Source organism: Aristolochia californica, unplaced genomic scaffold, assembly GCF_029961685.1.
Source record: "Aristolochia californica isolate CCGP_79_NKW_82.1479 unplaced genomic scaffold, dmAriCali1.0.hap1 SCAF_1, whole genome shotgun sequence".
NCBI lineage: Eukaryota > Viridiplantae > Streptophyta > Magnoliopsida > Piperales > Aristolochiaceae > Aristolochia > Aristolochia californica.
This window is the reverse complement of record NW_027181770.1, coordinates 46,936,862-47,081,040: the sequence shown is the minus strand read 5'-3', so window position 1 is coordinate 47,081,040 and position 144,179 is coordinate 46,936,862. Positions and strand designations below refer to the sequence as shown.

General features: G+C 41.2%; 2 protein-coding genes and 1 pseudogene across 4 annotated transcripts; 1 reads left to right on the top strand and 2 right to left on the bottom strand.

The window, feature by feature from the left end:
- Positions 1 to 52,245: 52,245 nt before the first annotated feature.
- LOC137959377 (rho GDP-dissociation inhibitor 1-like) lies at positions 52,246 to 56,940 on the top strand (annotated as a pseudogene).
- LOC137959384 (large ribosomal subunit protein bL28c) lies at positions 56,813 to 58,066 on the bottom strand. The gene is made up of 2 exons (XM_068806782.1): positions 57,732 to 58,066; positions 56,813 to 57,279 (listed from the first exon to the last, which is right to left on the bottom strand). Exons 1-2 carry the CDS (start codon positions 57,964 to 57,966, stop codon positions 57,047 to 57,049), a joined length of 468 nt encoding a protein of 155 aa, XP_068662883.1. The 5' UTR covers positions 57,967 to 58,066; the 3' UTR covers positions 56,813 to 57,046.
- A 15,597-nt stretch (positions 58,067 to 73,663) lies between these two features.
- On the bottom strand, positions 73,664 to 129,860 carry LOC137959364 (phospholipid--sterol O-acyltransferase). Of its 3 annotated transcripts, XR_011114066.1 has the most exons (17): positions 129,299 to 129,860; positions 128,604 to 128,739; positions 128,053 to 128,197; positions 127,177 to 127,346; positions 127,008 to 127,084; positions 126,485 to 126,698; positions 126,224 to 126,371; positions 102,160 to 102,259; positions 76,277 to 76,371; positions 75,652 to 75,703; positions 75,493 to 75,564; positions 75,033 to 75,201; positions 74,744 to 74,848; positions 74,589 to 74,673; positions 74,435 to 74,519; positions 74,287 to 74,349; positions 73,664 to 74,166 (listed from the first exon to the last, which is right to left on the bottom strand). XR_011114066.1 is itself a non-coding variant. In XM_068806764.1 (16 exons), the coding sequence occupies exons 1-15, from the start codon at positions 129,551 to 129,553 to the stop codon at positions 74,438 to 74,440; spliced, it is 1,905 nt and encodes a 634-aa protein (XP_068662865.1). In that variant the 5' UTR covers positions 129,554 to 129,860; the 3' UTR covers positions 73,664 to 74,349; positions 74,435 to 74,437. The 3 variants fall into 3 exon arrangements, 2 of the variants coding, with proteins under 2 accessions (XP_068662865.1, XP_068662871.1); XM_068806764.1 differs by having other exon boundaries at positions 73,664 to 74,349; XM_068806770.1 differs by having other exon boundaries at positions 73,664 to 74,349; positions 126,224 to 126,368.
- Positions 129,861 to 144,179: the final 14,319 nt, after the last annotated feature.

Genomic DNA, 144,179 nt, shown 5'->3' with positions numbered 1-144,179 from the left:
AACACTTCAACTGCGACGCCTTTAGATGACTTGTTCGGCTATCGAGTCTATAACATCACTCCCCCCTTTGAAAGAGAGCTTTTCCCCAAGCTCAAATGAAGGGTTCACGTGCTTAAACACCTGTAAGTCTTCCCACGTGGCCTCGGTGGGATCAGTATGTGACCATTGAACCAAAATCTGGGTGTTGTCCTGGAGCAGCCTAGACTGCAGAATTTTGACCGGAGTGAGAGAGACCATACCGTCTTCAACCTGTGGCAGAACAGGGATGGACTAAGCTGCTGGTCCCTTGAGAGGCTTGAGCAGTGAAACATGGAAAACATCATGGATTTGAGACTCCGGTGGTAGTTGGAGCTGATATGCAACTTGTCCCACTCGCCGCAGAATTTTGTATGGCCCAAAGTACTTGGGGGATAGCTTGTGGCATGTCCCGGCAATGGAGTGCTGGTGATATGGCTTGAGGCAGAGCCACACAAAATCGTCGGGTTGATACTGCACATCCCGGTGGTGCTGATCATACTAAATTTTCATACGGGCTTGAGCTTGCCGGAGCTAGGCGAGGGCATTTGTAGCATGATCAACTACGTCCACACGAGTGGACCCTGTGGTGTTGGAGAGTAGACGGGGTGGGTTCTGGCCATAGAGAATTTTGAAGGGGGTCTCCTGTAAGGCTGTGTGGTATGAGGTGTTGTAGCAGTACTCGACCCAGCTAATGTAGTGAACCCATTTCTTGGGGTTGTCCCCCACAAGGCACCTTAAGTATATCTTGATGGTGCGGTTCATGACTTCGGTCTAACCATCTGTTTGCGGGTTGTATGCCGAGGAATATTTGAGTTTCGTGCCGCAGAGCCTGAAGACTTCTTTCCAGAAGTCGCTGGTGAAGATCACATCCCGATCACTCACTATTGACTCGGGAATGACATGCAAACGGACAATATTGTCAATAAAAATTTGGGTAACTATGGCTGCTGTATACGGATGGGCCATGGGCATGAAATGGGGATATTTGGATAGTCGATCAACCAACACTAAAAGGAAGGATTTACCGGCTATTCTCGATAATCCTTCAATAAAATCCATGGAGAGATCGGACCATACCTGAGTTGGAAGGTCGAGGGGCTGGAGCACCACAGTTGGAGACAAATGGTCAGCCTTGTTGTGCTGGCAGATTAGGTAGGCAGCAACATATTCAGCAACATGAGATCTCAACCCAGCCCAATAGAAATCGCCGCGTATCCGCTGTCCCATTTTCTGGAGCCCTTCATGTGCGCTGTCATGGTAGGCTGATAAAATTTGCAGCACCAATGGAGATGAAGGCAGGAGGTAAATACGGCACTTGTACAGGATGATGTGGTCCAGGAAAGACCAGTGCGGTGTCATCTGACCTGCTGTAATGCAACTGTGGACTGGTGTTCTTGACGTATGGCCTCTAGCAGCAGTGGTGTGGGGTGACTGATGGCTGCAAGTTGCACAGCGGCATCTGACCGACGGGAGAGAGCATCCACTGCTCGATTCAAGGGCCCTGGTTTGTGTTCCACTACAAAATCGAAGCCCATGAGCTTGTTGATCCAGTGCTGTTTAGGTGGCGTGGAGATGCGTTGGTCCAGCAAGAACTTGAGGCTGGAGTGATCAGTGCGGATGCGAAAGAAACGGCCCACAAATAAGGCCCCCAGTGTTGCACGACCTTTACTAACCCGATTAATTCTTGCTCGTAGGCTGGCAATTGATGATGGTGGAGGGCGAGCTGCCTGCTGAAATATCCAATGGGGTGTTGGGATTGATGAGAGACTGCCCCAATTCCACTGCCAAAGGCATCACATTCCAGCACAAAGTCGTCTTCAAAATTTGGTAGCTGCAGCACCGGTGCTGAAGCGAGAGCTTGTTTGAGGACGTTGAAGGAGTTCTCTGTGGCCTCCGTCCACTAGAAGGCATTGCGCCGGAGCAGGTTGGACAATGGCGCTGCAAGGTGGGCGTAATTCTAGATGAACTTTTTGTAATACCCCACTAAGCCTAGAAAACCTCGTAAGGCAGCAACATTGAGGGGTAGTGGCCACTGCATGATCGCCTCAATTTTGGTGGAATCCATAGTGACGCCGGAGGCTGTAATCACATGCCCCAAATAGGCCACCTGTGGCTGACCAAAAGAGCACTTGGAGCACTTCAAGTATAAGTGGTGAGTCCGGAGAAGGCTGAAGACCCTACTCAGGTCTTGGAGGTGTTGCACCCAACTCTTGCTGAAAATCAAGATATCGTCAAAGAAAACAAGGAAAGATTTTTTGAGAAAGGGGCAAAATACCTCGTTCATCAATGCCTGGAAGGTGGATGGCACATTGGAGAGGCCGCAAGGCATGACAATGAACTCAAAATGGCCATGGTAAATGCCGAAGGCTGTTTTCTCGATGTCCGGAGGATGCATGTGGACCTGATGATAGCCGGACAGCAAGTCGAGCTTTGTGAAAAATTTTGCCCCGTGGAGTTCATCCACCACCGACATGGGAAACTTGTTCTTAATGGTCTTGGCATTTAATTCCCGGTAATCAACACAATACTGCCACGTGTGGTCCTTTTTCTTCATCAACAAGACAGGGGACGAGAAAGGAGAGGGGCTCGGCCTTATGAGGTGCTGGTCAAGCATGACAGCACATCGCCTTTCAATCTCATCTTTTTGGAGGTGGGGGTATCGATAGGGCCGCACCACCACAACTTTGGAGCCAGCCTTCAAATGGATTTTGTGATCACAGTGGCACAAGGGAGGTAGGTTGCTAGGTGGGAGGAATAATCAGCAAATGCTTCCAGCAGTGAGTCCAACGTGTGGACAGTGGGCTGCTGCTGCTGGATGGTATGCAGCTGTACTGCACCTTCAGTAGGAGGGCCTTGTAGTGTGACTCTGAGGTGCAGCCATTCAAAGCTCATGTTAAAGGCAGCGAAGTCCCATAAAATTGGCCCTAATGTCTGGAGCCACCTCACGCTGAGCACGAGATCAAAACCAGTGAGTGGTATGATGTAAAAATCTTCTGAAAAGAGATGTCCAACAATGGCGAACCAGACAGACTTGCTGACCCCATAGCTTGGTACCTTGTCCCCACTGGCAACGGACACTGAAGCTGATGGCTGGGATTGCACCGGAAGTTGCAAATACTTAGCAGCGGTAAGGCTGATGAAATTGTGGGTGCTGCCGGAGTCCACTAGAGCCACCAATGGCTGGGTGTCAAACAGTACACAAAGCTGCATTGTGGTGGTGGTCTGAAGGCCGGTAATGGCATGGAAGGAGACCTCTGGTTCGTCAGTAGCAACCTCTTCCACTGGCGGTGCTTCCTCTTCCTCTTCTTCTTCTTCTTCTTCCAGTTCCACCCAAACACGTTTCTTGCAGCGGAGGCCGCGGGTATAGTGTTCCTCACAATTGAAGCATAAACCTTGATCTTTCCGGGCTTCAATTTCTGGTCCGGTGAGTTTTTTGATTGCTGGTTGCTGGGCTTGAGGGGTTTTTGGGTGGGAGGGAGGACTGCTGAGCCAATGAGAGGGATTGGATGACCCTCCCGAGGTGGTTTTCCCCGCTGGCCAAATGGGCTTCCTGCTTTTAAATTTTTTTTTGGCCTCCAAGTGCAAGCGAAATTCATAGCTCGGGCCAAATCGGGGGGGGGGGGGGGGGGGGGGGGGGGGGTCATGTATTCTACTCCAGCCCGCAAGGCCTCACTTAATCCCGCTATGAAGAAGCTAACTTGCTGATCTACTTGGACCACATGGCTAGCTTGGGATAACTGCTCCTGAAAACATTTCTGGTACTCAGCAACATTGCCGGTCTGTTTTAAGAGGATGAGATCACTCAATGGGTTGGCATGGGTGGAAGGCCCAACCAGATAGTGCATTGTTCTGTAAATTCTTGCCAACCGATGCCCGAATGCTCTCTTTCCAGTTGGTGGCCCCACAGCTGCGCTTCGTCGAGCATGTGGAAGGCAGCCAACCCCACTTTGTCCACTGCAGCAATACGTTGATGGAGAAAAAATTTCTCGCATCAGTAGATCCAAATTAAAGGGTCCTCTGACCCGCTAAAGACTGGAAATTCCATTTTGGTGTACCTTGGAATGGTGGTAGACTCTGGACGTCCTCCATTGGGGCAGAAATTTTTTGTGTGTCCCTCATTTGGGGTGGGTGTCCTTTGAATCAATGTTGAGAGTTCTTCGAACTGCTAAGACAGTTGCTAATTTGCCAAAGCCACTGAACGAGATACTGTGTTGTCCAGCATGCTTGCCAGTCGACCCTCTGTCTCATGTAGTTCTTCTCTAACTTCTTCTCTAAACCTTTCGAACCTCTTCCTGGCTTGACGTCTCTCCCATCGTTCCCCGCTCTGATACCAACATGTTATGGTCTCGGACCATGGACCTTGTAATCCGACGGGAAGGAGATTCTGCGTCCAACATAGGTTCAGCACCAGTGTGCTGTACTCGTCCAGGTCTGCCTATGATGGCGAATTCTGGGTGAAATGTGTGACGGAAAGGAGAAGAGGGAAGAGCTTGGAAGTGATGGACGGAAGGAAGGGTGACCCGGCTCTAAGGGAGACCATAACCTACTGCTCGTGAAGGGAGACATCAACCTGGTTCATCAAGAGGGGAACCTCCCTGTTCGTGTTCTGTTTCTGGGTTCAAATGTTTGATAGGCTTCATTTCCACTTGCCCCTTCTTAAGCTGTTCGAAGAGGAGCCAAAATAATTACATACATTGCCATTATATGGCTTACATGTCTAAATCTGAAACATACAAATTGAGCTAAGTTGCTGCATCAATCAAAATTACAAAAATAGCCATCTTGGCTTACACACTCAGCATGCTGAATCTGCTGAGCTGCTGAAATAGTTGCTAAGAATGTTGAATTAATTCCAATACAAAACACTTCCATAAACACTTCAATTGTGACGCCTTTGGATGACTCGTTCGGCTATCGAGTCTATAACAAAAACCATAGTCAATTCAACATCGAAGGATTCTCAGATGCAGACTGGGCCGGATCCCTGGATGACAGAAAATCTACTTTGGGATTTTGTACGATGGTTGGAGGGAATTTGGTTACATGGAAAAGCAAAAAGAAAAATGTAGTAGCACGGTTGAGTATAGAAGCAGAATACAGAGCCATGGCACACACTGTTAGTGAACTCATATGGATGAAATCTCTTCTCACTGAATTGGGATTCTATAAAGAAGCACTAATAGATCTATACTGTGACAATCAAGCAGCAATACACATTACATTGAATCCAGTCTTCCATGAAAGGACAAAACATATTGAAGTGGATTGCCATTTTATAGGAGAAAAGTTCCAAGCTGGTTTCTTATCTCTGAAGCATATATCATCACAAAATCAAGTTGCAGACATTCTCACCAAGCCAATCACCCACAACATTATGTCTACCATATGCAACAAGCTAGGCATTTATGATGTCTTCTCACCCCCAGCTTGAGGGGGAGTGTTACAATGTGGGACCAACCATGGTGCTCGAACTGATGGGACCCACCATGAGGATGTGGGACACCAAGAAGAGTCCTCACCCAAGCAAGCACAAGTCAAGGAATTAAGAAGCACAACCTGAATTGAGTTAGAAGACTTGAAGATCAAGTGGGACCCACAAATATCTCACGAGTTGTCAACCTTATCAAGATGAGCTGCAAGATCATGAGGGACCCACAAGGATAAGGCTATGAGTTGGCCTTCTCCCTTATATTCATGTGAATGAAGCAAGAGTCCTAGTTCAACTCATATTAGGCTTCAAGTAGATTGGTTTGAATAGACTTATCTTAGAGAGTTAGAGTTGGAATGTAATTAGGATTGAAAGGCTAATTGTATAAGGACTTTACCTCCTCTACTATAAATAGAGGTGTTGTAATTCGAAATAAAGCAAGTTACACATCTTATTCTCGAGTTACTCTCTCTCTCTCTTTCTCTCTCTTTGCTCTTTTAGTTTTTCTTATCTCTACCCGAGAGCTCTTCTTCCTTTTTATCTTTTTTCTTCTTCTTTCTCTTGCTCAGAATTATGGAAAAGGGATCCTAAATTCAAAAACATTGCTTTTAATTTCGTTTTTAGATTAATTTTTTAAGTCGGAATGTTGCAAGGGCAGAAGTGTAATTTTTAAACCCTAAACTATATTTGCATCAACCCTACTTAGAGGGAAAGAGGAATGAAGAAAGACAAGTCTGATTTTAGGTTAAACAGCGTAAAGAGTTCTCCTTGACGAGCTCTAGGGTTTGGAGTTCTCCTTGACGAGCTCTAGGTCCAAGTTCCCTCTTGAATCTGATTTTCTCTCTTACCCTTTTTTATTTCTCTTGTTCCATAAACCCTTACCAAGAACAAAGAGGTCTCTAAACTTCTTTTCCATGAAAAGCTAGGGGTTTCTCAATCTCCCTTCTCATGAGCAGCAAGAGGTCTCTCAATCTCTTTTCTGAGTTCAACAAGAGGTACCTATACCTCTTAACCGAGAGCAATAGGACCTTCCAGTGCTGAATTCGTCCTTCAAATTCTGGATTCACAAATCCCACGCCGAGTTAGTAGATCCATGGCAAGGGACCATAACATCCAGCATCAATTCAGCCCAACCCGGACTGGACCACGTTAACCCAGCGAACCTGCCAACCCAAGCTTTGCTTCTATTCTACTGAGTTAACCCGGGCCAACATAGACTGAGTCAACCCAGTCCAAATGAACTAGGTCATGTCAATCCGTTTCTGTCAACTTATTTTTTTTCCTCAATTATGTCTGGGTCCCAATTTATGTACCTATTTCTTTGGTGACTCGGCTATATTGTTCTGATATCTGACTCGGCTCGACTTGGTTCCTTTTTCTCTAGCTAGATTATTATCGTGGATTATTACTCGATTCTAGCATATTATTTGGTGCAACTTCCTTATTTAGTGATGTACTATCCGAGGATTATTTTATGGATCCGTTTTTAAGATTTTCATTATTTGGTATGTTTTATTGGGCCCAAACCCATTTCTACTGTTGTTATTATGTCTCTCTGATTGAGACACTATTATTGAAGGACTTCTCAGTTGTTGATTGTTGTCAACATTGGTTATTCTGATGAAGAAGAAAGCACATGGTCACCTCAAAATATTATCTTCTGGGTGATTACCCGTTACCCCTCTTAATTGGCATTTATTACGCCTACCATTTGAGAGTCGGTGTCTTGTGGAGGTACACGGTGATCGAGGAGTTTTATTAAACTTCTGGGCAATGCCTATAACCCACTACCTATAGAAGATAGTAGTGTGCCCAACATCCAACAAGAGTTATTTGACTGGAGTGTGGAGCGATGTCTTAGGGCTAGGAATGATTTTACTCTCACTGACATTATGCCAGCTAGGCCTCTTGGAAGAGACCACCAGCTTGAGGGGGAGGGTTGGAAGATGGACCCAAGCCCACACAACAAAGGAAGGCCCACACATTCAAGTGTGTTAGATGATGGGTCAATCTCATAATACCAAGGATGGTCCACACATCCAAGAGATGTGGAAGATAGGCTCAAGGCCCACAGATAAAGGAGAAGAAGGCCCACAAGCCTCATATAGTTATGGCAAGATGGTAAAGAAAGAGTCATCTCATAGATATGGCATTGATATAATTAGTTTAAATTTTAGGGGTATTGTTGTATTATTGTAGTTTTATCAATCTATAAATTGAGCTTTAGGGGTAGGGTTAGAACACAAGTCCATAACCTCTTCTTGCTCTTGTTTTCTCCCAATGGGTGTCTCTCTCTTTTTCTCCATGAGCTAAATCCATGGAATCCTGAAAATTAACACTTTTAAAGCATGGGAATCTTTTTCTCTAAGTGATCTAGCATGTTTTAAATGATGTTTATGTTTATTCTAAACATCTCTAAGTGAAAATTATAACTTAATTCTCCGATTTCACATACATACTTATGGAAAGGGAGTTTAGAATGTTCTCATACAAAAGTAATTGAGTTTAGATATTTGTCTATTACACTTGAACTCCAGTCTTTTCATTGTTTTCTTCCTTGAGGGTGCTTCTTCAAGAGACGTTCTTCAATTTGCATTTGAGATCTTGAGTTTGGTTTGAAACTTTAGACCTTAAGATGCATTTACTCTTGAAGGTGAAGTATTTGAAATACTAGATTTTCAAGTTGTTAGATCAATTAAGTTCTATTAACATCAAAAGCAATATGGGAGTCAACCTATGGTCAACAATCTCCCCTTTTTTATGATGACAAAATCTAATTAGGAAAAGATAAAAATTACATGTGTCTAAGGGTTGGTGTTATGTAAATGATGCAATTTTAACTTAGGCTCCCCCTTAATCTTTGCATAGAGTTTTTTAGTCCTTTTAAGTGTAAGATTTGTAATTAGTTAGATTTAGGATCCCATGATAAGGTACTCAACCAAGAGGGTGAGTGAGGAGAGAAAGAAGAAGAGAAGAACAAAAAGAAGAGGAAAAAGGAGGAGAGGAGAAAGGTGAGAGAGGGACGGCTAAAGAGATGGAGAGAGAGAGAGAGAGAGAGTTTGAGAGAAAAGAGTAAGGACAAATTTGAGAGAGAAGAGGGGAGACTTAATGACCAACCCCTTGCCTTGAGTCTCTATTTATAATTGATGAAGGAAGTTTATAATGACTACATTGCCCTTAGGGCTACAAGCTCTCAAAAGAAAAAGACATAAGTTGACATACATCTTCTCTAATTGCAACCTTGTGCCATCCTTATGAGAAGAACACTAATTTACACACTTTTTCCTTCTCTTTGACGTAGGGAAGGTATTTACCTTAATGGCCCTTCGAGAACCCCCCCCTCAAGTTGGAGGAGAGAAAACTTCGTATATTCCTAGTGTTAAGCTCCCTTGCCATGGATCGATGCACCCAACAATCACCTCTAGGTTCCAGATCGAAATACGTCATTGAGAAGGGTTTGGAATTCTTGGAACGCCCTATATCTGACAGACACTAAGATTTCGAAGGAAGCTTACAGCTTGGACCTTATCAGAGAGAGAATCCAACCTCTTGGCTAAACTATTGATCAATTGCTTAATTCCATTCAAGCTTCCGTCCCCCTTATAAGAGAGGACTAGGGTTTGAGTACAAAGCAAAGGCCAATAACAAGGCCCGTGAAAAGAAGGAAAATTACAACTAAACCATCAAAGTGCTTAAACCAAAAAATTACATGATTTACCCACAGCGTCTACTAATCACTCGACTTCCTATGGAGTCCATAACATCACCCCCCCCCCCCCCCCCCCCCCCCCCCCCCCCCCCCCCCCCCCTGCGCCCTCCTAGAGAAAGAGCTTGTCCTCAAGCTCAAAAGTAGGGTCTGTATGTCAACGTCTCCACCTGTTCCCAAGTAGCCTCCTCGGTAGCTATGTCTGCCGTTTGGACGTCCAAAACTGGTGCATTCCCTCTAGTAACCAATTTTTTTTCAAATGGAGTGATGCGTGCCAAAAGTCGCTACATCCCCCCAAGCAGCATATCTGCTTTCCCTCAATAATGGACAGGTGTGAACAACTCCTCACGGTGGTCCACCCCTCCCCAATTGGCAAGGTTGCAATGCCTACACTCTGCCAGCATGGCAGTAACAACATCACCACTAGCCCCCAGGGATTGAGAAGACTCAGCAGCACCAACCCCCTCCATTTGCTGCACTTTGAAACACTCAGGACCCCCGTAGAACTATCCAGGTTACATGTGTCCTGTAATTCAGATGAGCAGTCAGGTAACAGAACAACACTAGGAAGCCCATTGCATGCTTGTTCCTCCTCACCATCCTCAGTAGAGAACCCAGCTTTCCATGAATCCAACCAGTTGTTCGTTGTCAAAATTCCAGACAGCACAAGTTGCTGCTCACTAGCCTAGAGTATAGGAAACACCTCTCCATATGTACATTTCATGTTATTGGCAAGCTCTACCACTACTGTTTGAATCCATGTCGGATGAAATTCCAATTGCAGAGGGAAGGGATGAAAGGATACCACTATGCTGACTGCAATAGGAACTATGAGTACTGCTTTCAACAGTGCCACTGTTGGCAGCATTGTTTTCTGCCGTGCCAAAATAGCGTCGTACAAACCAGCTATGCATTGGATGGAGCTGGAACAAAACATAGAACTTCCATTCTTCCAATAAACACTACTATGCTGCTGGCCTAAAGATGGACCTATCAGTTTTCTGTTGGCCAACTTGTTTGCACAAATCTGAATAACATGTCCTTGATTCGCATGAGCTATAGATGCAACCTATGATACATTTTCATGTCCTACATATGCTAAGTACAGATCCTCATCATCACTTCGAACCAGTTTTATTTTGTTCTCTGGAGTCCATTGATACATTGCCACCACCATAGCAATTTGAAAAATGGAAAGTGGTCTGCCTGCCCACCCCAAGAATGCGACAACAGCAGAAATTTGAAAGTGTTGAACCGATTGCTGTATTGTCACAGCAGCAACAACTAAAATCCAAACTGATAAGCCGACCAAGCTATCTACTTGAGCCCATGCTGTCTGCCCTTTCTCTCTTAACCTCTGAATGACACATTGAGCATCTTTTTATCTCTTTTCAACCAACCCAATAAAAGTAGCAACAATTGGTGAATGCCCAGCCTCCAACATCATAATGCAAAACCCAATCCCATCTTCTAGCTGCTTCCCTTGACACAATTCATGAACAAAAAAAATATAGCTGAAAGCATTGGAAGAGATACCAGTTGTCTGCATTTTCCTTAAAACCCCTTGTCCATCTGCAAATTGTAGTGCCTTGCAGCAGCCGTCCACCACAGCCATATAGATTACAATTTCAGGGATTGTACCCTTTTGGCGCATGAACCCAAATACCTTCATAGAGCCTTGAATCAAGTTGGTCGTGCATAGAACATCTAGCACTGCAACAGCATTGGGGATGAGCCCCATTGCTTTCATTGTCCTGAAATGCATATCAGCATCTTGAGGTGATGGATTTAGTGAAGCAGCTACCTGTAGTCAGAATCTTTGGTGGAATTTGCTTGGAGGGAAATTTCTATCGTCTGGTACAGTGTTTGTCATGACCAAATTCAAGTAAATTCGCCTCAGAATCTATATAAGCAACATCCATATCATCCAAAAATATTAACACAACTTTTTGAAATGGACTGTTACTATTGGCAAAATGACCCGAAATAGCCACCCTGTTGCTGTCTTCATGCACCACAATAGAACATGTCCCCTACCCCTGTGCAAAAAAATTGTTGACGGGCGAAATGGGCAAGGCCCTCTGCTGCTTGAATTGTAAGATGGCCATGATTCCAGAAAGATTAATTAATCGTGCTGGCATTGCCGACCAGTTAATAACATCACGTTGTGTCTTTAATTCGAACAGCTCCCCAGCATTAGGAGCCCCATTGGAGCATGGAGAAATAGGTTCATAGATAGAGAGGGTTGCACGGTCCACTGTAAGAAAGTGTGGAACGGCAATTGCATACCTAATTTTGTGCCTAGCAACCACGAATGGAAGTCCGTTTACAACACCACTATCAGGGGCCTCATCTTGTGGAATCCGTTTCAATTAGAAATCCTCTGGGCGAGACCTCTCTTATTCCTCCAGAACCACAATTTCTACTTTGAAATCGAAATCTCTGGGCTTTTGTGCTTGTCGGTTCGTATAAGTCGTAAATGGTGCTTGTCTGGATTCTTCATGCCCCTTGCCAACTTCGAGCCTGTCGAGCCTGACTTGTTGTCGATGGTGAACAGCACGAAGGAGTGGCTGAAATTTAGAACCTTTTTTTCTTAATGATGAACAGGTGTTTTGGTTCTGCTACAGCAGAGTAGGTCTTCGGATTTGAGGTCGCCCCACCATCTGATTTCGGAAGTTTGGGGAGCTTTTTCGAGACAGCAAGCTCTCGGATTTCATGCGTCTTCTGTTCGGGAAGTCGTATGGCGTCCAATGAGAAAGGGTTTGATGGCAAATCCCCTTCCATTTTTTGCCGACGAAGGTTGCGGTGAATACCCTTCCGATTTCAGACAGTTGTCGCCACCGCTGGAGAGACAGAGGACTCTCTGATTTCTCTGATTTGATTTATGCGACGGCATGGAGGGGCCACTCTCCAAACAACTCTCCAATTCGAAGATTGAGTTGAAGAATAGACTCCTTGATTTCTAGCACTTCATTTTGGAGTGCGTCTGTCCGATTTTGGCCTTCAATTCGAACTTCTTCAATGAGATTACGCAAGTCATTGGGAGAAGAGGAATGACCGATAGTGTTCCTGTCTGATAGCACGTTGTTAAGCTCCCTTGTCATGGATCGAGTCACCCGACGATCACCTCTAGGTTCCAGATTGGAATGCGTCGTTGAGAAGGGTTTCGAAGGAAGCTTACACCTTGGACCTCGTCAAAGAGAGAATCTGACCTCTTGGCTAAACTATTGATCAATTGCTTAATTCTATTCAAGCCTTCGTCCCCCTTATAAGAGAGAACTAGGATTCGAGTACAAAGCAAAGGCCAATAACAAGGCCCATGAAAAGAAGGAAAATTACATCTAAACCATCAAAGTGCTTAAACCAAAAAATTACATGATTTACCCACGACTTCTACTAATCACTCGACCTGCTATGGAGTCCATAACACCTAGCTAGTTGCATATAGTGCTCTATATCTTAGATGTGACCTACTTTGTGAGTATAAATGTTGTTCATCCTTGAGATGAAACATGTTTGAGAGATATAATGCTAGCTTGAAATTTTTATCATATGAAATAACAATCTACCCCAATATGTTTTGTTCTATCATGGAAGAATGGATTTGAAATAATGTGGATGACTGCCTGTTTGTCCCAAAGAGTTTCATAGGAGTCTTTTTGTGGAACCCTAATTTAGTGAGGAGAGATTTGATCCATAGAAGTTCACTTACTTATGGCCTGTATTTTGCATCAGCACTGGATCTAGCGACCAGATTCTGCTTTTTACTCCTCCATGTAACCAAGTTCTTTCAAACAAAGGCGCAACACCCAGAAGTGGACTTCTTGTCACCAAGTGTTCAAACCCAATCTGCGTCCACAAATCCTTCAATGTTGAAGTGACCATGACATTTATTTAGTAGTCCCTTACCGGGAGCTCTTTTTAAATATCGGAGGATTCTCTCTAGAGCTTGCTAGTGAATAACTTGTGGTTTATGTATGTACTGACTACCTACATTTACATCGTATGCTAAATCTAGTCTTGTTACTGTAAGATAAATGAGTATATGGGAAGATCATATACACCATTTGCAGCAAGCTGGGTGTTCATGATGTTCTCTCACCCCCAGCTTGAAGGGGAGTGTTGGAAGATGGGCCTAAACTCACATGACCAAGGAAGCCCCACACATCCAGGAGAATGCCCATAGTCCCATACAGTGATGGCAAGATGGTAAATAAAGAATCATCTCATAGAAATGACACTAATATAATTAGTTTAAGTTCTAAGGGCATAAATATAATATTTTAGTTTTAACAATCTATCTTTTGAGCTTCAAGGGAACGGTTAGGACACCAGTCCATAACCCTTTTTCTTCCTCTTGTTTTCTCACAATGGGTTTCTTTTTCACCATGAGCTAAATCCATGGAGTCTTGAAAATCAACATGGAATCAGAACATTGATTTTCAAGACTCGTTGCAATGGTTTTTTAGTGAATTCTAATTTTTTTTTCTTTCGTTTCTTTTATCTCTCTGTCCCATGCATTGTTTTTTTTTCTTTTTTCTTTTTAGGGAGAGTTGTTGCAATGCTCCGTAAAGAAAAAAAGAAAAAGAAAAAAGAGATAGCATAGGATTCCAGTTTTTATACTCGGTTGATCAAATCCATTAATGGTATGGTATACATTTAACTTGGTCATCCATCTATTGACTTGATTGAATCTGCTCTTGGTCCTTTGCTGCTGCTAAATTATGATTTCTAGTTCAAGTTATCTCTTTGTTACGCCTACTCTGTAAGATTCACTAAGTCTATTACACTCTATTAATACTCCTTCAATCCTGATGGTAAGAGGTGTTTGAAACGATTGTCATCGTGCTACTACCCTCTCTTGATCGTAAGAGGCAGAGAGGCAGAGGTGTCGATTGTCGATGCTGGTTTACATGAGAAGCTACAGCACACTGCTACTATTCTGGAATGATGATTATTTAGGATCATTACTGTTTTCTTCTAAGTTGATGTTTGGACATTTTTTCTTATCAGCAAGTTTCCATATTAAAGATCATGCAGGCTATAGCAAGATAGTTGTTTATATTTAGCAGGACACGTTGCTGCAATATTAAGATGTCTTCCGATTGATTTATAGAACTTATTCACCCGATCTCTTCTCTGTTTTGAGACTTCGATAAGTAGCAAATTTTTGGGGTTTTTTTCCTTCTATATCTCGTTTTCTGTTTGAATGTCTCCATAGCTGAATTAATTCCTGTTATTCAGGCTTCAGCACGTGCTACTACTGCTTCATATCTATGCTTGCCGATTAACCTTCAGCTGATTTATCATTGACGTGACTCCCTACGTTGCTGCTTGCTGCTCTACTTGCCAATTACAAAGAAGATGTTGCATAATATTACCGTTGCTCTACTGCAGATGTTTGATGATTGGCTGAGGCTCTAATCAGTAAGGATTTGCAGTAGTCGATTAACAGCAGCAACAAGAGGAAGAAGACGAGTCTATTTGAACCTTGCAGCAGCAACGTGGTTTTATCTCCTGCAACAATCTCCTCCAGCACGTTGATGATTATTCAGCCAAGCTTCAACACGTTGATTATTCAGCAACGTCTTTTATCTCCATCTTTTTAGTCATGGTTATCAACAGTTTGCTGGAAATCTTCTAACACTTGGTTCTTTCATTTGTGACTGGGGCTTTCATTGAGATGTACACTTGGTGCTGAGATTCTTCGTCACGTTGCAGTTGTTTGCTTTTATCTAGCTGGTGTATACATTGGTTTTAATTTAGACGGAAGAAGAGACAATGATACAAGAATCTGGTTCACGGTTGTATAATACAATGATTGCAGGTCTCTATCAGGTGGGGAGATTTCATGATGTTGTCAAGTTTTTAAAGGAGATGAGGCAAAATGGATTAATGCCAAGTCTGTGGAGCTATGAGGAACTCGTTAAAGTGTTATGTGCATTCTAAGTATATGATATGAGCCTCCACGATCCAGGGACAGGCTTGGCCCCACCATTTTTGGAATTTGTTGAAGAAAAGATAGAATCAGATTTGAAAATAAAAGAGAAGATCTAGAATCAGATTTGAAAATAAAAGAGAAGATTTTTAGATAAGGAGATAGAATTAGATATGTAATTTGAATGGGATAGAATCCCTTATAAATATGTAAACTATTTTTGTATCAAATAATCAATGACTAAGATTTTTATCATGGTATCAGAGCATACCTACCGATCCTGAAGAATTTATCATCGCTTCCAGCTCCGGTGACGACACCATTGAGGTTCAAAACCTCTCGATAAATAGACGTCTCCTCTCTCTATAAGGTTGATTAAATTTGTCGCCATGGCAAGCTCCATCGTCGCTTACGAATTCACAAGGCACCTCTTTCTCTGGCAACGATTCCGTTGAGGTCTAAAACCTCTCGGGATTCTTTTTTTTCTCCTGGACTTGGCATTCAAACGCCACTCAGTGTCGTTCAACGATCCCTGGTGAACACACGACCACCACAGCTACCGCAGACGACAACGACGATGATGCCCTACCGGCCTCCTGGCCTTCTCCCACGCGCACATTCATCTGAAGAGGAAATCCCTCTTATAGAAATCTGGCGTACATGCATCCGAAGAGGAAATCCCACTTCTTCAAATCGGAACCGGTGCGCATACCCCAAGGCATGCACACCCTGAGGCACACATCCTGAGGCAAGCACATCGAAGTTGTATTACATTTGGCTCGCCCGTCGATGCCTTCTTCTACAAAAATGTGTAGCCTTTTATTTGCTCACAAGTTGAGAAAGTTCACGTAGCCCAAGAAATTAAACTTTTGTGCCAATGCGGGATACTAGCAATACCTTTCAACAAGGATATTGCAAGAATGACATTTAACCTTGCTAATCCCAATCACCCGTTGTATCTTCACCATTCTGATCAGCCTAGGTCGGTTCTCATACCACAACTCCTCACTAAGGAGAATTAAAGCACATGGAGCCATTCCATGACTATGGCTTTAACCATAAAAAACAAATATGGTTTCGTTGATGGCACACTAAAACAACTAGATGCAGACAATGAATTGCTACAGTGGATTCGTTGTGACAACTACGTCAAATCCTGATTATTGAGTTCAATTTCCAAGGATATTGTGACAAGTGTGTTCTATTGAGATGGAGCACAAACAGTTTGGAATGAACTATACGAACGCTTTTCTCAGGTAAACAACATTCAATTATTTCATACTGAGAATGAAATCCATGATTGTGTACAACATAATATGTCTATTAGTTCTTATTTCACCAAACTCAAATGATTATGGGAAGAGAGAGATGTTATTTGTCCTATCTCACACTGTACTTGTGGAACTATGAAAGAGGAACTATCCTATTGAGAAACACAAAAATTCTCTTGGGATTTTGTTAAGGAATAGTCCTACATGGATTAGTGACTACAAATATCTTGAGTTTATTAGTTGGGAAAGAGGCTTCCTAGTGGGCTAGTCATTTTGGGATAGCCCCTGGACCCAATTGTAGATGGTATCAGAGCAGGTACTCATATGTGAGCTTCCACCCAAATTATCCACATGTAGAGCCACAAAAAAAGAGGGCCTACACGTGAGGGGGAGTGTTAAGGAATAGTCCTCCATGGATTAGTGAGTATAAAGATCTTGAGTTTATTAGTTGGAAAAGAGACTTCATAGTAGGCTAGTCATTTTGGGATAGGCCTTCCAATTTCACAGGATGAACCGAATCCTTTACTATAGTACGTGGACAAATATTGACCATGGACCCTTTGCTTAAGATTGGCAAGGTTTATTACTTCGTGTTCATGCAATAACAATAGAAAGATGTATCTAATAAAAGAAGCATAGTTCAACCTGAGGCAGCAACCTTTGCAGTCAGGAATTCCAACAAGAAAACTGTTTGTACAAAATGTAACAAAGATGGTCACAACACTACAAATTGTTGGCCACATTTGAAGTGCACTTATTGCGGATGGAAGGGTCACACAGTTCGTTTTTGTCGAATCAACAAAGCATACAGAGAAGAAGAACATCTCCAACTCCTTCCCTTTTATTTAGGAGCAATGCCAACAAATTATGTACATTCTCAGCAATAATAAGTCCTCTATGGTAAATCATGTGGGTAACTCCTCAACCGATGATGAACTTTCAGAGCCCTCTACTTCTCCTCTCAAACCAAGCAAGCCACATGGATCCTCGATAGTGGAGCCACTGATCATATTGTCTATTGTTCTGAATTGCTTATATCTTGGAAAGTTGTTACAAACAAAACCATGAAATATCTAGATGGTTCTCATGCCAATGTTACCCATATTGGTCAAGTGGCTTTCTCTTCTAGTTTGATTCTTCATAAAGTTCTATGTGTCCCAATTTTCCAATTAAACCTCATTTCCATCAACAAACTTATTTCTCATTCTCTTTGCATCACCATATTCCTTACCCATTTTTGTGCCATACAAGACCTATGCTCATGGAAGAAGATTGGGATGGGAACTGAACTGAAGAGTCTCTACTATCTTGATCACCCACAACAATCATCTTTTTATTCACTCTATTCTCCATCTAGTATTTGGCATCAACGTCTCGGACATCCTTCAAATAAAGTATCTATTTCATTTCCTTTTTTAAAAACCTTTTGTAGTTCAAATAATTATATGGTTTACCCATTAGCTAAACAGACTAGATTGCCAATTTTCTTTGAGCACAATATGTAGCAAATCACCTCTTGAAATATTCCATGTTGATATATGGGGTTGTTACCAAATTGCATCTATTTCTGGATCTCAGTATTTCTTCGCCATAGTTGATGATTTATTATTAGATGAACATGGATTTATTTGATGCGCCACAAATTTGAAACTCAGACTCACCTGACAAATTTCATTAGTATGGTAGAAACCCAATTTTCTTCCAAGGTGAACATTGTGCATAGTGATAATGGCTCTAAATTTACTCTTTAGACCAACTACAGGTCCAAAGGCATTGTCCACCAAACAAGTTGTGTTCACACCCCTAAAAAAAATGGGGTAGCGGAATGCAAACATCAACACCTACTAAACATGGCCTGACCCTGGCTTTTTTAAGCCCATCTTCCTAAAATATTTTGGGGGGATGACATTTTAACTGCTGCTTATCTCAAACACCTTATGAACATTTGTTTAATATTGTACCCACTTACTCACATTTATGAGTATTTGGATGTTTTTGTTGTGCCTCCACTCATGCCCACAAGCCATCCAAATTTGATGCATATGCAATCCATTGCATTTTTCTTGGCTATCCTTATGGACAAAAAGAATATAAAGTATATGATCTTGAACTACATAAAGTGTTTGTCTCCCGAGATATTACTTTCTTTGAACAAAAATTTCCTTTTAAACACATTTTTGTTGCCAATAAGAGTCCCATGTTGCCTCCTCCCATAACATTTGTCTATTATGACCCTATACTAGACACACCTACTCAATAAAAAATTCATGAAATTACAAATGTTGATAATGCTTCTTCACCCCACTTACCTTCTCCCACTCCCATGCCACCCCTTGTTTGTCGCCTCTACCATACCAATTAAGCGACCAAACTTCCTTCACAACTTTCATGTGGAAGAGACCCTACCATCACGACATGAACAATCATCTGCCTCCAATGTGATCACCACATCAAATACACCTTATTTGATCTCTCAAGTTCTTTCTATGCCCGATTATCCACCACTCAAAAAACTTTTGCTAATTTGTTAACCATTACCAAAAAACCTAGTTTTTTATATTCCACAAAGGATCCTAAATGGTGTCAAGCCATGCATGATGAAATTCAAGAACTACAGGCTAATCACACATGGACACTCATCTCTCTTCCACCTGGCAAGAAACCCATTCGATGTAAATGGGTATACAAAGTAAAACTCAAATTTGGCACCGTTGAGCATTACAAAGATCACTTAGTAGCCAAAGGATATAACCAGGTTAAGGGACTCAATTATCAAGAGACATTTGCCCTAGTTTTCAAGTTGGTTATTGTACATGTTCTATTGAGTGTTTTCGCTATTCAAGGATGGCATCTTCACGAACTCGGTGTCAACAATGCATTCTTATATGGTGATCATGATGAAGATGTCTACATGTGGTTACCTCTGGGTTTTGGATAAAAGTGGGAGACTCGAGTGTGCAAACTCAACCAGTCCCTATAAAGCTTTAAATAAGCTTCTAGACAGTGGTTTTTGAAGTTTTACACAGGCCTCAAGACTACTAGGTATCATCAATCAAAGGCAGATTATTCTTTATCCATACAATCCCACAAGAGCAGTTTATAGCAATACTTGTGTATGTTGATGACATGGTTTTGGTAGGCAATAATCTGCAACAAATTGAAGATGTGAAACAGTTATTATTCAAGTAGTTCAAACTTAAGGATCTCGGTTAGCTCAAATACTTCTTGGACATAGAAATATCAATGTCTTGAAAGGGGATTTCCCTCTCTCAAAGGAAATATACCTTGGAGATATTAGAAGATGTTGTATTTCTAGGAAAGAAACCTACAAGGTTCCAAATGGAGCAAAACTTGGCTCTTACAGAATATGTTGGCGAACTCCTACATAACCCTTCATCATACAGGCATCTTGTGGGAAGATTGATCTATTTGACTATGACTAGACCAGATTTGGTCTACGCCGTCAATGTTTTAAGCCAATTTATTGAAAAACCGCGTACACCACACCTTGAGGAAGCTCATAGAGTCCTTTGATACCTTAAACAAACTCCAGGATAGGGTATTCTATTATCCCCCACAAGTACACTCCAATTAAATGTATTATGTGATGCAGATTGGGCCCACTGCAGGGACACAAGAAGGTCAGTAGCAGGGTATTCAATATTTCTTGGACAATCACCTATTTCCTAAAAAACAAAGAAGCAAACAACAATGGCTTGATCAACTACCGAGGCAGAGTATCGCTCTATAGCTACTACACATTGTGAAATTACCTAGTTGAAGAATGTTTTGTAGGACATGGAAATCATATATACTCAGCCAATCATGTTGTATTGTGACAACCAAGCTGCTCTACACATTGCCTCAAATCCGGTCTTTTATAAGCGAACCAAACACATCGAAATTGATTGCCACTTAGTTTATGAAAAGATTCAAGCAGGGATGATTAAGATAGCCCATATATGAACCAACAACCAAATTATAGACTTATTCACTACGGGGTTGAGTTCATCCCAATTTGAGGCATTACTTGACAAGTTTGGTATCATTAACATACAGTCCAACTTGAGGAGTGTTGAAGATAAGAAAGAATCAGATTTGAAGATAAAAGAGAAGACCTATAGATAAGGAGATAGAATTAGATCTCTAATTTGAATGGGATAAAATCCTTTATAAATATGTAAGTTGTTTCTATATCAAATCATTACTGAATAAGATTTCTATCAAAATCAACCAGATTGAAGCTTCAACTGCTGGTTTGTGTATTTTCAGGCAAGATTACATTAAGAAACCTGGAATATTTGGATCAATTTGTACAAGAACTATGTCCAGGTGACCTTTTCACATATAAAATATTGTTGAAAGAACAGAACACAGCAGGAAGAGAAGAAGATAATCATGGCATCTTTCTTCATTGCTGCCTGTCGTTAATTAATGCTTGCTCTTGGATCTCGAAGCTTCATATCCCATCAATAACAGCATCCTTGTCGTCTATTATCATGCATCCTTGATAGATTGTGGGCATCTTCGTAACTATTCGATTACTGATATATATCAACTTATTGATATCTGATATAATGAATCTTGGTATTCCAAGTTGGTGGCTCATCTTGTTAATCTACTGGGATTATTACTGCTGCTATTATTTGGGCCCAAACCCATTTCAGCTACTGCAATTGTGTCTCTTTGGCTGAGACATTGTTATGGAAGGACTTCTTAGTTTCTTATTGTTATCAACATTGGTTATTCTGATGATGAAGAAAGCGCATGGTGGCCCTAGAATATTATTTTCTAGGTGATTACCCGTTACCCCACCCCCTTAATTGGCAACTTACTCTTACCATTTGAGAGTCGATGCCCTATGGAGGGACACTGTGATTGTGATGGAGAAACTTATTATTGCACTTTTGAGCAATGCCTAAAACCCACTACCTATAAAGGATAGGAGTGTGCCCAACATCCAGTATGTGTCAAGTCTATTATTCACCCAAGCAATGTTTTTATGAGCTACCCTGAGAAAGTGGGTAGACTCTGTGCCCCGCATTAGGGCTACCTTTCCAACTATGAAATTGAGTAGAAAATATTTTTTGTTAGGAATTAGATACCCTAATTCAAAAATAACGAGATCAATAATAATAATTGAAGAAGAAAGGAGAAGCAAGCCCGGAAAAACAACAAGATTTATATAGGTTCGCCTCAAAGTGACATTACGTCCTATCTTCCTCCGCTACAGTAATCCACTATGGAGATGAAATAGTTTACAAGATCAATCACACACACTTACAGGTGTTTTCTCTAACCTCTCTCTGGTTGCTACTCAAGAGGCTCCTCGGATTATTGGTGAAACTCTACTAGCACCTCCCCCCCCCCCCCCCCAAATTACAAAGAGAAAATTAAGGCAACATATTAGTCGGATTCTGACTTCCTCGAATCTACACATGTGCTAAAACTCCTTCCTCCGAAGTTGATTGATGAAGTGATAATGCTCCTATATGTCCTTTATTCTATCATGATAAACAGGATTCTTTGTTAAATGAATAACACTCTGACTGTCATAATACAACACATTCTTACCATGCTTGAGACCTAATTCTTCCTAGAAATACTGCAGTCAAACCATCTATTAGTTGGCTTCGGTCATGGCGACATATTCTGCCTCAATAGTGTAAAGAGCAACTAACTTCTGCAACTTAGAGTCCGAACCAACTGTTTTACCACCCAATGTGTATACATCTCCAGTGGTACTCTTCTTGCCATCATTGTCTCCAACCATATTAGCATCTACATAACCCTATAGTCCCAAGTTTGACTTTCTAAAACATAAGGCTGAGTCTGTAGTGCCTCTCAAATACCTGAGAATCCATTTCACTACTTCCCGATCTTGTTTACCAGGATTACTCATATATTTGCTCACAACTCCCACTGCATGAGCTATGTCTGGTCTAGTGCACACCATGGCATACATGAAACTGCCAATAGCAGAAGCATAAGGCTCATTGTGTTAGGTTCCTCACGAGCCATGGATCTTGTCACCCTCCTCTCTTCTCTTCCTTCCATTGCCTTGCTTGACATTGAGATAGAATGATGGAATGATGAAGACTAAATTTTGGAAAAGGGGATTTCGGAAAGGAATTGGGGAAAATGGGAGAGAGCATGAAGGAGCTCTCGACCTGTTTATCTAATTTACTCTAGGCTAAAGTAGACTTAATTGCTACTTTTTCATCACCCTAGCCGTCCCCTTAAATAGGGTTGAGGAAATCCAAAACACTTTAGACCCCTTGGGTCAATGACTCAAACCAATTAATGCTAAACCAACCCAAACCAAAGACAATTACATGGAAATTGAAAATCTGTTATGGACTCCATAGCATCAAGAGTGGCTAACCGGAGAAGAGAAGAGATGGAATAACTTGTATTTCAGTACCTTAGGGGTTTAATTATAATTTGAAGTTCCATAAGGGTCTAATTGTAATTATAGAACCTTTGATGTTTTCCTTGACCTATTTAGGGCGTCAAGTGATGGAATGAAAACAAGCATTGATCATTAGTCTAAATGAGATCAGGTTCTCTCTCTAAAGAGGCCTAAGGTTGGAGCTCCTTCAAAGGCTCACGTCCCTTCATCATTGGGCGTTCCAAGAACCCCAAATCCTTCCCTTCTTCGTCATTCAATCTGGAAGCTAGAGGAGATCGCCGGGTGACTCGATCCATGGCTAGAGAGCCTAACATCGTGGTATCAGACAGGACCACCCTTGGTGATTCCTCTTCCCCTGCAGAAATTCAAAATTTTGTGGAAGAGAACCATGCTGATCTACAATCTCAAATCAATGGCCTGGAGAGAAAATTCCAGATGTTGCTATCACGCATGGAGGAAGGCTTTACCCAGCTTTCAGTCCAAATGGCATCCTCCTCACGCCCAGCTGACCATCTCAACCCTCATCCAACGCCTCCACCTCCTTCCCTGCGCCAAACACCTCCACCTCGTGGGGGCCTCAATCCAGCACCCCCTACCGTGCCAAGGTACACAAAGCTTGATTTTCCAACGTACGATGGGTCCTCCGACCCTTTAATGTGGTTGCACAGGTGTGATCATTTCTTTTCCAATCAAGGAACTCTGCCCGAAGGCAAGGTTCAATTAGCCGCCTTCCACATGCTCGATGAAGCGCTTATGTGGTTTCATCAATTCAAAAACGAGTTTGTGGTCTATGATTGGGAATTTTTCAAAGAAAATTGTATGCTACTGTTTGGTCCGCCGCTTCGCAGCAACCCAGTTGGGGATTTGGTCAATCTAAACAGTTTGGCACTATAGAACAATATCAGAAATTGTTCCAAGAAAAACTTGCTTGTGCAAGTCATTTGGTCCGACCTGAACTTTATGTCAATTTGTTCACGGCTGGCCTGGTAGAACCCCTTTGCCTAGAAGTGGAATTGGAAGCCCCCACCTCCCTAGCCCACACCATGAATTTGGCAAGAGCATTGGACACCAAACAGCACCTCTTCCGTGAGTCTTTAAACAAACGTCCCCCTTGGCCACCTCGCCCACAGCCCCATGGTCCTTATTCCACTCACCCCAGGCCTCCTCCCAACCACCCCTCACCACCACCACCACCAACCTTTACACCCCCACCGGGATTTACCAAACGTCAAACAAAAGTAGAAATTGTTCAGAGAAGGGCTCAGGGCCTATGTTTCAATTGTGATGAAAAATTTGTCAAGGGCCATCAATGCAAACAACTATTTTGGGTAGAAATAGAAGACCCCTCAGAGGATGACTTTCAGGAGGATATGGACCAAACCGAGGAGGAAACACCAGAAATCTCCCTTCATGCCATGACAGGCCTGCTGAGCACCAATACCATGCAGGTCCATGCCACCATGAACCATCATCTCCTGTTCGCACTCGTGGACTCAGGCAACACACATAATTTTATAAGCAGCCAGGCGGCATAACAGTTGAGGTTATCACTACAGCAGAAATCAGGAATATCAGTCTCAGTGGCTAATGATGACAAGGTCACCACTGTGGTTTTCGGTTCAGCAGTGCCCTTTACTATTGAAGGTCACTCCTTTGTAGCAGATTTTTTGGTCATACCGCTGGCTGGGTTTGACCTCATATTGGGCATTAAATGGCTACAGCGATTGGGTCCGATCTTATGGGATTTCCAATCCCTTACCATGAGTTTTAAACAGGACAACCATCCGATCACCCTCCAGGGCAATAGCGCCCAACGGCCATGCAGCCTCCAAACACTTTTGTTGGATCCTTCAAAAGGGGATAACTTAGCTTCATTGTTGGCAGAATATGCTGATTTATTTCAGGACCCTGCCGACCTTCCTCCTATACGAGAGTGTGATCACAGAATTCGTTTGAAAATGGGCACCGAACCAATGGTAGTGCGTCCCTACCGCTATCCCCATGTGCAAAAAGATGAGATAGAAAGACAATGTCAACAAATGCTCCAACAAGGTATTATTCAGCCTAGTCATTCTCCTTTTTCTTCCCCGGTATTGCTGGTAAAGAAATTAGATAAATCTTGGTGCTTTCAATGCTCGCACCATCAAAGATAAATTTCCAATTCCAGTGGTCGATGAATTATTGGATGAGCTACACGGCTCTCAATTATTTACAAAGTTGGACTTGAAATCTGGCTACCATCAGATTTGGGTTTATTTGGAGGATATCGAAAAAACTGCCTTCCGCACCCACCATGGTCACTACGAGTTCTTGGTGATGCCATTTGGGCTATCCAATGCCCCGTCCAACTTTCAAGCGCTTATGAACCAGGTATTTCGCCCTTTCTTACGGAAGCATGTCTTAGTTTTTTTTTACGATATACTGGTCTATAGCAAAACTTGGGAAGCACATTTGCACCAATTGAGACAGGTTTTCACAATTCTCCGAGCACACCATTTATTTCTCAATCGTGCCAAATGTGACTTTGCCACATCCGAAGTAGCTTATTTGGGGCATGTGATCTCGGCATCTGGGGTGAAACCAGATTTCAGCAAGATACAATCGGTTATGGATTGGCCCACACCTCACTCCGTACAGCTTTGAAAGGGTTCCTTGGTCTCGCAGGGTATTATAGAAAATTTATCAAAGAATATGGTCACCTGGCAGCGCCATTGCACAATTTACTGAAGAAGCATGCCTTTCAGTGGTCTCAGTTGGCAGACTCCTCATTTAACAACTTAAAACAGGCATTAGCGTCAGCACCAGTTCTCCAATTGCCCAACTTTGCCAAAAATTTCATCATCGAATGCGATGCATCCGGGGGACGGATAGGTGCCGTCTTGCAGCAATAGGGTCACCCCATTGCCTATTTTAGCCGCCATCTCGCTCCTCACCATCACAAGTTAGCCACTTATGAACGGGAACTCATCGGTTTGGCCAAAGCCGTGCAGCATTGGCGGCCGTATTTGTGGGGCAGACCTTTTGTGATCCGGACAGACCACTATAGCCTCAAATACTTATTGGAGCAGCGCCTTACTACATCCCCACAACAACATTGGCTCAGCAAATTAATTGGATTCGATTTTTAGGAGGAATACAAACCGGGTTATCTCAACGGGCAGCAGACTCCTTGTCCCGCAGAGAACTAGGGGATTCACACTTGCACGCACTGAGCCACCCCAAGTCCCCTTTGCTGGACACAATCCGTCAGGATACTAGCCATCATCCAGATCTCCTTGAATTACAAGCTCAAATCGAAAACCATTCCAAGGACAAGAACTGGACACTACAGGACGGTCTCATTCTATATAAAGGACGCATGTATCTTCATCCTTCGTCGGTACTCCTGCCTGCCATTATTGCCTCCTTTCATGATAGTACACATGAGGGCCAGCAGAAGACATACTTCTGCCTCAGTCGGGAGTTTTATTGGAGAGGTATGAAGCGGATCATTGCTGAATATGTTGCATCGTGCCAGGTCTGTCAGAGGAATAAGTCTGAATCCTTACAACCCGCCGGCTTGCTACAGCCACTTCAACTTCCTTCACAGGTATGGGCAGATCTCTCAATGGATTTTATCGATGGTCTTCCTCCTTCTGCAGGGAAATCTGTTATTCTTGTTGTGGTAAACCGGTTCTCGAAATATGCCCACTTTATGGCCCTCAGCCATCCGTATACAGCAACACAAGTCACTCAACTCTTCATGGATAATATTGTCCGTCTCCATGGCCTTCCAGAGACCATCACCAGCGACCGTGATGCTATCTTCACCAGTAAATTCTGGGGGAAACTATTTAAGCTCCATGGCTCTAAGTTAGCTTTTTCTTCAGCATACCACCCTCAAACAGACGGCTAGACAGAGGTGGTTAACCGCACATTGGCGATGTATTTGCGGTGCTTTGTGGGGGACACACCCCGACAGTGGGTTCATTGGTTAGCATGGGCGGAGTATTGTTATAATACCTCATACCACACCGCACTGGGTACTACCCCTTTTCGAGTTGTTTATGGACGCGAACCTCCGCGCCTACTTTCTTATGAACCGGGGTCTTCCGAGTAGCGGCATTGGATCAAGCATTAGCCAACAGAGATGCAATGCTTGCACAAGTCCGCCTTCAGTTACAACTTTCACAAGCAACTATGAAGCATACTTATGACAAAGGACATCGTCCCTTTTCCTTTGCACCTGGAGAATTTGTTTGGCTCAAACTTCAACCATACCGCCAACTATCTCTTGCCGCCATCAAACGCCATAAGCTTTCTCCAAAATTTTATGGGCCATTCCAGGTCATGCAACGTATTGGCACTATGGCGTATCGTTTGAAACTACCACCAGACGCCAAGCTCCATGATGTCTTCCACGTCTCCCTTCTCAAGTCGTTCAAGGGAGACTCACCACTACTGTATACCCCTCTACCTCCTCTCAAAGATGGCAGGTCCATGCCCACTCCCGCTCAGATCCTTCAAGCCAGGTGAGTGAACAACGATTGGGAAGTGCTGGTTCGGTGGACTGACAAGGAATTGATAGAAGCCTCTTGGGAGACACTCGAGTCCTTCCAGACTCTATTCCCCACTTTCGAGCTTGAGGACAAGCTCTTTCTTCAGGAGGGGGGTGATGTTATGGACTCTATAGCATCAAGAGTGGCTAATCGGAGAATAGAAGAGATGGAATAACTTGTATTTCAGTACCTTAGGGGTTTAATTGTAATCTGAAGTTCCATAAGGGTCTAATTTTAATTATAGAACCTTTGATGTTTTCCTTGACCTATTTAGGCGGTCAAGTGATGGAATGAAAACAAGCATTGATCATTAGTCTAAATGAGATTAGGTTCTCTCTCTAAAGAGGCCTAAGGTTGGAGCTCCTTCAAAGGCTCACGTCCCTTCATCATTGGGCGTTCCAAGAACCCCAAATCCTTCCCTTCTTCATCATTCAATCTGGAAGCTAGAGGAGATTACCGGGTGACTCAATCCATGGCTAGAGAGCCTAACAAAATCACATTAATTAATTCCTACGCATGTTGGTAACTCGTGATGCTATGGAGTCCATAACATCACCCCCCCTCCTGGAAAAAGAGCTTGTCCTCAAGCTCGAAGGAAGGATAAAGGAGTAGAAATATTGATAACGGCTCCCATGTGGTGTCACTGGGGTCGGCATATGCCCACTGGACTAGAATTTCTCAATCACCTTGAATGTGGCATGCTTTTAACACTTGAACTGGAGTACAAAGGACTCTGCCCTCATGTAGTGGCGGTAGTGGAGTGTACAGTAGGGGAGAGTCACCCTCAAATGGCTTCAATTGGGAGATGTGAAATACATTATGGATCTTTGCTTCCGTTGGTAGCTGCAAGCGGTATGCCACGGGCCCAATTTTGTCCAACACCTGAAATGGACCATAATATTTTGGAGATAGCTTATGGCGCTTGGATGCAGTCAGGGACAGTTGGCGGTAGTGTAGAAGTTTTAACCACACATAGTCTCCGGGGAAATAAGATACCTCCCGGTGCTTCTTATCATAATAGAGTTTCATAGAGTGTTGGGCCTCCTGGATATGAGTACGTACCTCAGTGAGCATAGCGTCTCTTTCAGCTAACGCTTGGTCCAAAGTGATGACTTTGGATGCCCCAAGTTCATATGGTAACAGACGAGGTGGATCTCTACCATAAACTACCCTAAAAGGAGTAGTTCCCAGTGTTGTGTGGTAAGATGTGTTATAGCAAAATTCTACCCATGAAAGCCATTTCACCCACCATCTAGGTGCGTCCCCCACAAAACAACGAAGATACAATTCAATTGTACGATTGACGATCTTTGTTTGTCCATCTGTTTGTGGATGATATGCAGACGAAAATGCCTATTGGGTGCCCTGTAATTTGAATAATTCCTTCCAAAAGATACTGGTAAAAATGGCATCCCTGTCACTAATAATGGATGTGGGAATTCCGTGTAATCGGACAATGTTGTCCATAAATAATTGAGCGACCTGAGCAGCAGTATATGGATGCGCCAAAGCAATGAAGTGACCATATTTTGAAAACCGATCAACGACGACGAATATCACTGATTTACCTGATGAAATGGGAAGGTCAGCAATGAAGTCCATTAAAATGTCGGACCAGATTTGAGACGGTAGTTGCAAAGGTTGCAGTAGGCCGGCAGGACTTAAAGATTTGGCCTTGTTTCTTTGACAAATCTGACAAGCAGCTACATAATTACCAATTGTGCTCTCCATGCCCTTCCAGTAAAAGTCCCGACTGATTCAGAAATATGTTTTCTGTCAACCCTCATGTGTGCTATCATGGATAGAAGACAGGATGGTGTGAAGAAGTGGGCACGTATGATGCATAAAAATCCTATTTTTGTAGAGTATAAGACAATCCTGAATCACCCAATGAGGAGCTGTTGTCCCCTGTTGAATATCCTGATATAAAGACATGAGTTCCGGATATTGATGTACTTCCTCATGAATAGAATCTAGCACAAGAGAACATGGGTTACTGATAGCATAAACTTGTGTTGCTGAAATATCCCGACGTGACAAAGCATCAGCCCCCAAATTTGAACTACCTGGCTTATAGTGAACCGTAAAATCGAAGCCCATGAGTTTAGTTAACCAATGCTGTTGTGGGGATGTGGTGAGGCGTTGTTCAAGAAGATACTTGAGGCTGCAATGATCTATACGAATGAGAAATGGTCGTCCCCATAGATAAGGTCGCCAATGTTGGACAGCCTTGGCTACCCCAATCAATTCCCTCTCATATGCAGCTAACTTATGGTGGTGTTGTCCCAACTGACGGCTGAAATAAGCAATAGGGTGTCCCAATTGTTGTAACATTGCCCCTATACCCCCCCCCCCCCCCCCCCTCCGGATGCATCACATTCCACCACAAAGTCTCCCTCAAAATCTGGTAATTGTAGTACTGGCGCTGAGGCTAAGGCCTCCTGTAACAACTGAAAGGCCTGATCCGCTAAAGAAGACCAGTGAAGGGCATGTTTTTTGAGAAGGTTGTTGAGTGGTGCTGCTATCTGACCATAAGATTGGATAAATTTTCTGTAATATCCCGCTAGGCCCAAAAATCCCCTTAATGCTGTGAAGGAGGTGGGAATCGGCCAATCTGTTACTGCTTGTATCTTGCTCTGGTCAACTTTCACGCCCACAACTGATATGACGTGGCCCAAATATGCCACCTCAGATGTACCCATAGAACATTTGGATTTATTCAAAACCAAATGATGAGAGTGTAGAATGGTAAATACTTGATGGAGGTGTTGGAGATGTTCTACCCAATTTTTGCTATAGACCAGAATGTCATAAAAAAATACTAACACATAGTTGCGCAGAAGCGATGAAAATACCTCATTCATGAGAGCTTGAAAGGTGGAGGGTGCATTGGAGAGACCGAAGGGCATGACGAGAAACTCGAAATGACCATGATGTGTGCGGAACGCAGTCTTCTCCACATCTGCTGGGTGAACTCTTATTTGATGATCGCCCAATTTCAAATCTAACTTGGTAAAAATTTTAGCACCATGTAACTCATCCAGCAACCCGTCCACTACTGGAATGGGGAACTTGTCTTTAATTGTCTGTAAGTTGAGTTGCCTATTGTCGACACAAAACCTCCATGATTTATCTTTTTTGCATACTAATAACACTGGTGAGGAGAAAGGAGATCGACTGGGCTGGATCACTCCCTGAGCGAGCATATTCATGAACTGTCGTTCTATTTCATCTTTCTATATATGTGGGTAACGATAAGGCCACACCACTACTGGATCAGTTCCCAACTTTAAAGGAATGTGGTAATCACAGTGACGCACTGGTGGTAGACCCGTAGGGTCATTAAATAAATCCGAAAATGTTGTAAGTAAACGAGCTAACTGACCATCACCATTGTTTTGAAGTTGTAAAGTGTGAAGTGCGTTAGGGACCTGTGCCACAATACCTTGTAATGTAATCTGGCCCTGTGGTGCTGTAAATGTCATAGTCCGAGCCTAAAATTCCCATAATATAGGGCCTAATAACTGAAGTCATTTGACCCCGAACCACCAAATCAAATCCAGCCAAGGGAATGACCAGTAAGTCCGCCTAAAATGAATGTCCCTCAATGGTGAAAGGGGTGTTTGCACATAACCCCACACTTGCAATTTTAGCCCCATTAGCCACTGAAACTGAGAGATTCCTTTGTTGTTGAATTTCCAATCCCAATTGTTGCGCTGCTGGTTCACCGATAAAATTATGTGTGCTGCCCGAATCAACTAAAGCAAGTAGCATGAGGTGGTGTAACTTGGCCTTTACTTGCATGGTATTAGAACTACGCAGGCCATGCATGGCATGGAGGGAGAGCTCTGGTTCTTGTTGTACCTCTTCAACAAATTCATTTTCAGGAAGCTCTTATGAATCTTCTTCCAACAGTTCAATACTGAATAAATGTTTATAGGTATGTCCTGGAAGGAATTGTTCGTCACAATTAAAACATAGGCCCTTGGTCTTTCTAGCCTCCATTTCCTGTTTAGTCAAAATTTTACATGGAAGAGTGTGGGGAGGCACACTGGTAGACTGATCTGCTCGGTTAGGGGCAGAGGACCCAAAACGTTGACCAGATGCAGTACCCTGTATTTTGTTGTTCCAAAATGGTTTTCAGGGTAAAGATTCTTTGAGAACTCTTTGCTTGTGTTCCAAAGCTCTGGAATAATTCATTGTTGAGTCCAAATCTATCACACCAAGTAATTCCACTTCCAATCTAACCGCCTCTGTCAATCCAGCATTAAAAATCTGAACATGTAGGTGAGGAGGAACAAATTCACTAGCTTGGGCCAACCTTTCTTGGAACCTTTTTTTGTATACTTCTAAGGTGCCTGTCTGTTTCAAGTTAATCAATTCCCCCACTGGGTTGCTGCTAGCTGGAGGTCCAAACCTTAACTGGAAAGCATGTTTAAAGTGTAGCCAATCTTGAGTGGAATGGACATTTCGATAGTGATGGAACCACATGAGTGCTTCATCGAGCAGGTGGTAGGCGGCCAATGTAACCTTGTCCATTTCCACTGTTTGTTGGTGATAGAAAAATTATTCACATTTCATGAACCAAAGTAAAGGATCTTTAGAGCCATCATATGTAGGAAAGTTAAGTTTAAAGTACCTTGGAACCGTGGTTGGTCCTTGTGCGTGAGTAGCCATGGGAATAGGTTGTTGGCGCAGTGGTGGGTTTGGTGGTGGCGTGAATTGTGGATGATGTACTGGTTGTGGTTGAAAGTTGGTGGTTGGTGGTGGCGTTGGTGATTGACTTGCAGCAAGTTGTCGTATGACTGTTTGGAGAGATGATTCCAGCGTATGTAATGTATTATGGATGTGAGAAATTTCGGTACCTTGAAGAGTGGATTGTTGTTGAAGTTCTGAAAGTACTTGACGTATGTTCTCTGGAGAAGAAGACTCACCAAGGGTGGACTTGTCTGATACCACGTTGTTAGGTTCCTCACGAGCCATGGATCTTGTCACCCTCCTCTCTTCTCTTCCTTCCATTGCCTTGCTTGACGTTGAGATAGAATGATGGAATGATGAAGACTGAATTTCAGAAAAGGGGATTTCGGAAAGGAATTGGGGAAAATGGGAGAGAGCTTGAAGGAGCTCTCGACCTGTTTATCTAATTTACTCTAGGCGAAAGTGGACTTAATTGCTCTTTTTCATTACCCTAGTCGTCCCCTTAAATAGGGTTGAGGACGTCCAAAACACTTTAGACCCCTTGGGTCAATGGTTCAAACCAATTAATGCTAAACCAACTCAAACCAAAGACAATTACATGGAAATTGAAAATCACATTAATTAATTCCTACGCCTGTTGGTAACTCGTGATGCTATGAAGTCCATAACACATTGGTCGTGTTTACTCGCTCCTGCTCTGTAGAAGGTAATTGCTCCTTATATAGCCTAAAGTGACTAGCCATAGGAGTACTCACTGGTTATACATCATTCATGTTGAAAATGATCAGCATCTTCTTCACATATTCTTCTTGTGACAGTTTCAAAACATTAGTATCCCTAGTAATCCTCATCCCAAGGATTTGTTTTGCATCACCCAAATCCTTCATTGAAAACTTCTTAGACAACTCCCTTTTCAACTTATCTATTTCCTGTTTGCAAGAACATGTCATCAACATATAATAGTAGAATGATGGAGTCATCAAGCTTATTCACATAACAACAACGATCTGCCTGGCACCTCAATAAACCATTACTACTCATAAAGGTGTCAAACTTCTTATACCATTATCTTGGAGCCTGTTTAAGACCATACAAACTCTTTTTAAGTTTGCATACCATTTTCTCCTTTCCATGTGCTTTTAAACCCTGTGGCTGCATCATGTAAATTTCTTCCTTCAAATCACCATGAAGAAAGGTTGTCTACACATCCAACTTCTCTAAGTTCAAGTCTCCATTTGCCACTAGTCCAAACATTGTTCTATTAGTAGTCAATTTCACTATTGGAGAGAAAATCTCAGTATAGTCAATATCTTCTTTTTGTTGAAAACCTTTTACCACCAATCTTGCCTTGTACCGTCTGCTGCCATCATGTTCGTCTTTTATTCACTACACCCATTTCATATGCAAGGCCTTCTTCCCTTTTGGAAATTCGGTCAACTTCCATGTCTGATTGGATAACAGTGAATCCATCTCATCCCGCATGGCCAACTCCCACTTGGTTGATTCATCAACTTGCACAACTTCGTCATAACTCTCTGGTTCACCTTTATCAGTCAAAAAAATATAAATCAATGTAGGGGAGTACCTCTGTGGTGGTCTGCTAGTTCTGGCAGATCTCCTGAGTTCAGTCACAGGAATGTTCTGATTTACTTCTGGGGATATGTTTTCTTGGTCTTCCTAAGTAATATTCTCCATCTCAATAACTGAAAGATCTCTCAATTGATCACTTCAAACTTCTTGGTTTCATTACTTGTGCTCTCAGACTCTGTTCTCAACCTGTCTTTATACAAGGCACCTTCATTGAAGATCATGTCCTTGCTCCTAATAACATTACGACTTTGGTCAACCTAGAAGTGATAACCAAACTCGGTACTACCATAGCCAATAAAGAAATATATCTTAGATTTAGAATCAATTTTATTTCTAACTGCTGAATCAATGTGTATATGAGAAACACAACCAAAATATTTCAAGAAAGAAAGGTTTACCCCTTTGTCACTCCAGACTTCTTCTGGTATCTTGCAATCCAATGGTGTTGAAGGACCTCTATTGATCAAATAGGCAGTGGTGCTAATAGCCTTAGACCAGAAGATCTTTGGAAATCCCACATGTAATCTCATGCTCCTAGCACGCTCGTTCGAGGTCCTATTCATCCTCTCAGCTACATCATTCTGTTGAGGTTTTCCAGGAATGGCCTTCTTCATCTTGATTCCATTATCAGCTCAGTACCGCATGAAATCAACATCTATGTATTCTCCCCCATAATCTGACTGCAAACACTTAACCTTCAAATCTATCTCATTCTCAGCCATTCCTCTCCATCTCTTGAATCTATCAAAAACATCAGATTTCTTTATGAGGAAATAATTTCATACCTTTATGCTTGTATCATCAATAAATGTCACATAGTAGTTTGAATAAATTTTGGACTCAATAGCTAATCGAGTCATCCAAAGGAGGCACCACTAAGTCACTGAGTTAATTGCTTTTAATTTCATATTCTTTTAATTTATTTTTTGATTAATTGTTTAAGTCAGAATGATGTAGGGACAGAAGTGTAATTTTTAAACCCTAAACTTTGTTTGTGTCAACCCTACTTAGAGGGGAAAGAGAATGAGAAAAAAGACAAGTCTGATTTTAGGTTAAATAGGGTTGAGAGTTCTCCTTGACGAGCTCTAGGTCCAGGTTCCCTCTTGAATCTGATTTTCTCCCTTCCCCCTTTTCTATTTCTCTTTTCCTATTTTCCTTACCAAGAGCAAAGAGGTTTCTATTCCTCTTTTCCAAGAATAGCAGCACCCTTATAGTTCTGAACTCACCCCTCTAATTCTGGATTATTCAATCCCACGCCGAGTTACTCGATTCATGGAAAGGGACCATAACAATCTGGTATCAAAGCAGGGTAACACGGGGGATTCCAGCAATGGCGAGTTAAGAGAGTTGGTGGTTAGAGTGCAGAATGCAAAGGAAGAGGCATAGGCAAAAAACGAGAGAAGGTTTCCTCAAATCATCCAGCAGTTGGAACAAATCCCAAGCCTGACTCTCCAGATCGACAGATTCTCAGGTATGCTAGCGAATCTTCTCGTTGGAAGAAACTCAACCCCAGAAAAAAGAGGAGAGGACAACTTGCACAACAGAGGGGGGAACCAGTTCACAGGGCGCACTGGTTTCCCTGCATACACTGGAAATTTCAACCAGGGAGGAGGCACCGTACCCAAGTATACAAAATTGGATTTTCCTACTTTTACTGGGTTAGACGTCCCCCGGATTTGGTTACATAGGTGCAAAAAAAAATTTCTCCATCAAAGAACAACAAAAATTAATAAGGTGGGACTGGCCACCTTCCACATGCTTGATGAAGTGCAACTTTGGTTTCATCAAGTCGAGCTGGACAAACTAGTACTAGATTGGGAGGACATCAAAGAATTGTGCACTATACAGTTCGGTCCTCCAGCACACAGCAACCCTTTGGTGGAGTTGGTGTTATTATGATAGACTGGCTCAGTCGAAGTATATCAAAAACAATTACAAGAAAAATTAGACCGAGCCAGTCGGATGGTTCGCGTAGACTAGCAGGTCAATTTATTTACAGTTGGCCTTAATGAGTCCTTAAGGTTAGAGGTGGAGCTCCACGTACATGCTGATTTCGATCAAACAATGAATTTAGCTCGAGCACTAGAAACAAGACAAATTTTTCAAAATTGGAGGACAGTTTGGCAAGGAGAACGGAACAATTCCAGTGGTTGCCAAGGGAGGTGAAACACTTCACCTCAAATGACCATTCCAGCAGTGAAACCACCCAAAATTAATCCAATTACTACTTTGGCAGCAGATACAAGCCCTAGAAACTCACTAGCCCAGTATATCCGAAAATTAACAAGTTTGGAGATGGCTGACGTAGGGCAAAGAACCTGTATTACAACTATGATGAACCGTATAGGGCAAGCCATCAGTGTAAACAATTGTTTTGGCTAGAAGTAGATGAAGAAGTAGAACCAGAAATGAGTGATGGTCCTACAGAGGAGGATGCACCAGAAATCTCTCTGAATGCCATTACAGGGCAGAAATCTGCCAAAACTATGCAAGTCAGTGCACGAGTGCTAGACTAGGAACTTGTGGGACTCGTGGTTATAGGAAGTACACACAATTTTGTCTGCTTAACTGCTGCTCAACACCTTCAACTGTATTCCTTCCCCGCCCAACAACCACGGTTTCGGTTGCCAATGGAGAGAAAGTCTATGGGTCGTTGGAAGCACCATTGACCAGCCTCGTCAAGAAAAATTCCTTTATTTGGAATGAATATGCCACAGTCTTTCAAAGATCTTAAACTAGATCTAGCCTCTACACCAGTTCTGCTAACTCCCAAATTTTGAGGAATTATTTGTGGTCAAGTGTGACGCGTTCGGAGGGGGCATTGGGGCTGTCCTACAGCAGCACTCCCACCCCATTGCATATTTCAGCAGGCAATTGGCAGCAAGGCATCACAAATTTGCAACATATGAACGGGAATTAATAGGATTGGCCAAGGTTGTCCAACACTGACACCTTACTTTTGGGGTCGTGCATTTCTCATCCGCATTGAATTTACAATCTTAAATTTTTTCTTGAGAAGCGCCTCACTACTTCTCCTCAACAACACTGAATCAATAAATTGATGGGGTTTGACTTTTCAGTGGAGTACTGCCTTGGGTGGTTAAATAAGGTTGCAGATGCCTTTTCACGATGTTTGGAGAATCACCAGCTCGTCTATGCCATCAGCTAGCCTCATTTTCTCCTCTTAGACTTGGTTGAGGAAAATACCAATAATCCGGTCCTACAAGAGCTGCACAAAAAAGTTACAGAGGGGGCAATGGACTCTTAAGTGGTCACTCCAGGATATTCTTATTTGCTACAACAAGCTCATTTATATACCACACACTTCCAATTTGGTTGCAGCAATACTCTTTGCCTACCATGATAGCACACATGAAGGCATCTAGAAAACCTTGCATCACGTGTGGGCAAATTTCCATCAGCAGGCCATGAAGCCCACCATTGCAACATATCTCACAGCATGCCAATTCTATCAAACCAACAAGGCCAACCACTTAAGTCCAGCGGGCCTTCTCCAGCCTCTCACGCTCCCTACACAAGTTTGGGCTGATATCTTTATGGATTTCATATATGGTCTTCCCCAAACATCAAGAAAATTTGTATTATTTGTGGTGGTGGATAGGTTCTCCAAGTATGCTCGTTTTATTACAATGGCACACCCATATATAGCATCCAGAGTAGCACAAACCTTCTTCGAGCATATTGTCCCCTTGCATGGCATTCCGGAATCGATTGTCAGTGATCGTGATGCGATCTTTACAAGCACTTTCTAGCCCGAACTTTTTCATCTATGCGACACCAAGCTGAAATTCTTAGCATCCTGTCATCCTCAAATTGACGACCAAACAGAGGTGGTTAACCGCACCGTGGAGATGAATCTAAGGTGCCTTGTGGGCGATCATCCTAAAAACTTGGGTTCAATGGCTACCGTGGGCTGAGTATTGTTACAACACTTCCTTCCACACAACCTTGCAGTCTACTCCATTCCTAGTTCTCTATGGCAGAGATCCTCCTCGGCTTCTATTTTATACTTTGGGTTCCACCCAAGTGGAAGTGATTGATCAGGCACTCATTGACTGAGACCAGTTGCTACAGAATATTACAGATCGCCTCTAGAGGGCTCAAGTTCATATGAAAGACTTCTATGACAAAGGGCACAAGGACGTCTCATACAAGGAAGGGGACTACAGTTGGCAATGCCTACAACCTCACAGACAAGACTCAATTGTTGGGCCACAGCGCCATAAACTCTCCCCAAAGTACTTTGGGCCTTTCTCATTTATTCTGGGAGTGGGGCAAGTGGCCTATCAACTGAAACTTCCACCTACGGCCAAGCTTAACGATGTGTTTCATGTCTCTCTACTGAACCCCTTTAAGGGCCCAGCCCCTCCTATCACTCTGTTTCTTCCTCCGATGAACAACAGACGAGTTATTCTAACTCCAGCCACGGAGTTACGTGCCCGACTTATTAATGACCAGTGGGAGATTCTTGTCCAGTGGACGGCCACTGAACCAGCAACAGCTACGTGGGAAGAGTTGGACAACTTCAAGTAGGTTTACCCAGCTTACGAGCTTGAGGACAAGCTCTTTCTCCAAGCGGGGGAGGGGGGTGCAATTGTTGGGGACTCAATAGCTAACCGAGTCATCCAAAGGAAGCGCCACTGAGTCACTGTTAATTGATTTTATTTTCATATTACTTTTAATTTATTTTTTGATTAATTGTTTAAGTCAGAATGCTGCATGGGTAGAAGTGTAATTTTTTAAACCTTAAACTCTGTTTACATCAACCCTACTTAGAGGGGAAAGAGAATGAGAAAAAGACAAGTCTAATTTTAGGTTAAATAGGTTAAGAGTTCTCCTTCATGAGCTCTAGTGTTTGGAGTTCTCCTTGATGCAGTCCAGGTCCAGGTTCCCTCTTGAATCTGATTTTCTCTCTTCCCCCTTTTCTATTTATCTTTCCCTATTTTCCTTACCAAGAGCAAAGAGGTTTATATTTCTCTTTTCCGCGGATAGCAGTATCTTTACAATGCTGAACTTGCCCCTCTAATTCTGGATTATTCAATCCCATGCCGAGTTACTCGATCCATGGCAAGGGACCACAACAGAATCACCAAAGGAGGTAACAGTTGAAGGCCCCCACACATCTGTGTGAATAACTCCAACTTTGTTGTCTTTTGGTCCTTTCTAGCCTTAGAAAAGCTAACCATTTTCTGGTTGGCAAAAATACAGCCTTCACACAAACTTTTGTTTACATTTTTTAACCCTGGTAGCTTCCCTTTGGACTGAAGCATTTTCATTCCCTTCTCACTCGTATGATTAAACCTATAACACCACAAGTCAGAATTAGTAACAACATCAACAACGGCCACCATGTTTAGGTAACTGGAAGTGATGTAAAGCGTTCCAGTTTTAACTCCTCGTGCAACAACCATGGCTCCCTTAGTGACTTTCCAGGCAACACCATTAAAAGTCATATTATGACCTTCAACATCAAGTTGTCCTATCGAGATAAGATTACGCATGGTACATGTCTCACCTTGTGAATTTTCCACACTAACCAGTTTGACATCCTCAAACTAACATTACCAATATCGACAATATCCAAAGGTTTTCCAACAGCATGATACACCTTTCCGTGATCTCTTGCCCCTAGTATTGACATTTAGGGCAGAATTAGATGTCGACGATTATCTAAAGTCCTTTATACGAACTTCTTTTGAGAGAATGGTATCCCAAACATCATTAAAGATCAACTTCATTGTAGAAGTTAGGACCTCATGAGAATGAATCTAGATTAACGTGGAAGAAGAAGGAGAGAAGAGAGAGAAAAGGGAGAAAGGAGAAGGACGTTAGAGAGGAGAGTTTGGATTAAGGGAATGAGAGAATGCTTCAAGGGAGAAGAGAGGGTGGCTGAACGTTTTCTCAAAGAGAGGAGAAGGCTTGAATGCCTTACCTCTTAGCCAATGCTCTTATTTATAGTGTTACAAAGCCCTTAGGGTTACAACTCAATAGATTAAAAGATATACTAAGACAATGTATTTACATCTTCATGTCATCCTTATGGAACATACCATAACTAACCACTTTGCCACTCCTTTGATGTGTGGGCATCTAGCCTTGAGCTTGTGGACTTGAGCCCATCTTCCATCACTCCCCTCAAGTTAGAGGAAAAAATACATCATAAATACCCAGCTTGCCACCTATATAAGATATAATTTTGGATGTAACAGGTTTAGTGAGGATATCAGCTAATTGCTCATGAGATGAAACATACTTAAGATAAATTATTCCTGCTTGAAACTTTTCCCTTATAAAATGACAAACCACTTCAATATATTTAGTTCTTTCAAGGAAGACTGGATTTGACGTAATGTGAATAGTTGCTTGATTATCACAATGTAGGCCCATAGAGCCTCCTTTATAAAATCCCAATTCGGTAAGAAGAGTCTTTATCCATAAAAGTTCACTTACAGTATGGGCCATAGCTCAGTATTCTGCTTCAACACTAGGTAATGCAACCATGTTTTACTTTTTGTTTTTCCATGTGACCAAGTTCCCCCAACAAGGGTACAATACCCAGACGTAGATTTTTTATCATCGGGTGATCCAACCCAATCTACATCTGAGAAGCCTTCTATAGTGTGGATATGCCATGGATTTTAAAACATTGATCTATATTGTGGCCATATTTCCCACAATGGTGCATTCCCTGCCGTTTGTTTTGACAAAACCATTTCTTTCACCTCTTCCTCATCCTCCTCTATAATTTCTTCTACGACCCCGGTCACGATCGATTGATGTTCCCCTATGCATGGAGTACATAGCGGATGACACTTCAATAGGAGAAGAAGAAGAAGAGTCCAGAATGCATATTAATGTGGCACATACATCATCAAAGGTGGGAATAGTAAAGGCACTAAGGAGTTGACTTTTAGCAACTTCAAGATATGGCTTAATGTTTGCTAGGCAAATGGTTGTGGCTAAGGCTTCCTTCTGCTTGTCTTGGACAGAGACATCGGTGGAGGTAGGCTGAGCTAGCTTCCATTCTTGAAGAAGCCTCTAAAACAAACCAAATATTCATGGATATTTTCTCCTTGTTTAGTGTTGAGCATTCTTTGGAGAATATCATATGGCTTGTGTAAGTTGTCAGAGCTAGAGTACAACTTAGCACATGTCTCCCAAATTTGTTTGGCGATGTTGAGATGAATAACATTGTTGGAGATGGGTTCTTCCACATTGTTGATGAGCCAACTAATTACCGAAGTGCATTTTTTAACCACTTAGCATAAGCAACATCTTCTTCATCTATGGATGACCCGAGTTTGGTGAGGTGACCAAGTAGGTCCCTTGTAATAAGGAATTGTCGAACCGATGTGGACCAGCTCAAGAAATTTTATATCCCTCGCAAGGGTATGGTAGTAATCTTGAGAATATCATTCTTGTTACCCATGTATTCTTTACCTATAAGAGGCAATTCAAGGGTAATAATGCACTCAAATTTGAAGTAGCCTAAGTAAGCGGCTTGGAGATTCAAGTGTGGCCAAGGCTAGCTAGGGTAGATGGGAGTAAAACACAAGCTTATGAAGTCTTTAGGCAAGGAGAGAACCCTCTTAGGTCAGTCAACTTTCTAGTCAAAAATTTCTATAATTAATTCTCTAGTCTTCCTTGTAGAGAATAGCAGAAATCAATCAATATACATGAGATCAAGTAAGGTAAGGTAGCAATTCCAAATTAGATCTTTCCAAGATCATTCCAAAAATATATTCAACTCCGGCTTGGGATAAACCATTCTAGATTCAGTTCCTCATGAATTAGGCAAGATATGACTGATCGAAAATCAAACAAAATCATGCCTAATCAAGAAGATATTGTGAGACCTTCAAAAATAGCAATCTTTCTTCAAATGGATTGGCGTCAACTAGACTTTCAAAGGACCACTTCCTTTCTTATTTTTTGTTTGATTAATTTTATGTAAAACACAATATTCTATTTTTTATTTTCCAAGAACAATCAACCAACTCATGGCTCTCAAAAAATTCTCCAAAAAATATCACAAAATCGAGTAGAGTTCTTCAAACAATTGGGTTAAGGGATAAGCTTAGCATATAAGCTAAGTAATTAGATTTCTAAAATCCAATGGATAAAAAACCACTCATAATAGGATCAAGAACATTTTTTTCATCAGGAAAATGTTGTTCCCACAAAATTATAACTTTTTATGCAGAAAATCTCAACATAAACCGATTTTTCAGCCAAGAACTTGAAAACCAACAAAACTGCCTTGCCAAACTTCTTCTAATTCGATATGCATAAATCTCAATAATTTCATTAGATGAAGACAGAAATATGATCATCTTCTAAAGATCTGAAAACCAAGAGCATGAAGTAATAATAACAAGAATGAAAAACTTATCTCACAAACTTCAATCATGCTTCAAAAAGAGTTATGAGTAGCTTTGATCATAACTTCTTAAAGCACTCTTTTGACGTGGGGATCCTAAATTTGATGTTCTGATACCATGTTGAATTTAGGACCCATTATTGAAACCTTGAGCAAGATGAGAGAGTGAGAAGAAAAAAGCAAAGAGAGAGAGAGAGTTTGGGTAGAGAGGAGAGAAGAGAAAAGACAGAAAAAGACTTTAGGTTAAAGAGAGATTCTTCCACGAGTTGAGAAGTGGAGAACTTCATTGAACCCTTCAACCAAGACCCCTATTTATACTATTTCCTTTACATATTTAATAAAACTTCAGAGATAAGTTAGGATCCCTAATATCCCTAATCACATCAATCATGATTATCCAAATTTATATAAATCAAGGGAAGATAAATCAATTACATTAATCAAGGAAGATTGCCAAATCTTCCAACTCATGTGATAAGGGTTCCAACTTGTGTGATGACTCATCATGCCACCCTACATGGTGACTCATCATGCCAGCTCGTGTGGTCATGGTGGGTCCCACCTTGTAACAACTTTGAAGATGAAATAATTTACAAGAGAAATCACACACACTTATATGGGTTTTCTCTAATCTCTCTCAGATTGCAACTCAAGATCCTCCTCAGATGATTGATCAAACCCTAATAGCAGTACCCCCCCAATTATAAAGAGAAAATTAGGGTAACAAATTTACAAGAGTGAAATTTCCAAACTACCCTTAATGAAACAGTAGTCAATATATCGTGGATCTGGCGGGGGCTTCTCGCCCCCTTCCAACCCACATGAAGACCTCACCGCGAAAGTTGATCCGCGTACCGACTCAGTGTAGGGCGTTGATTAGGCTCCACAACTTAACATTTTTTACTATGACCATTTTACTAGAGTGTGGAGTGATGTCTTACGACTAGGAACGATTTTACTCTCACTTATATTATACCAACTAGGTCTCTTGGAAGAGACCACCAACTTGAGGGGGAGTGTTGGAAGATATGATGGACTGCCATTATTATATGGGAAGATCCTATATACTTGATATAGACTCGATAGCCGAACGAGTCATCCAAAGGCGTCGCAGTTGAAGTGCTTATGGAAGTGTTTTGTATTGGAATTAATTCAGCATTCCTAGCAACTATTTCAGTAGCTCAGCAGATTTAGCATGTTGAGCGTGTAAGTCATGATGGCTATTTTATAATTCTGATTGATGCAGCAACTTAGTTCAATTTGTATTTTCAGCTTTAGACATGTAAGCCATATAACGGCTATGTATGTAATTTTTGGGCTCCTCTTCGAACAACTTAAGAAGGAGCAAATGGAAATGAAAGCTATCAAAACATTTTAACCCAGAAATAGAACAAGAACAGGGAGGTTTCCCTCTTGACGAACCAGGCTGTTGTCTCTCTTCACGAGCAATAGGTTTCGGTCTCCCTCAGAGCCGGGTTACCTTCCTTCCTTCCATCGCTTCCAAGCGCTTCCCCTTTCTCCTTTCCGTCACCCATTTCACCCAGATTTTGCCATCATAGGCAGACCTGGATGATTACAGCACACTGGTGCTGAACCTGTGCTGGATGTAGAGTCTCCTTTCCATCGGATTACAAGGTCCATAGTCCGAGACCATAACACATTGGTATCAGAGCAGGGAACGATGGGAGAGACGTCAAGCCAGGAAGAGAGGTTTGAAAGGTTTAGAGAAGAAGTTAGAGAAGAACTACATGAGACAGAGGGTTGACTGGCAAGCATGCTGGATAGCACAGTATCTCATTCAGTGGCTCAGGCGAATCAGCAACTGTCTCGGCAAGTTGAAGAACTCTCAACACTGATTCGAAGGACACCCACCCCAAATGGGGGACGCACAGAAAATTTCAGCCCCAATGGAGGACGTCCAAAGCCTACCACCATTCCAAGGTATACCAAAATAGAATATCCAATCTTTAGTGGGTCAGAGGACCCTTTAATTTGGATCTACCAATGAGAGAATTTTTTTCTCCATCAACGTATTGCTGCAGTGGACAAAGTGGGGTTGGTCGCCTTCCACATGCTTGATGAAGCGCAGCTATGGGGCCACCAACTAGAAAGAGAGCACCCGGGCATCGGTTGGCCAGAATTTACAGAACAATGCACTATCCGATTTGGGCTTTCCTCCAACGCTAACCCATTGAGTGATCTCATCCTCTTAAAATAGACCGGCAATGTTGCTGAGTACCAGAAAATTTTTCAGGAGAAGTTATCCTGAGCTAGCCATGTGGTCCAAGTAGATCAGCAAGCACAGCGGGATTAAATGAGGCCTTGCGGTTGGAAGTAGAACTCATGAGCACCCCCCCCCCCCCCCCCCCCCCGGATTTGGCCCGAGCTATGAATTTCGCTCGTATTTTGGAGGCCAAACACAAATTTCAAAACAGGAAGCCAATCTGGCCAGCGGGGAAAACCACCTTGGGAGGGTCAACCAACCCCTCTCATTGGCACAGCAGCCCTCCCTCCCACCCAAAACCCCCTCAAGCATAGCAACCAGCAATCAAAAACTCACCAGACCAGAAATGGAAGCCCGGAAAGAACAAGGTTTATGCTTCATGCTTCAATTGTGAGGAACACTATACTCGCGGACACCACTGTAAGAAACCTTTTTGGGTGGAACTGGAAGAAGAAGAGGAGGAGGAAGCACCGCCGGTGGAAGAGGTTGCTACTGACGAACCAGAGGTCTCCATCCATGCCATTACCGGCCTTCAGACCACCACCACAATGCAGCTCTGTGTACTAGTTGATGCCCAGCCACTGGTGGCTCTAGTGGCTCCAGTTGCACCCACAATTTCATCAGCCTTACAGCCACCAAGTATTTGCAACTTCTGGTGCAATCCCAACCAACCACTTCAGTGTCCGTTGCCAATGGGGATAAGGTACCAAGCTATGGGGTCAGCAAGTCTGTAGGATTTGCCATTGCGGGACATCGCTTTTTAGCAGATTTTTATATCATACCACTTGTTGGTTTTGATCTCGTGCTCGGTGTGAGGTAGCTCCAGACATTGGGGGCAATTTTATGGGACTTCGCTGCCCTTACCATGAGCTTTGAATGGCAACACTTCAGAGTCACACTACAAGGCTCTCCTACCGAAGGTGCAGCACAACTGCATACCATACAGCAGCAGCAACCCACTGTCCACACATTGGACTCACTGTTGGAAGCATTTGTTGATCTATTCCTCCCACCCAGCAGCCTACCTCCCTTGCGCCACTGTGATCACATAATCCGTTTGAAGGCTGGCTCCGAAGTTGTGGTGGTGCGGCCCTATCGATACTCCCACCTCCAAAAAGATGAGATTGAAAGGCAATGTGTTGTCATGCTTGACTAGGGCCTCATAAGGCCGAGCAACTCTCCATTCTCGTCTCATGTCTTACTAGTGAAGAAAAAGGACCACACATGGTGGTTTTGTGTTGATTACAGGGAATTAAATGCCAAGACCGCTAAGGACAAGTTTTTCATTCCGGTGGTGGATGAACTCCTAGATGAACTCCACGGGGTAAAAAATTTCACCAAGCTCGACTTGCTGTCCGGCTATCATCAAGTTCGCATGCATCCTCTGGACATCGAGAAAACAACCTTCCGCACTCACCATGGCCATTTCGAGTTCATTGTCATGCCTTTCGGCCTCTCCAACGCGCCATCCACCTTCCAAGCATGATGAATGAAGTATTTCGCCCCTTTCTCAGAAAATTTGTCCTTGTTTTCTTTGACGATATCTTGATTTTCAGCAAGAGTTGGGTGCAACACCTCCAAGACTTGAGTAGGGTCTTCAGCTTTCTCCGGACTCACCACTAATACTTGAAGCGCTCCAAGTGCTCTTTTGGTCAGCCACGGGTGGCCTATTTGGGGCATGTGCATCACTATGGATCCCACCAAAATTGAGGCGATCATACAGTGGCCACTACCCCACAATGTTGTTGCCTTACGAGGTTTTCTGGGCTTAGCGGAGTATTACAGAAAGTTCATCCAGAATTACACCCACATCGCAACGCCATTGTCCAACCTGCTGCGCCGCAAATCATTCCAGTGGAGGGAGGCCACAGAGAACTCCTTCAACGTCCTCAAACAGGCTCTCGCTTCAGCACCGGTGCTGCAGCTAGCAAATTTTGAAGACGACTTTGTGCTGGAATGTGATGCCTCTGGCAGTGGAATTGGGGCAGTCTTTCATCAATCCCAGCACCCCATTGCGTATTTCAGCAGGCAATTCACCCTCCGCCATCATCAATTTCCAGCCTACGAGCGAGAATTAATCGGGTTAGCAAAGGCCGTGCAACACTGGAGGCCTTATTTGTGGGGTCATTTCTTTCGCATCCGCACTGATCACTCCAGCCTCAAGTTCTTGCTGGACCAACGCATCTCCATGCCACCTCAACAACACTGGATCAACAAGCTCATGGGCTTCGATTTTGCAGTGGAATACAAACCAGGGCCCTTGAACCGAGATGCGGATGCTCTCTCCCATCGCTCAGACACCGCACTGCAACTCGCAGCCATCAGTCACCCCACACCACTGCTACTAGAGGTCATCCATCAGGAGCACTTGTCCACAGTTGCATTACAACAATTGTCCCAAAAAATTACAGCAGGACACATGACACCACACTGGTCTATCCTAGACCACATCATCCTGTACAAGTGACGCATTTACCTCATGCCTTCCTCTCCATTGATGGTGCAAATTTTATCAGCCTACCATGACAACGCACATGAAGGGCTCCAGAAAACGGGACAATAGATACGCAACGATTTCTATTGGGCTGGGTTGAGGTCTCATGTTGCTCAATATGTTGCTGCCTGCCTGATCTACCAATGCAACAAGGCTGACCATTTGTCTCCGGCTGGGGTGCTCCAGCCCCTCGACCTCCCTACTCAGGTATGGTCCCACCTCTCCATGGATTTTATTGAAGGATTACAGAGAGCAGCGGGTAAATCCATCCTTTTAGTTGTGGTTGATCGGCTGTCCAAATATGCCCATTTCCTGCCCATGGCCCATCTGTATACAGTAGCCACAGTTGCCCAAATTTTTGTTGACAACATTGTCCGTTTGCATGGCATTCCCGAGTCAATAGTGAGTGATCGGGATGTGATCTTCACCAGTGACTTCTGAAAAGAACTCTTCAGGCTCTGCGGCACGAAATTAAATATTCGTCGGCAGACCACCCGCAAATAGATGGTCAGACCGAAGTCGTGAACTGCACCATCGAGATGTACTTAAGGTGCCTTGTGGGGGACAGCCCCAAGAAATTGGCTCATTACATTAGTTGAGCTGAGTATTGCTACAACACTTCATATCACACAGCCTTATAGGAGACCCCCTTCAAAATTCTCTATGGTCGGGACCCACCCCGTCTCCTCTCCTACACCACAAGGTCCACTCGTGTGGACGCAGTTGATCAAGCTTGGTACAACAGAGATCAGTTGCTAGCAAATGGCCTCGCCCGACTCTGGCAAGCTCAAGCCCGTATGAAGCTTCAGTATGATCAGCACCACCGGGATGTGCAGTATCACCCTGATGAATTTGTGTGGCTCCGCCTCAAGCCATATCGCCAACAGTCCATTGCCGGGACACGCCACAAGCTCTCCCCCAAGTACTTTGCGCCATAAAAAATTCTACGGCGAGTGGGACAAGTTGCATATCAGCTCCAACTACCACCGGAGTCTCAAATCCATGATGTTTTTTGTGTTTCACTGCTCAAGTCTCTCGAGGGACCAACACCTCAGTCTATCCCTGCTTGGCCACCAATTGAAGAAGGTAAGGTCTCTCTCACTCCAGTCAAAATTCTGCAGTCTAGGCAGGTCCAGGACAACACCCAGATTTTTGTTTAATGGTCACATATTGATCCCACTGAGGCCACGTGGGAAGACTTACAGGTGTTTCAACACATGTACCCTTCATTTGAGCTTGGGGACAAGCTCTCTTTCAAAGGGGAGAGTGATGTTATAGACTCGATAGCCGAACGAGTCATCCAAAGGCGCCACAGTTGAAGTGCTTATGGAAGTGCTTTGTATTGGAATTAATTCAGCATTCCCAGCAACTATTTCAGCAGCTCAACAAATTCAGCATGTTGAGCGTGTAAGCCATGATGGCTATTTTTTAATTCTGATTGATGTAGCAACTTATTTCAATTTGTATTTTCAGCTTTAGGCATGTAAGCCATATAATGGCAATGTATGTAATTTTTGGGCTCCTCTTCGAACAGCTTAAGAAGGGGCAAATGGAAATGAAAGCTATCAAACATTTTAACCCAGAAACAGAACACAAACAGGGTGGTTCCCCTTTTGACCAACCAGGTTGTTGTCTCCCTTCACGAGCAGTAGGTTACGGTCTCCCTCAGAGCCTGATTATCCTTCCTTCCTTCCATCGCTTCCAAGCTCTTCCCTTTTCTCCTTTTCATCACCCATTACACCCAGATTTCACCATCATAGGCAGACTTGGACTATTACAGCACACTGGTGCTGAACCTGTGTTGGACGCAGAGTCTCCTTTCCGTCGGATTACAAGGTCCATGGTCCGAGACCATAACAATACTATTTGTAGCAAGCTAGGTGTTCATGATGTTCACTCACCCCCAACTTGAGGGGGGGTATTAGAAGATTGGCCCAAGCCACAAGACTAAGGAAATCCCACACGTCGAAGTGTGTGAAAGATGGACCCAAGCCCACAAGACCAAGAAGGCCCACACATCAAAGAGGTGGAAGATGGGTCCAAGCCCGCAGACCAAGGACAAGGCCCACAAACCCATAGAGTGATGGCAGGATGGTAAATAAAGAGTCATCTCATAGAGATGGCAGTGATGTAATTAGTTTAAGTTCCAGGAGCATAAATATAATATTATAGTTTTAACAATCTATAAATTGAGCTTCAGGGAGAGGGTTAGGATAGAAGTCCATAACCTTTTTTCCTCCTCCTGTTTTCTCCTAATGGGTGTCTCTCTCTTTTTCACCTTGAGCTAAATCCATGAAGTCCTAAAATTCAACACCCAACAAGCCTCTGTTATTTTTCCACATCGACATCTTCACTAGAGCTTGCACACAACTTGGTATTAGCATCCATAGGAATATCTAGGAATCGAGATCTCATCATCCATGTCTTCTAACAAATCAAGAACATATATCCTCTGAGATAAGACATTCCCATGTTTTTACTTGAAGACCTTAATACCCAAAAAATATTTCAAAAGTCCAAGGACTTTTGTTTTGAATTCATTGCATTTATTCACTTTGACTTCTTGTACTCCTTTCGCATCGCTGCCAGTTAAGACAATATCATCTACATAAACTATCGGTAATACACTTCCCTTCAAGAAGTTCTTGACAAATACAGAATGATCAATGGAGCATCTATGGAACAGAAACCACAACATTGTTTAGCTAAATGTGTCGAACCAAACTCAAGGAGACCATTTTAAGACATATAATGATTTTTTTAATCTACATACCAAGTCCCCTTTAACCACAAAACTAGATGGTTAATGCATATAGATCTCCTCCTTAATACCTCTATTTAAAAAGACATTTTTTTGCATCGAGTTGATATACCGGCCAAGAAGAATTTGCAACAAGTGATAATAAAATTTGTACCAAATTTAACTTGGCCATCGGGGAGAACGTTTCCTCATAATCCGGTCCATAGCACTAAGTGTAGCATTTGGCGACGAGATAGACTTTAAGATGAACCACGGAACCATTGGGATTGTGCTTAATGGTAAAAACCCATTTACAACCCACGGGTTTCTTCTCGAAAGGAAGCAGAACAAAGGTCCATGTCTGACTCTCATATAAAACATTCATTTTTTCTTCCATTGTTACCTTCGATCCTGGATGTCTCAGAGCCTTCTGTGATTGTGAGATAGATACAGAGGAGATGGATGTCAAAAATTGACAACAAGAAGAAGACAACCAATGATGAGAAACAAAATTTGATATAGGATAAGAAATAGAGGGCATAGTGCAAGTTCTAGGGTCCTTTCATAAAGTTATAGGCCTAGTATCAAATTTTGGACCAAATATGATAGGTGAAGATGAACTTACCTCAAAGGGATCTGTAAATTCGTGGTATCGACCGTTGCTTTAGAGGGTTAAAGGAGATCTACATCAAGTGACACAATAGGTCTTAGAGTTGCTTGGATCGATGAAAGACCTGAAGAAACATTTTAGAAGAACAAAAAGATGTGTCCTAAAAAAAAGTAATATCCCTAAAACAACGTAACATCCATAAAATGAACTGCAAAAATTAGAATCAAAAGCATAATTTTATACTCCCAGTCGATACTTAGGAAGTTGACCGTGATGAAAAAGCAGCCTACCAAATTGGAGCAAGATACGAATTAATGGTGAACAATGACATAACAGAAAATTGAATATGCAAACGAAAAAATGGTCAACAAACTCTTTGAGCTTATCCCAACATCTAATATAAAAACACAAGTAACAGAACTCGAAAACTTGATGAGGCAGGAATTCTCGCCTATGTGGGTCATCGGTCTGGCTCAATGAACGAGGTGGGTCGTCAAACTGGTTTTTCTATGCGTGAGTTTCAGATTCAGCGTAAGCAGATTTGGACTGGCTTATCTTCTTGACTAGTTTCTTTAGATTCCTTTGGGGCAGATGGAGATTCAGATGAACGGGAGGAAGGAGGTAGCACAGACGAACCAGAGGAATGACAGCGATGAACGGGGGATTGGTGAACAACGAGGAAGCGCTAAGCGGTAGAGAGGAATGGCTCGGCGAAGGGGAGGAAGGCCGCGTGCGAAGGAGGAAGACCGGCAGGGGGTTTTGTTTGAAAGAAAACCCAACCGTTGATCAAGCATAAGTGTTGATCGAACGGTCGAGGTTTCATTTTTTCAACTTTTGCACTAAACTTTTGATCAAGCCCGTCTCTCTCTCTCCAAAGTTAGCAGAAATCCTTGGAGATCAAAACCGACCATCTACCTATTTGATGGTCGTTTCAATTTTAATTTTAAACTACAGATTTTCAACCCAATGGGTGAACTCAAGAATCCATTGGGTTAACCCAAAATTGAATAGGCCTGAGTTGAATTAGGGATAGCACTTGTTGCTTCCATTTTTTGCAAGTTTTCTTTAACCTGACCTGGTCCAGTTCGGGGTTGAACCAACCCCATTCAAATTTTAAAAAGGGTCATTTATCAAAATACCAAATTTAAAAAAATTATTTACCCAAATAATGAAGTTTTAAACTTACTTTCCAAAATATTAAATTTCAACTTTAGGCATTCAAACTGGAGTGATCAAGGCTTTGACCATTCCACTATGGCGCCCAATGTTGAAATCTGGTACTTTAGAAAATATATTTTAGAGTTCATTATTTAGATAAATAATTTTTTATTAAAAAACCTTGTTTCTAATCATTTTTAATAATTAAACAAATGGGAAGAAAAGGACAGAACGCCTCCCTAGACGGAAAGACCCTGCCCGTTTCAATTCTCTCCCCTAAATCTATGCCGACGTGACTATTGTCCCTCTCCCAAGCAGTACACTCTGCAGACCCTGCTACTTAGATGCAAATTGATTATGAGTAAACCATGGACAGCCTCCAGTTCCGCAATAAAAGCACAAATCCAACACTGTATCTGCCGTATATCCACGGTGAAGATTCAGCTTGATTAGATGAAAAAATTCTTCCTCAAATGGGCTCAGAAGGGATAAGTGGGATGTTGGCCTCTAAAGGATGAGAAGAAAGAATGAACGAAGTCTCTCGCGCTCAATTTCTCCGCTGATTTTCTTCTTTTCTGTTTCCGTTTTTAATTCCTGCGTGCTCAATTTCTCCGCTGATTTTCTTCTTTTCTGTTTCCTTTTTAATTCCTGCGTGAATTATAAAATCATTAAATAAAAATGACAAAAGTAAAAAAACACAAGTTTTGTGGTTCTCGTGAAAATGAGAAAATTGTTTAAAACTACCCTGGCCCTCTGGGACAGTGGAGTGACGGCGACAGAAGTTGCTCAACAAAAATCAAGAGACTGTAGTGTACAATACTGCGTAGAGAGAGGAAAATGGGTTTGTCTTTAAACCCTGTAGCTGAATTTGTGAGGGCTTTTGGGTCGGGAAGAGATGGACGGTGACAGTGGATGCGGGAACTTCCGCTTGTTCTGGGATTTGCAGAGACCCTATTCCTGCTGATGACAAGGTGGAAGCAGCCGGCAAGGATGGAGCAGTTGAAGTGGACGACGAGGATGAAGACGACGAGCATGTCGTTTCTGTTGCTGGTTCTTTGATACCGCTCAAAGAGCAAATTGAGAAAGACAAGGTTTCCATTTCCTTTCGTTTCTCTTTATTTTAGTGTATGGTTTCTGCTTGGTGTTAACTCATTTCTTCATTTTCCTAGGAAAAGATGAAGAAATGAAAGAAGGCGGATATCTCATTTTTGAAAGATGTGTTGTGCAGGATGATGAGAGTTTGGTGAGATGGAAAGAGAAGCTTCTGGGCTGTCTGAGGACAATTTGATAAATGATCGGGTTGCCAAGTTTCTGTTTTGGAATACGTTCATTTCCTTCTCTACTTATTGATATCTAGGGCCAAGACATAAACACAAGAGATAAAAGGAAATGAGAGAAGAGAGAAATTCTAGCTCTTTGGAGAAAAGAAAAGGAAGAGGAAAAGAGATAGAAGTGTATGGATGAATCTGAACCAAGAGGAAGAGGTTTGAATGCTCTAACCGTTGTATTTATAGTTGTATAAAGATGTTTTTAATGATTATAATGCCATTAGAGTTATATGCTTCAAAAGGAAAAAGATATATAAGATAACATACACTAGTTTGCATAATTATAATTCTATGTTATTTTTATGAAAGTTCTCTTTATTTACTAGTCATGCTACTCTTACATATGTAGGTGTCTTTTAATATCTCCCTCAAGGTGGTGTTTGTAATTTCATTTTGCCAATAATTTTGGTCAAGAAACTTGTGTGCTTGAAAAAGAAATTTTGATTTTGTATTACTTGAAAAAGAAAATTTGATTACCTTGCTTTGATTCATCTTCTTTTTGTTCACACCTTGGCTGTAGTTTTCATCTTGTCTCCTCCTTAGTTGGATATTCTAGTCACATAAAACTGGATTACCAAAACACGTGGGATTCTTCATTGTTGGTTACTTTTGTCTTGTACTTTTTCTTTTATTTCTCCCCCTCAAACTGGAAATCTCTTTGTTCTTTACCCAAAGACCCAACTTGCACAATATAATGGTGAGAGAAGAAAAATTACTCCTAGCCAAACGACAAAGCTCCATACACAGTCAAAATAGTCATAGTATGAAACATACTCCGCTCAATTTCAGTGGCAGAAAAAACAACCCAACCTTAAGAAACAATAAAGAGACTACTCACTTTTTAAGGGTCGCTCAAACACAAATCACCTATTGGGTGAATAATAAAAGACTTGACTTAAGTTGGATGTTGGGCACACTCATATATTTTTAGGGAGTGGGTCTATAGGCATTGATCTGAAGTGATTTTATTAAACACAAATTGAAAAAAAAATACTTTTGATGAGTAAGGTGCAAATAAAAATATATTAGCTTTCATACTTCAAATGGAATAAGGCACATAATGCAACTCTTCATACTTCCAATTTAGGAGGCGTTTTTAGACTAATAGATGGATAAAAAGTGCCCAAGTTCAAATCAAGAGGGAGATAAAAATATAATTCCTCTATTAACATGATGATCAACAAAACTTTTAAAAAAACTAATAAGGAAGTTTTGAGATGAAATGTAATTATGGAAACTTTCTAAAAATAGACTTCTCAAATAAGGCAATTACTTTTTAACACAGCTTGACCAATTTATAAAGAAAATATTCAAGAGATAATTCTAGAATAGGGAAGATTTAGGACACTTATTTGAAATTTAGAATTAGGAAACAAAACTTTCTAGATAAAAAATTTTTGACTTTGTCAAAAAAAAAAAAAAACTAAACTCATAATGGGAAAAACTTCTCTTAAGAAAACTAATGTAATGTGAAATCGAACAAAATAAACTTTTAAGAAAAGAAAAGTACTCAAGTTGGTAACTCGAACGAAATTAGTAATTCAAAAAGTGAAGCAAAAAATTCGGCTTAAATTTGGATCTTCACATGCAACAGGATAGCAGCATAACCTTTGATTCTTCTAATGTGGATATCTCTCTCTAGAAATATCGGATTGAGAAACGGTATATTGGGATAGAAAGTAGACTCACATAGCTCCTCTGTAATGTTGGTACAAACCGTTTAGGAAGTTGAGGTTTTCTGCTGCTACACGAAACTTTTCTATTGTTTGACCTTTGCTATTCAAATATTGATTTATCTTTCTAGAAAAAAATCTGATTTTAACGATTTTTTTTAGTTGGAAACTAGACTCAAAGATTTTTCCAACGGTATATAATTTGTTATAGGAAACATATGGTAAGAGAGTAAAAATCTAATGAAAAATAGGAATTGGGAAAAAAAGATTTAAGGAAAAACAAGAAACTCTTTTTTTTTCTTCTTTTCCTCCCTTTTTCCTCCATCTTTTTCTCCTTTTCCATCTTAGATCTTTGCCCGCTCTAATATCATGTTGATTTCTAGGGCCAAGACAAACACGAGATCTCAAGAAAAGGAAATAAGAGAAAAATTTTACCTCTTGGGAGAGAGGAGAGAAGAAACCAAGAGAGAGAAGGAAAGGGAAAAGAGAGAGAGGTGTATGGACGAATTTGAGCCAAGAGGAAGAAGATTGAGTGATCTACCACATGCCTTGAGATTATATTTATAGTTGTGTGAAGGTGTTTACAATGATTATAATGTCCTTAGGGCGACATGTTTCAAAAACCAAAAGACATAAGAGGACATACACCAGCTTGCATAATTACAAATTTATGCCATCTTTATGAAAATTCTCCTTATTTTCTAGCAATGTAACCCCTACACACGTGGTTGTTTTTTGACATTACTCTTTTATCTTTCTCCCAATTTTTGTCCCATTTTGTTTCATTACAGATTTTGTAGACAAAATGGAGCCCGAAGTTATGATCCAGTCCATAGGAAACGTGATTGAAGATTCAGTGGAGATAAATACTCAGCTACCTGTTGAAGACAACCAGAGCCCTCTTCTTTTTATTCTCAAGGAAGGGTCACATTATTATCTCTAGTTGACATTCACCATGATGCATAACATTGTCTCGTCTGAGGTACAGCAACCCTGTCTGGAAAGGTGGTCTTCAAGGTACAATTTAAAAGTTCAAAACTTTGGGTTTGCTTTGAAAGATGTTTACTGCAATAGGATCGATTGTTGTGTAAATATTTCTTTTTTGTTTCTGAGCTGTCTGCAATATTCTTATGTGGGACTTCTGATAATCAACTACAGTTAAGTCATGATAGACTGATAATCTATTGTAGATCTCAGACCTCTGGGTGGTAGTGGTCTTTCTTTTAGTCGATGCCATCTACAATCAATATCTCCATCCTGGAGCTATGACTGGTTTATTGTCAGCACACACAAATAAGAGCGAATTGCCTTGTATTTAAATTCAAGATGCTATTATATTTTCGATTATGTGGAATGTAGAAAGATGTTGATTTCAAATGGATGGTCCTATTTTATGGCTGAGGGAAGCCAAGTTCCTACTGATACCTCTTTCAGACCATTCAAAAAATCAATGCACCTGTAAAAATTGTACTCTGAAAGTTAAACGTGATTTAGTGATCTCTTTTGCTGATCAGAGAGTGGTCTCCACATACTAATTATCACAGACATATGTTGCATTCAAGGATAAAGCTGAATGGGTATATTTACTTATGCATAGAGTTTCTTGAGGTATTGCTTTTGTGGTTCTGATGGAGTTCTTGTGAGCAGGTAAGCAACCTGCTGAGGCTAGAAGGCTATGCCAGAAGATGTTGAAGCAAGATACAGGTGATATGAAGAAATTTTTATACTTGTATAGTCCGTCAAAGCAAAGAAAAGGGTGAGACACTGGTGTAATATGAAGTTTTTGCTGCTCTTCCTTGTGCATGGTAGCAGTCTTAATTTGCAATTAGTGTCTTTAGTTACATACTGATCCATATTAAAGTTGGTGGCTGGTCTTTTTGTTCTGCTAACCTAGTTGCATACCCTGCTGCCCAAATATGATCAGAAACATTATCCCTTGATTTTGGATTATGGTCTTTCATTGCCTTCAACTGGGGGTCTAATCTAGCAGTGGCTTTTGTGAAAGTAATTTTATGATCTCAATTATTATGATTCATTTTTTAAATCTTTTTGGACCCCAGTTGATCAAAGCAGAGGGATGTTGGATACATTTGCCTCCCAGAGAGACCCATGTCCATTTCATGGATGAGGAGACAAGTCCCGTTTGGTGTGTTTGCGAAGGAATTTACTTGGCAAAGCTTAAGGTAGATGCTGCCTGTATATACTGTTAGGTTCTTTCCATGGTTCTGCCTGTCAGTTCATTTTGGTGTGGACCTGATGCTTATTCTTAACACATACTATACTTTATGTATGGTGTATTTCGAGCAAGTGATGTAATTATTTTCCCAAACAATGAGCTTAACTTTATTACTGTTTACTGCAGTTTGAAGGTGATGATAGAAGATGCCATCTGGAGCTTGACTACTCCTTTAAGATCAAGAATTTGACGCACAGAGAAGACCTGCTTGCTCGAAAGGTTTATACCGCCAACAGTGAATTCATGATTTATACTGAAATTTTGTATAGATTGTAGTACAATGTGCTTAAACTTTACAATTGCTTTTTTTAAAGTCCTACAGCTTGTGTCCAGGCCATCGGCTGCTAAATTTTTGTTTAATTATTCAGATATTTATGAAGTGCCTCAATGAATTTGCAGTATCCTGCGGCTTTCAATGAAAAGGAAATTTCATTTACACCTGGGCTACTTCCATGATCTTTACTCTTTCTAAGGACGAAGCAAAATGGGCACATGACCATAGCAAACAGCAAAAATCCAATTACATGAGCAAGATAAGGATCTTGGACGCAAAAACAAACATAAGAGCATGTTACAGCCAACATCATTCTTTCCGGAGATCAATTCCGGCCTTCTTTGCAACTGCATCCAATCCATTTTTTTCAATGGTCTTCAAAGCTTTGGTGGACAAGCGCAGCTTAAGAAACCGCTTCCCAGCCTCCCACCAGATTTTCTTGTACTGCAAGTTCACAAACTGCAGCTTCTTTGTTTTGTGATTGGAATGCGAAACCTTGTTTGCCCTGTTTGATTTCTTTCCGGTGAATGGGCATACTCGACCTGACCAGGTGCCACACAGTTTGTAAGTTCGCAGAAAATAATCAACATCTGAAGGAGAGATCAGAGGCATAACTTCCCATTTTTTCCCCAACGGAAAAGACACAAGACTGCCCTTGTGGTTTAACCAGGACTAATTGGTTAATCCTACCTCTGATATTAACCAAAGATAATGAGGAAGCAGTCGCTTCAAATGAATAGAAACGATTTTTCTGTTCTTGCCAGAACAGAAACGAAAGCGCAATCAATGAACTAAATCAAAATGCACTTAGGAAAACAAAAATAATGCTCAACAATCAACAATAACTATCATTCCGATGTCCACGCAAAAGCATTCCGGAGCACCCAATAAAATTTTCGCGGCATGCTCTAAAGGAGAGCAGAAATCCTTGGAGAGCAAAGCGACAAAAACCAAATTCACAAATCACAAAAGTAATGAGAAAGTGAGATATTACGTGCAAGTGGCTGAACGACAGTCGGCCTAGACGGGAGGGTCTTCGGAAGACGACTGAAGCCGAAATCGTGAGAAATCTTCAGGCCTCCTAGTTGGGACGTTACAAAGCTGAGGTCGGAAACCTTGGCCGTGAGAGAGGCAGAGTTGTGAGAAACCCTGGAGGAGCCCAGAGATCTGCGACTAGCTTCTGCTCTACGGAAGGAGAGGACCAAGTTGCCCAGTACAGATGCTGCCATTGCAGTGTTTCCGTTTTTCACTGGGAAAAATTATGGAGAAGATAAGATCGAGGAGCCTTTGAACGAAATGAACAACGGTCGATGGAGGAGAAAACAACCCTGCAATGATTTCTGAAACCTAACAATCAGAAGCTTGTGAGAGGCCCTTATTATGAATTATATTTTTTAATAAAAAATTCAGATTATAGATCGCAAAAGAGAAAAACTGAGGACGAAAATATTTTTAATAAGATTTTGTTTTCCTATGAGGCTCTTATATTTTCGCATATTATGGAGAAGACAAGGGCAATGAGCCTTCAAACAAAAATAAACTAGCTTTTGTGGAAAATAAAATAATTACGAAATTTTTATTTTTATTACTTTTTCATTAAAAAATTTCTTATTGAAAAAATTATCTTTGACTAGTCTTGTGTTTTTAATGATCACAGGAAACAACAAAAAAAATTATTTATAGTATTTATGTTTATACTAAAAATAACATAAAATAAAAAAACACGATCAAGAACCATTTTAGTATTGTTGGTTTATCTTTGTAGTTTCAAGTTGGAGTAATAGAAAAAAAAATATTGTTAGTGTAAAAAGTGTGAATAATGTAGACAAAGCGAAAAGGGGAATAGAGAGAAAAAGAGGAAGAAGAAAAAAAGGAGGCAAAACTTTGAATGAGTTGTGATGGGTGTTGTTGTGCATGAGCCCAATGTTATTTATTAGCTTTTAAGTCATAAATTATAGAAATAAAAAATATTCTTCTTACATAGAAAACATTTATTTTCTTATAACTCTTATTCTACTTTGCTTTTGAATATAAAAATTTGTATGTAGACTAAATCAAACATGTTGAACAAGATAGTGTCATAATATAAATTATCCGGTCTTGTAAAATAACCAAAAATACCCCTAAGCTGATTTTCTCACTCTCTCCCTCAAGTTGAAGCATATATATCCATGAGGCCCAACATGTCATAGAAGTTCACGAATTCACATTTCCCTAATGCCGTGGTGAAAACATTTCTAAGTTGATCTGCCAACCAAACATAGGGAGTGATCACATCTTTCTTCATCACAATATCTCTGACAAAATGGCTATCCACCTCTATGTGTTTTGTTCTCTCATAAAAATTGGATTGCTAACAATAAATATAGCAGCTTAGTTATCACAAAACATAGTCGTGACTTCATTCTGATGGAAGCATAACTCCTTATAAATCGATATCACCCACATGAGCTCTCAAATAGTATATGTTATAACTCTGTATTCCGCTTCTGTACTAGATTTAGTTATCACATTCTGTTTCTCACTCTTCCAGATGATTAAGTTCCACCCAGAAAGACATAGTAGCCAATAGTTGATTTTCTATCTACCTTCGACCTAGTATAGTCTACATCAAAGAAAGCCTCAATTTTCAAGTAACCATTATTTTTAAAGAACAGACATTTCCCTAGTGGTCCCTTGAAATATCTCAAGATCCTTTGAGCTGCATAGAGATGAATCTTCCATGAGCTATTCCATAATTGGCTTACTATACTCGCTGCAAAAAATATATTCAAGCGCGCAACTGTGGCATATATAAGCTTCCCAACCAATCTCTTGTACAATGTTTTATCATTCAATTCTACACTTTGGTCATCGTGTAGATTGAGTCCAACGTCCATCAGAGTATCTACCAGTTTAGCTCCCAATAATCCACACTCATGTAGCATATCAGTATACTTTCTTTGAGATAACACTAGTCCTTTGCTTCTTGCAACTTCGACACCCAAAAAATATTTTAATGCCCACTAGTCAATGGTTTGGAAGTGAGTAGCAAATAGTCTTTTAACTTCTTTAATTCCAAAGGTATCACTACTAGATAATATAATACCATCCACAAATAGAAGTTAAACTATGATCTTCAAAGGCCTTTTCATGACAAACAATGAATGATCGTAGTGGCTCCTAGAGAAGCTCATAGCCATCACTACTAGGCTAAAAATTTCAAATCAAACATGAGGGTTTTGTTTTAGGCCATAGATTGTTTTGTTGAGTCTACATAACTTGTGCACCTCTCCCTAAGCAACATACCTCGGAAGTTGCTCCATATAAACTTCTTCTTCAAGAACACCATACAGAAAGGCATTCTTTATGTCTAACTATCATAAAGGCCAACCCTAAGTAACAACAATAGATACCAGAATACATACTAAAGACAGTTGAGCAACTATAGAGAAAGTTTCAAGTACATCTACACCATAAGTTTGTGTGTATCTTTTGGCTACCAGACGAGCTTTATACCTCTCAACCGAGCCATCAACTTTGTATTTGACTGACAACGGCTAGACAATACACCCAACAGACCGATCTGTTAGGTGTAAAAAGCTACCGCCTACTAAAGTGGACTGAAGCACTATGATACCCACCCGCCCATTCTTGACCGCCTCTCATGGGATTCGAACGCGGGACGTGGCGTGTCCAGCTCTGATACCATGACAGCGGCTAGCCAATACAACCCAACAGACCGATCTGTTAGGTGCGGAAAGCTACAACCTACAAGAGTGGACAAAACCACTCTAACACCCACCCCGCCCATTCTTGACCTCCTCTCACGGGATTCGAACGCGGGACGTGGCGTGCCCAACTCTGATACTATGACAATGGCTAGCCAATACACCCCAAAGACCGATCTGTTAGGTGCGGAAAGCTACCGCCTACAAGAGTGGACAGAACCACTCTGACACCCACCCCGCCCATTCTTGACCGCCTCTCACGGGATTCGAACGCATGACGTGGTGTGCCCAGCTCTAATACCATGACAACGGCTAGCAAATACAACCCAACAGACCGATCTGTTAGGTGTGGAAAGCTACCGCCTACAAGAGTGGACGGAACCACTCTAACATTGACTGTATACACCCACCTATAGCCAACCATTATAGCACCTGAAGCTAACTCACATAACAGCCTGGTTCCTCGATCTAACAAAGCAGTCATCTCAACATCTATGGCTTGTTCCCATTGTGCATCCTGCACTGAAGAAGGAATAGTGCAAGCAGAAATAGATGATGCAAAATTTCTTTAGTTGTCAAACAAATGATCATATGATACAAAATGAGACAACAAATGATGACTACCTTCCCGAATAACTTTCCTTAAAGCAATGGGTAAGTGTAGATTACTTACCTTAGGATCCTGATGTTAGGAATTAGATGCCCTAATTCAAAACTAACGAGAGCAATAATAATCGCAGAAGAAGAAAAAAAACACAAAAAAATAAAAGATTTATACAGGTTTGCCTCAAGGTGAGACTACGTCCCGTCTTTCTGTACTGCAATAATTTACAAGAGAAATCACACACACTCAAGTGTCTTTCTCTAACCTCTCTCAGCCGCAACTGATGATCCTTCTCGATGATGATAACCCTAACAACATCGCCCCCAAATATAAAGAGAAAATTAGGGCAACTGTAATACAAGTGTGAAATCCTCAAACTACCCTTAATGAAATAGCAGTCGATATATCATGGACCTGGTGGGGGTTCCACCCTTAAACCCTAGGGGAGGGGGGCTCCTTGCCCCTATCCCCCCCCCCCCTCCCCCCCCCCCCTGGCAAGCTTATCACGATGGTCAATCCACGTACCGACTCAGTGTAAGGCGTTAATTAGGCTCGACAACTTAACACCTAAGACGGAGATAAGTTATGGCCCTATATGAAAGAGGAAGTCATGGGTTGAGAGGGATGCACCTGTTGATCTTGATATACCTAGAAAGGTTTATCAACAATGGGATCTTGCGTAGGTCCAAGACAATCATCAATGGCAAGGGATTAACTGACTCGGAAACTAGGGAAGAAGATGGTAAATCAATGGAGCTAGCAGACTAAAAGATGGAGTATCTTCTAAGAATGTGACATAAGCGGATACAAATATATTTCTAGTAGATGGGCAAAAACACTTGTATACCTTTTGTGTACGAGAGTACCCAAGAAAGACACACTTAATTGCAAGAGGAGATAACTTCTCTTTGGATGATCCCAAAACATGAGTAAAACAAACACATCCAAAGACACGAGGAGATAACTGTTATCTTTGGATGATCCCAAAACACGAGTAAAATAAACACATCCAAAGACATGAGGACAAATTGAAAACAATGGAATTGAAGGCAACAAAACCTGAACGAGAATTTTACCTTCAAGGATAGATGAAGGCATCATATTGATCAAGTAGCAAGTAGTAAGTACTGCATCGCCCCTATAGTGCTTAGGAACCTCATATGCAACATCATAGTATGAGCTACTTCTAGTAGATGATAATTTTTACGCTCCATGACTCCATTTTTGTGTGGAGTAAATACACATGAGGTTTGATGAATGATTCCTTGATTTTGACAAAAAAAAATCAAACTTGTGATTCATAAAATCAAGACCATTGTCAGTGGTGAGAGCAAGAGTTGAAGAGAGAAATTTTAGGGATTAAGAGAGAGCACAAGTTTAGCTCCTCCCCCTCTCTTTCTTATTTATATAGGTGGGATGGATGCCCTAATACATAAGATTAAAAAATACTTAAACTAACCACTAATTACAGCTTGAACCCCTCACTCTCATAATTACATAGAATAGCACTCAAACTACTTCAACACCCCCCCTCAAGCTAGAGGAGAAAACATCAAATATTCCCAACTTGGAGCTGGTATCTGTGAGTGACTTTGAAACAATAGCTTTTGTGAAGATGTCTGCCATTGATTCCTTGAAGGGATACATTGAATAGATATTATTTTAGCTTGAAGTTTTTCTCGTATGAAATGATAGTCTATCTCAATATGATTGGTTCTCTCGTAAAAGGCTGGATTGGTTGCAATATAGATGCCCACCTGATTGTCATAGTGAAATTGTATAGGCTTGGCTATCTGGAACCTAAGCTCAGTCATGAATGATTTTAACCATAATAATTCACTTACTACAAGTGTTTTAGCTTGATATTCCACTTCTACACTCGATCTAGCCACTACATTTCGTTTTTTGCTTCTCTAGGTGACTAGATTGCCCCCAATAGTTGTGCAATAACCAGAGGTGGATTTTCTATCATTAGGGGACCTAGCCCAATCAGCATCAGCAAAATCTTTAATTTTTGTATGACCATGACATTTATATAGAAGCCCTTGACCTGGACTTTTCTTGAGATACCAGAGGATTCTTTCCAATGCTTTCTAATAACACTAACCGAGTAGGAAATATTAGGTCTTGTGATTGTGAGATAGATTAGCTTCCCAACGAACCATTGAAACTTACTAACATCAACATCATTACCAGTTTCTACACAACTTAACATTAGGTTCCATTGGTGTGTCCGCAAGCTTGCATCCAAGCAACCTGATGATTCCTTCAACAAATCAAGTATATTTTTCCTTTGTGGTAAGACTATACCATGTTTGAATTGAAGAACTTCAATCCCAAGAAAGTACTTGAGAAGCCCGAGGTCCTTCATTTGAAACTCCGTATTAAGGTCCTACTTTACGTGTTGAATGCCACAAAGGTCATTGCCAGTATACCATATCATCCACATATACCGCCATAAGAATGTTGCCTTCAATGAAATTTCTGGTAAACACTGAGAGATTATTAGGAATTAAACGCCCTAATTCCAAATTAACGAGAAAATAATAATAATCACAGAAAAAACAACAAGATTTATACAGGTTCGCCTCAAGGTGAGATTACATCCTATCTTAAGCCGCTGTAGTAATCCACTATGAGAATAAAATAGTTTACAAGAGAAATCGCACACTTACATGTATTTCTCTCTAACCTCTCAGGCTACAACTCGAGATGTTCCTCGGATTAAGATCATTAAACCCTAATAGCAGCGCCCCTCAATTATAAATAGAAAATTAGGGCAACCGTGATCCGCAACCAACTCTGTGTAGGGCATTAATTAGGCTCAACAACTTAATAGTGATCACTTTCACACCTCTTGATTTGTAATCACAGTGGTAAATTTATCAAACAAAGCCCGTAGAGACTGTTTCAACCCATATATTATTTTATTCAGCCGATACACTTTCTCCCCCTCAACCACATAACCAGATGATTGGCACATGTAGACTTCCTCAGAGAGTATACCAATAAAGAAAGCTTTCTTAACATCTAACTGATGTAATTCCCATTTAAAATTGGTTGCTAGAAAAATAATAACTTTGACCGAGTTCATCTTGGCAACAGGAGAAAATATTTCATCATAATCAATATTGTAAGACTGGGTATAACCTTTAGCAACCAATCGAGTCTTGTATCTAGCAACAGGGCCATCTTGATTATACTTTAGGAAGAAGAACCATTTTCACCCAACTGGCTATCTTCCTAGCAGAAGAGTGGCCAAGTGCCAAGTGGAATTGTGGTACATAGTTTGAATCCATGGCAGATTTCCACCTCAGACTAGTGAAAACCTCCTTATAGTAGGTAGGAATGGTGGAAGAAGTCACTATGAAAAAAAGACAACTCGGAGACAAACGGTGAGTGAAAACATAATGAAGATTGGGTATGAAGTGGATAGATGTCTAACAGCAGTAGAATGAGGCTCTTTACGAAGTGCAATAGGCCTAGTATCAATAGGTGGTCTATATACTACTAGAGATGAAGGAGGAGAACATACCTTAGGATCATTTGAAGACTCCACAGGTGACTGATTAGCAGGTGTAGAGAGAAGGTCTTCAGAAGGTTGGTCAATAGTTTGAAAATCATAATCCATCGAAATAAGTGGCTTTGGCATCCTTGTACATGATGAGAAAATAGGAGTGCTAGAAGAAAAATAGGGCTGATGCTAAAAAAATGAAACATTGGCTGAGATAAACATTTTCTTCAAGGACGAAGATTAACACACATAGCCTTTTTGATATTTGGAATACCCCAAGAAGATTCACTTAACTACCAGGGGAAGGAATGTTCCCTGGGGACGCTCTAAGTGATGAACAAAAGATGTCCATCCAAATACCTTATGTACAAATGAGAAGGCAACTGAATCAGGAAAGACTTTGGAGAAAGGGGAGGGGGGAAGCAGTGAGTACAACATAAGGCCAATAAAATAACATTCATAGACAACATAATAGTACGGACAACTTCTACAAGATGGCAATGTTTTCCTATTGAGGTATATAAACACATGATGATTGATGAATGATCCCATTTTCCTTGAAATTTTTTTGAAAGGGAGAGTAAAAATATGCTTTCACGTTATCTGATCGGAAGATTTTGACCTTGGTTTTAAATTGATTTTCCACCATAGCACAAAGGGAGGTGAAAATAGGGAATACCTCAGTCGTGTCCTTCGTCAAATATAATCATGCAACTCTCGAGTAATCATCCATAAATATAAAAGAATACTTAGATTGAGATATAATTGGGACATTAACATGTCCCCACACATCCAAATGAATTAAAGTAAAATGACCAGAAGCAATATTGTTTTGCCTGGGTTGAAAAACCAATCTATGGTGTTTCCCAAACTCACAAAATTCATTTGACAATTGTGAAACTGAATGAAGGGAAACTTTTTAATTTTTCTAATGAGGGATCGTCAACCTTTTATGCCATTTAGAAGTCTATTATGTTGTCATTGCTACTACTATTGTCAGTGTGGTAGGGTTCATATAGTAAAGGTCCCTTCTCTCATGGCCTCCACTAATCACTTCTTTCATCTTGATGTCTTGAAACACACAATGAAATAGACAAAAATTAACAAAAAATTTAGTCTTTTGGTCAATTGACTCACTGATATAAGACTCAACAAAAATAGAGGGACAATAAAGACATTAGAAAGTGAAAATGATGGTGAAATGTTGGATGTACCGGTACCTTGAATCCTAGTTTTATGATCCATCTGCAATGGAGAGAAAGCAATCTAAAGTGCATGGTGTCGCAGAGGTCAAATATTCAATTTTACCTATGAGGTGCTCAGAGACTCTGGAATCAATGATCTAAGGTGAATTGCTAGAGCATGAGAGAAATGAACATATACCTGTAGTAGCAATTGTGGTGGTGGTGTTGCTTTGGGAGGAAGCCATCATACTTTTAAACTTCTGAAAGAATTCATGATCCTCTTCTAATAGAGTCAATCTTCCTCTAGAGGACTCTAAGGTTGCTTCACTGTTGGTAGATGTAGTAGAGGTTGGTGCTTGATTAACCTTAAAATAAGGTTGTTTGCCATGTAGGTTCCAACAATTTTTAACTAGATGGTTGTTGAGCCCACAAAAGATACATGGCAGTTGTCTTTCCACCTCTTCCTTTACCTCTACCGGAATCATTGTTCCCTCTACCTTGGGAGAACTGATTTTTTGACTTGTTCTGGTTGATTGTTGGACTCCTTAACCAGAATCCGTAGCATGGTTGCACATACATTATTAAAAGAAGGTTTTGCAGCATAGCTAAGTACATATGACTTGGCAACATACAAGTATGGTGGTAGATTAGCAAGTCATATAGCTCAGACTAGATCTTCTCTTTTCTTTTCATGTGTGACAACATCAAGAGCATATGGTTGTGTAACCTTCCACTCTTGAGGTAGCCCTCTGAATTTGGTAAAGTACTCATGAAGATTGTCTTTATGCGTTATGTTGCACATCTCTTGAAAAAATGTTACAAATCTTTTGTAGACTGTCATGGGTAGAATATAATTCAATACATGTGTCTTATATTGTTTTGGCTGCCTCAAGGTCTACCTCATTGTTTGCCACATGTTCCTCCATACTATTAATCAACCAATTAATAACTAGTGTGTCTTTGGTAAGAGGGTTGATCCACATGCAAAAGTGGCTGAGTTATATGCTCAACAAGGTCTCTAGTAACTAGAATATGTTTCACACATTGGGACCAAGACAAGTAATTACTCAGGCCTTTAAGTAGAATTGTAGTAATCCTCAAGGGATCACCTTTGGTAAAAACAACATATGTAGAGGAAGATCAATTATTTGACAATTCAGACATTATGACTTATAAATGTTTTTTTTTAGAAAAACTAGCACCTTTAGGTTAACTTAGAGGAAAGAAAACACAAATTTATCAAAACTAACAAATATTTGAAGCTATGGAATGCAAAACTATGTAATGTAAAGTGATCAAATTCAACAAGTAGCAAGCAAGGAAACCAGCTAATAGATCACACAAGCATGATAGCATTTTTATTATCTTTTTTTTATTCTAAACCAAAATTCTCATCACTTAACAACCAATGGTGATTAAAAGGGGGAAAATGAACTAGGTACAGGAATGAAAACCAAAAAAAAAAAAAAAAGTAGAATTAGTGATTATTTTCCAAAACTATTCTTCAAACCATAACTTAGGGTTTTAAAAACTTATTGAGCAACCACTCCTTCAAAAAATCAGAACTTAAGGAGAACTTCAAGTGGACTTTTACCATTCCTAAGGAGGAATTTTTTAGCATAAAAATTAGATAAAACAAACAAGGAATGAAGGAAATTCATGCACACAACAAAAAAGGTGATTTCAGCCATTCAATATGAAAAAATCGAATTTTGAGGGGATAATTACGATCGAGTAAAAACAACATTGTGACTATAAAAAAATTGAATTGAATCCCTCTGTTGGAAGATGGGCCCAAGCCCACATGACCAAGGAAGGCCCACACATCCAAGTGTGTTAGAAGATGGGCTCAAACCCATAAGACCAAGGAATGCCTACAAATCCAAGATATGTGGAAGATGGGCTCAAGGCCCATATACCAAGGAAAATACCTATAGGCCTGCACAGTGATGGTAGAATGATAAATAAAAAGTCATCTCATAGAGGTGGCGTTGATGTAATTAGTTTAAGTTTCAAGGGTATTATTACAATATAATAGTTTTATTAATATATAAATTGAACTGAGGGGGAGGGTTAGGACATTAGTCCATAACCTCCTTTTTCTTTCCTATTTCTTCCTATGGGTGTCTCTCTCTTTTTCTCCATGAGCTAAATCCATGGAGTCTTGAAAATCAACATGGTATCAGAGCATTGATTTTTAGGATTCGTAGTATAGTTTTTAGGATTCTAGAAACCCATTATTTTTATTTTCTCATATTAATGCTTTTTAAATAGTTTCTGGAATTCATTTTTTTATTTTGTTGATTGTTTTCTGGAATTCATTTTTTTATTTTGTTGATCATTTTCTCCCATTGACCGATATTACACTATTGTTTTTTCTTCTTCCCGTATCCGAGTTGAGTAGAGTTGATTCGACAAAACAGCATCATACTAGCCAAATGCCAATCACAAGAAAGAGTGCATATGGGGCCATGTGAGAGACTGGCCTCCGTCCAAAAAATATGATTGTGCTTGTCATGTACTGAGATTCATCCCCCACCAAGTAGTGAACAATTGACTAAAGATACTTTCTCCACATCAAGCCATATCTGCAATGGCATCACCTCATCCCGATCGACACCGGCGATGGATCCACCCACGATTAGGTGGTGGGCAATCGCTTCTCTTCTACTAGTTCTTCCATCGACTTTCACTATTTACCGCAATGATGAAGGTTGTTATGACCTCCATGGGGTTTCTCAGGATGCCAATACTTTAGAGATTAAGAAAGGTTACTATAAGCTATCTTTGAAATATCATCCAAATAAGAATTCTGATCTGGAGTCAAAGAAATTCTTCGTTAAAATAGAGATGAAGCTACAAGAGAGCACAATATAATTATGCAATTGCACATCCAGAAGAGGTATTTTACAACATGGCTCGCTACTATCATGCATATTATGGGCGCAAAACCGATGCTCGGGGAGCATTGGTGGGTCTCCTTTTGGTTATTTCAGCATTTCAGTATTTGAATATGCAGACAAGATATAAGCAGGTTGTGCATATGGTAAAGAAGACACCAGCATATAAGAATAGGTTGCGAACTTGAACACACCAGAGGAGAAAGCTGCCATCTATCTTTCGAATTTTATTTTCGTTGTTGTCTGATTACTGTCAAAAGTTGTTGTTCTCTGCTGGCAAGTCGACACTTCCTCAGCCAGACTGTTGGCTTGCCTGGTTCTATGGTTGCACTAACATTGCGAGGGAGACAAAGATGCAAGCCTGGAAATCCACTAGATTATTTTGTGCCGGTGATTGAGTAGAAGCTCGTCTTTGCTCGGATTAAGCCACTATATATCCTTGGTACACTCTCGAAAGGTTAGGTGTTGCTATTAATCTGAAAACATTATCGTTGTGCTTCACCGACCTTCTTCTCTATTTGTTGTGTTTTCTTCCGAGCGCTAGCTGGGTTGCAGCTTTGGGAGGATGAAGATGCCAATGATTTTTCTGTTTTTGTTTCTCGTAATTGATTGTTGTTGCACTATCTCTTCCATCCCGAGCTTGCTATGTTGTTGTCTGGAAAGTTGTCGTTCGAAGATGATCTCCCTGGTTCTCTGGTTTTTATCTCTGTTCGAAAGCTGGGAAGAAGATCACTTGCTGAATTATTTTTTCCTAAGTTGGGAAGCGGTGGATTAAATCCTGGTCACGCCTATTCTGCCCAACCCAGACCAGGCTGAGTTAACCAAGCAAACTTGCGGACCCGAGTGTTGCTTCTGTTATGCCAAGTTAATTGGGACAACTCGGACCAAGTCAACCTGATCGAGTCAAATTGGTCCGATCAACTCGACTCAATCCACTTGTTTTTTTCCTCGATTATACTTGTCTAGGTCATGAGTTCTATACCTATTTCTTCTCTGAGTGGGATATATTGGTATGATATCTGACTTGGGTCGACTCAGTCCCTTTTTCTCTGATTGGATTATTATTCGGTTCCAACATATTATTTGGTGACACTTCATTATTTAGTGATGGACAATTTGAGGATTATTTTATGGTTTCCCCAGAATATTATCTTCCGAGTAATTACTCGTTACCCCCTCCCCCCTCCTTAATTTCTATCTTTACTCCTACCATTTGAGAGTCGGAGCCCTGTGGAGGGACACTGTGATAGAGGAGTTTTTTTACCTACAGAGGATAGGAGTGTGCCCAACATCCAACATGAGTCATTTGACTGGAGTATGAAGCGATGTCTTACGGCTCGGAGTGATTTTACTCTTACTTATATTATACCAGTTGGGCCTCTTGGAAGAGACCACCAGCTACAGGGGGAGTGTTGGAAGATATGGTGGACCGTCATTTTATACAGGAAGATCCTATACACCATTTGCAACAAACTGGGCATTTATAATGTTTTCTCACCCCCAGCTTGATGGGGAGTGTTGGAAGATGGGCTCAACCCACAAGACCTTGGAAGGCCCCACACATCCAAGTGTGTTAGAAGATGGGCTCAAGCCCATAAGACCAAGGAAGGCCCACACATCCAAGAGATGTGGAAGATGGGCTCAAGGCCCATAAACCAAAGAGAAGTCCCATAGACCCATATAGTTGACATAATGATAAATAAAGAGTCATCTCATAGATATGTCATTGATGTAATTAGTTTAAGTTACAGGGTATTATTATAATATTATAGTTTTATCAATCTATAAATTGAGCTTAGGGGAGGGTTTGGACATAAGTCCATAACCTGTTTTTCTCTCCTGTTTTCTCTCAATGGGTGCCTCTCTCTTTTTCTCAATCCATGGAGTCCTGAAAATCAACACCCTCATAATGTGAAAAATAATGTGAAACTTATTTGATTAAGGAGAGAACTCGCTGAATTGACTTCAGCCTTTTGCTCTTCTTCAAGACTAGCCAAACCCTTTGTTGCTTGAAGGCGGAATTGAGTTTCCTTTCCACTAAACTTTAGTAACTTGATAAAGTTTACTTTAAACCCTAGAATTCCAGCTCTGATACCATGTTGAATTCTAGGGTTTAAGCCATGGATGACTTTTTTTGAGAAGAGCTTCAGACTTCTCTCGAAGGAGGTAGATCCATGTACACTTGCTGAAATCATCAATAAACAAAATATTGTATCTAAAACCACGAAGTAGTTATAGGACATGACCCCAAACATCTAAATGAATAACCTCAAATAGTTGACTTATCTTATGAACTGAGGTTAAAAAAGAGCTCCGGTGATGCTTGCCCAGCTTACATGATTCGCATTGAAAAGTTAGATGAGGAAAATTTTGGAAAGACTTTAATCAATTTTGGCAGTGAAGGATGACCTAATTGCATATGCCATTGAATGAGGTAGCAAACGTATAAAGTGCATGTAATGGTTCTCCAAATAATAAAAATAATAAAAATCATTTCTCTCAGAGGCAAAACCAATCTTCCTTTTCATCACGACGTACTCAAATAGATAATGAGTAGGAAAAAACTTCAAAGGAAAATTCATTGACTTATTTAATTGGTAGGTGGCTCTCCAAATAATACAAACCGTTTCTCTCACGTGCAGAACCAATCGTCCTCTTCATCACAAGGTCCTCAAATAGACAATGGGTAGGAAACAGAAGTTAAAGAACAATTCATAGACTTACCTAACATACTTGGCTCACTAACAACAAATTTAAGAGAAATTTTAGGAACTAGTAAAGCATACTGAAGAGACAAGAAGGATGCAGGGATAACAGTACCAACACCTTGAATTGAGGAAACAAACCCATCAACTAAGTTTACTTGTTTTATATGTGATGACTCTTTTATGTTAAAAAATAAGATGACATACCTGACATGTGATCAGTAGCTCTAGAATCGATAACCTAGGTAGGAGAAGAGGACACATAAAAAGCAGACATACCTGAAGTAGTCAGAGTAACATTAGGAATACTGAAGATGAACCAACTGATATCTAAGCTAGGTGTTGCATAATCTGTTGTTGTATCTCATCGGCTCCCCCTGAAGAGATAGGAGCAGCAACCGCTGATATTGTTCTACTGGTCTCATGATTGGTAGAGTTTGTCAAGGCAAGTTTTCTAAACTTTACCAACACCTATCAGAGTAATAGTTATTTCGTCCACTATGGACACATTAGCTCTTGGGCTTACCATCACCTCTACCTCAACATCTGCCTCAACTATCTCTACCTCTACCTCTACCTCTCCTAGAACCTGTTTGGCTATGAGATGAGTCTACTAGGCTAGGACTAGGGCTCAAAGTATTAAGTGCAGTATCATTTGTTACCTTATTCCCTTTTACTTCCTCGGATACTTAAAATTTTATTGAAAGCAGTGGGTAACTAAGCTACTTCTTCTCAAGCTAGGATATGTGCCTTAATCTTGTCAAACTCACCACCTAGACTATCTAGGAACTTCACCACCAATAGTTGGTTTTGTATTTTCGTTAGTTCCTGCTCATCTGTAGTGAATGGATGATACACATTAATTTTCTCCTAGAGTCCCACAAATGCACTGTAATATTGTGTAACTATCTTGTTATGCCTTTTAAGACCAAAGAAATTGGTGAACAATTTATTCACTCTAGATAAGTTGCTCTCTTGAGCATATAAGTACTCCAAAGAAACCCACATTGCCTTTTTAGTTTCACAATGCATTACTTGATTCCTCAATGTTGAATCAATATTATTGATAATCCAAATCATAACTTGGTTGTCTTTAACTTCTCAATCATGAGTTGTTGGGATTGGAGGGCCGTCTTGAATGTACGTTGTCCTCCCTTCAAGAACATTCTCACTAATCTAGCCTAATTGAGATAATTTGGTCATGTCAACTTCTCAGATGTCATAAACACAATATCTTTAACATCTCCACCCATATCTCTGGATGGTACATAAACTTCACCCAAATTAGCCATAGAATAGGTATAGAATCACCAAAATATTCAATCAATATCCAAACACTTTTGTAAATTTCCTAGATGTGTGCCCCACTTCGTAAAAATTAAGGTTAGGAAAGGAAGAGATGTGAGCAAGTAGTATGTGCTCAAATCAACACCATACATTAATTAGATTAAAAAAACATTCAAGAATAGACCACAATTAGGGTTGACATTAGCATAAAGGAGGATGATGCAGGCATTGGTCTAGGGATAGTTGACACATATCCCAAGATCACTAAAAACACTATTTAGGGCAATCGAACAAGCAACCCTAGGGTTATGGCAAAAAACAATGATTTTTTTACTAACCAATCACAAAGGAGATTTAAAAAATCCTATTTTTGTTAAATCATCCAAATAAAAAGAGAAGCTTTTTGGCTAAGATACTCCCAACAACGATTACTACTTTGATATCATGTAAAAAGTGAAAAAAATCCTAGAGAGAGAGGAGGAAGAGAGAGAAAGAGGAAGAAGAGAAAAAATAGGCAAAACTCTGAATGAGATGTGTTGAGGGTTGTGCATAACCCCAAATGCTATTTATTAGGTTTCAAGTAATAAATTACAGAAATAACAAAAATACCCCTCTTACATAAAAAAAACATTTATTTCCTTATAACACCCATTCTACTTTGCCTGTGAATATAAAAAAATTGTATATAGACTAAATCAATCATATTGAAGAAGATAATGTCATAATATAAATTATCTAATCATATAAAATGACCAAAAGTGCCCCCGAAACTGATTTTCTCACAGTTAGCATTTTAATAGTGTAGTTTCCAACATGTTTGTTTATTTTCTGGTTTCAAGAGGAACCAAAATCACACAAGCAAACAATTTTCTGGTCCTCAAAAATTATTCAAAAAACAAAAGATTTTAATCAATGGAAAAAAAAGTATCATACATTATTTTTCATAACATTCCCTTCTCCCTTACATGTGATGAAGTAGATAAAAGAGGACAGAATAGAAAGGGCTCATGAGCCCTCCCCTCCCTTGCACGATTAAGTTTTCCTGTTATGTAAACAAGAGGGGGCAACAACCACACCACTAATCAAAGGGAAAAATCGAGAAGGCTCTCTTCCTCCCTTCCTCTTCTTGTAATTTTATATAATGCTCCAATTAGTGGATTCTATTTTGCCGTACTTACAATATTTAATTGCATTAAAAAATATGAAATCCAACAGACAGCTTCCAAAAATACGATGTCTAACAAAGTCATTCAAAAATTACTAAAGAGAAAATAAGACTTGAGTAGGTTCGTCCCTAATCATTCGACTCAAGGGCAAATGGAAGCATTTTCAAGTAAATGTAGCCCACCGTATCAAAGCTTTGATCAACGGCAGAGTAGGTATAGTAGTGTTTTCTCGTGCAGATGAAGGTCACATATGATTTTTGATGTTTACATCTCAAATGCCATATGATTTACAATATACAATATGAAGTCTCTCATGGCGATGGGCATGTGGAAACCAATTCAGAATAGTTTAACATCCCCTGAAAAAACAGCAGATGAATTAATGCAGGTGATTCCCCAAATTTAAGGCTTATCAAAATCTTGGTGGCACGAAGTTTTGTACGGCCAGGTCTGATAAGTGTAGTGCCTCAGGCAGAAACCTGTTAACAACTTCATTTTGTCAACCCAGTAGAAGATTTTTCCATCGTCTATGGAGAAGATTCCTGCAGTTTGCCAAAAATGGGGAATCGGGTATTATATGAGAGAGAGAAAGAGAGAGAGAAAGGAGAGAGGAGAGAGAGAGATTACAAGCTAAAGATATCGCTGAAGAAGATCTGTAGAAGAATTCTTCAACCGGCAGCTCTGACCTAGGTGCACATCCCCGAAGACATACCTGAATAACAACAAATGAGTTTCGCTCCAGCAATAGATGGGTAAGAAAGATCTGAAGAAGACAAGTAACCTATATTCACAATGTTCAGGCCATGCACAACGAGCTTTTCCATAATCCCAGTAACAGTCTTCATTCCTCAATGGTCCACGGCTAGCTGTTCTTGGAAGATTTTATTAGATTTATTACAGGGAAAAAGAAAAAAAAAACAATGTATAATATTTCACCTTTCGATACAAATTTTGATCTTGCATCAGGTTGAATGTCATGCCACATCTGAAGCCACAGCTCTCGCATCAATACTGGCAACCGCACTATGTTTCTGTGGTTGGCTGCAAAAGACATCGATACAGTTGAACAAATTCCATCAACATGCTAAAAAGGAAGAGTAAAAGATAACTGAATGGAGGAGAGAGGCAATTTGACACTCTCATACATTGTCAACCTTGTTGATCATTTCAAGTGTTAGATGGATCTCAGAGTACCCAATCAAATTAAAAGGATAAACAAGCACACCTTTGTCAAGCTCCCACACAGCTGTCCTCTTCCCTGGAATGCTTTCAGAATCTTCATAGTAGGTTATATACTTAACACGGGCACTTCTTGTCATGTTTGGAACTATGTCTAAGTCACTATGATGTTCTACATTCAGTTGCACTTGGACATCAGTTCCATCATGCTCAGACTGTATTTTTAGCAAAGAAAGGAGCAATTTTACTCTCAAAATAATTGGATGTAATCAGATGAACTAAAATCATATGCCAATTAACAGTTGCTGAATGTCCCTGTGGACTTCCAGAGTGTTTGAAATTAGATGTCAAAAAGCTCAAATATCTGCCAGTTTCAAGTACATCACCGAATCAACTTTGAACATTCTATGATTCGTCAGGTGAGCTATCCACATTCTAAAGGATAGATCCATACTAGATACATAAACCCCTTCACAGCATCGACTAATTTGGTTTAATAAATGTACCTGCGGGGCTCTTGTGATGTTCACTTTGGACCCAAGCCAAGTTTTGCACCAGGATAAGGAATTATAAGGTACCTGCCAAATCTTGTTTGAGAAACCTAATATGATTAAAGAATACGAAATATTCAAATAAAAAATGCATGGGCTACTTCTGGAGCATACCGTCTCATCCCCACTCGAAGCTCCAGGGTTGCCACTTACTGAAATCCCTGACCTGATAAAAATTCACATATCTCACTTTAAAAGATCTGAAGCCTCTAGCTACAATTAAACTATTTGAACTGTAAATCTTTTAAGAGTACTCATGAACATGCATGCTATCTGAAACATTTCTTTGGTGGAACAGTAGATATCTATGCAGCTCTTTGGTCTATTTTTACAATTATATTGGCAGCCTATAAACGAGTATGTAAGAAAAAGAAAATTCAGGATTAGTTTTCACGATGACCAAGTGTCTTTCACCGGGTCTATAATACATCTGTATTACCCTAACCGCATTGAGAGCTCGCGACTTTTTGTACAACATTCTTTGCAACTTACCACTGTAATAAATATTTAGAAGCACATATCAGCATTCCTTTAATGCAATTTATAGAGTACCTTAACAGGAAACTAGTTTATCAATAAAAAATAAAAAAATCCCCACTCGTTGGACGTGTATGAAAATATTTTTTTTTTTGGAAAATGGTGTATGAAGATGATAAGCATTAAAATAACTTATCCATTGCTCTATAGTGCCCACCAAAAAGTTATCAGGATAATACAAGAAGCTAATAAGCTCACTTGCCTTGAGAGGAGAGTTCCTTCCAACTCATAAACGATATCAGTTATGATCCAGTTATCAGGATATGGCTTGCCACTTGGTGCAAAATAATATCCAATCTGTTACACAATGAATCCCATGATACCAATTATAAAAAACTAACAAAAAATTATACCGTTAGCTTCTCTTTTTGTGTGAAATAAGTTGATAAATAAAACTCTTGCATCACATCATCACATCATCATATATTCACTCATCATATTTTCTCTCATCATAGTGCTTGTCAATGTCTTCAAAACATATACTTGGTAATATTCTGATTCTGCTATCTCATGGATGTGATGCTATTGTTAAAGATCCTAGGAAAAGCAGTGCTCATTAAGGAAAACCAGTGATTGAGAAAGTAATGATTGTTAATTGAAAAGGCAGTGGTTTAGAAGAGACAAAAATGTAATTGTCAGGTCGATATACAGATTGTTGTACAAGCATAAGTGATGAGGGGTATATTTGTCTTTTGCAATGTGGTCGGGGTCGATCTTTTTCCCCTAACAAAGCTTCTGCATATCGCACCTTTTTTCTCTCTTGTCGTATCTTCTCTTTTCATCTTTCCTGTCTTTCTTCTCTCTTCTATTAAATTTACATGGTATTAGAGCAACACAATCCATAGGAGAGGAGTTTCAACTGTCGTTTACTCTCCTTGAGGCCTGCAATCTACCTCCAGGGTTCATCTCAAAACTTCTCTGCTAAGTGACCTTAAAGGTTAGTACTTCTTATTGTGTGTGTGCCATAACCTGAGGGTTAATGGCTGTCTGCTACATAAAGCAGTTATGTTAATGTGCTGCCCTTTTCAAGGGTTCATTATTGCCTTCTGGAAGGTCTGAGGGTCTGTGCATGGTTCAAGATTGCTCATTTTGTGTTTGGTGACTTAGCGTGGATTAGATGTTGCAAAAGTGTGTATTAACCAGTTAGTGATCGTATGCTGTTTGTTGATATTCCAGCACACATTAGTTTTTAAAAGGATTTGTGTCAGGCCTGTATTGTGACTAAAGCCAAATATTGCAGTCTAGTACTGTTTTTCTGTGAGAATTTGATCTATGGCAGATTAAAGAGAAGTTGTTGCACCTGCTAAGACATTAGAAATTGCATACCCAAGGATTACACTCAGATCACATTTATCAAGCTAAATGGATCAAGTTACTTGAATTAGTCTAGGGCTGCCAAGAAGTCTTTGAGTGCCGAAAGAAAGGTGAAATATATTCATGATACTCCTCTTGATCCTGAGGATTGAGAGGCAGAAAATCATCAGGTTCAGACTTGGATGCTGAATTATATGCAGCCATAATTCAGCCCCATGTAAGTGACCAGGTTATGAATTATGATATGGCCAAAGATATGTGGAAGACTCTGGAGTCGATCTTTGCCCAAGATAGAAGGGAAAAGACAGTTACAGAATATTTTACAGAGATGTGTGGTGCTACAAGAAATTGTAGTGTTCCATCCTGTCACCAGTGCAAGAAAACTTAGGGAAAAAGAAGGCAGGTTCAAGTTGCCAGGTTCTTGGATGGTCTGGAGCCTGATTATGATCCTTTTTGTGTACCTATGTTGGCAAATAATGATGTTTCTACAGTTGAGAAAACCTATAATAGAGTTAAAAGAGCTTGAAATGCAGTTATGTCTAAGGGTACTGGAGAAAATAAAAGTTCAAATGCTGCTGCCCTTAATTTGCCTTCCTACTCAATCCAAGACGTAGTCTTGATAGTGGTTGTTGTGGCTGTGGCTGTGGAGACAAGAAGTTAGCAAGCCAATGTGAGTTAACGCAAGTATTCCTGAAAGTGTTGATGTGTCTGGAGGAGAGCAAGGGTCCACCCACTAGCAACTCACATGATGAAATTAAGAAGTTGCTCCAACATCTAGGACAACTTACAACTACGATATCTACTCCTGTGGCCAGCACATCTCCTCTACCAACACCACCTTGGCTACATTAGTATATCTACACTTCATGTGTCATCTGCATCTGCATGTGTTATTGATTTTGGGGCATCAGCCCACATGCCTCTGCATTTTCTCATTTATCCTCTTCTTCCTCTTGTAAGTCTATTAAGTTAGCAGATAGCTCATCTTCATCTATCATAGGTGAAGGTGTAGTTCATCCTACTCATCAGCTTCCTTTGTCCTCTTTTTTGTATGTTCCAAAGTTTTTAGTTAACTTATTGTCAGCTAGTTAACTCTCAAAGTCCTTAAATTGTTCTGTTACATTTTTTCCTTCTCGTTGTCTTTCAGGATTTATAGACAAGGAGGATGATTGGTTTCAGGTATGAACTTGAGGACTTTATTACCTGGATGTAGCTCCTTCTCATCAATCTACTGTACTTAAGGCTGTCGAGACTCATTTCTTGTGACACTTACAATTGGGATATCCATCTCCTTTGAAGTTTCGCGGTTTCTTCCATCTCTACCTTCAGACTTATCTTTTAAATGTCGGTTATGTCAGCTTGGGAAGCACCACAAAAGCTCATTTCCTTCAAGTAGTAGTCAGATTCCAAGTTTGTTTGGACTAAGTTCATTATGGTGAGTGGGGCCCATGTTGGGTTTCCAATTTGTTTGGTTTTCAATATTTTTTAAGGTCAATAGATGAGTACACTTGAGTGGCCTGGGTGTACCCTCTTCTGGAGAAGTCTTATGGTTTTTTATGCATTTGTCAAAATTTTCAATGAAATAAAAAATCAATTTGGTGCTTCAATTCACATTTGCATTCCAATAGTGGCCTTGAGTTCATGGACTGTCAATTTTCTTCTTTTTGTATCAATCATGGAATTATTCATCAATCTTTATGTGGTTACACCGCCCAACAAAATGGGGTGGCTAAAAGGAAAAATAGGCATCTCTTAGAGGTCGCACATACTTTTTTATACCAAATGAATATCCCAAATCATTTTGTGGTGATGCTACTTGACATCTTGCTACTTGATAACTGCATGCCTTCTTCAATTTTGGAGGGCAGAGTGCCAATGCAAGTTCTTCGGCCTACGTGTCCATTATTTGAAGTAACGAGTGTTTTTGGTTCACTAAGTTTTGTTTATTTTGTAAACTCTATTGCTAAGAAATTATCTCCACCTACTACTCCATGTGTATTCTTGAGTTATCTATGCACTAAAAAATGGTATATATTTTTATGATCCCAAGCGCAAGACTTATATTTTAGTAAATGTGACATTCTTTGAAGGTACACCTTATTTTTTTGAGTCCTCCAAGTCTACATTCCAAATGTCTCTGTTGAGTCTCCTTTACTCTCTTCCTATGATAGATACTCCCATTGTATCTCTCACTCCAACTCCGACAAAGCCATTGCAAGTTTCTTAGCATCGAAAAGTGACTACAACAAAGACGAGCAGCATACCCTCACTATTGATTTGCCCATGTTGTTGTCTTCTGAATCTACTATTCCTATGTTTGACGATCTATATCTTCCAATTGCCATAAGGTACACGACATCCGTTGTCTAAGTATGTTTAATTTCGTGGGTTGTCACCAACTTTATTGCTGCTTCCCCGTCCAAAATTCCTATTCTTAATAAAGTGCAAGATGCCTTGTGCTCGCTTGAGTGGAAGAAGGATGAATGATGAAACAGATGCTCTACTTTTTTTATTTTTAATGTTGATAATTTTATTTCAAAGAAAGAGAAGATATATCAAGATAGACCGTCACCAACTTTTAAGTCCTTTACTGCTTCCCTGTCCAAAATGCCTATTCTTAATAAAGTGCAAGATGCCTTGTGCTCGCTTGAGTGGAAGAAGGATGAATGATGAAACAGATGCTCTACTTTTTTATTTTTAATGTTGATAATTTTATTTCAAAGAAAGAGAAGATATATCAAGGGAGACCTCCCCTAACAACCAGAAATTGAAAGGGGGGGGGGGGGGGGGGGCGGGGAGGAGGAGCCTAATTTTGCCCACAAATCAGCAGCCGAATTGGCTGATCTAAGTACATGAGACCAAGTACAAGAAATGGTGGATACAATGTCCAAAATATCAAGAAAAATCTGCAATGATGCCATGGGGGGAAGGATGAGGTGGAGCACTTGGACTTTAGTTGATCCTCTGGCAGATGCGGCTGTTGTGAGATGTTGTAGGGTGTACACAGTTAAATATAATGTTGAACTCACTTGGTTGCTAAAAGTTACATCCAAGCATATGCAACTGATGTTTTTGATATTTTTTTGCTATTGGCTAGAATGAGTATTGTTTTCTTTTTAATTTTCATTGCAATTAACAAGAGGTGGCGACTGTACCAATTGGATATTAAAAATATATTTTTATATACTGATTTGCAAGAGGAGGTTTATATGGAGCAACCTCCTAGGTATATTGCTCAAGAGGAGATTGGCAAGGTATGTAAATCGCATAAATCCATCTTTGGTTTGAGCAAAGGCCAAGGGCATGGTTTGACAATCTTAGTAGAGTTCTGACGTCTTTTGGCTTTACAAGGAGTCATTGTGATCACTCAATGTTTTTTTTATGTCAATCTTCTAGATTTGTGGTACTCGTGATACATGTGGATGACATCGTGTTATTTGGAAGTGATAATAAGGGAATTGGAGAAGTAGAGTGTCTCAAAGCACATTTTTAGACTAAGTACATTGGAGCATTGAAATGTTTTCTAAGAGTTGAGGTTGCCAAGAGCAAGGAACGTATGGTGTGGTCTCAATGAAAATACACTACTAACATGTTGCATGAGTATGGGTTGCTAGGAGCTAAATCATCAAAGACACCTACGGAAGTTCGTCATCTTTTTTATAAAGAAAGTCCCTTATTTTTTTGAAAAAGAAAGTCCCTTATTAAGAGACAAGACAATGTCTAGGAGCCAAGTTGGTCAGTTGATTTATGAGATTGTGACCGAGTTAGATATTTCATTTTCAATCAATGGAGTGAGTCTATTCATGCAGAATCCTCACAAGATTCATCTTGAAGCAGCTCAGAGAATTCTGCGCTATTTAAAAAGATCTCCTAGTAAAGAGTTGTGCTAAAAACCCTCTTGAATGTTGAGGGGTATTTAGATACAGATTATGCAAGTTCCAAGATGGATAAAAAATTTACTACAAGTTTTTGTGTATTCATTAGAAGTTATTTCACAAGTTGGAAGAGAAAAAAGCAAAATACTGTAGCTCATTCAAGTGCAGAGGCTGAGTACCATTCTATAGTCACATGGTGAATGAACTTATGCAAGCAAAGTCACTTTTAGAAGAGTTCAAATTTGCCTCTAACTGTTTAATAGTATTAAAGTGTGATAACCGAACAGTAATCTTTATTGCTAGCAGCCTGGTTTTCCACAAGAAGACTAAGCTATATAGAAACTTTTTTTTTTTTTTTTTTTAAATGATGCTGAATTTTATTAAGACAAAAGTTCAAGAGAGCAATTTAAAAAGGGGGGAAGCCTTCCCAAACAATGAGAAATTGCTGGGAAGTTCCAAATTTAGCCAATTTATCAGCCAAAGAGTTGGCCAATCTAGGAATGAGATGCCAATTGCAATGAATAGAAGACACAATATCAGCAATACAATCGGTGATAGGCCAGTGACGCCAAAGGGGGGAGTTATCTTTTGAACACCAACAAAAAACAATCTTTGAGTCTCTTTCAATAATTAGTTTGCCATGGAGACGTTTCTTGAAGATTCGGAGGCCGAATAGAAGAACACTTTTTTTTTTATATGAAATGTGAATTTATTAAGAGAACAAAAGGAGCTAAACTCCTGACAACAAGAGATTGCAAGGAGGCTCCTTGCTTGGCTAGAGCATCAGCCACAAAATTTGATGCTCTTGGAATGAGAGACCAAAAACAATCAAAGAGATTAACAATATTCAAAATTTCAAAAAAGGCATCCCAATGGCGCCACGGAGGTGTAGAGGCATTCTTGCACCAACCGATCACCACCTTAGAGTCTCCCTCGATCAGGACAGGGCCGGAGCAATAATCGCGAAAAACACGAAGCCCATTAAGAAGGCTTTGAAGCTCCGCCATCGTGGAGTTTGCAATACCAAGCAGCCCAGAGAAAGAGACGATCTGGTTCCCAAGAGAATCACATATCACACCACCAAAACCAGCTAAGCCAGGGTTACCAAGAGAAGAGTGGTCAAAATTCAGCTTAAGGACTCCAGCAGGAGGCGGGGTCCATTCGCAGAAGACAGGAGGCTTCGAGGAGATGTGGAGCTGGGCTAGGCTTCTCCAATTATTTCTGATGGATTATCCTGAGAAAGGGGAGAAGGCCTTTCAAGAGTAAAGCCAAGTAGCAATATTGCCTGAGATGGTTTCAATGACTCTATCTTGAGTGCTGAATTTGGCATTGAATCTTCTTTGATTTCGCTCCAGCCAAATACCCCAAGGGATGAACGCGGATAAAGCGGAGATCATCAATTTCCCAAGACTAGGGATAGGAGTCCTCAGGGAAGCAAAGTTGGAGCCCAATTTTGCTAAGAATCGACGTCCAAATCCCCCAAGAGAAAGGGCACAAAAGAAGCAGATTGCTAACAATTTCTTCCTTTGCATGGCAGAAAGAGCATATGGGATCAACTCCGAGTTGGCCACGAATTCTGAGGTTGTCAGCAGAGAGAATCTTATTACGGCAAACACTCCACATGAAGAATTTTATTTTTTGGGGGGCACTAAGATGCCATGTGAATTCTACTGCATGCTTGGGACCCAGAGTGATCTCTCCTTGAATAGCAAGATAAGCGGAGGAGACAGAGAAAGAGCCACTTTTATCTGGCCACCAGATTAATTTGTCTGATTTGTTAGCTTGGATTCTGGTTGGCTGCAGAGCGTCCAACAGTCAACTGGCTTCAAGACCTTCTAACTCAGATAAGCCACGGCGAGCTGAATGTTTCATCCCCCATTATCAGCGACTTCAGCAATGGTACTATTCCTCAATATTGAAATTCTAAAGAGGCTAGGAAAGGTGTTATGAAGAGGCATATCACCCAACCACCAATCTTCCCAGAATCTGATATGATGGCTACCTCCCGCATAGAATCGGACAACCGTGGAGAAAGTAGGAGTTAAGAGATAGAGCGACCTCCATATAGGAGATAGATTCCTTCTGTTTCCCCCATCTGTCCACCACTTTGAGGAAATGCCGAGCTTTGAAAGCACCATATTTTTCCAGAGGTTTGGATCAGATGAATTGAGTCTCCAAATCCATTTAAGAAGCAAGGCTTGATTCATGTCTTTGGAGAGCCAGATTCTGAGACCTCCAAAATTCTTCGGTAGGCAAACTTCCTCCCAGTTGACTAAATGGTACTTGACGTCAGGGCTGTTTCCTCTCCCAAGAAGGGGCTTCTTCATTTTATCAAGCTGCTGACAAACAGAAGTTGGGCAAGGCATGAAGGATAGATAATGGTTTGGAATGCCAACGATACATGATTTCAAAAGAGTCAACCTTCCTGCCTTGCTAAGCAAACGACCCTTCCATGATGCAAGTCGTAACTCCATCTTCTTTATGACTGAAGTCCAAAGATCTTTGAAAATACGACCAGTGAATAGAGGAAGGCCAAGGTAAGTGCAAGGGGTGGATGAGATTACGCAACCAAGCACCTCCGCCATTTCTGAGAGAGGGTTTGGGTTGATATTGAACCCAATCAAAGAAGTTTTCCCCCAATTGACTTTCTGACCTAAGCAGATTTCAAAGAGCCCCAAAACTGCCTTTACTTTTTTTTATGTTGTCCAACATTCCTGCTCCAAAAATCAAAGTGTCATCCGCATATTGAAGCACCGGAATGTTGAAAGCCGAGGAACTATTGGTTGGATGCAGCCATCCACATTCTTTGGCCGAAACTAGCATAGCAGAAAGGAATTCCTCCACAATGTTGAAGAGAAGAGGGGAAAGAGGATCGCCCTGTCTTAAATCCTCTAGATCCATTGAAGCAACCACAAACAGTTCCATTTAAAACAAGAGAGTACGAGGCGGAGGAAAGGTAGCTCCTAATCCAATATCTCCAACGATCTCCGAAACCCATCCTACTCATGATGTCATCCAAGAGACTCCAATTTACCCGATCGAAAGCCTTTTCTAAATCCAACTTAAGAAAAAAGATTGGATCCTTTGAGCGAGAAAATTTATCGAACAACTCGTGCGCCGCCATAGCCGAGTCCAAGATGTTTTTGCCCTTCAAGAAAGCACCCTAGCCATGGTTGATGACAAGTGGGAGAACTGTTTTGAGCTTGTTTGCAAGGAGTCTAGCAATAATCTTGTATGAACTTGAAATCAGGCTGATAGGGCAAAAATACCAGGGGTCTCAACGTTGCTCTTCTTGGGGATTAGTGAGATAAAGGAAACTCCCATGCTGAGGAAGGAGATCCTAGTCATGAAAAAACCTTCAATCATCTTATAAATATCTCCCTTGATAATTGGTCAAGCACGATGGTAGAATTCACTGTTAAATCCATCAGGTCCCGGGGCCCAATCACAAGGCATGCCCAAGACTACCTTCTCAATTTCTTTTTGAGAGAAAGGAGCTTCGAGGATAGATGAGGCAGAGATGGGAAGCTACCCAATATGAAGCTGCTGGACTTTGGGCCGGTTAATAAAATCATCAGTGTATAAATCTGTGAAAAAACTAAGCAACTCATTAGTAATTTGGATCCTATCCGACATTACCTCATTATTGATGCATAAGGAGGTAATTCGGTTGGATCTCTTCCTCATCGATGCGAGGGAGTGGAAAATTTTGTATTGGCATCTCCTTCAGTTAGCCATTTAAAACGGGCTCTTTGCTTCCAACTAATTCTTTCCTGAACTAGGAGAACTTGCAACTCCCATTGAAGATAAAGGTGAGAGGAAAATTCAGATGGAGATAGGTACCTTTGTTCTTCCGAAGAGTCCAGCTCAGTGATGCGGGAGAGAGGATTTCTTTTCTTTGGTAGATTTGCGATGTTGGAAGACCAATCCTTAAGATTCTTTTTGAGGAGTTTGAGCTTTTTCGGAAGAGACCACTCTAGTCGACCCCAACCTAGAAAATTGGACCACCAGTTTTTCAAGAGCACATCGAAATCAGGATCTGAGAGCCAAGTGTTTTCAAATCTGAAAGGGGGAGGGGGTGGGGTGGGGGGCTTCGTTCACTAAAGGTGGATAAGAGGATGTGCCAGTGGTCGAATCCAACCCGATTGAGGACTTTTCCAGAAATATCTTCATAAAGATGGAGCCAATTTGACTCTGCCAGGAAACGATCTAATTTTGAGAGGATAGGGTGTTGTTGCCCGTTAGACCAATTGAATGTTTTTTTTCCGGAGAAAGTGATTTCTTCAAGTTCACTACTACCGATGAAATCAGCAAAGCCCCTCATAGAAGATGAGATGTGTGTAGTTGGAGGTTGCTTCTCGTCGCAGAAGCAAATTGCATTGAAATCTCCCGCAAAACATCACGGGATATCGATTGGGGCCGTAAACTCCAGTGAGACACCACTGAGAATCCGAGCATCGATCTCGAAAATGAATCCTCACCAAGTAAATTTCATGCTTGATGTTGACTGCATCGAAGAGAGAGCTATCCCAAAGAACCATGATTCCACCAGAGACCCCGATGGAATTTATAGCCGACCATTGCAACGAGGGGCAGTTCCAAAGGTCTCGAGTGAGGGTGTCGCTCAGATTTTGACATTTAGTTTCTTGGAGCACCACAATGGAGGGGTTGAATTGTGATAGGAGGTGACAAACAAATTAGTGCTCGCATCCATGAAGATCCTACTCCCCGGACATTCCAAGATATCAAGATCATTTAGAACTGAGTTGTTGAACTCCCAAATCTGGTGTCCGTCCTGGAGTTTGACCATGGAAAACCACGCCCAAGAGGCGAGCCAGATTCATCATGTTTTGCCAAGTTTCCTCATCATATCGACTTCGTTAGGATTGAAGCTCTGCCACCATCCTTTCAGTTTGAGGGAGGGGAGGCTTGAGGTGCTCAGCTGGGGGGGGGGGGGAGGTCCAGGTTCTTCATGGTGTTAGGATTGGGCTCAGGTTGGAGCTGAAGTTGGACGCAGGAGATTCAAAGGTGGTAGGAGGGGTTGGAGAAGCCGGCATTGTATCTGGGCAAGGGCTGGAATCATCGGAATTGTTATTTTCTTGGTAACTGAATAGGGGATTATGGAAGGCAGGGGCTAAGAAGAGTTTTTGATTTTTTTTTTTTTTCTGAAGGAGGGGATAGGCCAGAGTTTTTCTGGGGGTGGTGGTACCGAGGTCCGTTTCTGGGTTTGAAATGTTCGGGGAAAGGAAGTCACCGGCTGAATTGCTAGGACACTGTGCTGGAGGTTGGTGGAGGGAGAGAGTTATGAGAGGGGGGGAGGGGGGCTAGGGGAGGTTAGTGGTTTTTTGGGAAAAAACTTTTGCCGAGGCGGGTTTGGCTGTCAGAGAAGTAGTCAGCGCCGCAGAACAGGCCTGAGGGGAAAGATTTTTATTTTGAAGGGAAGGGTGGGAGCTTCGAGGTCAGAATTTCAGGTGGCGTGTTGGGGAAAAAGTTTGGCTGATGAGCTAGGAAGGGAAGGAGGGAAAATGCAGTGTTCAAGGACTGTGGGAGGAGGGGGCATTCTGAACAAATTGGTTTGGATTTTCGAGGCTGGCATGAAGGGCGGAAAGGTGAGTTGGATTTTTGAGGTTTTGGGTGGAGTGAGGCGGGAGGGAAGCATGAGTTGGGTTTTCGAGGTTTTGGGTGGCATGTGAAAGGAGGGGAGGGGTTTTTTAAGGAGTTGGGTTTTTGAGGTTTGGGGCGTGAAAAGAGAGGGAGGTGGGGGTGCGCGCTTATTTGGGTTTTCGAGAGAGTGGGGTGAAATTTGATTTGTATTTCCAAAGTGTGGGGTGGCGTGCGGGAGGAGGGAAAAGGAATTTGGGTTTTTGAGATTTGGGATGGCGTGTGGGTGGAGGGAAACTTGATTTGGGTTTTCGAGGTTTAGGGTAGCGTGTGTAGGAAGGTTAGGGTTGGTGTGTTTAAAGAGGAGGGGGTTGAGTTTTCGAGGTATGGGTGGCATGTGAAAGGGGGGGATTTTCGAGATTTGGGGTAGCATGTGGAAGGAGGGAAGGAAAAGTTGGATTTTTGGAGTATGGGGTGGCATGTGGAGGTAGGGAAATGGAGGGAATGAAGGGATTTTTCAATTTTTTAGTGGCATTGGGAAATCAATTTGTTTTTTTGAGATGTCAGAAAATGCTGGAAGGCTTTTTTGGAGGGATTTGAGACTTGAATTTGAGATTTAGTTGGGATTTGGGTTTGAATTTGAATTTGAATTCGGATTTGAGTTTGGGCATGGTTTTGGGTCTGAATTTGGTTCTGAATTTGGATTCAGATCTGAATTTAGGTCTGAATTTACCTCTGAATTCGGATTCGGATCTGAATTTGGGTCTAAATTTGAAATCGGATTTGAAATCAAATTCGGACGGGAATTTGGTGTCAAAATCCAGGCTGTTTTGGGTGAGTTTGGGTTTGGGGGGCGGTGGGGTTGACTCGGTTGGTTTGGGGAGGGGGAGCAGAGTGGCCTACCTCAGTGGGGTGGAGCTCCGGCGAGTCCACCGTGGACAGATCCCCAAACACCACCTTAATCCAAAAGAAAACATCTCCGACGACCAGCTTTAGGAAAAGACCTTTTGTCCATGGTGAGGATGGGGCGATGAAAACTTTTGCAAAGTCAAGCCTGGCGGTTGACAGTTTCCTCCGCCCCTTTGATTGGCTTGCCGAAATTTTGGGCAAGAAGATTTAGATTCTTTTCTGTCCAGAGTTCCACCGGAATGCCGAGATACCAGATCCATTGGCCGTAATGACTTCTGGGGATGGTTGAATGCCATACGTTATCGTTGAGAGATTGTGTTTATGGGATGTTGGCAGATGAAGGGCAGCTTCCATGTCTCTAGACGATTGAAAGAAGATCAGCCATGTCGAGTGGCCCAGAAAAGAGGCAGTCGGACGGTAGTTGAGGCTGAGATGATCTCTGACATAGTGACATAGGTCATCGCAACTCAAGTCTGAGGCATAACCCTTCCATAATCACTGTTGTTTGTAAAGATTTCCGGCCTTCCAACACAGAGTCCAGTGGGAGTTTTATGATGCTGATTTGGTGGGCATGGGAAGTGAGAAAGGTAAGGGGAGAGGTGGGGTTGATGGTGGTAGCATTGACCGTGTGCTTGTCGCGGGTTTCGGGAGGGGAGTTATGACTTGTGATTTTGGGTGGTGAGGACGTAGAAGAGAGAGCTTCGATTGCTTTAGGGGGTTTTGGGTAGTTTTTTTGAAAAAAGGATGACAAGGTATTTCGGAAGAGATTCCAGTTGAAAGAGGGACCTAACTTCTCCGGTATGTAGATCTGTGCCATGATCAAGCTTCCTCTACTTTGGGTGCTTCTGCACTCTCTGGCTCCTTGATATTTGAAGACCGAGAGAGAGAAGGTCATGGAGTTGGATTGGAAATCACTCTGCCGAGGGGGGGAAGAGCCACTTGTGGTGATGGCATCAAAACTTCAGAGGAAATCTGGCTTTGCCACCAATGGAATCGAGATGAAGGAGCATTTCGACCCGTTTTGGATTGTGATTCGAGTTGAAGCTCCACTTCTTTCCCGGAAGCGCCGTAGGGAGATCTCCGAGTCACCAAAATATAAGGTGGTCGGCGAGACAGATTTTCTTTTACCTTTCGCATTTCGGTGAATCATCGTCTAGCTCTCAGAGCGATCTCGGCTGTCTTCTTCGTCTTCATCCTTCTTATCTCCAACACCACCGATGATATGGAGTGTCGATGATAGTCGATTTTCGGAAAGGTAGGGAGTCCCTCTTTCTTCTTTCTCTCTTCGTCGCGTGGGATGTGGGTCACCAACGGGATCGTCCTGATCTCCGTGCTTGTGCCCTCTTTGAAAATCGTGCTTCTTCTGCCGAACGACATGAGAAGGCTCGTTGAGAATCCCTTTTCCACGATCGTGGAACCTCCTCTCCTCACCATTTTTTTGTGATTTCTCGATTTTCCGTCCCAAGATTCGTTTTGCCGTCATCGGAATCACGCACGGGTCTTACAGTTACATTTCCGCGTCGTCGATCGCCGTTATGCCTTCACTCGCTTGAAACGATCTCTCATATCGCCGCATCGTCGCCACTTTGCCTCTCCCGATCGTCGCTCGTGTCGTTGTGCTTGCCTCGATATTTCTCACGAGCGCCTTTTTCCTCTCAACGATTCCACGTTCTCTCCTCGCTTCGCTCTCTTCTGCCGTCCCTTCTCTCGCTCTCTCCCGAAGAGTTTCGCTCGTCCTCATTTTCCTTTTTGTCATCTATTCATTCAAAGGGGAGAGATTGACATTACTCGAGTGCAATCATCAATGAACGAGACAAACTCAAGATAAGAAAATCGAAGAATAGAAGAGCACTTACTTCAGTAGTATTTGAATCGGCCATGCCCACTGGCCCAACAAAAGAAAGAATAAGGTCTCCATTGTGGCCTCTGAAAACACCACTTGCTCCCGCCACCCTAGGACTGCCAATAGCACTACCATCAAAATTGAGTTTGATGTAGTCGCAAGGGGGAGGATCCCAGATGGCCATAACCGGAGTCTTGCAAGGGCCTATCATATGAGCGATCAACTTCCAGTTTTCCCAAAGGGAAACACCCGATAGAGCGGCAAACTCCTTTATGGTATGTAACCAGCTCAAGATAAGGCCCACAACATGTGAAGTTGTATTGTCAGGGGTGCTAGCTTTGGAGTTGAATCTCCGGTTATTTTGCTCGAGCCAAAAGTACCAAAGGACATGTGCAAGACATGCCAAAAGAATTAACTTGCCTAACCGAGGGAGGCAAATCCCCCTTTCCATCTCATAGGTGCCGAAGAGGTCCTGATGAAGCCCCATTTGGAGCCCTATCTTTTGAAAAATCTTCATCCAGACTTGCCAAGAAAATCCACAATGTAAGGGAACATACTGGGCTATCTCATCGCATACTCCACAGAGGGGACAGGAACGGTCAGGGGCGGTCAGGGGCGGTGAAGCCTCTTCTATGAAGGTTGCCAAATGTGAGAATTTGTTCTCCGATGGCTGACCACACGAAGAACTTGATTTTGCTTGACGCCGAGAGCTTTCAAGCCAAGTTTGCCTTGTGCTCATGCATACAATAGTCTTGCTTTCAGATATGAGAGTAGGCAGAAGCAACAGTGAATCGGCCATTAATGCTAGGCTTCCAAGTCAGTTTGTCAACTACATGCTCCCAGATAATAGTACTACTGAGTCTAGATAGGAGAGCAAAAAAACGAAGTTTCCTCATCATTTAGTCCCTAACGAAACAGGAAACTCCACGACTGATCCCTCCATGAGTCGACCACTAAACAAGAGAGGACTCTAGCCACCTTAGAGAGCCCCGAGAAGTCCTCCGAGAGGGGGCAAGGGCGGCACCATGCATCCAACCACAAAAGGAGGGTCCTTCCATTGCCCGTGTGAAAGGAAGTAGCATCTCTGAATATTGGGAGGAGCTTATAAATTGATTTCTATATCGGGGTTAGGAGTTGATCTTCACTTTGTACGTGATGCTATGTGTTAAATTGGGTCCAAGGCCCTATCCCAAGATGACTAGCCAACTTAGGAAACCTCTTTCCCAACTAATAAACTCAAGATCTTTGTACTCACTAACACATGTGGGACTATTCCTTAACACTCCCCCTCACGTGTAGACCATCTTTTGTGGCTCTACAAGTGGATAATTTAAGAGTATGCAGTTTAGGTGTAGGCCCTCTTTTGTGGTTCTACAAGTGGATAGTTTTTAGGTGTAAGCCCTCTTTTGTGGCTCTACAAGTAGATAGTTTTAAGGTGTAGGCCCACATATGAGTACTTGGTCTGATACCATGTTAAATTGGGTCCAAAGCCCTACCCCAAAATGACTAGCCAACTTAGGAAACCTCTTTCCCAACTAATAAATTCAAGATCTTTGTACTCACTAATACATGTGGGACTATTCCTTAACACTATGATTCATAGGAAAGTTATCACCCCTTATGTCAGACCACAAACCAGATTGGAGACATGTTCACAAAGATCCTTGGAAGATGAGAGTTTGGTAATTTTTGTAACAAGTTTGGGGTTACTTGATATATGTTTTAACTTGAGGGCCCGCATTAGATTTCATAGGAAAAGCTGTGCTTTTTTTTTTTGAGAAGAGTTTTAAATGCATTCAAAAGAGATAAAATACAAACTAAGAAACTAAAAAGACATTTCCTCCACAACAAGATGTTGGAGGGTAACGCCTTTTTTAGCTTGAACATCGGCTAAATGATTAGCAGATCTTGGTACATGTTTCCAAGTACATAATAAATCAGAAGTTAAATTACAGATTTCATCATAAATCTTCCAATGACGCCAAGGAGGTTTTGAAGGCTTGGAGCACCAATTTATAATAACTTGAGAATCCCCTTCAATCAAGAGAGCTCCGTCCTTTTTTTGTTTGAAGAGTTTCAGCCCGTTGAGCAAGCCATGTAATTCCGCACAAGTAGAGTCTGATACTCCAATTGGACCCGCATAAGTGTAGAGAAGATTTGCTTGATCATCGTGAATTACTCCACCAAATCCGGCTGGGCCCGGACAACCGAAAGCACTTCCATCAAAATTTAATTTAAAGTGTCCAGGAGGAGGCCTAGTCCATTCTATCATAATAGGAGCCTTCGAAATAAGAGACATTTTCGCAACATTTCTCCAATTTTCCCTCATATTTGTTGCTCTTAGATCACAGAATTCTTAGGAAAAGCTGTGCTTATTAACGAAATTAAGTGGTTTAGAAAACTGTGATTATTAAGGGAAAAGAATGCTTTAGAAGGGACAAAATTGTAATTGTTTAATCATTATACAGAACATTGTACACACATAATTGATGAGGGGTATATTTGTCATTTGTAATGTCTTGCTTAACCACTTAATAAAAGTGGTCAATGATCAGTCTCTTTCCCCTAACAAGGCAGCTGCACATCGCAGCTTTCTCTCTCATTGCATTCTTCTCTTTTCTTCTTACCTCTCTTTCTTCTCTTTCTTCTCTCTTCTATCAATTTTATAGTTATTTAATGCAGAAGTTAAAAAAGACACTTGTAACAACATCACAGTTAATATCCATTACACATGCCAATAATTTTCTCCTGAAATTGTTCACAGCTGAAAATTCTAGGAAGGTTATGGTTCCTTGGCTGCTAGCAAAGGAAACAGAAATGTCATCAAAAGTAAGAGGAGACCATCAAACCAACACCCCACTCCACCCCCCTCCACCCTATGGGCAATGATAATATAATGCATCAAAAAGGAGAAGGAGACCGTCAAACCCCAAACACAGAGATGTCCCTCAAACAATACGAGGCCTATTGTTATGGACTCCATAGCATCCCGAGTTATCAACAGGCGTAGAAATTAAATTATTTGTAATTCAATTCATTAGGGGTTTATTTGTAATTTGTTGAACTTATGGCCTTTGGCGTGTTTTCCCTAATTCCCTATATAGGGACGTGAGATGAATGAAGGAGGGTAAGCATTGAGTAAAGTAATTTTAGCCAGATCGGATTCACCCTCAGAGGTCTAGGTCGGATTCTCCCTCAAAGGTCCAGGTCGAGCTTCCTTCAAAGCTCAATCCATTCCATTCCGATTCCACCATTACACGTTCAAAGAACAGGGGTTCTCTTCCTGCGTCAATAGTCAATCTGGAGGGAAGAGAGGGAAGAGAGGGAAGAAGGGTGACAAGATCCATGGCCCGGGAAGATCCCAACATCTTGGTATCAGACAGGTCCACCCTTGGGGATTTCTCTTCCCCGGAGGATTTGTGTTAGCTTATTGATGCAAATCGTCAAAGATCAGATGCAGGTATTGATGATCTTCGCAATACGACACTCGAGCTCCTTATCCGGCGATTTGATGAAGGTCGGGGTCACGGACCATCGCCACCTGTAGCCTATTCTTCGCCGGCTGAGCACCACATGCCACCACCACCTCCTCCACCACCGCTGCGCCATCCCCATCCACCTATGACACCTCACGCTCAAGGACCAAATTCGGTTCCCAAGGATGTGAAACTGGACTTTCCAACATTTGATGACCCCTTGATATGGTTACACAAATGTGACCAGTTCTTTTACCATAAAAAAACACCGGCAGATGACCGGGTCCAGTTGGCCACCTACTATGTGCTCGATGAAGCGCTCCTGTAGTTTCACCAATTCCGAAATGAACATTTGGTTCAGGATTGGGAGACATTTCGACAATCTTGCATGATGAGGTTTGGTCCTCCAACCAGTAGTAATCCGTTGGGCGAATTGATCAATCTTAAACAGACCGGGCCACTTGATGTGTACCAAAAGACCTTCCAGGAACGTTTGACCAGAGCTAGTAATTTTGTCTAGCCCTCACAGTATGTTGAAATCTTTACTACTGGATTAACTGAGGCCCTGCGTCTGGAGGTTGAATTACATGGCCCAAGAGATTTGGACCATGCTATGAATCTGGCCAGGACAATTGATACTAAACAGCGTGTTCTAAAGGACTCACTGATCAAAAAACCAGCTTGGCCAAGCAGGATAAATACCTCTGCGCCATCACCCTATTCAGGGCCTCCTCGTCCAGGTCCTACTACAGCCCAGCGTGCAGAGAGTTCTTCCTCCACGCCACCAGCCCCTTACATAAAAAAATTAAATAGACAGGAGATGGAACAGAGGAGGGCCAAAGGCCTTTGTTTTAATTGTGATGACCAGTATGTCCAGGGTCACATATGCAAAAAATTGTTCAGTGTAATTCTCTGTGCGAATTCTGAGGATATCTTACCCGAGGAAGACATTGTTGAGCCAGACCAGGAGGGCCCAGCTATTTCACTCCATGCCATGACTAGCCCGCGTAGTTCGAACACAATGCAAGTCCGGGCATAGTTGCACCTTCTACAATTACTAGCATTAGTTGACTCTGGCAGCACACATAACTTCATCAGTCAGCCAACGGCAGAACAACTTGAGTTAGTAATCCAGCAGAACACAGGCCTCTCAGTCTCAGTGGCCAATGGGGCCAAAATCGCCAGTGTGGGTATCTCTACAACCACCCCCTTTTCTATTGAGGGCCACTCTTTTATTTCCGATTTCTTGGTGATTCCTCTGGCAGGATTTGATTTGGTACTCGGAGTTAAATGGCTCCAACTGTTGGGGCCTATTTTATGGGATTTTCAGACCCTGACCATGACCTTCACAGAGGCCCAGTGTCAGATAACCTTGCATGGCACACATGCTACTGTGCCCTGCATACTTCAGGCAGTTCAGGTTCAGAGCACCAATTTCTGTAAGTTGTCTCATTTACTTACAAACTTTGAAGATTTATTTCAGGCACCTTCTGCTCTTCCGCCTATTCGCCACTGTGATCACCGCATCAGATTGCACATAGGGACTAAACCTGTGGTGGTTCAGCCTTACCGATACCCCCACTTACAGAAGGATGAGATTGAGCGCCAGTGCCAAACTATGCTCGCCTAGGGAATTATTCAGCCCAGCAGGTCTCCTTTCTCATCCCCAGTGTTACTGGTCAAAAAGCATGACAAGTCGTGGAGGTTTTGTGTGGACTACAGGCAGCTCAATGCTCACACAATTAAAGACAAATTTCCCATTCCAGTGGTGGACGAGTTGTTATATGAGTTACATGGCGCCACTATATTTACCAAGCTGGACTTGAAGTTAGGTTATCATCAGATTCGAGTTCATCCTTCAAATGTGGAGAAGACCGCATTCCGCATGCACCATGGTCATTTCGAGTTCCTCGTCATGCCCTTTGGTCTCTCCAATGCGCCATCCACATTCCAGGCCCTCATGAATGAGGTATTTAGCTCTCTTGCGAAAATATGTTCTTGTTTTTTTTTATGATATATTGGTGTATAGCCAACACTGGGACGAGCACCTTCAACACCTTCAACCGGTATTTACTCTTCTCAGCTCCCATCATTTGGTTTTAAACAAGTCCAAATGTTCTATGGGTACCTCCGAGGTGGCATACTTGGGCCACGTTATTTCAGCAGTTGGGGTGAAGGTTGACCAGAGCAAGATTCAGGCAGTCACAGACTGGCCTCCTCCCACCTCCATCACAGCGTTAAGGGGATTTTTGGGCCTCGCTGGGTATTACTGAAAATTTATCCGCAGCTATGGCCAGATTGCAACGCCGCTCCACAACTTCCTCAAGAAAAATGCTTTCACCTGGTCCGAGATAGCAAATCATTCCTTTCAGCGGTTGAAGGAAGCATTATCTTCAGCGCCGGTTTTGCAACTCCCGGATTTTGATGAGTTGTTTGTAGTGGAATGTGATGCTTCAAGCGGAGGTATAGGTGCAGTGTTACAGCAACAAGGCCACCTGATCGCTTATTTCAGTAGACAGCTTGGCCAACGCCATCACAAACTAGCGGCTTATGAAATAGAATTAATCGGTTTAGCTAAAGCAATCCAGCATTGGCGGCCTTATCTCTGGGGGCGCCCATTTATTATTTGAAGCGATCATTGCAGCCTGAAGTACCTTCTTGAGCAAAGTCTCACCACCTCCCCTCAATAGCACTGGATGAGTAAGCTAATAGGGTTTGACTTTACCGTTGAGTATAAACCTGGCAGTTTGAATCTGGGGGTCAATGCCTTGTCTCGTCGGGACGTTCCTGAGCCACACTTACATGCTATTAGTCAGCCCAGAGTTCTTTTGCTAGATTCTATAAAGGAGGACACAGCAGCGTCCGAAACTAATTGCTTTATATGATATTCAACAGGGACATCGGATATCCATTAGACGATCCAGGATCGTCTTATCTTGTTCAAGAACAGGATTTTTCTGCACCACTCCTCGCCACTTATTCCCAGTATCTTAGCCTCTTTCCATGACAGTACACATGAGGGCAGACAAAAAACATATTTCCGCCTCAGTCGAGATTTTTATTGGAAGGGTATGAAAGCAGTGTAACAGATTATGTGGCAGCTTGTCAAACTTGTCAACAGAACAAAGTCGAATCATTAAATCCAGCGGGGTTGCTCCAACCACTTCAGCTACCGTCACTGGTATGGTCAGATATTTCCATGGACTTCATTGATGGCCTTCCCCCTCTTCCGCTAAATCCGTTATCTTTGTTGTGGTTGACCGCTTCTCCAAGTATGGCCATTTCCTCTCTTTCTACACAGCCACTCACGTGGCTCAGATCTTCATGGATAACAATGTCAGGTTACATGGGATGTCTGCGTCCATTACCAGTGACAGGGACGCCATCTTTACCAGTACATTCTAGAAAGAACTATTCAAGCTGCAAGGCACGAAATTGGCGTTCTCTTCCGCCTACCATCCGCAGACTGATGGTCAAACTGAGGTCGTTAATAGGACGATTGAGATGTATCTCCGTTGTTTTGTGGGGGACACCTAAAAAGTGGATTAAGTGGCTGGCATGGGCAAAGTTCTGTTATAATACATCATACCACAGCGCCCTCGGCACTACTCCGTTCAAGGTAGTATATGGCAGAGATCCGCCTCGGCTTTTGTCGTATGAACCACGTACATCCAAGGTAGCCACCTTGGACCAAGCTTTAGCCGAAAGGGACGCCATGCTCAGTGAGGTGTGCACTCATCTCCAGAAGGCCCAACATGCTATGAAATTATCTTATGATAAGAAGCACCGGGAAGTTTTCTTCTCTCCCGGGGATTGTGTGTGGTTACGTCTCCAACATTATAGGCAACTTTCCCTGATCGCCTCCAAACGTCACAAACTCTCCCCGAAATATTATGGTCCCTTTCATGTGCTGGACCACATTCGCATAGTCGCCTACCGCTTGCAACTTCCACCAGAAGCCAGGATCCACAATGTGTTTCACGTCTCCCAATTGAAGGCCTTCCAGGGAGACTCTCCATTGTTACACACCCCTCTGCCACCGCTACATGAAGGTCGGGTCCTTTCTACTCCAGCGCAAGTGTTGCAGGCTCGCCGTATTCAGGGCGATTGGGAGGTTCTAGTGTAGTGGGCTGATGCTGACCCTAATGTCACTACATGGGAGCCCTTAGCCGCTTTCATGGCTCTCTACCCCTCTTTCGAGCTTGAGGACAAGCTCTTTCTCCAGAAGGGGGGTGATGTTATGGACTCCATAGCATCCCGAGTTATCAACAGGCGTAGGAATTAAATTATTTGTAATTAAATTCATTAGGGGTTTATTTGTAATTTGTTGACCTTATGGCCTTTGGCGTGTTTTCCCTAATTCCCTATATAGGGACGTGAGATGAATGGAGGAGGGTAAGCATTGAGTAAAGTAATTTTAGCCAGGTCGGATTCTCCCTCAGAGGTCCAGGTCGAGCTTCCTTCAAAGCTCAATCCATTCCATTCCGATTCCACCATTACACGTTCAAAGAACAAGGGTTCTCTTCCTGCGTCAACAGTCAATCTGGAGGGAAGAGAGGGAAGAAGGGTGACGAGATCCATGGCCCGGGAAGATCCCAATACCTACAGACACCAGATTAAACCAAGTCTTGGATACATGATTTGCCAATCTGAGAACATGCTTTAAATTGACACAAATTTAACCACATAATAACCACCTATCAATGATGTTTCCTTTTTTAGTTCCCCCCCTCTTTAAGCAATTCCAATACAAAAAGGAAAGATAACGAAATTGCACCCTGAAATGAAAGGGAGGGATGAAGAAAAGAGAAAAGTAAGAGGAAATGAAGAAACAGAGGTGTTGGAGTTCAGGGGTATTATTGTCTTTTTATGTGTATGTGTGGTCCTTCTAGGTTATTTAGTTCTGGTGAAGTCATAGGATGTCATTGGGTGTCTTTTGTTTCCGTTATTTTCGGTTTTAATTAGCTTTATTTGTAAAATAAATCCAGAGGGGCAATTTGGTCCTTTTCATGTAATTTTCATTAAGCAGCATAATAAAATAGGCATGGCGCTGTCTCTTGCACCTTTCTTCTTCATCTCTCCTTGTCCATTTCTCTTATCCTTTTTAGTTTCTTCCTGTATCTTCTTTTTTTCTTCTCCTTTTCTTCTTCAAGACTTTTGTTGTACAGATTGTATCATGGTATGAAAGCAGTAAGTCTAAAAGGGGGTTCAAGTTTCAATCTCTATCTCTCTTCCTGGTACCTCCGTCATCTACAAGAAAGTATTCATTAATTTTCTATTGTGATTGTCTTTAACGGTTCAACTTATCCTCTTCTATTATTGAATTTCTAGAGAAGAAAATAATTCATTGACTTGCTTATAACTGAGAACAACGAGTCTTTATTTATAATGGAAAAAACAAGTAGAAGCATATTACAATTAAACTAACCTTGTCTTAGTTATACCCAAAGTGAAACACTAAAAAATAAGTCCTAGAACAATTAAACAACTAACCATAAATAGAAGACTAACATAACTAAAACACCTTTAAACTGAAACTCTTCTATAAGACCTTCCCACAAGACTCCCCTTAGACTCCACCATATTAATTCTGACTTTGTGAGATTTCTTGCTATGAGAGTCATGCAAGATTCATCCATACATGTTCTTCAATACTCCCCTCAAGCTAGAGTTCGTAACTTCAGCTAGTAATGGAAAAGATTTTTGGTCTTCAAAGGGAAATCTTCATATTACTCCCCCTAACATAGATACTTTGATCACCACAACACGCGAAATTTACTTCTTCTCAGATGATAGCAACACTCATACTTCAATTCCGGAATGAGGTGCAACCACTGCAGCACTAAACATCCAAAATGGAAGTCGTACATGTAAAGAATAGAAGGAGACAAACCACTGCAGCAATCAGCTTCTAAATCAAATTCTTACAGGTATAGAAAATAAGACGAAGACGTACATCAAATCAATAGAGTAAGGAAAGTGCCCCCCCCCCCCCCCCCCCCCCTCAAGCTAGGAGGTTCAACGTGACACCATCTTATCTCCTCCATCAAGATGTCCCAGAGTACTCAACCGGACACAGACTCTCAAAAAAGATGGGTGATAAAAAAAGAGTCAAAATCAACCTCATAAGTTTTTGAACAAAATAGTGATAATAATCACTAAAAAAGGGGTAATGTTTGTCACTCAAAGGACAGCAATAAAAAAAGACCTTAAGGGTACTAATAAAAAGTCTAAATGGACTTAAAACACCCATATATATATAAAGAAGAATCGACCGAAGCAATGCCCAAGAAGTTGGCCCAAAGGGGTATACAAGAGTAAAAAAAGATGATAGGAGAAAAGTAACTGATAAAAAGGGTTATGTGGGGATGAAAGGAAGATAAAATAGAGGGAGAGTGTAAAAAACATATTAGGGTTATAAATCCAATGGGAGACAATACTTGTGATCTGAACTTCATAAAGAAGATGATGCTGGACTGCAGCAAATAACTCAACCCCAGATAGCAAGAAGGCATGATTATGGATCAGAGATGCAGTATTGCAACCAGTAGAAGGCTAATTCAGGAACGGAAGAGCTGAATTAGTGGATTTCTTCCTGAATTTACTTTTCTTATGTTTTCCTTGAATCTTAGCTGTTGCTTGATACTTTTTTCCCAAGATTTCTTGTGTCTCTGGTAGATCAGTATGGCTGCACGTGTATCCTAAATTGAGAAATGTTTCTTCTGTTGAATCTTGAACACCAAAGAATTCAGCTGCAAGGTCCTTAGGTGCTCTCTTGCCACCACCTTTGCACAGAAAGGGCTGATATGTGTCTCTCGTTTCCTCTTTGGGGTGACTCAATAACAAAGCCTTGAGATCATTCTGTAGAGCATGGCCCACAAGTATTCTTCCTTACAGGAACTCAACTACTTTCTTCTGTACAATCAGGAAATTCTTAGCTTTACTCAAGCCCATTTGCCATGCCCAAGAGAGAAAAGTAGCTCCAAATTTATATGCAGCAGTCTGTACAAGATGCTCCTAAATTTTTTGATGAATTCGACTCTTTGAGTTTGTTGCTCTTCAAAATACTGTAGGAACGGATAATGGCCTGTGCTGCAAAGCAGCAGCTACGGCCAAGCATTAAGCCAACTGAGGTGGCAATAGCTTATGAGAACAGCACCAGCTAGCAGCAAACATGACCCAGGAATTGAAATATCTGAGATTGCCAAACCTCGACCCATGTTAATCACATAATGCAAACGAAACAGTAGCCAACCAATTTCTTAACATGTAAGCTGCTTCTGCTGCAAGAACGACAGAAAGTTGTTGCATTGGTAGCACCATCAATAGACAAGCAACTTATAATAATTGAATAAGGTCCAGTCAAGGATCTCACACAAGTGAGAATCAGAGAACCAGCAATAGAATCTCCCTCTACAACTAGCATAATCCTTGCAAAGTTGCAGCCTTAGTCATGAGATCTTTAATATCATCTTCTGTGGAACTACTCACACCAAGAGGAACAGAATACACAAGCAAAATGACATCATGGTCACCTTTTACACCACCCAAACCAGTTGGGCCCAAATTATCCCTTGAATTCTCATCAAAGTTGAGCTCAAGAGGTGTGAAGAAGGATGGGGATGCAGATTCTGCTTATAGATGTCCCAACTTTCTCAAACAACTGCACTCAGGAAGTTGCCAGTATCCTTTCAAAGTTGGTTTGGAAGCTAATACAATTAATTGTCTTCTAAATCTCACTACACCTAGTGCAAGATGTGTGAGTGAAGGTTCTACAAAAGCCCACAGTAACTGTGAGCCTCTCTTCCAATCTATGGAATATGAAGGTGGAAATCTCATTAATAACACCAGTAAGGATGGCTGCAAAACATGAAATATTTTCAAATTGCTGAATAAAGGTGGTCTAGACCAATGAGGCGAAGTGATAATAGAGAAAGGAATGGAGTTTGGTAGCTGGAAACCACTCTTAGCATGTTGGTCAGATATGAGGATTTTACCCTTCAGTACGCACCAGAAAAAAATATGCACCTTTGCAGCCCAATGAGCTTCAATCAAGAGCAGGCAGGGGCTGATATTTTCCAAACTTCTAAATGAGAAAGATAAACAAGAATCACCACTCAAAAAATTGGAGGATAGATCATTGCCTGAAAGTGATATCACAGTTTCGCACAACCACCTGTGAAATCAACTACAGCATCTGTATGTAGAATAGAAAATTGTAGCACTCTTGCATTTTTGGCGAAGACATATAGCACCAAATTCTGACACCCACACTTGCATCTAATATTGGTGATCCTCAGTTTTCTATCTGACAGGTTAATTATTTAGGCAGTTACTCCCATTTACATAGGACAATTGCATGTTAGTGTATATGATTTTACATAGGACAATTGCATGTTAGTGTATATGATTTTACATAGAGCAATTGCACGATAGTGTATATGATAGATGCATTATCAAACAATTTGGCTTCTGGTATTAATATACCATATTCCCACAAAATACCATCTATAGGGGAATCATCAAAACAATTTACAGATGGCCATCTGCAAATGTGAACAGCATAACAATGCAAATGTTTAAGCATTATAAGGAGATACAGAACAGTTGCCAGAAATATAGAATTAGCCAGTTTCTAGAAAAGGATGTAACAGGTTTAAATATTGCTCAAATAGAAGAGACGAATAAGGGTGTGAACATACAATTCATTGTTCATATCCTTAATCTAAAACAATAAAACTGGTTATTGCCATGATATATGTCTCAAATACTCAACATCATATGTCCAAATGTCACAGTAAAGCATCAGTCAACAAATAGAACGAGTACAGTCTAGACATGGAGCAAGAACCTAAGAATTATTCATAATAGCAACGTGACATCAGTGTTTGAAATAGAGAAATAAACAAGAAGAAGTTACTCATAAAAATAAAACATATACTATTATTCATAATAACAACATGACATTGGTGTTTTTTTTTTTTTTTGAAATAAAGAAATAAACAAGAAGATGTCATTCAAAAAAGAAAAAATAATAAATGTATTTGATCTGCAGAAATGGCATTACCTCTGTTTTCGAATCCATACCATATATACAAAAGATGTTCTTTAAAGGTGGTCTATCCCAAGGAGTAAGAGGATTCAACACTGGATCACCGTGGTAGAGTCTGAAGTTCAAAAAAATTCAAATAAGTAGTGAAATAACAGTATTTTAGAAATATATCATAAAAGAAGGGAAGGTACATGCCATAGCAACGAGTTTAAAGCATTATAGGATATTTGTCAAGTAATGCAGTATCATTGAGATTATTTTAGTAATCAAGAGTAGTTTAGTCAGATCATTCAAGGTTCTGCTCTGTCCACCACTGATTTCTTTCTTCTTCCTACTTAAGCCAGCTGAAGACTGCATAAAAAAAATTTTATTCAAAATCTCGCCCTCTCTCTCCCTCTCCCTCTCCCTATTCAGAGCTGCTTGGGCCTTCTTAACCAACGACATCCAGACAATGACGGAGGACATTCTTAGAAGGGAATATCTTATCAAGATCTTGGAGCTTCCTTTGTTACTCTTATTCCAAAAAAGGAGAACACTGAAAATGTCACGGACTTCCGACTGGCTAGCCTATTATCCGGGGCTTGTAAAATCAAGAATCCTTCCCAATCAGCTGTAGCAAGTCATGGACCACATTACCAGCAATGACCAGTGCTCCTTCATCAAGGGACAGATCATCCTTGACGTGGCCATGGTCATTCATGAAGCTATAGATTGCTTCAACAGAGACACAAGATCTATGATCATTCTAAAGCTAAATTTGGACAAGGCATTTGAGTGTGAATTGGCAATTTTTAGATTCTATGCTTTACCTCATGGAATTTGGGGAGAAATGGAGACTTTGGATCAATAGATGCATATTATCAGCCCGGTACTCTGTATTGATTAATGGGGGTGGGGGTGTGGATACCTTGGTACCTCAAGAGACCTACCAAAGGGACACCCAATTTCCCCTCACCTCTTCAACATTGTTGCTGAAGACCTTCCTAACCCTTTAAGATTAGCTATGTTAGTTCACTGGCTTAAACCTATTTTCAACGATAGCATATTGGCTATTCCCTTGGTTCAATTTGTTGAATACACTATAATTTTGGGGAAGGAAACAGGGATCAGCTTCTTAGCTGAAAGGGAACAGGACAAACTTACCATATATCTGGTCAATGTATATGCGGTGTTTTGAACTACAGTGACACAAATGCTATCGAAGGTTATGCAAAGATATGGGCAATGGACAAGGAATTGCAGCTGTTCGATGAAATGCCTGAAAAAAGTGTTGTTTATTGGACTAGTATGATTGCAAGGTTTGCCCAGAGCAGGCAACCTGAAGAGGCTATTGGGTTCTTCAAGAAAGTGGGGTCTGCCGGTGTTAAGCTAGATGGTGTTGCTGTTGTTTCAGTCCTCCCAGCTTGTGCCCACTTGCAGGTGTTAGATATTGGTCAGTCGATTCATGACTTGGTTAATAGCAACAATATTCCTGTGAGTAGCAAGTTGGCAGTGGCCTTAGTTGACATGCCAAATGTGGAGCAATCAAGTCTGCTCATTCTGTATTTGACAGCATGGACCAGAAAGTTCTACCAGCATGGAATGCTCTCAGTGATGGTAACTGCATATTGGGGGCCTCCAAGGTTCATAATGATGTTGCTTTGGCTGAAAAGGCACCTAAACATCTTCTTCTAGAGCCACTAAAGGATGGAGCTTATGTACTCTTATTCAAGGTATATGCCGGTTTAGGAAGGTGGGCAGATGCAGTGAATATCAGGAGTATGATGGAAGGCCGAGGCATTAGAACAACAGCCGGGTGCACATCAATTGTGGTGGACAGTCGTGTGCATGAAATTGTTTCTGGAACTGAATTTTTTACAAAGTGGAGAATTGCTGATGATCCATGGGGCCATATCATAGAGGCACTTATTGTTGGCAATGCAACCTCAATCCAGACATTGGAATGGATGGTGGAAGAACTACTAAAGGATAAGTTGCAGAGCTGGGCTTTATCAAAAGTCCAAGATGGTGATGGGGTAACAGATAGTTCCTTAGGATAGCTGCTTTGGATTACGAGTGGGCCTTAAGTCCAATTTTAAGTTCGGGAGTTGGTATAAACTTCTGTGACATCAATGGCTGGACTACCCTTCATTCGGCTGCGAGATTTGGAAGGGAGAAAAATGGTATCTGCACTTGTAGCTGCTGGTGCCCTTGCTGGGGCTGTGACAGATCCCACTTCACAAAATAGGTCAGAGGTGCAGCTGTTTGTGATGCTTGTGAGGTTCCCTTCGTTGTTGCTACTTGAAATTAGTCACGATATTCACAATCCAGAACTTCGGGTGCAGAAGCAGCATCATGAGCTACTGTATCCGAGGGATGCTATTGCCAAGGCAGAGCTTCAAGGCAGTATAGAATTCAAGAACGAGGTCTCCTTAATCGCTAACCTTCCATACAGGAATATTATTCCAACTGTTGAAAAGCTAAATAAGCTATACCACAGGGCAGGGAGATGTCTACTTGAGGACATTTTGTCAATTGTCACTAATAGTGAGGACCAGGCCTCTGAGCTTTTGAAAGCAATGGAGAATCTTCGGAATGATGCACTGGGGATGATGAGGTCAGCAACCCAACACTCTCGAGATGCTAATCATGTCTATATAAGAGGTGATCACTTTCTGCTAAGCAGCTTTCCCTAAAAGCCCGAGAGGACTTGTTAGTTGCGGAGGCGTTGAATGGACAAGCAGCTACAGAAATTTTATGTATTCAGAAGAATAAACATGACCAATGGCAGCTAGATTTGCATGGCATGCATGCATCTGAAGCTATTTCTTCACTCAAAGACCCTCTTCACAGGATCGAAACTAACATGCCTTGTATTCATTCGGAACCAATGCCTTCTGCTGCCTATCGAGATGGAGTGAGTATGTCTTCTTCATCAAAATCCGTTATGTGTCCTGACATGAAGGCAGAGTTTCAAGCGGTAAAGAGACAGCAGCAGCGGCTCACTCAGACCAAATCATCCTCTGAAAAATTGCAACGTGATGACCAGTACCTTTCTCCAGCCTCTGTATTGCATGCCCAGCTTATTAATGCCTAGTGGGAGATTCTAGTCCAGTTGACCACCACAGAACCAGCAGCAGCTTCAGATAAACCCTTCATGGGTACAGCGCGACCTCCACTTCCATTCTTAACTCCAGTGATAGAGGGGTGCGTTATCCTCTCTCCAGCCACAGTTTTGCAAGCCCGACAATTTCACAACAGGTGGGAGCTCCTCGTCCAATGGGCTGACACAGATAAAGCGGCTACCACCTGGGAAGATGTGGAGACATTCCGCCAAGCTTACCCTGCCTTCGAGCTTGAGGACAAGCTCTTTCTCCAGGGGGAGAGTGATGTTATGGACTCAATAGCAGACCGAGTGACTCAGTGACGTCGTGGCTGAGTCAATGAGTTATTCAGTTAATTGCTTTTCTTTCAATTTGCTTTTACTCCAGTTTTATTTCAATTGATGAGTTAGTATGTTGTAGGGGCATTATTGTAATTCTTTCTCTTGAACCATTGTTAGTGTGAACCCTACTTAAGGGGTGAAAGGAATGAAAAAAGAAGTCTTGATTTTAAGTTAAACAAAGGATTTTGAGTTCTCCTAAACAAGCTTAGGGGTGTGCAATTCTCCTCAACGAACCTAGGGCCTCAAGCTTCCCTTCGGCTTGATTTTCTTCTTCCTTCATCCTTCTCCCCTGCGAATCGTTGTGTGAGATATGGGACCGTAACATAGTGCCAAGCCCGCCAAGGTGGAGGGGCTGACACACTTCAGCCCATCGAACCAAGTGATATTTACGTTCGCCATTTGAGCTTCCCACAAGGAATCTTCGCTTCAAGAATTCCATGCGATTAGCAATAGCAACTGACATGAGAATAGGAAGAGGAAGTAACTCGGGATGCCATGTAGGCAACACTTGTTGAGAGTGAGCTTGCTAGCCTTGGAAAGAAATTTGCCCCACCAAGTGGCAAGGCGGAGTTCCATCTTTTCAGTGACCGGGCTCCAACAGTGCTTGTTCAGAGAGCAGCCTAGCAAGGGGAGGCAGAGGTACATCCTGGGCAGGTTGGCAACTTCATAGCCAAGATAGTCTACCATGGAACAGAGAACGCTAGGATCAACATTGTATCCAGCGATGGAAGATTTGGTCCAACTAATTTTTTTGCCCGAAGAGATCTCCAACAAGCCAAGGAGAGCTTTAAGTTTTATAATTTGGTCCATAGAGCCCTCCCCAAATATCAGTGTGTCATCGGCATACTAAAGGATTGCAATATCTTGGTCCAGGTAACAAAAGATAGGAGAGAACCAATCAATATGTTTGGCATGGTGGATCATAGTGAAGAGGTGCCCTGCGATGACAATGAAGAAGAATGGCGATAGGGGGTCCCCTTGCTGGATTCCACGAGAGCCTTGGAAGTGACCACAAGAAACACCACTCACCAAGATGGAGTAGGAAGCGGATGATATGCAACTACGTATCCAAAATCGCCAACGGGTGCCAAACCACATGCGCCCAATGAGATGATCAAAGAATTTCCGGTTTACTCTATCAAAAGCCTTCTTGAAGTCGAGCTTGAGGGCGAATATGAGAAGCTTGGAATGCATGAAGGAGTCAAATAACTCGTGTGCGGCCATGGCAGAATCTAGGATGTATCACCCCCGGATGAAGGCGCTCTGGCAGGGATGAATGATCTAGGGGAGGACATCCCTGAATCTATTAGCCAAATGTTCAGCGACAATCTTGTATTGGTGAGACTAAGTGGTCGAAAGTCATGAGGCTGCTCAACGTTAAGTCTCTTGGGCACCACGGCGATAAACGAGGCTCCCATGGCACGTGGAAATTCTTGACAAGAGCGTAGATCTCATCCCAGATTAGTGGTCCAACAATGACGATAAAACTCACCATTGAAACCGTCAGGCCTCGGGGAACGGTCTAGGGGCAATTCAAGAGCAGCAAGGTCAATTTATGAGGTTGGGAAAGGGAGCTCTAATCTGGTGATACCTAAGCTACTAGAAGAAGGGGCGGTTGAACTTCTCCTTGGTATATAAATCTGTGAAGAATCTCACAATTGCGTTAGTAATGGAGAGCCTATCCGAACCCACCTGATCTACAATATTGAGGGAGGTAATTCGGTTAGCTCTCCGTCTGGCTGAGGCGATGGAGTGGAAGAATTTGGTGTTTCCATCTCCATCGATTACCCAGCAAAACCTGGCACTTTGTTTCCAAATGATAGTTTTGTTGTAAGATAAAGATTGAAAATCATGAGTGAGATTATTGCGGACCGAGAGTTCGGGGGGGAAGAGACCTTTGTTCCTCAATGTGATCAAGCTCAGATATTCGATTGAGAAGAGAACTCTTCTAGGCAGCAGCAGCAGACCAGAGGCAAGAGGACCAGAAACGGAGCTTGGTCTTAAGCATCTTCAACTTCAAAGGGAAAGTCCAGCCAGGGTTGGGATTGGGCAGAAGGTCCTACCACCAATCCACAAAGTTGGAATCAAAGTCAGGATCCCGAAGCCAGCAATTATCAAACCAAAAAGGCACGCGACTCCAAGGCTGGAACATCATATCAACGAGAATGGGCCAGTGGTCTGAAAAGCGCGGGTAAGGACTCGACCAAAAGTGTTTCCATGGAGTTGGAGCCAGCCTGGATTGGCAAGGAACCAATCGAGTTTAGAGAGGATTGGTGGTTGTTGCCTGTTAGACTTGATGAATGCCTTTTCAGAAAGGGGGATCTCCTCCAGGTCACAGCTGCCAATGAAGTCAACAAAAGCACTCATGGACCAATGAAGTCAACAAAAGCACTCATGGACAACGTTCTGTTGGTAGGGTGTGGGGGGGATGAATTTTGCACTGCAGAGCCGAATGGCGTTAAAGTTGCTGACCAAAATCCAAGAGATGCAGCAGGACAAGCAGCTTGTCCCAAAAACCAATCCAATCACGGTATCTAGTGGGGCCATATACACCAACAATGGCCCAGGTAAGCCCGGAGTAGCGATCACGAATCTGAAGACCAATAGAGTGCGCTGCCGGAACCGAGCGGAGGACCTTGACAAGATTGGGGTTTCAAATGATAAGAAGGCCACTAGTGTGACCAATTGCATTGATGGCAGTCCAGTCAAAATCAGAGGAGAACCAGAGGTCATTGACGACAATGCTGTCCAAGGATTGCGCTTTGGTCTCCTGAAGGATTGCAATAAAAGGGCTTGCAATCAGCAAAAATCTTCCGGACGATTGCTTGCTTGGAGCGCAAGCCGATTCCCCTGATGTTCCAGGAGAGAATGAACATTGAGGAGGCGATCAGGGGAATTCTGCAGTCTCCTCAGTTCCAAGTAGTTGGCCAGAGTAGACAGCACCAAATTTTCCAGCAAGTTCCATCATTTGGTTTCATTTGTCTTTGTTGTACTTGTGGGCGGTGGTGGGCTGGAGACGGGTATGGTTGGGTAGTTGGGTAGTTGGGTAGTTGGCGGTTGCCAAGTGTTGGGAGGGAGATAGTCGCTGGAGGGGGCAGACGGATTTGCGATGGATTCATGTAAGCGGTCAATGATGTGCAATAGGGATAGGTCTAGGTTCGGGTTTAGAGTCAAAGGATTGGGGTTATCTGATTGACTGGCCTGAGGTCTGAAGTGATTTCTGAAGCTGTCAGAGAGGGCTTGGTAGACGGTCAGGGCGAGGTCGTTGTCCGAGTTAATCGAGAAGGGGGCAGGAGCTGGTAGGGGGGCAATGTCAGTGATTCAAATGGTTCTGACAGAGCAGGAGGGTTAGGTGGGAGAATCTCTGACAAGGTGGCTGGCTTCCTGTCTGGGCAGTAGAGGGGTAGGTGGGAGTGGTTCAAATTTTGAATGGTGGCGGGAATCAATGGGCAATTGAGTGAACTCGGTTGCACTCGGGAGTGAGTTGAAAGCCGAGAGGGGAGTACTGGGTTGGTTAGCTTGAAAGTTGAGGGCAATGGAAGGCATCCATGGTGCGGAAGGAGAGATGTACCAAGAAAGATGCGGGTCCAGAGGTCGAGTTGGGGGCAGACAAGGATTGGATAGGTAGAATGAAGAGTTTGGCGTGCTCCAGCTCGGCCATTGTTGCAGTATTGTCGTCAGTAAACAGGAGGGTGCCAAAGATACTGGCAATGCTCTCCAGGGTGTGCCAGCACCAGAATTCCACCGGTAACCCTTTGAAGGTGATCCATTGACCAAGGGAGAAATTGGTGTGGGTAGAAGGCCAGTCCATAAGGCCACTCACAGGTGATGATGGGTGAGAGAGTTTCTTTGGCTGAGGATCTATCCTCCAGGTTTTCGAAGTAGATTATCCAAAGGCGCCCAGTGGCATGGGAGATGAGAGGGGTGTAATTGAGGTGTAGGTGAGTGGAGAACCAGTTGGAGATGAGATGGCCAGAGGAAATATGTGGGTGGGCAAGGGCCAAGGCAGCAGTGGCAAGTCATTTATGTCCCTCGGTAAGAGCCTGAGCAGGGAGGGTGAGGGAGATGAAAACGGGGCAATGTTCGATGAGTGGGGTGGGTAACTGGCGTGAGTGTTTTGTGGTCTGGCTTGGAGGTGGGGTGGGGTTGCCAGCTGTTCTTTGCTAGAACAGGGAAGCTGGTGGCTGGTTGAAGATGGGTAGGTATGTTGTGTATCAGGCAATGCTGGAGGGGCCAAAGGCAGGAGCTGAAGAAGGCAACTGCGGAAAGCATCCCAACCAAAGTTTGAATTGGTGAGCTGGGGGACAAAAAGGATTCCCATGACGGATCCACGAAGGCATTGTGTAATCCTGCATTCCAGACTGTCATGGTGGGGTTGGGTGGTGAGGTAGAAGACAAAGTCCCCAGTCCAGAGTTCCTTGGTGCTGCTACGCCCTGAAGTGCCAGAAAGGACTGTGTCAAAGAGCTTGATGAAGGAGTCTCTCCAGCAATAGTCAGGATAGTGATAAACGACTGCCTGCTGCCCATCCTTGATAGGATGTGGATGGCCCGACCCAAGCGTTCTTGGGTTTGGCGAACTGTGGTGTGTCTCTTCCCATATCTGAAGGTGAAAGACACGGGGTTTCCTAGAAAGGTCTTTTGAAGCCTTCTTCGTGTAGCTTGGCTGGTGACAGTCTACCAACCAAGGTTGTCATCTTCCAAGTCGTCGATTATCCTCGAGCCGCTGCGTCACTACTTCTGATGAAGAGCATTTCCACCGTTGATCTCGTCATCGAAAGGTGTTGCAGGAGGAATGAGTGGTGTCTTTGGGAGTGGCTGAGAAGCGGAGATGGGATGCACAGGGGAGGTGAACAGAAGATTCGCCAAGGGAATCCCATTGCCCGTTGCTCCGCATAACGCCATATTTGGATTTATCCTTCTTTCTTGTCTTCTCTAACCCATTAGTGAGTGTGACATGTTTAACAACAGAAGATTCCATCAAGTCACTGAATAAGGAAGACATACTTGAAATATGAGTGGAAGGATCTGAGTCAATGACCCAGGTGGATGAAGGACATGTATAAGATGGAAGTACATGAACTGGTAAGAGTAGCAGTAGGATGTGTGGGTTGAGCTATAGATGTTGAAGAGGAGGATGTCATAAAACTTGACTTTGAAAAGGCGTTTGATCAGTTAACTGGAAGCTGCTTGACCACCTTTTTGGTCAATTGGGATACGGTACTCGCTGGCCTTTTTGGATGCATAGTTGCATCTCCAATGTTTCTTACTCCTTGTTGGTCAACAAAAAATCTTGCGGGCACTTCTGTGGATCCCGGGTGATCGGACAGGGCGACCCGTTGTCCCCCTTTCTTTTCACCCTCATTGTAGAGTACCTCTCTGCTATGGTTCAGCATGCAAAAAGTACTAGATGGCTCAACCCCATATCTACTGACCCAAACCAGGATATTGTCATTCTCCAATATGCAGATGACACTATCCTTTTTGGTGAAGGCACAATGGATCAAGTCATTAACCTGAAGGCCTTGCTTAATCTCTTCGAACTCTCCTCTGGCCAAAAAGTAAGTTGGGCCAAGTCTTCCATCTCGGTTTCAATGTGGATCAGAATGCCCTTGTTGTAATGGCTGATTATGTTGGTTGTAAAACCGCTAACCTCCCCAGCACCTACCTTGGCTTACCCCTGACATTCGGCACCCCCACCAAGCATAGCTGGCACCCTATGATTGAGCGTATGGAAGGTCGTCTGGCACTGGCAAACTCACCCTCACCAAATCTTGCCTCCACGGTATTCGCAGTTATTTCCTTTCCCTCTTTCATTGCCCTGCCTCTGTCAGAAATCGATTAGAATGCCTCAAGTGGCATTTTCTTTGGGGTGGGCCCAATGGGCAAAAGAAATATCATCTCATTAAGTGGTCTAACATTTGCCAACCTATGCATCTCGGTGAGCTTGGCATAAGAAACATTGCAAATACCAACTCTGCTTACCTCATCAAATGGATCTAGCAATTTAACTCATCTCCTAATCTGATCTGGAGAGCCCTGGTCGCTACCAAAGCCAATAAGATGGTTGGTTGGTGGATTGATGGTAGTCGGCGTTATAAGTTGTCGCCTATCTGGTGAAGAATCTCCCTCCCACTTCCCAAATTCTCAGAGGCTATTAAGAGTTACCCGGGGAATGGGCACCTTACAAAATTTTGGACGAATTGGTGGTTGGGGGACAAGCCATTGGACAAAAATTTCAGCTCCCATCTCGAGCCTCTCATGCCTCCCCCATGCTTCCATTGCGGACATCGGGTCTTGTCCTGGCGGATGGAACCTCAATCTCCGTAGAGCCCTCACTGATTTTGAAGTTTTGATGGCCTCCAACCTCTTCTCCTATCTTGCTAATGTTAAAATCCGCGGACACATCCCGGACACTCTTATTTGGACCCCTTGCCCTAAAGGTTCCTTCACTATGGCTTCAGCTTACAATCTACTACATGGCCCCAACACCTCTCAGCCTCACCACCATACTGCTCTGGCCTAGTCTCTTCTTGTCCCTTCTCGTGCCAACTTCTTTACTTGGTGTGCCTGTAGAAGCAAAATCCTCACCTCCGATGCACTCATCAGGCAAGGAACTCATGTTTTGGATCCAATTTGTCCCCTCTGTCGCAGCACCCCAGAATCCGCCACACGTCCTTCTCCACTGCCATTTTGCCCAAGCCATTTGGGCCAACCTCCTCAACAAGGTTGGCGTGCAATATTGTGTTCCCCATAGCCTGCCATCTATGATCTAATCCATCACCAACTCTCGGCTTCCTAAGCTTGGAAAAATGCTTATCTCTAGCTGTGCGGATCACATCCCTTAGGCTCTCTGGAAAGAGAGAAATAAAAGGAAATTCCAGTTCAAATCCTCTCCTATCAAGGTGCTTGATGAGTGCATCGCTGTCCAGGTCTTTGCCTGGCTCCTCACAAAGAAAGAATTCCTCCACCTCAATAGTTTTGATTTCTGCAAAAACTGGCACCTGATTGCTGCCATGGTCGGGCCCTCTTGCGCCCCAAATATGACAATGTGGTCCCCTCCCCTCCTGGTCACTTCAAGCTTAACTTCGATTGGAGTGCTTTTGGCTGCCCTGGGTCCATCAGATTTGGCAGAGCAATTCAAAATGAAAATGGCGGGTTTCAGTGGTGTTATCCACAATGCAAATGGCGACCTCCTCTTTTCCTATGCAGGCCCTCTTGGCAACTCTGACTCTACAACAGCGAAACTTTCGGGTTTGTTACATGGTATCAAAATCTTCTCAAGTCACCTCTTGGGTCCTCTCTGCATTGAAGGCGACTCAAAGGTGGTCATCAGCTGGTGCGCGAATTCCATCAAGCTCCCGTGGCGTCACTGGGATATGTTTTTGGAATTATGTAATTTATTTTCTCTTTTAAACTGTAATTGGAAATACATTCCCCGCTCTGCTAATCACTTGGCAAACGCCCAAGCCAAAGCGGACATTTCACTCCAACGCCTTGTTGTGGAGGTAGGCCCCCGTTCCTAGGTTTGTTTGTACGTTTTCTTTTTTATCAATACGCACACTCTCTTCAAAAACAAAAATGACAATGAAAATAGCAATCTCCTCTTCTCCCTGTCCTTTGGGTATCTTCAATTCCACTGCCATTGAGCTTGTTGGGCGGCTCTAGGGCCTCAAGATTTCCAAGATCGATTCTCCAGGCCACTTATCATTGAAGGTGACTCCAAAGTTGTCATTGACTGGTGTGCTAAGAAGAACCCCCCCCCCCCCCCCCCCCACCCCAGCAGCACTCAAATGCTTTCTTTGAAATTTGTAATATATCTTCTTACCTGAATTGTATATAGACCCACACCCCTAGCTTTGCCAACCATTTGGCGGACTCTCACACTAAATGGGGATCCTCCCTCCAAAGCCTTATTGTGGTGCGTGGCCCCTCTCTACAGGTTGTATTTCTTCTCTTTGTTTATAATATTCACACATTCCATAAAAAAAAAAACCATAAACGGTAGGAAACTACTTATCATAGGAAACAACTTTCCTAGAAATAAGCAAAACTAAGTAAACTCTAAATTACAATTCTAACATAAACATTAAAAAAATACAATTTTATATGGACATTGAAGAAGTGTACATGCATCAACCTCTTAGATTTTTTACTTAGAGGCAAGTGGAAAAAAGTCCATTTATGGTCTGAAGCAAAGCCCCAGTGTGTGGCTTAAAAAGTTCAACAGAGCTATAGAGGCTTTTGGTTTCAATAGAAATCATTCTAATCATTTTCAATTTGTTCGAAGACAAGAGAAAGTGGTTGCAATTTTATATGGACATTGAAGAAGTGTACATTTTTTTTTTTTTGAGAAGGTGATGATTTCATTAAAACAAAAACAGAACAAGATTAGGCAGGCTTCCTCCTTACAAGAGGGGCCTCCCTCCTCTGCTTAGCACAACCGTCTGCAACAGAATTTGGAACGGGGAACATGGGACCAAATACAGGTAATAAAGGGGAGAATGTCTAAAATAGAATGGTAAACATCCCAGTGATGCCATGGTGGGGGAGAGGGAGAGGAGAACCATCAGATGATCACCGCGGAGTCTCCCTCAATGCGGAGTGGCCGAAAGAAATGCTCACGAAAGAGGATGAGGCCTCTGAGGAGGGCCTAAAGCTCAGCAGCAGTGGAGTCCGCAATGCCCGTGGGACCAGAATAGGACAAAAGCTGGGTACCGACCGAAGCATGGAAGGCCCCACCATAGCCAGCCAAACCAGGGTTGCCAAGGGAGCTGCCATCGAAATTCATCTTGATGTAGCCCAAATCAAGGGGGTGCCATTCCTGCATTTTTGGAGGCTTCAATGAAACTCCCAAATGGGTAATGGTGCTCCAATTTTCCCTAAGCGAGAGCCCAGAGAGTGTAGAGAACTCCTTCCTGGAGTGGAGCCAAGGAGAGATGTGGCCAGTAATAGAGGAGATAACCCGGCCACGAAGGAGATGCTTAGCATTAAAACGCTTGTTGTTGCGTTCCATTCAGATGCCCCATGTGATGAAAGCAATGTAGGCAGAGATGATCAGCTTCCCCAATTTAGGGAGGGGAATCCCAAGGAGCAACCGCCCAATCGCAAGTATGTCCTCTGGCAGGCAAAGCTAGAAACCGAACCAGTTGAGGATGCTCATCCAAATAGACCAAGAGTAAGGGCAGGTAGAAAATAGCTGCTAAGAGGTCTCCTCCTCCAAACCACATAGGGGGCAAGAGGTGCAAATAGTGAGATTGCCACAACGATGGAGGTTGACAATAGTGAGTATTTTGTTGAACCCGGCACTCTTAAAGGAAGAATTTGATCTTCGGGGGAGCGGAGAGACGCCAAATATATTCAACCTCATGCTTGGAGTAGCTGAAGTCCAACCCCTGTAGGCAGAAGAGACCGAGAAAGTACCACTCGCCTTCGGCCACCAAATCATCGAGTCTTCCAAAGATCCACGAGGCCTAGAGTCAAAAATCACCTCAAGGAGCCGACAAGAGAGCAAGGCATCTACGTCATCCAATCCTCTACGTAATCGGAGATCCCAACTATCCAGCCTCCAGGCATCCGCAACCAACATGTCGCACTGTGTGGAGGCCCGCTAAATATTGCCAAATGAGCCCTTTAGATGCCCAAAGCTAACCCACCAGTCTTCCCAGAAGCGGATCGAGTGACCATTCCCAACGTGAAAACAGATGCCCGAGTGGAACAACGGAAGGAAAGGAAAGATAGCGCTCCAAATAGGAGATAGAGAAGCTCTCCTCCCTCCCGAGGTCCACCAGAACTAATGCCGATTAAGCTTGGATGCAACCATTGGTCTCCATAGATTGTTGCCTGCAGTGTTGAATTTCCAAATCCACTTGAGGAGGGATTCATGTCCTTGGAGAACCTAATATCCAGACCTCCCCTAGATTTGGGAGTGCAAACATCTGACCATCTCACTAGATGGTACTTAAACTCAGTAGTGGTGCCACGCCAAAGGAATCTTCTCATCATGCCATCAATCTGATTACATATCGAGGTGGGGCAATGCATGAACGAGTGGGATTCCAGCCAAACAAGATTTAAGCAAAGTAAGCCTCCCAACTTTGGATAGGAAACGACCCCTCCCAGTAGCCAATCGGCGATCCAATCTCTCAATAATCAGGGTCCATAAATCCTTGCTGATACGGGATGTAAAGAGAGGGAGACCGAGGTCTATGGTGGGGATGGTAGATATAGAACAGCCCAAGAAATCCACCATAGATCGGAGTTTGTCTATGTTGATTAAACCCTAACAGAGATGTTTTCTGCCAATTGACTTACTGGCCCGATACAGTCTCAAAAAGCCCCAATAAAGCATTGATCTTCACAATATAGTCCAAGGATCCGACCCCAAACAATAAGGTATCGTCCACATATTGGAGAAGGAGAATGTCAAAAGCCTCACAACTGCTAATCAGCCCAAGCCAACCAACCTCTCTAGCCCGATAAGTCATGGCCGATAGAAGCTCAACCACAATATTGAATAGAAGAGGGGAAAGCAGATCCCCTTGTCGAATACCCCTGGAGCCCTTAAAAAAGCCACAAGCAATCCCATTGAGAAGGAGGGACAAAGAGGCCGATGAGACACATGATCTAATCCAACCCCTCCAACGATCACCGAAGCCCATTTGACCCAGAAGGTCATCTAAGAGATCTCAGTTAACCCTGTCAAATGCCTTCTTAAGATCAAGCTTCAAGGCAAACCGAGGGCAACTAGAGTGGGAGAAATGATCGAAGAGCTCGTGAGCCGCCATGGAAGAGTCAAGGATGTTCCTCCCCCTTAGGAAAGCACCTAGACCATTGTAGATGACCAAGGGCAGGAGGGACTTCAATCGCCGAGCGAGGAGCCAAGCAATAATTTTGTAAGAGCTAGAGATGAGACTTATGGGCCGAAAATCACCTGACTGCTCAACATTGTCTGTCTTCGGAACTAAGGCATAAAAGACGCCTCCATACTTCTAAAGGTGATGCCATTCTTGTGAAAACCTTGAACCATATTGTGTATGTCCTGCTTAATATTGGGCCAAGCTCTATGATAGAAATCCCCGTTAAACCCATCCGGACCAGGCGCACGGTCACAGGTCAAACCAAGGACAGCCTTCTCAATTTCAAACTCAGAGAAAGGAAGCACAATCAGGGAGGCGGCGGCACTGGAGATTTTGGCAAAGTTGAGGTGTTGGAGCTTAGGACGATGAGGGCACTCCTCTGAATAAAGATTTGCATAAAATTTGATCAAAGAATCAGTAATAGAGGATTTGTAAGAGATTACCTCATTGTCTACACACAATGAGGTAATTCGGTTAGTCCTCCTCGCCGAGGCGCTGGCATGAAAAAATTTTGTATTGGCATCTCCCTCTTTCAGCCATCTAAAGCAGGCGTGTTGCTTCCATCTCACTTTCTCCGAGTGGAGAAGAGTAAAAAGACGAGCCTAAAGAGCAGTGCGAGAAGAAAATTCAATATCGGATAGGTACCTTTGTTGTTCAACTTGATCAAGGACATCAATCTAGGAAGTGAGAGAAAAAATTTCTGCACCAAGGGAGAATTTCAGGTAGGAAGCCCAGGACTTCAGCTTACCTTTGAGAAGCTTAAGTTTCTGAGGGAGGTCCCAATCCGCACGATGACCATCGATAAACTCGGACCACCAATCAGCAAGGAGGTGATCAAAATTCGCCTCAAGTAACGAAGAGTTTTCAAAGCGGAAGGGGGCAGGACCCTATCTACCAAAAGATGTAGAAAGGAGAATCGGCCAATGATCAGATTCCACCCGGTTGAGAACCCTGCCTGAAGCATCATCATAGATTTGGACCACAATTCCCGGACACTGGAGTTAGTCATGCATTGACACACCAATGGTTTTAAATTTTGTGGCAATATATTAATAATTAATAATACGTAAAAATATATATTGTGTTATTGATAAAATAATATATTTATTTATTTTTTTTATTTTTATTACTGTATTAAATTAGTGATTTTTAATTTTTAAAATATATCTTTTGTTATTAAAATATTAATTAATTTATTTATTATATTCGCTTTTGTCATTGTTTACTTTTTTTATTTATTTTTTATAATTTATTATAGTCACATGTAATTATTATATTATTTTATAATAAATTGTAATCATTAATTAATATAATATAGTATTTCATTAATTAGTATATTAATATATTTTAATACTACATTAAATCACTTATTAGTGTAGTAACCATGTTTATTTTGGTTAATTATCTGTTTAGGTCTATGTTCTATTAAAGTATATTATCAAAAGTTTCTCATTCTCTTGTTTACATCATATTTTTCATTTTGGGGTACTAACACTGGAATCTGTTTTCCAATGCAGTTGAACTCGTCTATACTAACACCCAAGGAAGAGTTGAAGTTGAATCACACATAATTATTATATTATTTTATAATAAACTGTAATCATTAATTAATATAATATAGTATTTCATTAATTAGTATATTAATATATTTTCATACTACATTAAATCACTTATTAGTGTAGTAACCATGTTTATTTTGGTTAATTATCTGTTTAGGTCTATGTTCTATTTAAGTATATTATAAAAAGTTTCTCATTCTCTTGTTTACATCATATTTTTCATTTTGGGGTACTAACACTAGAATCTGTTTTCCAGTGCACTTGAACTCGTCTATACTAACACACACGGAAGAGTTGAAGCTGAATCAAATCTTTGCCTTGAATTTGAAGTCTAACTTCAACTTTAACTTCAACCACAATGTTGACGACCAACCCCCCCCCCCCCCCCCCCCCCCCCCCCACATGAGTTTCACAGAGAGAGACCACCCACTTAGGCCGATAGCAACAATCTGTGATTGTTTACTTTTTTTATTTATTTTTTATAATTTATTATAGTCACATGTAATTATTATATTATTTTATAATAAATTGTAATCATTAATTAATATAATATAGTATTTCATTAATTAGTATATTAATATATTTTAATACTACATTAAATCACTTATTAGTGTAGTAACCATGTTTATTTTGGTTAATTATCTGTTTAGGTCTATGTTCTATTAAAGTATATTATCAAAAGTTTCTCATTCTCTTGTTTACATCATATTTTTCATTTTGGGGTACTAACACTGGAATCTGTTTTCCAATGCAGTTGAACTCGTCTATACTAACACCCAAGGAAGAGTTGAAGTTGAATCACACGTAATTATTATATTATTTTATAATAAACTGTAATCATTAATTAATATAATATAGTATTTCATTAATTAGTATATTAATATATTTTCATACTACATTAAATCACTTATTAGTGTAGTAACCATGTTTATTTTGGTTAATTATCTGTTTAGGTCTATGTTCTATTTAAGTATATTATAAAAAGTTTCTCATTCTCTTGTTTACATCATATTTTTCATTTTGGGGTACTAACACTGGAATCTGTTTTCCAGTGCACTTGAACTCGTCTATACTAACACACACGGAAGAGTTGAAGCTGAATCAAATCTTTGCCTTGAATTTGAAGTCTAACTTCAACTTTAACTTCAACCACAATGTTGACGACCAACCCCCCCCCCCCCCCATGAGTTTCACAGAGAGAGACCACCCACTTAGGCCGATAGCAACAATCTATTTCCAAAAGGATTGGACAAAAGAATCAAAAATCAAAGGTGGGGTCATTAATCCAAGCATTGTTAAATTGGAATGGCAGGGGGGGGACGCGCGGTTAGTTACCGAAGTGAGTATCTACCATGATTGGACAATGATCCGAAACTACACGGCCAAGGACTTTGCCGGTTGCATTGTTATAGAGCCGCAACCAGTCCTCATTGGCGAGGAATCTATCAAGCTTTGACATAACAAGGGGTTGCCTACCATTGGACCAAGTGAAGGACTTCCTGAACAAAGCAATTTCATCAAGATCCCAGCATCCAATGAAGTCAACAAAGAGCTTCAAGGAGGTAGTGAGCCTCCTAGACAACAGAGACTTCTCATGGCAAAACCAAGTCACATTGAAGTCCCCAACAAGCAACAAAGGAACAGGCCATCTCTGATAGACCGATAGGAGGTCGTCCCAGAAAAGGTGTCTCCCGCTATGTCTAGTAGGCCCATAAACCCCCACAAGACACCAAATGTTTCCCGAGCACTTGTCCTGCAACTTAATGCCAAGAGAGTAGCTTCCCTGAAGCTATCAATCACCTCAATTGTGCCAGTGTCCCAGATAAGAAGAATTCCTCCCGCAGAGCCAACGGTGTCCACAGTGATCCAACCGGACTCCTTCTGAGACCAAATATCACGAACAAAACCGAAGGGGAGAGAAGTCACCTTAGTCTCTTGAAGCACAACAATGCTTGATTTAGTAGAGGCAAGGAGGCTTTGAATAGACGCACGGCACCGTGTTGAGCCAATTCCACAAACATTCCACAAGAGCACAATCATTGATCATTTCTTTTTTTCTTTGATTTTTCACAGGGGTAATTGTCCCCTGGAAGAGGCCCCGTGAAGACAGTGCCTATCACTTCGGCTATTTCCACAATCTGAGCCCAGGTTTCCGGGTTGAACTTAGGCTACTCGGACTGAAGCATCTCCACAAAATGATAGGATCTTTCACCCAGTTCCGGAAAAACGAATAGGCACATCTCTTGATCCCGGGAAAGCGGATTTGAGAATTGGGCTCCCCCTAAAGCAATTGACGAGGCTAACCTCTATTCCGTCGCTATGGGGTGGGGAGTAGTTTTGGCGCGACCTTGAAGGGCTTGCTCACTTGTCCTTGATTCAAAGTCAAAGAAGTAGTTTAAGGGGGGGAAAGGGGGTCCATGCTCGGGAGGGTGATTTCTGGAGTGAAGGCAGGGAGGGCACAATCGAAGGACACGCGGCAACCTCCAAATGTGGGGACGGTGGGAGTGTGGTTTTTTCTAGAGTAAAGACGGAGCGAGTGGCAATGGTGGTTGTTGGGGGCTGACAAGAATATGTTGGGAATCAGAGGGGTTAATTTCGGGGGGAGATTGTAAGTGGTGAGGGGTTTTTTGCTGCATTTGGGCGGGGGATAAGAGAGGTGAGTGTGGCAGGCAGGGGACAGGCATACTGCACTTCCTAGGGAGGAGTGGAGTTAGAATGTGCTGCTCAATGCGCTGATAGGATATGGGGGGCATCTCCAAATGGCTCATCGACATCGGGATACTCCACATGTTGAAAATCTGCCATAGCACTAATGTCAATTCAGACCCAAAATTGGCCGTTGTCTACCATGATGCATTTGAAATGCAGCCCGTCATAGGGTCGGAGTGGGTTGATGAGGATCCGGGCGTCATCGAGTCGATGTCAATGCTCAATGAGTGGGCAATTATGGACCCGAACTCGTCAATGATGCTTGAGAAGACCAAAGATTGCTATAACTCCACTGGTAAGTTAGTTATAGTAGCCCATTGTCCGAACTGGCTGGATGGCGTCAAGGTAAGCCATTTTGTGATCCCCGTGATGCCTGAAGGGGGGTGGGGTGAGAGGGCGAGAGGGCGAGAGCAGCCATTGTCTCCAGCTAAGTGCAAAAATGTATGGATTTGGGAGGTGAGAAAAGAACTTTTGGGAGGATATGTGAGGTTTAGTTCAGCACACAGCCACTAGAGGATGTTGGATTTTTTGGTTTCGGAGGTGGTATGAATGATGATTGAACACGCCAGCACAAGATGCCCATAACAAAAAAAGGTTTGGGGGTAGGCAAATGGTTTTTGGGAGCTCAGTAGAGAGGGAAGGGGGATTTGGTGTCGGCAGGGCTCAAAAAGGAGAGGGTGGAACATTTGACTGCTTCTGCCAATGGGAAACGGCACGCTCATCGGTGTTGGGGCCAGAGAGAAGCTCTCGAAGGGCTTCCGCCAGCTCTTTCCAGCCATATTCCGGAATGAAGAGCCGAGCTAGGCTGGAGTTTCCTCGGCATTGGGTGATTGGCGACCTCGGAATGTGGTCATAGAGAAGGTGAAGGCGGAGCTACACGACCTTCTCAACCTCGCTTCCGTGCAGAGCAAAAATTGTTGGACGAAGGCGGAAATGGCCACGGCGGACAAGCAGATGAAAGACAGCTTCGGTCCGCTCGCCGAGCTGATGCGAATGACTAGACATGAGCTGCGATTCACCCTCTCGCTTGTAACTCGGTTTTTTCCGTAAGAGAAACGACAAAGATGTTGTTGTCACCGTTGACATGAGACAGCGATTCATTCCGCATCATTAGGTTCTGTTGGGGCCTTCAAATGCTCGTCAGCATAGTTTCTAGGGTTTTCCGATCGTCGGCCAGAACTCTAGCCGTTGGTAGAAGGGACGACCTTCCTGTTGCTTGGAGACGCTCGGAGCACAGGCTTGAAGCAACGATGGCCGACGTCGGAGTTGACAACGGAGGGGATGTCAGCGACGCAGTGGCCAACAAGTGGAAGCAGGTGTGGCAGGCAGGGGCACCCATTCTCGCTCAGTCGCACTCGGTCTCTTACAGTCATGCATGGGCGCGCTCTTGCACATTTCAAATATTTAAAGCCAACAATAATGATCGTCTTTTATGAGGGGCTTTGCTGGCTTCATCGGTAATAGTGAACTTGAAGAAATCACTTTGTCCGGAAAAACATTCACTAGGTCTAACGGGCAACAGCACCCTATCCTCTCAAAATTAGACCGTTTCCTGGCAGACTCAAATTGGCTCCATCTTTATGAAGATATTTTTGAAAAAGTCCCCAATCGGGTAGGATTCGACCACTGGCCCATCCTCTTATCCACCTCTTGTGGACAATGGGGTCCCCCCCCCCCCCCCCCCATTCAGATTTGAAAACACCTAGCTCTCGGATCCTGATTTCGATGTGCTCTTGAAAAACTGGTGGTCCAATTTTCTAGCTTGGGGTCGACCAGAGTGGTCTCTTCCGATAAAGCTCAAACTCCTCAAAAAGAATCTTAAGGATTGGTCCTTCCAGCATCACAAATCTGCCAAAGAAAAGAAATCCTCTCTCCTCTCGACATCGCTGAGCTGGACTTTCGGAAGAACAAAGGTACCTATCTCCATCTAAATTTTCCTCTCGCCTTTCTCTTCAAAGAGAGTTGCAAGCTCTCCTAGTTCAGGAAAGAATCAGTTGGAAGCCAAGAACCCGTTTCAAATGGCTAACTGAAGGAGATGCCAATACAAATTTTTTCTACTCCCTCGCATCAACGAGGAAGAGATCCAACCGAATTACCTCTTTATGCATCAATAATGAGGTAGCGTCGGATAGGATCCAAATTACTAATGAGCTGCTCAATTTTTTCACAAATTTATACACTGATGATTTTATTAACCGGCCCAAAGTCCAGCAGCTTCATTTTGGGCAGCTTCCCATCTCAGCATCATCTATCCTCGAAGCTCCTTTCTCTCAAAAGGAAATTGAGAAGGCAATCTTGGGCATGGCTTGTGATTGGGCCCCGGGACCTGATGGATTTAACGGTGAATTCTACCATCGTGCTTGGCCGATTATCAAGGGAGATATTTATAAGACGGTTGAAGGTTTTTCCATGACTGGCATCTCCTTTCTTAGCATGGGAGCTTCCTTTATCTCACTAATCCCCAAGAAGATAAACGTTGAGACCCCTGGTGATTTTCGCCCTATCAGCCTGATTTCAAATTCATAAAAGATTATTGCTAGACTCCTTGCAAACAGGCTCAAAACAGTTCTCCCACTTGTCATCAACCATGGCCAGAGTGCTTTCTTGAAGGGCAAAAACATCTTGGACTCAGCTATGGCGGCGCACGAGTTGTTCGATAAATTTTCTCGCTCGAAGGATCCAATCTTTATTCTTAAGTTGCATTTAGAAAAGGCTTTAGATCAGGTAAATTGGAGTCTCTTGGATGACATCATGAGTAGGATGGGTTTCAGAGTCGTTGGAGATATTGGATTAGGAGCTGCTTGTCCTCCGCTTCGTACGCTCTTGTCTTAAATGGAACTGTTTGTGGTTGCTTCAATAGATCTAGAGGATTAAGACAGGGCGATCCTCTTTCCCCTCTTTTCTTCAACATTGTGGCGGAATTCCTTTCTGCTATACTAGTTTCAGCCAAAGAATGTGGATGGCTGCATCCAACCAGCAGTTCCTCGACTTTCAACATTCCGGTGCTTCAATATGCGGATGACACTTTGATTTTTGGAGCAAGAACATTTGACAACATAAAAGAAGTAAAGGCAGTTTTAGGGCTCTTTGAAATCTGCTCAGGTCAGAAAGTCAATTGGGGGAAAACTTCATTGATTGGGTTCAATATCAACCCAAACTCTCTCTCAGAAATGGCGGAGGTGCTTGGTTGTGTAATCTCATCCACCCCTTGTACTTACCTTGGCCTTCCTCTGCTCACTGGTCGTATTTTCAAAGATCTTTGGACTCCAGTCATAGAGAAGATGGAATTACGACTTGCATCATGGAAGGGTCGTTTGCTTAGCAAAGCAGGAAGGTTGACTCTTTTGAAATCATGTATCGCTGGCATTCCAAACCATTATCTATCCTTCATGCCTTGCCCAACTTCTGTTAGTTAGCAGCTTCATAAAACGAAGAAGCACTTTCTTTGGAGAGGAAACAACCTTGACTTCAAGTACCATTTGGTCAATTGGGAGGAAGTTTGCCTCCCGAAAAATTTTGGAGGTCTCGGAATCCGGCTCTTCAAAGACATGAATCAGGCCTTGCTTCTTAAATGGATTTGGAGACTCAATTCATCTGCTCCAACTCTGAAAAAATATGGTGCTCTCAAAACTCGGCATTTCCTCAAAGTGGTGGACAGATGGGGGAAACAGAAGGAATTTATTTCCTATATGGAGGTCGCTCTATCTCTTAACTCCTACTTTCTCTACGGCAGTCCGATTCTATGCGGTTGATGGCCATCATATCAGATTCTGGGAAGATTGGTGGTTGGGTGATATGCCTCTTCAGAACACCTTTCCTAGCCTCTTCAAATTTCAAGATTGAGGAATAGTACCATTGCTTAAGTCGTTGATAATGGGTGATGGCACATTCAGCCTCGCCATCGCCTATCTAAGTTAGAAGGTCTTGAAGCCAGCCGACTGTTGGACGCTCTGCAGCCAACCAGAATCCAAGCTAACAAATCAGACAAATTAATCTGGTGGCCAAATAAAAGTGGCTCTTTCTCTGTCTCCTCTGCTTATGTTGCTATTTGAGGAGAGATCACTCGAGGTCCCAAGCATGCAATACAATTCACATGGCGTCTTAGTGCCCCCCCAAAAATAAAATTCTTCATGTGGAGTACTTGCCGTAATAAGATTCTCTCTGCTGACAACCTCAAAATTCGTGGCCAACTCGGAGTTGATCCCATATGCCCTTTCTGCCATGCAAAGGAAGAAACTGTTAGCCACTTGCTTCTTTTGTGCCCTTTCTCTTGGGGGATTTGGACGTCGATTCTTAGCAAAATTGGGCTCTAACTCTGCTTCCCCGAGGACTTGACAGCCACCTGTCGTATGCTTGTTGGGACTCCTATCCCCGGTTTTGGGAAATTGATGATCTCTGCTTTATCTGCATTCATCCCCTAGGGTCTTTGGCTGGAGCGAAATCAAAGAAGATTCAATGCCAAATTCAACACTCAAGATAAGAGTCATTAAAACCATCTCAGGCAATATTGCTACTTGGTTTCACTCTAGAAAGGCCTTCTCCCCTTTCTCAGGATCATCCATCAGAAATAATTGGAGAAGCCTAGCCCAACTCCACACCTCCTCGAAGCCTCCTATCATCTGCGAATGGACCCCGCCTCCTGCTGGAGTCCTTAAGCTGAATTTTGACGGTTCTTCTCTTGGTAACCCTGGCTTAGCTGGTTTTTGTGGCATGATCCGTGATTCTCTTGGGAACCAGATCGTCTCTTTCTCCGGGCCGCTTGGTATTGCAGACTCCACAACGGCGGAGCTTCAAAGCCTACTTAATAGGCTTCGTGTTTTTCGCGATTATTGCTTACCCCTGTCCTGATCGAGGGAGACTCTAAGGTGGTGATCGGTTGGTGCGAGAATGCCTCTACACCTCCATGGCGCCATTGGGATGCCTTTTTTGAAATTTTGGATATTGCTAATCTCTTTGATTGTTTCTGGTCTCTCATTCCGAGATCAGCGAATTCTATTCTTGATGCTCTAGCCAAACAAGGAGCCTCCTTGCAATCTCTTATTGTCAGGAGTTAGCTCCTTTTGTTTTCTTAATAAATTCACATTTCATAAAAAAAAAAAAACAATAATGATGGTCAAGAGTTAAATTTTAAATAAAACAAGGTGTCACTCATAGTTTTTGTAATTTATTAAGATCATTAGGACATGTTTCCAAGTGATGAAGCAGTGTAAACCATCATTAGAGATACTTATAAAATGTCAGAAATATTGAGTTGGACTGTCTTTGCTCTAGAAAGCTAATCTGGTGTTATGCCTTGTAGGAAGCATGCTAAGGAATGTCAGCTTTACAGGCCACTCAAGTCTGGCAAGAAACTCCATCTACGATCAGGCAATGAATATCAATAAAGTACTTCTCTCAATGGCTTGACAAGAGCACATCAATTTTTTTCAAAGATGGTCATATGGGCATCAATCATATCAGCTCATAGCATATCATTATAAAAATATCTATATTATACTGCCAAATCAAATTTTGGTTGAATATGCACTTACTTGTGTAGTTGATGCAACAGTCTTTTGCTATCAGGATCATAATCCTCTATTGCCTTGAAAAGGGTCCCATCAGATAATTCTCTAGCAGAAAAAGACAACTGGATTGGAAGTCCACATTCCATGCTGGAAATTGAAGCCTGGGATACTTCTGGGATTGAAGGAAATGCATCAATACCAGTCAAAAATGAGAAAAATCAAGACAGAAACAGGGATCACTCAATAACTATGCAAAAAAAAGCATAAGGCTTTTGATAAAAACACCTCTCACAGAAGGTATTTCAATGTTTACAATATTTGTGGGCCACCCAGAGTAGTTCGTTTGATATTCCATCTGATCACAGTGATATGTAGCTTGCATCTTTCCTCTTCCATCGAACAAATGTTTCCAATACACATCATCTGCTCTACAGTACTTTGAGAATGGCATCATCCATAGAGAAGAACCAAATGAATTGAACATCAATCGAGCAGTTCCCTGATGACTTGAACAAGAAAACAATCAATTTTTGTCAATATAGCTGCTTGCCCACACAATGAAGGAGCATGAGTTCATAAATACTTCCAAGCTACAAGAAACTAAGTCAGATAAAAAAGCAGTCAAGTTTGAGGGAACTGATTAAAGAATCTGGTCTACAAGAACCAGCAGAAAGTAAACAGAACAGGTGAAAAGGATGCTTCATAAAGCAAACAAAGTGGTATTTTCATTTGGGTAAACCATGATTCCCAGGTTCTAAGATTTTATGAGACAGAAATTTGCAACCATGAGGTCGAGACAAGGAAAAACCTCAGATATAGGAAGGCCAAATGTAACACCAGAAAGAGTTGCTTTTACAGTTTCTATAGAACCAAGAAGAGGAGCCCCTGGAATTGCAGTAGCAACAAATTATTAGCATATATGGCATAATCAAATACTCACAAACTAAATCTGCAGTTTATGAACAAAAAGATAGTACCAACAGCAAAATAGGCATGTATGTGCTCATCAAGCCATTGAATATACTTCTTTGGAGCAATTTCAAGCTTCAGCCATTCCAAAAAATAGCGGAAGACATTATTCCCCAAAGAATGTGCAAAAACAATTGATGGACCACCTCGAAGTTTTAGGGCTGTCTCAAAAGTCAATCTGCAATTACAAGAATACCAAGCTTAAGCTCTTCATCCATAACTTAATATTTGATCAAACAATTGTAGTAGAACATGAAATTGATAATCCATGACAAATTGCAGAAAGCATTTGCTGGTAAAAAAAAAAAAAAAACGATACCCAGAGTTGCAATTATCTGAAAAAAAAATCCAAATGTTGGAGCTTTCACACTTACATCTATTAAATAAATGAAATTTTTAAAAATTAAGGCTAGCAACCCCCTTTCCATGGTGAGGCTTGCACTGAAGACAGCACACCATAAACCAACCTCCCACCCCCGCCAAAGGTTCGATTACTTTTTTTTTTTTTATGAAGATGTATTTTTATTAACAAGATAAAAATACAAAGGTTCGATTACTTTTCTTTGCTATATCTAGTAATTTTCTCTCCCAAACATTATTCTTATCTGAGAAGGTATTATTCATGAGAGTTTTTATATTAAGAAGACCATGAAAGAGTTGGGACAACACTCTGATAATGGCAGATTCACTTGAAACAAGAAATGTGCTACCTTGGAAGTCTAGCATCCAGAATCCTATAGAAAAAAAGGAAGGCTTTGAGAATAGTCTTCACATGAAAGTCTCAATTATCAGATGATTCTATTGAAAACAAAATAGTAAAGCACAAGCATTAAGAAGATGACAACAAAGTCCACAGAAGCATAAAGAGAAAATGAGATGCAAACTTTAATTTGTGAAAGTAAAGGTCGCGCTGCTCTAGCATTGATGCTGATAGCCTCCAGTCATATGGAACAGCGAGAATGGCATTTGCTTCAATTCCAAATTCAATGCACCACTTAACCCATTCTTTCCAAACAGATGACAGGGGACCTGGACATGTATCAATCCAGTATGTAAATAAAAATATTATAGCACCAGAGACATCATTAATATCTTAAAACATTTAATCTCAGAATATAATGTATGTTCACCAATAAAAATTACCGATCATGAATATTCTAAGAGCAGAGTACTCATTTTATTCCACTTTGAATGTGCATACGAATGAATTAGTTCATCTCAAGGAATCAAGGCTAACTATTTAAGATTCTAAAAACAGATACAAGACATATCACTCGAAAGCTCCATAGAAATTAAAAGAACACTCCAAGGAAAGCCAAAATGTAGACTTCAATACAAAATCAACAATCAAGCACATAAGTGGGCAGTAAAGAAAGAAATATGTGAATGATTGACCACAGAGTACAAATTAAGTGTTTTGGAAAGGGAAATTTACCAGTTATGTATCCTGGATCAAGCTCAGTAATTCCAGAAAGACCACAGTCAGGCCGTGATTTGCATTCAGGATGATCTGTCTGATTGTATGGGTCTAATACCATGCATTTGAGCCAACAATTCACAGCAGAAATAAGCTGCAGAAAAATAAGCAACCAAGTTCAGTTTGTCATTAGCCGAATAATCATTATGCCTGAATCTTACAGTAGTTTAGCTTTTTGCTTTTCAAAGTAAAGCATCAGTTAAGAACATTTATATAATCCATGACCAACAACTTCCAACAGCCAAAAAACACATATTGATATAGTTGTCCTCTTCCAAACACTTTTCAATAATTTTAAGTTGAGCAACAAGAGACCCCAACACAAAAAAGTTCTTCCTCATTCCAAACTTTGACGAATGAGAGGAGTTTGGGCAAATTCCTGTTACTAAAACAACTCTGAGAGAAACGTTTGCCTGTCTTTGGATAATATCTTCTAAATATTTAATAAATGCTAACGTAGAAAAAAAATCAAAATATGCTATACTCAGTCATCTCGAACATGAGAAATTCCATTGCCCATGAAGTGACAACAGAGCTAGCTTTATGATACTCCTTGGGATTAAATGAAAACATAAACCCAAGTAAGAATCCGATGGAAGATGAACTAACGAAGATTAAACTAATCGAGAAAATAAGAGTTTATGGGCAAATACTTTGGTAGTGTCAAGCCAGACAGAATCAAGCGGGTTGAAGTCCAGAGGCGAGTAAGGGCAATCCAGAACGGACCACGCTCGGAGTTGTGTAGAAGCGAAACCGGGAAGAATAATCCCCGACAACTTTGAGTAGTCCCCAGTAAATTCTCTGCCATTGACGAAGCACCTGTGCAGAGTTCCGATACAGAGAAAGACCAAAACCAAGTGACAAGGAGAAAAACACGGTCGGAATTCTCTGGCTGCCAAGGTGCCCATGGGCGAAATGACGATAAAAAGGAAATCAACCGAGAGGGAGAACTCCTGTTTTTATTGGGCAAATAATCGCATTTCGGCAGAGAATCAGCTGGAAACTAAAGCGAGAGAATTCGGCTCATTGTTCGTTAGCGGAATAAATCACCGAAGGGCGGTTCAGGTAAAATGGGGAAATGGGAACCGCGCTTCCGGAATAGAGGCACGTGCAGCGTTCACAGCAGTCATACAGTCCCAAACGTTCACTGATTTTGGAAGGAAACCTTAACGGAACAGTGATGTCTGGTATAAGGAAGGGTTTTCCATTGCCACACGACTGATTTGCTGCGTTAACGGATGAATCATTTGTCAATAACGTTAAATCATACGCAAGCGGCTGGGAACGATTGCTATAGCCTTCCCTTCCCAAAAAGAGTAATAATTTTCAGGGGATAGTGTAACAGGACCCTGGCAAGTGCCAAGCAATTAAATAACATTTTCATTTTAAGCCAGAAAACGAAAAAAAATACAAATTGTTGTATCTCGTAATACAGAAGGCTATAAACACTGCCCAAATGATCAAAATACAAAAAATTAACACAAACAAGGACAAACGGAAAAGCATCAATAGCTAACTAATTCTTAAAATGTTCAGCTACACCTCTTTCAAATTTTTGCAATTACTTGTGTATAGATAAGAGAAAAGCTCAAAATACTTTCAAGTTTCAATATTTAAAAGTATTAGGCTAATTTAAATGATTAAACGAAAGGTGAAAACTAACAAAACTATGATATAGGGAGAAAACTTTTTAGGATGTAAACCCCATCACAGTATTAGCATTTTATTTAATTTTTGAAAAGTCATTAACATTTAATTAAGATATTTTTAATTAAAATAAAAATAGTTTAACAAAATTAAAATTAAAAATGGTTTTGTGTGCACTTAGATGATACAACTAACATACTTTACCGTTATATTTAGAAACTTGAAATTCATGTGTATGATATTCTATTTACGAATAGAATTAAATAAGTTTAATTAACAATTAACTAAAATATCATAAATCAAGTTCAAATCCTCACCCCACTTGGCCAAACGAGTACTATTGATTAACATGATAAACTAATAACCAAATATTTATTAAATAATTTCGGCAATCTAACATGATAAACTAATAAAATAATATTTAATATTAATTATTTATTTAAATAATTTCATTAGTCTCTCATGGTGCACACAGATTGTGTTTGTGTTGGGCCCCCTTGGTATGGATCGATTCACCCGACGATCTTCTCTCAGTTCCTAATTGGAATACGTTTGAGAAGAAGGGTTGAAGTTCTTTGAATCCCGGATCTGACACAGGGACTCATAGGCAGGCCACCTGAACTCGTAGGGAGACATGGAGAGGAAGATGAAGATAACCAAGCTTTCGAATGAAGCTTGCACCTTGGACCTCGTTGGGAGAGAGAATCCGATCTCTGGCTAAAACTATTAATCAATTCTTAATTCATTCATAACCTGACTTCCCTATAAAAGGATTAGGGAACGCACACCACAAGGGCCGAACAAAGGGCCACGAGTTTGAGGGAAATTACATCAAGACCTGCTAATTGCATAAAGCTGGCAATTACATAGTCTACCCCCTACATCTACTAGTTACTTTAGATGTTATGGAGTCCATATGGATCAAGGTTGCCATCCTGTCCGGGATATAAATTTTTGAAAATGTCACAAACTATGGCAAGATCCTTTCTGGAGTTCTACAGTAACTGTTGCACCACCTCGCTCGCATGAGTAGTAGCAGGCTTCTCCATAGCGAGATACACCGTTGAAGCCCCTATCTCCAAACTTGTCCTTTGGATGGATGGAGGGGCCTTCTTCCCAAAATTTTGCAAGGAAATAATAGGACGTTTTATAATCCCACTGTCGAATGAAGCAACCTGTTGAAAGGGACTGTTATTGCTGGAACAATGACCAGAAACAACCACATTGTTGCAGTGTCCATCCACAACCAGATAATTCTTCCCAGAAAAATGGATATAATTCCTCCACAAAAAAAGTGTCAGCACCCCGTTGTCAATTGGACTACCCAAAAGAATTTTATCTCCCCTTAGCAAGAAATATGAAAGATGTCTTTCAGCCATACGTGCAGCAGAAATTGGAAGAGGCTCATTGTTGTTGGTCTCAGCCGTAGAAAAATAAAACAACATCCAAAAAAAATTTTGTGGCCGAGCAGCATACATGGGATCCAAAAAATGAAACCCAAGGTGTTCAAATTGACTATTACTGCTGAAAAAATGAAAAAGAACAAATGCACTAGTGCTGTTCTCATCAACCGTAATAAAAATTATCACCCATAGCATTTTGTCTACCGTTTCCAGAATACCCAAAATTTGGTCATCACGCATTGCATACAGACAAACCCGAATTCCATCAAAATTGCTCTGTTGCTTTGCTGCACGGAACAGAAACCCTCCGTCCCCAATTTTAGAGCAGCCAACAACATCACGTTGAGTCATTATTTTGAACAGCTCGTCAACATTAGGAGCCCCATTTAAGTATGGAGAAATAAGTTCATAGAGAAAGAGGGATGCAAGCTCTACGGTAATAAAGTGTGGAACAACAATGGCATACCTGAGGTGGTGCCTAGACACCACGAATGGAAGGCCATTTACAACACCACGAACAGGGGCCTCATCTTGTTGAAGCTATTTCAATTAGAAATCTTTCGTGCCAGTCTACTCTTCTTCCGCCAGGGCCACGATTTCAACTTCGAAATCTAAATCTCTAGGTTTTGGTGGTTGTCAGTTCGTAGAGGCTATCAATGGTGCTTGTCTGGAAATTTCATGGCCCTTGCCAACTTCTAGCCCGTCTAGCTTGAGATGTGGTGGACGGCGAACAACATGAAGGAGTGACCGAAATTGAGAACATTTATGCTCCTCAACGAACATGTGTCTTGGTTCCGCTACGGTAGAGTAGGTCTTCGGTTTGGAGGTCGCCTCACTGTCTTATTTCAGACGTTCAAGGAGTTTTTTCGAGACAATGAGTTTTCGGATTAGATGCGTTAGTTGTTCGGGAAGACCTATGGTGTCTAGTGAGAAATGTTTGGATGGCGAACCCCTTTCCATTTTTTTCGACGAAGGTTGTGCGGAGGATTCTTCCGATTTTGGACATGTTGAATCCCCAATTTCGGATGTCGTCGCCGTTGAAGAGAGATAGGGCTCTCTGACTTCTTGCGTCGCCGATTTTTCTAATTTCGTTTATGCGACACTACCATGGATAGCACAAATCCGAGCAATATGTGCATCAAATCGAAGATTGAATTGACGAATCATCTCCCTGATCTCCTTAAGATCAGTGTCAATTGTGGCATAGCGGGTCTATGTTCCAATCCAAAATTCCTCCAGCAGCTTGCGGCAATCGTCTAGAGAAGAAGAATCGTCGACGGTGGTCCGCTCTAATGCCAAGGTGTTAGGCCCCCTTGGTATGGATCGATTCACCCAATGATCTTCTCTCAGTTCTTGATTCGAATACGTTTGAGAAGAAGGGTTGGAGTTCTTTGAATCCTGGATCTGACATAGGGACTCGTAGGCAGGCCACCTGAACCCGTAGGGAAACATGGAGAGGAAGATGAAGATAACCTAGTTTTCGAAGGAAGCTTGCACCTTGGACCTCGTTGGGAGAGAGAATCCGATCTCTAGCTAAAACTATTGATCAATGCTTAATTCATTCATAACCCGACGTCCCTATAAAAGGATTAGGGAACGCACACCACAAGGACCGAACAAAGGGCCACGAGTTTGAAGGAAATTACATCAAGACCTGCTAATTGCATAAAGCTGGAAATTACATAGTCTACCCCCTACGTCTACTAGTTACTTTACATGTTATGGAGTCCATAACAGTTTGCTTGTTAACCATAGGCTAGACTTTAAATACAGCCTCATGTGATGTTGTAGGAGTTTAATTATACTTGGCTTTCATCCATGATGCTCAATCAAATAATAGTTTTGAGAATTAAAGTTCAAATGTGATTGTTGATCACTAATGAGTCATTTAAAACTCAAAAGACAAGAGTTCGACATCAAATCAACCATGTATAATCAAAGATTTAAAATTAAAAGGTCAAATGTACTTTAGTTCTTGAAGAACAACTTGATTAGACAAAATATTTGAAAATAAAAAACAATGAATCTTATTAGAGTATATAGAATGATTTAATAATCAAAGATCAATTCAGTCACAAATTAAAACAAAAACAAGTGGAGATTTAAAAAAAAGTATTAGTGTAAGCTATTATGGAGAGCAAGATTAGTGTAAATCTGATATCCTTTTGTTATCCTTCTACTTAAAAATGAGGTAAAAAGATTTTTAAATAAAAAATATTTAATGTTTCAATATAGAGCCATTAGAATTTGAAAGGGACCTTTTGTCCTTTTCAAAAAAAATTCTAAATCTAGGATACAAATAAAATTTAAATACTTAAAATTTTTAATGTGAGTTGTTAATAGGTCACTAACACTTGCTCATATTGAGGCTCGAAATTGAATTTTGTCACGTTTTGGACACATCACTATTTGATTGTTCCAAATATTATTCAAATAGTTGGTCTTTTGCATAGCTTTTATTGATGCACTTTTCAAATGTTTCATGGACCATTCAAATGGTCTATTTCTGAATCAGCTTATGTTGGCATTATGGGCCTTTTTTTTTAATTTTGAAGCTTCTATTCAAACATACTTGATTTTTCAGCTCTCTAGAGAATGTACTATTTAAACACTCCATGAACTATTTGAATGTTTTGACCTTTGCAACACTGTAATTCGTCAACCATTTGAATACTTGAGTGCATCTTGAAATGGTTCTTCTCTTAATAGTTTATATTCAATGCACCACTCAAATACTAAGGGAGCCTATTCAAAAGACTACATGTTGTTGCTTCAACTAATCAAATACTCTCAGAATTTATTTAGTTTGTTAGGCCCCACACGGATAAACGTAAAGGAGGAGTGAATAGACTTATCAAATTTATTTTTAACGACATCCAAATGCACTTGTTAAACAAACAAAGTATAAATTCAAGCTACACAAGTTAGTGACAAGTACACCGAGATTTATAATGCTTCACACCCAAAGTCAAGTTGCTCATCCACTCCCAAGGTGTTTGTACCTCAAAATTAATTCATTGTGTTCTTTACCTAAACGACATCTACAACAAAGGACCACATAAGTCCAAGTTACAATACCTCCCCACTCTTGGGACGTATGATAAACAAGAACTTTGTACCCCTACCTAGACCGACAAATGGACATTTAGCTTCTAATAAGCTTATCCAAGCTAATTGATTGGATTTAAAATGCAAGGATAGCTTGCTGAGTAGGTATAGCTAAAACTTGCCTCTTTTATAGATTGATATCAAGTGATAGGATCAAAAGCGAATACACCAATCCTAAGTGATTTTAACAAGATAAAAAATAGTTCAAACTTAATCTAAAAATTGACTTAAAGTCAATGCACATAGTGATCTATGATTTCAAAGAACAACTATGATGTTTTCTCAAGGAAAGTCAATACTAAATAACACAAGCCAAATATGCTAGCTGAATAGATTCAATTGATTTAATAGCATGGGAACCTGAGTTCAACAAAGAAAAACTAAGTACAATCAAATAACTTCAAAATCATGAGAATGGATGTACCAACTTAAAACATTTAAGAAAATTGCTTCTTTTTTAGTAGAAGGCAGTAAGAATGAGAGTGGGAGCTCTTGAGGATCTTTGGAATACTATAGGGATGTAGTATGAAAAACTTGACTCAAAATCGTTTAAATAGAAAAGATTTCATGGTTCCAAAAACTAGTTATTTTTCCCAAAAATGTCCTTTTGTCCTCTAGAAGGGATTGATAATTAAAATGCTAAACTTTATTGGAAGAAACCCAAAATTTATATTTTTGTGTAGCTATTTAAAGTGTGTGCTCACTTACAAGATTTGAAGAATCACATAGACTTATTTGTCACTTTCTACACTGTCATTATTCAAACATCATGATTATTTTAACATTCAAGTTGTGTGACGAGCTTTTATGTGAGAGGGGTCATTCAAATATTGAACGAACTTGTTTGCACACCAATTTTTATCAAGAAATTTCTATTCATGAGCCATTAGTCGTAGGATGTGCATATTTTAATGGTTCATTATTCCAATAGCTCATTATTTGTCCATGTTGTTTGAGTACTAAATCTATTTGAACATCATCTCATTGGTCTCAAGATCCCCATTGAAATCATTTTGATGATAAAAACACTTAAGTTACTAAAAATGTGTATAAAAAATGCTTTAATGATATGAAAAATCCTAAAGGAAATTTTTGGCAGCACAACTATTCGATCAAATAAGAACCCTTTAGAAAACCAATGGAGAAAGGGACAAACAACTCATGCTAGAAAAGTACACCGTCCAAATGACCTAGCAACACCAATTTGACCAGATAGGAGAGAGAGAACTCTCAAGAAGCAATTGTTTGAGACAACATCTAAACAACCTAGAAGGAGGCTCTGCACAACAAGTAACCCAAGTCCATCCATCCGGATGGAGTGAAGCCAATTTTCATATCAATAGGACAAAGAAAACTCTGTAAAGTCCAATGGAAGCTAGAAGAGAAAGAGAATAAGTCAAGCATTGCGATGCAATCTAACCGGTCAACAACTGCTTAATGAAGAGAAAAGTTGTTGGAAGAATTTGTTCAACAAATGGTTCAGATAGTAAAACAAAAGAAGTCTAACATCTAAGAGAAAGAAAAGGCATTGTGATTAACAGTTTGGCCATCTATCTAAACAAATTGAAAAGTAGAAGTGGTGTTCCTTGAAGACCATCCTACCAGTACACAATTGTTCAAAAGTCACACTCTAAAAAAACTTACAAAATAAGATTGAAGGCTTAATTATAGCAAATATAAATCTCCAGATTTAGTTCGTAACCCTACCTATGTGATAAACAATTCTCAAAGAAAATTTGAAGTATTTTTCAATATTGTTAGTCTAGATTTTACCAAGGTTTACGAAAGGACAAAATGTTCCTTTTCAAACACAACAATTCATTTTGAACACTGAGAACTTGTTTATTTAAGTTGATTTTTCTCTGAAATTGAGCTCTCTTGAATCCTAAGGCAAAAAATGATCACTTCCACATGCTCCTACACTTTGAATCTAATTTTGGAGATTGAAATTGTGCATTTGGAAAGCCTCCCTTTAAAGCACTAAGTATTACTTGTGCAAATCCCTTAGGAACATATTCTTTTGTTTATTCACATCATTTGAAGGTTTGCACGGTCCAATTGGTTGTTTCTCAGTAGAACCTTCTATTGTTGCACTCTTGTTTGGATGTTGCCTTAGATTGAACATATTTTATATGCCATTATTTTTTTATTTCAAAGCTTATGCAAATAGCACCTTTTATCTTGGCCTTTTTTGTTGTTGGAGTCTACTGGATTAGCCTTCTTGATAAAACAATGTTACTATTGAGACCTTTTCTTTGTGTAATGGCTGCATTAAATATTTCTTAACACACATCATTGAACTTTAAATTATTTGCTATCATAAAACCATGGGATTGACCATCTCGAGACCAAGTTCTCCCCCTTTTTTATGATGACAAACACCTAGAGATCATATTAAAATTGAGTATATGAGTGTACTTATGCATGATTTTGAGAAATAAGAGTTCCCTTTAGTTTGATAATACTCTATTTTTATATGCATTGTCAAGTTTTCTCCACTTCTCTCATTTATCAAATAGAATATAAAAAATTAAAGATATTTGGAATAACATATGGAAGCAACAATTTAGTTTATGAAAAACCGTTTTTGCAAGTAAATCAAAAGAACCTTGAGACAAAACTAAAGAACTCAGGTCAATGTGAGCATTGCTCTTGACAAGGAAAGTCTCTATCTAGTTGAGCTATGTCTTCAATAGGTTGTGACAAGCAGCCATGTAGATTTTGTTAAGAATTATACGCCCTAATTCCAAACTAACAAGAACAATAATAATAATCACAGAAGAAGGAAAAGCAAGCACGAAAAAACAACAAGATTTATACAGGTTCGTCTCAAGGTGAGACTACGTTCTGTCTTCCGATGCTACAGTAATCCACTATCAAGAAGAAATAGTTTACAAGAGAAATCGCATACCATTATAGGTGTTTTCTCTAACATCTCTCGGGCTACAACTCCATCTCCTTCTCGGTGCTCATAAAACACTAATAGCGGCGCCCCTCAATTATAAAGAGAAAATTAGGGTACCCGCGATACAAGAGTAAAATTTCCAAACTGCCCTTAATGAAACAACAGTTAATATATCGTGGACCGGGCAAGGGCTCCGCCCCTACATCCCCCTTCCAACCCCCACGATGACCTTATTGTGAAGGTCGATCTGTGTACCGACTCAACGTAGGGCATTGATTAGGCTCCACAACTTAACAAACCGAGCAAGTTTTGTAGGAAGTGGAGGCTTCTCTTCATTTCCTCTTTCACCTAGAAGATGGCATGCTATAAAAAAATCCCATATTTTTGCTTCATCTTCTTTTCTCATCCGAGTAGTGAAGACTTTTGGCCTAAAAGCATTATAGTCCTAGTGGGGTTCTTTTTGTCGGTGGAAATTTCCATCCACTACTCTCCCTATTTTCTAACTGGGCTTCTATTCCAACATCTTATACTTCTTGACTTTTATCTTGGTCAACTCTTTTTCCATTTTCTTCTTCCACTTCTCTTTCACATTTTTCACTTCATTTGGTACATTCCTCAACTACAAAATCTTCTTCATCTTCCCTTCATCCAGATTCTCATGGTGGTTTTTTATTGGTTGATCATTTTTCTTATTCTCCTCCCTCATCTTCCCCTCCTTTTGTAGTGAAAGGAATAATCAAGTACTTTCTTATTTGGATCAGCTCTTGATCTATTGTATCCATCCTATCATGGATTTGATCCAACTTCTTGTCATGCACCTCCATCCTAAAGAGATTTTCAGACATCATAATGGTCATCTTGTAAAAAATTATTAATATATTATAAGGAAATTGAGGCAAGTCTTGTCTTTGTCCCGATGAATTTGCCTTCTCATCTCCAAAGTCATTCTTGTTGCTTGAGGAGCTACTCTCAGCTGGGCCTTCATTATCCCCTTCATCTTCTTCTTCTTCTCCTCTTTCTCTTCATGTTCTTCCTCGCATAGAAAATTTCTTCTAATGGACTTTTTACTCTTCTTTCTTGATAAAAATCCAGAAAGCATTCTTAGGTTAACAAATTAGAAGAAATTTCACAACCCAAATTCTCCCAACACCACTCCTAGTTTGAAAATAATGTGCATAATCGACCATCGATGGACTAACTTTTGTGGATGGAAAAAACTGCTTTGAAATATTGGTTCTACTATAAAAACTCAATAGTTCACTGTTTTCATTTTTCTTAGCCAATACAAAAACACTTCATCTACTATGCTAGGTAATTTTGAGGCTTTACAACACACTAAGTACCCAATGATCAAGGCTATTACTCTATCAACATCTTTTACGATTTTAATGTTAAAAATCTCTTTTCCACTTAACTCTACATTTAATTTAGCTAAATTGAAATAATGTAGATTACTCTTTTGAAAATCTCTAGCCAAGTGCCACTTTCATTCGTTTTTCACACCCAATGTTTTATTTATGGTGGCCACAGAGGTTATAATTTTCTTCCCTCCAACCTTTCGAGTAAACCTCTCTTGGTTGTGTGTAAAACAATGTTAGCTCGAATCATAGGTTGTGTGATGAGGAAGGTTAAAGAGCATTTCCTACTTGGTTTTCATAGTAATAGGTTCTAGGGCCTCCAACTCCACTATCAACCTTCATTGAATAAGTTGCCCCGTAGAAAGTTCTCTTTAAATCATCTCCATATGATAAACTTCTTCAAAATACAAATTTTCAAAATAGGAGAGTTCTGATGGCTATGATTTTCCTTTTTGGCTGGATCAAACTCTAGAATTGATTTGATGAGTCAGTCCCAGTTGAAGCCTAAGTTTCTATACAAAAATGTTTGACTAGGATGGGTTCCTGATTTCTAGAGGGTTTTTTTATCGTGCTGGTAGTCAATGTTTTGGCATCATCGCTAGAGATCAATGGAAGGTTGGAGGATGCCATGGATGTGAAAGCTTGAATCTCTAGGGTTTTTTTTTAATAATTATTAATTTTGAATAATGATTTGTGTTGGAAGATAGGGTCCAAGCCCACACGACCAAGGAAGATCCACATATCCAAGTGTATTAGAAGATGGGCCCAAACCCATAAGACCAAGGAAGACCCATGCATCCATGAGGTATAGAAGACGGGCTCAAGGCCCACAAATCAAAGAGAAGGCCCATAAGCCCACATACAATGATGGCAGGATGGTAAGTAAAGGGTCATCTTATAGAGATGACATTAATGTAATTAAGTTCAAGTCCCAAGGTTAAAACCCTAAACCCTAAACCCTAACTTTAGGGGTATTATTTAATACTATAATTTCATAAAATAAATAAAGCTTTAGGGGGAGGGTTAGGATAATCAAGTCCATAATCCTTCCTCTTCCAGTTTTCTCCCAATGGGTTTCTTTTTTTTTCCATGAGCTAAATTCATGGAGTCATGAAAATCAACAATTTGGAAAGTCAAAGATCCTCAACTTGTATTTGGGTTTATGGATTATCCGAATACCTTGAATATTCAAATGGGGATTGAGAAGAGAGTTGTTCAAAGTCTTACAAATCATCCATAATGTTATAAGACTAATGACTGTTAGAACATGGTATCTATTTAAAAACTAGAAAATCATTTTTATCTCAAGTGATGTGACTTAGTCAAACTAGAAGTCTATTACAACATAAAAAATGTAAAAAAAAAACCCTAGTTGGAACATAAAGTTTGAAAAGATCAGTTGTGACCACTTTTCTAAATATTTTTATAACTTGATTCTTGTAAGGAATATAATGCATGTTAATAACTCTAGTAGTAGTTTTCTTTGACAAAGTGGCAATCAATTTCAATGTGTTTTATTCTTTCATGGAAGACTAGGTTATTTGATACATGTATGATGGCATAGTTTTCACAATGTAACATTTATTTGTTTTATAAGGAAAACCAAGTTCTATTAGCATTGGCTTCAACTACATCACCTCACTTACTGAATGAGCCATAGCATGTTCTGCTTCTATACCCTACCTTGCAACCACATTTTGTTTCTTGTTGCACTAGGTAATTAGGTTGCCTCCCATTGTAGTGTGATACCCAAAAGTGTACTTTCCATCATCGACAAATCTAACCTAGTTGCCATCTGCAAAACTTCCTCATTAATATGTTCATGATTTTTACATGTGTTACAAGGTAGGTTCCACCAAGCTTGCACAAGATGGTGGGACCCACCACGAGGACAAGGGATGACTTGATGAGACATCACCTGAGCTGGCATGAGTTGGAAGAGTTTAAGATCAAGTGGGACTACCACGAGATAGCTTTCTTATCTCATTAGTTGGAAGATTAAGTGGGACTCACACAAGTTGGTTGGAAGATCAAGAAGGATTCCTAAAGAGAACCACAAGCTGGTTAGAAGATCTAGTGGGACCCACAAGGATAGCCACAAGCTGGCATCTTATCCTAAATGTCACGTCCTCATAAGGAGTTAGAGTTTGAGTTATGTTAGACTTATAGTTTACGTTGAGTTATCTTATCATGATAGACTTATAGTTTACGTTGAGTTAACTAATAGTTAGGGGTTGAATGTAATTAGGAGAATGAAGTGTAATTATACATGGACTCTACCACGTCCTCTACTATAAATAGAGGACTTTTACATGAATTATAATCTAGGGAGTAGTTTTAAACATTTATCTTTCACATGAAGAATTCTTCTCTTGCTTAACCTCTCTCTTTCCTTTCTTCGGTTTCTCTCTTCTCCTCCTTACCCAAGAGCACTCTCTCTACTCTGTCTTCTTTCACCTTCTCTCTTCTTGCTCAAGATTTCAATAAACGGATCATAAATTCAACATGGTATCAGAGCATCAAATTTAGGATCCCTATGTGAAAAGGAATGCTCTAAGAAGGTATGATCAAAACTACTCAAAGAAGGCTCCATGTGAAGGAAGATAAAAAAAGTGTGAGATAAATTCCTTCATTATTCTTACTATTACTTCATGTTATTGGTCCAAATTTAGAAGATGATTTAAAGATGATTATATGATTTTTTTTCATCTTATGAGATTATGGATATGAATGACTCTCGCTCTAGAAGAAGCTATCAAAGCAGTTTTGTCGGTTTGGAATTGTTTTTTAACCGAGACTAGTTCATGAGAAGATTGTTGATTTTTTTCTTTTTTCTTTGCATTGGAACAAGAGTCCTCTGATATAGAAGATTGATATTGATTCATCTTATAAGTGATTATTCAGAAAAAAAATCATAATAATGATCATTTAGCATCAATGTTAAATCTCTCCATTAACTGAGTTAGTTAAAGAACACTACTTGGTTTTTCTTGATTAATTGGATATTTTTTTGAAATTGCTTATTATGGTTGTAGACAACATGAGTAACAAGAATGATATACTTATAATTACTACTATACCCTTGCGAGGGTATCAAATTTTATGAGGTGGTCCACATCGGTTCATAGGTTTCTTATAACCAAAGTTCTTCTTGGTCACCTCACCAACCATGGACCACCTATTGATGTAGAGGATATTTTTTTATAACAAGTGGTTGAGGAATGATACTTTGGTTATTAGTTGGCTTTTAAATAGCATGGAAACACATATCTCCAATAATGTTTTTCATCTTGATATTGCTAAACAAATTTGGGAGACATGTGCTAAGCTGTATTCTACCTCCGACAACTTACACAAGCCATATGATATTCTCCAAAGAATGCTTAACACTAAACAAGGAGAAACTATCCATGAATATTTGGCTAAATTTATAGGCCTTCTTCTAGAATGGAAAATAGCTCAGCCTACCTCCACGGATGTCTCTGTTCAAGACAAAAAAGAAGAAGCCTTAATCACTGCGATATGCGTTACAAACATTAAACTATATCTCGAAGTTGCTAAAATTCAACTCCTTAGCTCTTTGGCTATCGCATTACTTTTGATGATGTATGTGCCATATTACTTCGTATTCCAGACCCTTCTTCCTCTACTACTACAGTGTCATCCGCTACATACTCTGAGCATAGGGGATCATCATTTGACCATGGCCGAGGTTGTGGCAGAAATTCTAGAGGAGGATCAGGAATAGGTGGAAGGAATGGTTATGGCAGAACAAATGGGAAAGAATGCACAAAGTGTGGGAAATATGGCCACACTATAGATACGTGCTATTCAAACAAGGAATGCACCTATTGCAGAAGATATGTCCACAATGCAAAGATATGTTATAAGAAGGCTCATCAAGTCGACCCTTATTAAGTGCTATAAAGGAGGAACAACCTACCACATCAACAGAAAATAAAATCTTTACCGATGATGAGTATGAGTTATTCCAGAAAATAAAAACACTGTTGGGTTATGTTCCAAATTCCTCCTCCACTGTTGTTGCCACCACCGCTTCAGGTATGCTCTCTACCTCCTTTTCTTCCTGGATAATTGATTCAGGGCCTCTGAGCATTTCACAGGTAACAAAAATTTACTACACTCAGTATCTCATTGTCTTTAACAATTTTTTTTTACCATAGCTGACAGTTCTCAAACTATAGTCCTAGGGTAAGGATCTACTTCTGCTACACCATCACTTCCGCTCACAGATATTCTGTTTGTTCCTACTTTTTCCTTGAACCTTTTATCTGTTAGTCTACTCACAAAATATTTTAATTGCTCTATAACCTTCTCACCTACTACTTGTGCATTTCAAGATCTTGTAACGAAGCAAGTGATTGGTGGAGGCCATGAACAAGGGGGGCTCTAATACCAGGACGTGCCTCAAATAGATACTGTTTCAACTAGTGAACCGAGACAAGTCTATGGCACAACTGGTTGGCACATCCATATGAAAAATCTCTTCATCATCTTTTTCCTACTCTTAAAGCAAGGTCAGAATTAAATTGTAATGTGTGTCAACTGAACAAACACCAGAGAACTATATACTCACCGTGTCCAGAACTTAAAAGTGTTACTACTTTTTCATTGATTCATATAGATGTATGGGCACCCTTGAGCGTCTCAAATATTTCGAAGTCAAGTATTATATTACATACATTGATGACTTTACTCGTACAACTTGGGTATTTGTTTTTAAAAAAAGTTCTGAAGTACTTTACATATTTAAATATTTTTATACTATGGTACTCACTCAGTTTGGTCAGAAAATAGAAGTACTCCACTCTGATAATGCCAAAGAATATACTTCCAGATATCTTGACTCCATTTGTCAAGAAATGGCATTATCGATCAGACTTCGTGTGCCTACACCCCTCAACAAAATAGAGTAACAGATTAGAAGAACCGTCATCTTCTTGAGATAGCTCGAAGTCTACTATATGCCTTGAAATTTCTGTGTTGAATTTATGGAAAAGTGAAATACTTCATTGACATCAATAACTTGTTGTAATCAGAGTACATGAACCTCTATTTATGATAGAGGAAGGTAGTAAAGTCCAACTATAAT

Bases quoted from the DNA above. Each gene is read 5' to 3' on its own strand.
- LOC137959384 (XM_068806782.1), bottom strand. From the start codon at position 57,966: ATGGCAGCATCTGTACTGGGCAACTTGGTCCTCTCCTTCCGTAGAGCA. The intron at 57,280-57,731 runs GTAATATCTCAC...GCACCTGGTCAG, and splicing joins TGTCGTTCAGCCACTTGCAC to GTCGAGTATGCCCATTCACC.
- LOC137959364 (XM_068806764.1), bottom strand. From the start codon at position 129,553: ATGGGCACCTTGGCAGCCAGAGAATTCCGACCGTGTTTTTCTCCTTGT. The intron at 127,085-127,176 runs GTACTATCTTTT...CTGCAATTCCAG, and splicing joins ACATGCCTATTTTGCTGTTG to GGGCTCCTCTTCTTGGTTCT. The intron at 75,202-75,492 runs GTACATTTATTA...CTAAAAATACAG, and splicing joins ACATCACAAGAGCCCCGCAG to TCTGAGCATGATGGAACTGA.